This window comes from Calonectris borealis, chromosome 4 (assembly GCF_964195595.1).
Source record: "Calonectris borealis chromosome 4, bCalBor7.hap1.2, whole genome shotgun sequence".
Lineage (NCBI taxonomy): Eukaryota > Metazoa > Chordata > Aves > Procellariiformes > Procellariidae > Calonectris > Calonectris borealis.
This window is the reverse complement of record NC_134315.1, coordinates 44,918,571-45,042,076: the sequence shown is the minus strand read 5'-3', so window position 1 is coordinate 45,042,076 and position 123,506 is coordinate 44,918,571. Positions and strand designations below refer to the sequence as shown.

General features: G+C 39.3%; 1 protein-coding gene across 2 annotated transcripts; it reads left to right on the top strand.

Annotated features, from left to right (window-relative positions):
• The first annotated feature begins 3,257 nt into the window (after positions 1-3,257).
• CPE (carboxypeptidase E) lies at positions 3,258-63,533 on the top strand. Of its 2 annotated transcripts, none has more exons than XM_075149383.1 (9): positions 3,258-3,562; positions 43,485-43,681; positions 45,554-45,721; positions 46,665-46,782; positions 47,797-47,979; positions 54,581-54,720; positions 57,137-57,236; positions 59,602-59,720; positions 60,839-63,533. In XM_075149383.1, the coding sequence occupies exons 1-9, from the start codon at positions 3,280-3,282 to the stop codon at positions 60,935-60,937; spliced, it is 1,407 nt and encodes a 468-aa protein (XP_075005484.1). In that variant the 5' UTR covers positions 3,258-3,279; the 3' UTR covers positions 60,938-63,533. The 2 variants fall into 2 exon arrangements, with proteins under 2 accessions (XP_075005484.1, XP_075005485.1); XM_075149384.1 differs by lacking the exon at positions 3,258-3,562 and adding an exon at positions 8,143-8,586.
• The last annotated feature ends 59,973 nt before the right edge of the window (positions 63,534-123,506 follow it).

Below are 123,506 nucleotides of genomic sequence, written 5' to 3'. Positions count from 1 at the left end.
GCAGCATAGTCCAACCTCTCACTTCTTTCCAAATATAAACCAGAGAAGTTTACTGAGTATTTCCATGGTGTCATTATTAACAGTACTTTGTTATTAATAATGTAAATATCTGATCGCTATCATAGAAAGTTTTTGGGATTTCTGTTGTTCCTGATGTACTTCTATTATTCCTACTGGACATAGCTTTAGGGTTCTTATTTTGGGTTATAAAAAAAAGTAGTTGCCTCAGCCCGCTTGTCTTGCCACACAAATAAAAAAAAGTGCACAGTTACTCAAGTGTTGTAAGCAGAACTCTGTGAGTGTGAGGGTGGTGGGTGTTTGGTTTTTTTTTTTTTGGAAGATTTATTTAGATACTTGCTGGTGAATCATGATTTGCTGAAAAAGACAGATTCAGGCAAGTCAAAAGTATTTGAAAATTTGAATCGCATTCAGCAACTTGTTTTGGCCAAAAGAATGGAGTGATACGTAAATATATATGAATATTATATATATGTTTATGTATATATATATTTGTCTATAAATAAGTATTTTTGTAAATGTCGATGAAGTTTTCTTCACCATTACCAAATTATTTAGGCTGCGTCAATTAATGAAATATAATTTACTATTCGGTGTCATATACAGACATAAGAGAGAGGTAAACTAGATTTGAAATCTGCTGATCAAGACGTTTGCTAGACAGGGAGCACTTGAGCTCTACTCCCTGCTCTAATTAGTTTTACTAGCTTACAAGGCCATAACCAGGAGCCAGGTTATGCATATAGCCTGGGAATGCCCTTGGGGTTAGAGTATTCCTCTGAGACTAAGGCAAGTGCAAAACCGTTTTCCATATTACAAGGAAATTTGGCCTTTGCCTGTGATGATAGTCGTCATCTCTGAACTATGGAAAACAGGAGGAGGGGTTGGATAGAAAGCAAGTCATTGATTTATTCCACCCGCTCAGTTCTGCGAATGCTCCTAAACTCTCTGAGAATCTCATCATTGTCTCTTAATCCCTTATTAAAAAGAAATTAGTATGTGTGAACTCAAAATATTTGATAGTACATAAAATGCCTTGTTTTATACAAGATGTGTATGTGCATGTGTTTTTATAAGTACTCATTCTTTTGATTTTTTTGGGGGTGGGGAGTTAATAAGTATGGAAATTAATGTAAATCCATTCAGATCTAGTTGTGAGACTAATTTAGTGTAGCGGAATAATAATTCACTGCTTGAAGAGATGGAAAGAAATAGATGATTTCTAAGCCTACTTCTATCTTTTAGGGATGTTGTATTTTGGGCAAATAAATTTGAAGGGAAGCCAATGAGAGTTGCTACACTGCACAAAGGTTTTTTTGACTGATCAGAAAGTTGTCCCAGAAAATGATACTGTAAGTCTAAAATGAGAGCATCAGCGGATTTGTGTACTTTGTGTATAAGGTGCAAGGGAAAGTGATGAAGACAACAAGGAATATTTAGCTTGTGATGAATGTAGCCAACGAAACTGATAAAGTATGTGAATCTTTTGAATGCTAGGTCAGCTACCTTTATTTGCAGTTCATTTTGGAGCTCTGAGAGCGCATATTGCGCATAATTCTAAAGTGGTGTGAAGTCATAAACAAATTCATAATACAATTCATGCTGTTAGGGAGAAAAGAAGTCAGAGGGGTGGCACTTCTGTGATCCTAAATCTGAACAGTGGTCTTGGTAAGAGAAAACAACGTGTCAGGGAGTCTCTGTACATCCAAGTCTTCAAAATGCGTAGAGCAAGTTTGCGTTTGCATTGTCACAACTCCAAAGCTAATGTGACGTGCTGTGATAGGCGTCTCCCAAAGTTTTCTAGCAGTAAGAAAGAGAGTTGAAGGCTCCAAGAAGTGCTCTGAAGGTGCCTTTGCACATGGTTGCATTTGTGTAACCCTGGAATTAAACTGGGCGGAGAAGCTTCTGAACCCAGTTGGCTTTGAAAGGTGGTAAGGACTGGGTGAGCTGACCTTTGGTTCTTGCTACGGAGAAACACATCAAATAATCCAGGACTGACAGTCAGGACACTGAAAGGTAACAAGTATAGGTGAATATAGATAAATAGATATATAAGTATTTATATATAGTAGTTGCATTTTCATGTCTGAGTTTCAGATGCTGGATGAGTTTCCAAGCTGGTGTATCACCAAGTCTCAGTGAAGATGTTCTCCTAGAAGACATTATTTCCGTTATCTTCTTGGTCGGAACTAGACAACCCATAATTTAGGAAAATATCCATAGGATCACAAAGGATTGTTAACAAATCTTCCTAAAAGTTGATTCCATATAAATTGGTGATGGAAGGGGATGTTACACAGGTTCACCCTTTTAGATTAGAAGATCAGGGTAAAACATGTATTAACTATTGGGGACAAGATTCTGTTTGTAGAAGGATGAATTGGATGTGTAATTTTCAAACTTTTCAAAATTTTGAACCTCTCAAAATTTTCCAGTGAGGCTTTTTGTCCTTCAAAAATAATAAAAAAACCTGCTATGGAAGTTGCTCTTTAGCGTTTAGCCTTTTGCTTTTATCAGCTGTCCTTTACAGCCTGTTTCGACGCAGTCTAAACACCCATGCCTATAAAAACTGGTTGAAAAAACAGATGGCTTCAGAAGTCCTGTAGAATCTGCGGTCTAGAAGAGACTGTGATGTATTAATATATTGTGAATGGTTCCTCACAAGAGCATTCCCATTCAACATAATGGGATGTGCTCTCTAAGTAAGTATTCTCAGTAACAGAAAGGAAGTCTTGCTTTGTCCTTTGCTGTCTGTGATGCAGCAAAGCTACCTTACAGATGATGAGCAAGCTACCTTACAGATGGCTGTTCATCGTTTTCCCTGTGAGGCCAATCAAACACATTTGTGTTATTCTGCAGTAGTACTATCTGAATCTTTCACGGAGCACTCCGTCTGTTCCTGCAGGTTTTTGCCAGTGGGTTAACTCGGCGGGACTGCATGAATGCCGTGCAGAATAAAAGTATTTCACCAAATACAATAAAAAAGCAATGTAGAAATGGTGCCCCGGGATTCTTCCAGTGCTTTTCTCCATCGGGACATCGAGATCGGTTGATGAAAACGGCTTCACCGGCTTCCGCAGGGCCGCGCAGGCACCGCCGCTCTCCGCGGGGAGCTCTCGCTCCTCCCGCCGCCGCCCGCGGAGACGGGCGGAGCGGCCGCTCCCGCCCCCCCCCCTCCGCCCGCCCCCCGCTCCCTCCCCCGTCCCTCCCGCCGGGGCCGGCGGCAGCTGCGCGGCCGCAGGCGGCGGGCAGGCGGGCGGGATGGCGGTGCGGGCGCTGCTGGCGCTCTGCGGGGTGCTGGCTGCCTGCCGGGCGGCGGCGGCGGCGGAGCCGGGGGCGGGGGTCGCCAGCCGGCGGCGGCGGCTGAGCGCCGAGGAGGGCATCTCCTTCGAGTACCACCGCTACGCCGAGCTGCGGGAGGCGCTGGTGGCCGTGTGGCTGCAGTGCCCCGCCATCAGCAGGATCTACACGGTGGGGCGCAGCGCCGAGGGCCGAGAGCTCCTGGTCATCGAGGTCTCCGACCGCCCCGGCGAGCATGAGCCCGGTAAGCGGGGTGGGGGCGGCGGGCGGCCCCCGGTGGCGCCCGCGCCGGGGCGGGGCGGAGCGGGGCCGCTGCCGGGGCTGCTGCGCGGAGCCCGGGGTGCGGCGGCAGCGGGCAGACGCTGTCCCCAAAATACCGGCTGGAGTAGCGGCACCGGCTGCCGGCGGACGCCTGCTCTTCGCGCAGAGCGTCCGTGTGTCTCTGTCGTTGGATCTAGCGCCCCGTTAAAGAGAGAAACGCGCTAAAATCGCGATGAAGCGTCGGAACATGCAGCAGCGACAGGGAGTGAAGGTGCTCCCCTCTGCTCTGCAGGAGGCACCTGGCGCAGATGTGGGAAAGGAGAGGCGTTGGCCTCCCGGCCACGACCCAAACTCTCGGGGAAGGGGCATTAGGTATGACTGTGCCTGCCTGAGCTGTGTAACGCGGCCAGGCTGCCTGCGGAAACCGCGCTACCGCGTCACGCTGCAGGCGTTTTCACAGGCGTCTCGGGATATGTGGTTATGTGTACCTGGGGTCCCCTTTTTTATAAGGGGGGATGCGATTGACACTGCGCATTTGTTTTACACCTACAAGGGTGCATTTTTCATCGTTTCCGATTTCAGAATTGATAGTATCACTTATGTCTATATGTGAAAAGGCGTAATCTTGAAAGCTGCTCAGTACCTGAGGCCCAACCACAAGCCACCTGCAGTCGTGTCTTCACGTTTCCCTCGGTAGGTTACAGAACAGGCCTGGAAGTAGGTGATTTTTAGGTGGAGATGTGGATTCTGTGGGTCTCTGGGGATTTGGTTTATACAATTAGTGCTTAATGTTCTGCTTTATGACCTCAATATAACCTTGCTTTGCATCCTCAAGGGACTTACATTTTTACTGACTGCATTAGGGCTACTGATAAAACTTAGAGGTCATAGGATATTGGACGTCAGGAAGATAGAAGAGGAAGGCAGGGTAGTAAAGCCTTGTCTTGAAATGAAAAATGTAGGAATTGCAGTGAAATTAGAAAAATTTCTGTGTGGTATGTTGCCATTTGATATGAAGGGTGATCCTGAAGCTAAGAATGGCTATTGCCACTATGCAATTTGCACGCTAGAATGGTACGGTACGCAGTTATTGTTGTGACTTTGTGTTACTGTCTGGGGCCAGTCGCTACAGCACATTTATTTGGCGCTTCTGTCAAGCCAGCTGAAACAGGGACAAAAAGAGCACTCTGTGCAGTCCGAGGTGGGGCCGTGGCTCTTCTAGAGACACGTTGCTTCTCCTGTTGGTGTCAGTGATGTGAGAAAGGGTTTGTCACTGAGCCCAAGCAAAAGAGAATCGAACTTTATATCAATGAGCGATAACAAACCGCAAAAAAGAAAACTTCCTATGGATTGCATCCACATATAAGCTACAGTGAATGTCAAGCATTTCCTAGAACATGCTCAGTCCCTCACAAAGGGAGCCCTATAGACGAAAATGCCACATGTCCAAATCACATGTCAGGGAATGTGATGAGTCCTGGCAATCTTTAGTGGTGGATGCTGAAAACGCTGGGTTTTTTGCAGAGGATTAATCCTGGTTAACGAGAGCAAATCCATTGTTTGATTTAAATCCTCAGTTTCATTCTGCGAGCATTTCTCACAAAGTGGAGAGCTGCTGCAGCTTTCGCTGTCTGCAGTGGCACATGAGAGAAACTCAGGCTCTTTTTAGGAAGGGCAACGAGCCAGAGCCCATACCTATTTACGGTTGTGCTCCTTGAAATAATTGTAAAGGCACTGTTAACAGCCCTGCTTCTTTGTTACAGAGCCTAAGCACCTAAATATTATGCTAATGGTTGCATTAGAGGTGTTTTCTTCTTAATAATGTGCCCTTTCTTCTACTATGTAGTAAAAGGTAGCGCTGTTTATTTTTCTATGTGAGCTTTTTTAAGCTGTGCAGTAAAAGAAGTGGAGCCTTGTACCAGCCTTGGCAGGAAATAGGAGGCAGCTCTTACCTGAGGGGGGATCTCGCTCCCTTTGAGCATCCACGTTTGATTCCCCGCGCAGGAACAGGAATAAGGATATTTTGTGTGATTAAAGCTTGCAAGATCGGGACCTGATTTATCATCATCTAATGTTGAAAAATGATAGAGAGTTTCACAGACACACACATAGTTATTTTTTCTTTTTTCACAACGGGCTAAGAAATTGTTATTCCTCAACAAAACCTGTTCCTACAAGATATCCTGAGTGTCACAGGGTTTATTTTAAAATAGATATAAGTATAAACAAAATACATGCTATGGCTCATAGGTTTACATTCTGTAGAGAGCTTCATGCTTCTAGAAGCTGGGTGAGTATGCAGGGATGATACCTGAATTATCTAGTGAGCCGCTGTGAAAACAAATGAAAATGTTTCTGTTCACTTAGTGAGCAAGCTGATGACAAAATAAATCGGGAAAGCATCAGCAAAGCATCAATAACAACTCTTTGTACTGAGTAAAGAAGCTTTATACTGAGTAAATCAAATACTGCACATACATGCATACATTGCATAATCATGCATATTGCATGGCCACGCAGTATTGTGTGAATGCATTTGATTGCATGTAAGCATAAAAATCAACTTTGATTTATATCAGCTATTTTTGAAAATAAATTTGTAATATATGTGCAATATTTGAAAAAAATGCATGAGAGAAGTAGGAAAATTTTAGAAACGTGCTTTAGACTGCCAAAGCAACTGGAACAAATCCTTAGTGAACGAAGCAACTGGAACGAATCATTAAGGCCTCACTTTTGCTGGGGTAAATATACATTATGAGGATTTTTTTTTTTTTAAAGTCCTGATGCTGCATTGGAAACCAGAATGACTGTATATGAGCCAGTCTGGTTTCTTGCATGAGCATACAAAGTGTCTTGGCAAACTGTGGAAACCCAGATTAGTCACTGGGAAGATGAGCACGGCCTCCACTGAGCTCTTCCCAGAGCCCTGCTAAATGCCAGAAGCGTGAGACTGCCTCAAGTTTCTGATCCTACGTTAAATAACTCAGAGAATGCGCTGCCTTCTCTGCAAACTTGAACACCACGCTACCTGTGCTTCCCTTCTGGTTCGTGCCAGAGTTTGTTCTAATACTTTGCATTTTTTTTTTTTGTGGCAGCAGTTTCTGTAGGCTGGTACTGCACCCGTATGGGGGATTAGAGCCTGCAATCGCTGATGGAAAAGAAGCCCTTGAATGAGGAGAAGCAAAACCTGGAGCTGAAGATACTTGAACAAACAGGCTTATACAGAGGCAGCTGTTCCCTGCAGATAACCTTTGAATCGATGGGGACTAGACAGTTAAGGCAGAGGAAGGCTTGAATGAGACTACATCAGTGGTTAGTAGAAGGTGTTGTATGAACCGTGACTGGAAGCGATCAAAATGTTTTGGAGTAGCTTTGATTATGTGAGAAGATACAAATTTGTCTCTGTGCTTGCCAAAAATTGGCAAAATTGACAGAAGGTGGCAGACAGCGAGGTGAGAGAAAGCGAGGAGAAAGAGCTTGTGGGAAGTTGATGATGCACCAAGGAGAAACGGGACAGTTGACAGTAAAGCACAGATTATTTCTGGGACAAACTAAACAATATTTTGCCTTAATTCAGGTGCAGGAGAATACTGACTACTCCTGAGAGAGGAAATAGGCTCTTGCTTTGGGTATCTGATGTTCTGTTGAACAAACACCCAATGGATGCTGATCTCTTGAGGCTTTTTTTATTACCATAACTAAGCTCATTTGGGGCATAAGTTTGTATTCTTTAATAGCAATGAAATATATTTAGAATTGATTAATGCCAAAAGCAGTTCCTCCACCGTTAATGTTCAGCCACTCCTTTAGGCATGCTGCCACTTCTGGCTCATTTGCGCCATTGATTTCGGTGGTGCAAGACCAGTCTCCTCCATTACCACTTCACTTTGAATGTGAAAAAGAAACATTTTGACACTTTCAAGATTCCTAGGGTTTTTTTTTTCTTTACATGAAAAAATTGCAGATAAAAATTTCTCTCAACTCCTACTTTCTTTTTATAAATTACTAAGATTTTTATAGAGGTTATTTTTCAGCATTTAGTTTTGTGAAGAAATCCTCAAAGTAAGGCTTATTAATTAACTGTTATGTGTGTTACAGATACAGGCTCTGAAAATTACTTTGGCATCAAATGTAGGGGAGAGGGGATGGATGAAAATACAGATTTTGTTACAACAAAGTGATCTGCAAATTCGTGACATTTTCATCAAATTGTTCATGCTAGAGAAAAGGAAACAGAAATCCTGAAAATAACAGAATAATGGCATTTTGGAAACAAAATATTTCATGTTTTTTCAAAGCAGCATTTGATTTAGAAGTTTTCTTCAATGTTAATGATTTTATTGTTCATCCTTCTCCCCACAAGCATCTTTAAAAATACTTCAAATAGAAGGAAAAGGTTTATTTGTAGTTGAGCGAGACATCTGATTGTCTAGAAAATGACAGACTTTGGACTTTTCAGTTTCGAACAACAAGAGGACATTGTGAGCCGGCGAGGCCGGAGCACACCGCGCGTGAGGTGAGCAGCACAGTTGTGACCGGGAGCGTTCGCGGGAGCCCGCGGGTGCGACTTCAGGCGATGTTACGAGGTGCAGCTCAGCTACATTAATCCTTGGACCCGTGGCTTTATCAAAGACCCCGCTTGGCACGGTGAGGAAACTGGCTGGGTGGGTCAGTGCTGGCACTGAGCCTAAATAAGCTGCTTGACTTCCCAAATTGCAGCCCCTGTGCTGGCCCCCCCCAAAGTCACCCAATGTGAGGCTCGCAGCTTCTCACGCTCCAGCCCTGCAGCGCTGGAGCCGTTTCGTCCTGCAAAAACATAATTAGAGGGTGGCTAAAAGAGAAGTGAAAATCCCGCCTCTGCTGTATATTAATGAATGGGGAAGTCCAAGATCTGTCTGCTAACACAGAAACCGTACCTAGGGTTTTTTCTGTCGTCGAAGCGCTCCCTCGTTCAGCTGTGGCACCAGCCATCTGAGCTAATGCTTTCTGTGATAAGAAATTGTGGTAAGTAAAGCCGGCAAATTCACAGGGAAAAAAACCCGTTGCTCGTAATGTTTGTATTTCACTGTTGCACAAACCCCGTTTTTTAATATTTTTTAAATGATTGTAATTTAAATGACTCTGCAGCCATTCCAGAGAACCGCGAGCAAGTGCTGCTCTTTGAAAAAGAGAAGGAGCAGCAGCAAGAAGGAACAAACGTGTTGGAGGCTGCCGTGATTTCAGCCCAGCGTGGGCGGGAACCTGCCGCGCCGCCTGAGCGCGGCCGCCCGGGTAGGGGGAGACCCCTCGGTGTCACCTGTGGGCCCTACGGGCTGCCCCGCCGCAGTCGGGCGAGCGCAGGGTGTGGGCGGGCGGCCGGGCATTTCAGCAGTGGTGACGTTAGAAAGCACGCAGCTTGTCTCTTGGTTACGGTGATGTCATCAGATGCGGCCATTCTAATTTTATCACTTACAATTAGTTGCACTTGATTTTGTAAAGCTTCTTTTCCTTACGCTTGGAATTTGCAAGTAAAAATCTTGTGAGCTCTTTGATGGGCCCTACTAATACTTCCCAATTTTGCAGAGCATTAATACAAATTGTATACGGCAAGAGCTTGTAATTAAATCTCGATATTAGAGAGCAGAGCTAATTTTTGCATGCTCGAGGTTTAAGCAAATGCCAGTTTTTATCAATGGCCTCTTGTTTGGTACTCCCTTTCTGGAGGGAGGTGTTGAAGGATACGGGGCTGGTCGCTGGTGAACGCGGGTGCACTGAGTTCATATCCATCCAGCTGCACTGCGTAAAGGTGGGGGCTGTAAAGGGGTGGATATAAGCAAAACACTTTGTATCAGGAGAACAGGAGATGCTGTGCTGACCACGTTAAGCCATCACGCTTTTCTGTCAGCTGTGGTTCAGCTTCTCCCCTCCTCTCACGGCTTACGTTTGCAATCCTCCTGAAAGGCAGGTGTACCTTTGGGCACCAACGCGCACCCACAGCGCCAAACCGAGAGTGTGAGCGGGGCAGCTGCTGGTGTCTCTGCAGGGATGTATGAAACAAAACGCAGAATAAAACATGGTTGAACCTGTTATTCACATAGCCGCCTGCATTTGGTTTTTTCTTCCCTTTGCGCATCAGGGAACAGATTTTCCTTTCAGAGCTTGTGAGGATGTTCTGGCTTTCCCATCAAACACCGCCGGGGACACGCTACCGGCTCGCCTTCTGGGAGTGCCAATCTGGGGCTGGTTGTACCTCGCTCGTTCTGCAGAAGACTGAGAGACTGTAATTAACCTTCCAGCGAAATTCCTTATGGGCTGTAGTGCCACTTAGGGTAGTCCCCCTGGAGTCTCCCAGCCAGGGTTTGGCCGGGGGTGGTCCCTGGCAGCACAACTTTAATGCTGCCTGCGTTCAGAGTGGGATGTCCAGTGCCCTTTGCAGATTCTGTGGGTTGCAGAGGTCTCGGGAGGGCTGTAGGATTTGCCAGCAATAATATGGCTGGCTGTACGTGCTGAGCGAGTTTCTTAAAAGCACCTGTTTTCTCTTTAAGAGTCTTGAATAACTTTATATTTTTTTAGGATGGACTTGGTAACACTCAGTTTTTTGAAAATAGATTTTTCTTCTTTAATATTTTCTTTCTTAAATAAATAATTTTTCTGAGTTCATCCTACCTTCCTATCTCAGTTTTAATATTCAGCTAAAAATGTGCTCACAGAACTGGTGAAAGTCAAGGAGATGGAGGCACATTTATAGATCACATTTGCAGCTCGTTGTTAATGCCATTCACGTTCCCATTGAAGTCAATGGAAATTCACCGTAAGTGTGGTTAGGCAGCTGTGCTGGGCAGTCTCTGCAGTGTTTCCTAGAGATATAATACCCTTACTCCAAATTGCTTCACTGGCTGAGGTATTTAAAGACTTCCCTTTTTGTTAGATCATTTAAAAAAGGGTTAAGAGAGGCTGTGTGCTACCTGTGAAAACGCTATAGATCCCAGCTACTGCATCTCAGAAGTTTCTCTTTTATTTGCTGGAATAACACAAAGGGCGACCAAGCTGTGGTAAAAAAGGGCTGTAATCATTAAGAATAAACATGACTCTGTAGAAGGCAGTTGTTTTATTTTTCAGGCTTAAAATTAGTCTGAGTATGCAGAGCATTCAGAGTTTGTCGGTCTGACCCAGGCTGGTTTTGACAATCCCACTCCTTTGGAAAGAGTTGATTACTTTAATTTCTTTTAAAGAGAAGAGTTGTCATCGCCTCCCACGTCTGCAGAATGCCTTAACAGTTTCCAATGAAAACAGGAGGTGAGCCTGTTTTGTTGTTGGTTGGGATTAAAGGGATGTTTTATTATGGTGACATTAACGTGAACTCCAGAGAATTAATGAGAAATATATAAAGCACAGTCATTTCCTAAGATTTCGTGAGACGTTTTGTTAAAGGCAGTAAATTGTAATCATGTGATTTATCAAAAAATGACCTTCCTATTATATTAATTCTTAATTTACTTTATTCAGGAGAAACTGTTATTTTTCTATAATTGACTTATCAATATCTCAAGCCTTTAAATTACACAGAGGGTGAAAATTGCAAGACAGGTCTTTCTATTTCATAATAAACACATATTTTTGGTTGTAGCAATGGAGTTGCTACTAGGCTCAGCCAATAATTTAGTATTAAAACTAATTTAGAATTAATTCTGTGTTCATTCCACCTAATTTTTGTTTTCAAATGTGGTACATGATTTAGAAGCCTACATGCTATAATCTCTCTTTGCTGATTAGCAGGTAGACCTCTTGGCTGGGCTGCAGTGCCCTCTGAAAACATCTGTTTTCTCTACTGACTCTAAGAGGAGCCGACACTGGGCAGGCTTCTAACTTGGGAACATGTGCAAGAGCTTATGGTTAAGACCTGAATCCCAGCCTTCGTATGTCATCATCTAAAGTACCTTGTTGTGCTTTATATGCTTGCTTTGTGAAACATACTATTTATGAACCCCATCTGATCTTTTCTCAGCATATTAATTTATATCGTTAAGTCTTCATACCTATTTAATTCATTTTCCTCCTAAAAAAAAAAGTCCTATGTCACGTCTTTTTTTGGTCTACATTTTCTTTTTAAACAAAAGTCTCATGCATATATTGCCACAGACTCACGCTTATTTTTTTCCCATTGAGTTGGGAATTAAACTGGAAAGAAGGTTTGTAGCTGAATTCTCTTAAAATGTTGTGGAATCACGGAAGAGTGAAAACTGCAGTGTGTACTTTAAGGCTTCTGGGTCGGTTATTTAAAATAATGGGTAGAATCAGGAGCAGTGGAGTAAAGGATGTATACTTCACATACTTCATTTTGGAGTAAGTTGCAAATCAAAAGCCAGGGTTCAGTGAATTCAGTGGCATCAGAATGTTATGTTGGAAGCTTACGTTCTTGTATGCTGAGGCTAAATGAAGACACCAAGGGTCTTTGTAGTTAAAAGGTTGGGAAAAAAAAAATCCCTATCAGTAAAATAGTAGCAGGGTAGGGAGGTTTGATTTTCAGTGTGACATGAATCTGAGCTCTCCTGGCTGCCGAAGATCTGCACGTGTTAGCTCAGGTTTAAGGGTGAAAGCTGGTGCTGTATGGGGAGTGGGTTAGGAGCTCTGCAGAACAACAGTGCTGGAGAAAGCCGCTTGACTTGCTGGATTTGGGATTTTGGAATCGGAGTTCTGCCATATTATGAAGAAATGATGGTATGTACCGTGACATGATAGCTGTGGCCCTGAAGCTGTCACCTTGCTTACTCCTTTCAGGTGCACGGTAGGGGATGAGGACACTAGACTAAAAGTGCGGTCTTGGTCCATAGTGCCCTTCCCTTTGGAGTGGAGGTTTCTTGCAGTGTGGTAATTTTGTGCTAGCTGAATCAGCACCGGACACATCTTCCCATGACAGCAGCAGGTAACAGGGTGATTGTCAGAGGGGTTTGGTTCAATACGAAGGCAAACGTTAGAAACATGTCTGTGTAGCTACGATGGCCAGGTGAGAGAAAATCTCGAATCATAAACCCGTGGTTGGCAGTTCGAAGGCAGTAAACATTTGTTTTTAATTAATTCTTTTTCCGAAGTGAGACATTTATAACTGTATAAGCTAGTAGCTGCTTCCTGGTAGTTGTTCATACCGAATTATGAGCAAAACCTGACATCCTTGTTTACTCACAAATTAAGTCCCATGGAGCAAGCTGAGATAGTCATTCTTTCTGTGGAGCAGTTCATGACCATGGCGCGTCAGATGCCTGATTTAGAACCAAAGAAAGATGCTGCTCTGGCTGCAGAGCCTGCCTACAGCGAGAACAGCCATTGTATGCCATTTTGAATACTTAGGTGTGGATCTGCCTTAAAGCCAAGTGGAAAGAATTGTTTGATCAGGTGGGACATCCGACTGGCCAAGGTTTAATGAGCTGTTTTCTTGGCAAAGGCATCCTTGCTGGTATACCAATCTAATGATCCAGTAGATTTTTTTGGTATCGAGAAAGTGTGAGGTTTCTAGCTGCAAGACACGTCATTTGAATGTCCTTTTACTTTTGTGTCCCTTAAAGTAAAGGGAGCCCACGGTGTGATTGTCTTTCGGTTACACATTACTATCCTTCACTGTTATGAACGGTGTACTCCTTGCACGTTTATCATGCAAAATAAACCTTTTTTTCCTATGCTAGACTGAATGTTTTGTAGTCTTGGCTGGGTCTGCATTTTGGCTTATTGCACAAAAAGCACAGTTTTAGAACTACAAGCAAAATCGGGGTGAGTCTACACCCTAAATACACACTTTTTACACATGTAAAAGGTCGTTACTTCAAAGGGAACTTTATGGCTATGGTAAGCTGACTCTCCATGTGAGATTTTCAACTGATATAAACGAGACAGGGTTTAATTTCTCCTTCCGCCCAGCTGCTGAGCATCCACAGATCAAACTGAAGTCACCGGGAGCTGTACATCTGAATCTTTGTCATAAGCAGGAGGCTTATAAATCCTAATGCTCAACCCAACTTGCATGTGTGCCCTTAAAAAAGAGGGCTAAATGTGACTTCGGTTCTGTAATAGCCTGCAGTTAAGGAATGACTGATCAAAGTTTATGCCTTTCTGAATGAAATTTCTTCTTTCTTTTTGGTGACATCAGTATGTAGTGGGATGGAGAGAAGAAGAAATCTGTGGGGTTGGGAAGTCGGCTATCACGTGTCTAAACTTTAAACATTATAGTTGTAGGAAGTTGTTTCACAGAGAGGAAAAGTGGTTTTTTGATAAAGGATGACTGACTTCTTTCCTGGTTCTGCTGTGTATTTCTCGTCTTTTTGGATAAGAACATCCTCTCCCTGTGCCTCAGGTTCTCATCTATGTGCCTAGGTTCTCATCTTCCATGCTGCAGGTCAGCGTATGGCTATGCCATGTACCCAGTCTATTTATATACTTGATAGATGACATGTGGTTCAGCATTTGATCTACCTTTAAGATGCGGTTCCTACCTGCTTCCTGCCAGATTTTTCCTAGTAGCAAATAGCCCCAATATTTGTGCTGACTTAGCTATGCTAATGGGCATGGGTGAGGAGGAGTCAAGAGTTTCTCTCCCTGTTTACCTGCTGCAGATACACAATTTTTTTTTTTTTTTGTTTAAAAATCTGCCTTGATAGCAGAGGAGTATGAAGAAGGTTCCAATTCTCCCTTTTCTTCCAGTGCTGGTAGGCAGAGTCACAACAGAGATACCTCTATTTCCAGGTTTCAAGGTTTCCATGTGTTACAGTTAGGGGAACAAATCCATGGTGGAAATAAATAGTACAAATCTTCAGAGGAAACCTTACAGTACAAATCTTTAGTGGAAAAGTCTATAAATAAACAGAAACAGAGGAGCATCTGTTCCTTGATACTCCATGGAGCAGCTGATAAAAAGAAATTCTGTATTATAACGGTAGCCAGTACAAAGTGAAAAACTACCTGGCAGCGGAAGACCCCCTGAATCGAGAAGTTTAAGAGCCAACAAGCTCATCTGACTTGAAAATTGAAGAATTGTCTGAAATAGATGTTGCCATGGAGACAGAGAGGCTTAGCAGCCTGAGACTGATTTCATTGGTCTGCTGCTAGCACAAGTTGCTTGTTTGAGTAGCATTAATATGTTGTCTCATGCTGCTTTATATGCTGAGACCATCTGGCATTAGTGGTATTTAAAGGTGCAGTTCTGCTATGGGAAGAGTTGGCCAACATGGTTTGATTTATGCTTGTAAGGCGAGTTACGAGAGTTCAGAGGTCTTTGAAAAGCTGCCTCGTGCACTAAAAATATTCTGCAAAGTCACAGCCTGTACGGAGATGAAGTGGGGCTTTGGGAAGCGCCACGGGGAATTTCAGAAGTTTGTTTCATACTCAGTCAGCTCACATTTAAAGTATTCACTGCACAAACATGCACTTTTGCATGTTTCTTCAGGTGTGTATGTGGAGGCAGCCACGTTTCTCTTTTCAAAAATAAGCCTTTTCACTGTACACTGCGAAGCTGCTTGGGAGCGACAGCTCCACCACCTTCAACAAGCATGAGATCGTATTGCTGATTGCATTGCATATTAAGGAAAAGTATGTCATAGAGTTAAATGAACAAAATAGAGCCCCTCCAGGTTACTTCAGAGTCCATGCTTTCAAGAAGAAATATTTTCTTTTAGTTTGACTATATACCATTGAAAACATATTTTGTAGCAAAGTATTTGATAAGAAAGACAGTTTGTAGAGACTAAGATAAACCTTATCTTTGATCCATTTATAGCTGTGAGTCTTCATCTGCTTTTCTTAATACCACTCTGGAGTGGGAGTTGTCTTCCAAAGGAGCTTATATGATGGCCCTGACATTGCTCAGACACTTGTAAATTGTCACTCTTTTTTTCTTTGATAATTATTATCACGATACTTAATTCTCAAGAGTTTTTCTTGAACAGAGCTGGACGGTTAAAGGGTGACCAAATAATAGCCAGAAAATGTTCCTGTCTGAGCTTATGAGTTCAGCATAGAGGTCTGTCTGTGGCTGAGCGTCATAGGAAAAGTGGCTGGAGCGAAAACTAGCTGGAGGCTTTGTTCTCCTGGACAGACGTAAAACTATTTGAAGTTAAATCTTGATAATAAACACCGTAAAAGCGTAGGAATGGAAGCATTTTTACTTTCTCAAGTTACCGATGTTCTGAAGTTACTGGTGAAAAGCATTCATAATGGTGTTCTGCAGCTGTGTAAGACTTGTCCACAGATATTGACGTGATATTCATTGGATATTGGTGGTGTACTGTGTAGTACAGTAATAAAATGAAATGAGGACTTGGGATCTATTTCACAAATCTTTAGGTTTTAAGCTTTTATTCTGGAGCTCCAACTTTGATGCCAAAATAAATTCTTCACATAATTTCACTCCAAGTGCAAGACCCAAGAAATATATAGCTGTGGATGTTCTAGCTCCTTTAAATAGTTTTAGAATGATTATACTTGATGCTTAATGTTTTTACAGCTTAGTTCTGTTTTAACTCTGTCAGAATGAATATAGGGCACATGAAGAAAGCCAAGTAACTTATCTCCGCAGCCCACTCTCAAGCCCCAGTTCCTTGTTTGCAAATCAGTTCGCTCCCTGGGTTTTTCTTGAAGCCGGTCATCCAGTTCTCTCTGAGACAAAGCTTGAGTGCAGTTTTGGGGATCAATTCACTCCAAGACCCACCTCGCAGTGATACGGACAGGACTGCATGCTGCTGTTACCCCTGCGCAGTCTTCCAGCGTTACCTCGTCATGTCTCACAGCATCGCATACATCTGCCTACTCTGACAACACACCCAGGGTATGCCACACACTTTCACAGTGTTGTGCTATTAAAATCAGCCTGAGAGGCTGTGACACAGCCCTCACGTGATTGCAGGCACTTTGAACTAGATAAACCCACAAGTAGTTACTTCTTAAAGACACGTGGTGGGGCCCATCGTAGCCTTGTCCAACCGTGGGGATGATCAGAAGGGACTAGCCTGGAGGAGCGAGGGTGTAAGCCACCAATGCCACTTGGTGAGAAGTCTCCTGGGTGCCCGTAGCAATGTAGGCATAGCCATAATTATTGGTTTCCAGTTTTATAATCAGAAGTTATAGTTTCTTGAAAATTATTTATACTTAAACGCATAATTTCTGAAGCCGGCTATTTTGGCCAGATGCTACTTCATGCCTTGGCAGTATTTGGTTTGTTTCAGTTCTCCAGATACTGAAATTTGACATATCAATATTTATAGTCTGGGAATGAACTTTTTTTCCCCCTTCATTCCATTAATTTCCAAGGATGGAATGCCACTTCCATTCTTGCTGCATTTCCATAGCGCTTAAATGAGCCTACTGCAGCTGATTAAACTATTCACAGGTTATTTCACTGTCAGGAAGGATGATCGAATTGAGAAACAATACCAACTGGAATAGTGTTTGGGCTACTTAACGTTATACTGAGTTGCAAAGACTGATGACTTGGACTGTCTGAAATCGAAATAGTTGCAACTAGGCTTTCTTGTCTGGAGTGTCTAACACAATTCTTTAAATTTAATGTTAATGTGAAGTGGAATGAACGTAGATCAATTTATCATCTATTTTGTGATCTATTTTACTGGTAGCCCTGAAAACTAATGATATGGAAATGTGCATTTGAAATAACCAGCCATAAATGGCTAATGACAAATTCTTCTCTCCATACCATTACAGTAGATATGTAGATCCAATAGATCTATTTTAACAATACATTTTCTATATTCACTGGGTTACTTTAATTAATTTCATATTACGGGGGCAATTTCAGAAACCTGTTGTTAGAAACAGCTGACTCATCAGAAGGTGAAATGTCTCCGGTACAAAGAATCAATAAAAGGCTCCAGAAATGCTCTGCTTAAATGTAAACAGAGCTGCTTTAGATTTATGCTTCCTAAGCTTTGTCCCAGGTAAATTGCACCTTTGGATAGCATTCCAGTGCTGTTCCAGTAATCCCAGTGAAATCACTATATAAGGTCAGTCTGGAGGGCATAGGTATTACTCTAAGACGTGACAAAGATTTAGTGCCCGTCTGTACCTCTGACTTCCTCTGCAGCTTTGAGAAAGGTATTTGTTCTGCCTGTACCTCAGTTCACCTCTGGGACCCTGGAGCAATAGTGCTTGCACAGCTGGCAGGAATCTGGGAGGCAGAATCCTCTGATGTCTGTGTTGCCCAAATACCACAGAAATTGGAGATATTAGTGCAATCCAATCAATTTTTCATTTTCTGCTTCCTAGGAACTGAAAGGATTAGGATAATCTAAACCAAAAATATGAATTTGACATGGCCAGAGGAGGTGGAGACTCCTGTTGCAGGTCCTGCTTAAGGGTTCTTTAGTGTCCTCTTTAAAGACTGGTGGCATTGTCTTCTGCTCTTATTCATCTGCTCTGTAAGTACTGGCTAGAACAGAGCATGGTGTCTCTATAAGTTCCTTATTCACTTTGTAGCAATATTTCCTTTAAATTGCTTTAAATATATATCACAGATCTCATGTTTTTTTTCCAGGATAAAGTAGATTGGTGTGAGGCAGGACCTTGAGCATCATTCTACTAACCAGAGTTAGGAAGAGAGCTGTATTTTGCAAAGGGCAGGTAAGCATCCAGAGCTGAACAACTTACAATTTGCTTATTGCTGGTGCCTGTCATCTGGGAGCACTTCCCAGACTATTTCTATTAAAATTAATTGCATGGACATTGAGTTAGATAGACCTTACCCTATTGCTGGTATAAAAAATGTAGGTTGAAACCTTTATGAGCTCCCAGTTCTAATTTAAACTCATTGCATCCTGGAAAGCTGTGAACGGCATATATTTTTTTTGATACAGGGATTCATTTAAAACATTTTTCTCTTTCCTTTCTTCCTCCTCCTCTCTTTTCACTATCTTTTTTTTTTTTTCATCAGTTGTTTTTCTGTTTTTTTTGTCACTGCAGTTGTCTTTTAGAAGCAACCTCTCAAAATACAGCAAAGGTAAAACAGAGGAGAGGAAACAGAAGAGAGTAAAGAAAATGTGGTTTTGCTGGAGATTCTGTAGACTTTCAGTTTTCTCCAGCCTTAAGGCTGCATTATTACTGTATATCAAGATTATCTATCTAGAAGGAAGCTGTAGCTGTAATTTACAACAAGAACATGGCACATTAGTCAGCAGTCCGTTTTTAACATTGTGGTTTAGAGCAGAACTTGCCCTTTCTGTAGGAGGATCTCCAGCAGAATCTCAGGAAAATTGAAGCAGCTGTGGCTGTAAAAGGAAATGTACATTAAAAATGCCAGGGAGAAACCACAGGCAAGGATTCTCCTATGCCATTTATAGCTCTGTGATTAAGTGTCCCTTTCAAAGCTTTGAACAGAGATAGAAATCACGTTTACATTTAGATACATAAAAGGAATAGACAAATAATGACATCAGTGGTTCAGCTGATGGTGAGATGATTGCTGCAGTCTGGGGGATCTGTCATTGCAATTAGTGTCTGAATAGAAACCTCTGAGAATAAAAGCATGGGAGTACAAGAGACAGTAAGTGTACAGGGTCTTACCTAGCGTACAGGAGTGGAAGGAAGAAAATGAAATATTGTGATAATTTCACCACTAATATTTTTACAGAAGAATGGTGATTTGGTTATTGAGATTTTCATGAGCAGACTCAACAGGAGTGTGGATCAAACTCTTCCCTCCGATTGCTTTAGGTGAGGCATAGGTTGATTTCAATGCAGTCCTCTTCTGTTACTTTCCGTTTGGTTGCCCTTTGTTACTCTCTGTTGTTTAAAAAACTATTGAGATTAATGCAGCATAATTTCTCTTTGTGTTTACTTGGCAAATTGGGTAGCATATTTAATTTTTGAAACAGGTTGCCAGAAGTGCACTAAGTGCATTTCAAGAAATGTATGTCAAGAGTTATTTCTTCCAGCTTTCCCATTAACTGGTTTATAGTGATGAATGCAACTTCCAGTAAAACAGTCAAAATTAAATAGCATGAAAATCTATATGGGTTTCAGTTCTGCACACAGTGAAGTCCATTGAAGCCTTGCCAGTGACATAAAGAGATCCAGAGTTTAACGTATTGCCTACACTGTTAAGTACTATGGAAGCGAGACAAGAGGGTGGGCTATATGTGCCTTCATAAGCCATTATTAATAATATGAAATAACTTATAATAGGTTAAAATTGTACATAATTGCATGTGCATATTCATGCGTACATGTACGTTTTATATCAAAAATCTTCCAAAAGTCCTTGTAGAAAAGAAAAATTCAAATTTCTCAACCTTTGGCTGTGTAGAGCTATCTGTTTCTTGGGGGCTGTAGCAGAAGCTTATCAGTGTGGAAGTGAAGGCGCACCGGTCAGTGGGGTAATTGCTGAGCTGAACTTTAAAGCTCACTGAATACTCAAGAGGAGAAAGTAAATTTCAAGATTGAAAAATCTTATGCTAGTCCTTATCTTAGATAGGATTCCACATTAAAAACTAGATACTTGGTAAACTTTCCAGCCCTTCATATTCATGCTGCAATTACCTTTTCATAAAGCAATGACATTAAATGCAAAAAGAAGCATGGTAAATACTCCATTTTAACATTCTTAAAATAGCACTGATGGCATTCATTGGCCACAGCAGTGAAGTCTCATGGAGACTTCTGAAGTATTATAGAATCATTTAGTTTGGAAAAGACTCTTAACATCATCAAGTTCAACCGTAAACCTAGCACTGCCAAGTCCACCACTGAACCATGTCCCTAAGCGCCACATCTACACGTCTTTTAAATACCTCCAGGGATGGTGACTCAACCACTTCCCTGGGCAGCCTGTTCCAGTGCTTGACAACCCTTTTGGTGAAGAATTTTTTCCTAATACCCATTCTAAACCTCCCCTGGCACATCTGGAGGCTGTTTCCTCTCGTCTTATCTTTTCTTACTTGGGAAAAGAGACCAACACCCACCTCGCTACAACCTCCTTTCAGGTAGCTGTAGAGAGCAATCAGATCTCCCCTCAGCCTCCTTTTCTCCAGGCTAACCAACCCCAGTTCCCTCAGCTGCTCGTCATAGGACTTGTTCTCTAGACCCTTCACCAGCTTCGTTGCTCTTTGATGGGCAGGGCAGGCCAAGAAGGCAGCCAGTGGTTTTGAGACTTTGTTAATTCTTCTGTTTGATAAGCAAATGAATCCCAGATCATCTGAAGATAATATACGGATACAAATTAGCACACAATTATGCTTGATCTTGTGTTGTAAGTTGTTTTGTATCGTTAGCAGTGTGCAGAGTTTAATAACAGAGACATGAAGCCCATGCTCTTCCCTTGTTACTAGTCAGTGATATAGCTAATTTGTGACGTTCTGCCTTTCCTGATGTTATTAGCAAAGTTTTAGTGGTCTGCAGTGTGTGCAAAACTGATTTCTGATTGATTTTCTTTCCTGTTTCCTTGGCTATCCCTAGTAGCAATTATAATTTCAGACTATTTCAGAAAACAGTCTGTCTTCCTAAGCTCTAGGGGGAATAAATAAAAAAAAACCAAACACCAGAAACAAACAAGCAAGAAATCCTTTCCAAAGCTACTTTTTATTTTCAAAGCCTTACAAAACAAAAATATATTTTTTGGACTTTGAAATGTCAAAAATCACAAGTCTTGTCTCTTTTATTTGTATTCCCTGATTTCCTGGATCAGTCAAGACTCTGTGTTGGGAGTGGTCATAATTCTCCAGTGGCAAGGTTTCACCTTGAAGAAAGAGATTTTTTTTCTAATATAGTTTGGTTAAATAAGTTTTAATAAGAATGAATAATCATGTAAAATTACCCAACTACTAATCAGGGTTTTAAGCATGAAAGTATAGTTGAAATTCAAGTCTCAGTTTGCCATTCTTGGTACATCAAAATTTTCCACTTGTTTATTAAGTCTTTTTGCAGAAGATTTCCTGGCGTATGTTGACCCATCCTTCAAAACTTCAAGCATTATTATATGTTATAGAAAAAGATCTTTTGAACTTTGTGGCAACTCTATGAAAGTTACAGTGTGCTCAGGGGAGGTTTCTCAGGTCAGCCTTCTTGCTCGACTTGCAAGAGTGAGGCCAGTATCCGTAACACTGAGACACAGTGGTCCTGTCTCAGCAGAGGATCAAGGCAAACCACAATACCATTGGTAGGTGGCAGAATGAAAGATACCCCCAGAAAACAGAATTTCAAATGTTCACATTGGGCTCAAAAGCCTTTAAGATCTACTAAGCCTAAACTGTGTTCAAGTCAAGAGCTTGCTTTGTTTGCAATGCCGTAATTTCAAAGGGGAAAAACATAAATAACTTTAAAAAGGAAGTAGTCTTAGAGAATGGGAACAAAAATATCAAAGGGAACTTTCTAAAACTTTCTCATGTATTGAAGGGGTAAGAGCAGATAGGTTAAAGGCATATGGTGCATCTTGAATACTGTTTTATTTATTTCTCTACAAATAGAGAAAAGAAATAAAAGAATCTACCTAATGTTAAAGTCTGTGAAAGCTCTTTAGATAAAAAGAAACAAAATTCTCCCAAGAGTGTTAGTGTGTTGCTATGTGAACAATTATAATGCAGTAGCAGAAAATGTTTACTGAGTGCCCACTATTCTAGGCAGGATTTTCTGTAGGCTATATCAAAAGGGAAAGAAGTGTTTTGATGCCAGTTAAAAAGATCTGTCCGTGTTGTGAGATTTGTTCAGTCGTGTTTACTCTGAAGGGTTATGGCAAGCCTATTTACCAAGACTTGAACAGACTCTAAAACTGCTGAAGAGTTAAGAAGACATTCAAGGACAATTTCATTATTTTTAATTATTGATATATGGGTAATATATACGTGCAAAGGACAAATTTATTCAGAAAAGAGATGCACAGACCCATCCCTTCGTAGGGTGCCTACCAAGTAACTAAGAGTGCCGTTGTACCAGAAAGTGTACTTACACTTTGTTTAGTCAAGTGATTGAATCCAATGGTGTTGATGAAAATATGTTAGTAGAGGTTTTCCTCTATGTTAGAGGAAATAGAGCTTTTCCTGAGGGTGTGTCGTGGTTTAACCCCAGCCGGCCACTGAGCACCACACAGCTGCTCGCTCACCCCCCCCCCCCCACAATGGGATGGGGGAGAGAATCAGAAGGGTAAAAGTGAGAAAACTCGTGGGTTGAGATAAAGACAGTTTAATAGGGAAAGCAAAAGCCACGGGCGCAAGCAAAGCAAACCAAAGAATTCATTCACTACTTCCCATCGGCAGGCAGGTGTTCAGCCATCTCCAGGAAAGCAGGGCTCCATCACACGTAACGGTTACTTGGGAAGACAAATGCCATCACGCCGAACATCCCCCCCCTTCCTTCTTCTTCCCCCAGCTTTATATACTGAGCATGACGTCATATGGTATGGGATACCCCATTGGCCAGTTTGGGTCAGCTGTCCTGGCCATGCTCCCTCCCAGCTTCTTGTGCACCTGGCAGAGCATGGGAAGCTGAAAAGTCCTTGACGAGAGTAAACACTACTTAGCAACAACTAAAACATCGGTGTGTTATCAACATTCTTCTCATCCTAAATCCAAAACACAGCCCTATACCAACTACTAGGAAGAAAATTAACTCTATCCCAGCCGAAACCAGGACAGGGTGTTTTGAGCTGACTAGGATTTTTGGGTGCTTATTTGTATTGCTAGCCTGTGCTTGAACCTGCATCTCCATCATTGTCACCCACTTAGGTAGGTTAAACTTGTCCATGCTGCTGTCACACCTCCATTTACAAGATTTCCTCATGCAGTATGGGTGTTGAAACTGAAATCTGGAGAGAGGAACAGGATAAACAACCCCTTCATTAAGGCAGCATCACAGAATTTTTAACAAGGAGAGATACAACTTTATTATGTTTCCTAATAATCTGGAGGTTGGCACCCTCGGAAAGAGAGGATCTTTAACAACGTGAGGGATTCATTCCCAATGGGATTGGAGGTATTGTAACATACAGGTATTCTGTGCAAATAAATTTTCTTTGTTGAAACGTCTTGCTTTGTCAATGCTGATGGCATTACTGAAGTGCTGTTTTTAGACTTTCCTTGATATTTTTCTGTGAAATAATGTCCCTAGCTGATATCACAAAGATGATGTTGACTGTTCTCATTGTCTTGATGCTGCCACTATGTTATGAAACTTCTTAAATGGCATTTTTTTCACATTTCCCTAATAATTAAAATAAATATAATTTATTAAAGTAGTCAAATGGAATATAATTATACTTACTATGATTTAGTTCATGTTTTCTTTCTTCAGGAAAACTTTGGAAATTAGTATAAAACCTAACTATAATTTTAAAGGTTTTTCTCTGTTCCTTCCTTCTCTACATTGTTACTGTGTTGTTTTTTTGGTGTTGGTTTTTTTTTGTAATCAGAAGTCTGGAAGGAAATTCCTGACCTTTTGATTTTTCCCATGTAAGTGCTGAACTGCATTTGACATGTCAACTCATAATCTTGTCATAATGTCATAACTATGGTTTCAAACCTGTGTCTCTGTGGGATTTCCTCAGGAACCAGGAATCATAAGCCGTGTTTGTAGATACACTCTATGGTATTACATTTCACTGATAAATGGAATGCAAGCAATGAATTAAGAAGTGTTTTTAGTTAATTATTAAGCATTATCATTTTTAGAATGATCAGAAGAGAAAGAACTGGGCAAAACTCTTCATAATTCTAGTAAAAGTGAAATCACAGTATACATGATTTTTTTTATTAATTTGACTTTTGAGAGTGATCTGTAATTGAAACATAATTTTGGTCCATATTGTGGACTTTTCCATACTTTTTCCTTAATTCGAATTTATTCTACTTATAACAAAGATGGATGCATTGTTGCTGGGTAGTAAAGTCAACACAACAGTGGAAAAATGAGCTGGCTTTTGTACAATTATGCAAGAGTTTTTTCAGGGGTAAGAATACTGTGATGATGGATATAATGTAAAAATGTAAGAGAAGAAGGTTGAAAATGGTTCAGAAAGAGCAATGTGTAGCTTTAAAGCACTAAGCCTTAAGAGGTATCAGCTAGAATAATTTCACCTTTTGATACATAAAGTGAGACAATGCATGTCCCATCATTGTCCCAATGCATGCGATGTTCCATCAGTTCCTAGCGCTTGAAAAAAACCCCAACATTATGGTCCTCTGGGAGGCTAAGCACTAGTTATACTTTACCACTTGCCAAGACCATAAAGGGAATAAATGTAAGTAGTTTGGCAGTAACTTGGGAGACATATCTGCTGCTGTCTTGGGTGTCCAACAGGTCTCCAATGAATAGATGCTAATTACTGTGCCAAATGGAATATTTTTCAGGGTGAACGGATTGAAGCCAAAGGGTAGGGATTAGGATTAAGCAGTGGTGAGGTCACAAATGGAGACTACTTTTCAGTGTGGAATACCGAATCAGAGAGAAAGTAATGAACTGTGTAAACTTAGTAGTGAGGAGATGGTTTATGAGAAGAAGGTGAAAGCATGAAATAAGAAAATAGTCATGTAAAAAAAGATGGGAAAAACATTGAGTAATATTCAAGTTAGGAAATAAAATCACAAAAACAAGTATGAGCAAATTCCTGGAAGTGTTCCCTCCCCGTTCGTTCTTAAGCCGATGCCTGTCGGTCTTGTTAGGAATGTGGCATGATAAGCCAATGAAAACTTCCCCCCGCCTTTTTTTTTCCTTCTGATTACCAGCATAACAATTCTTGGCAGCTTTAGGTGACGTGAAAACAGCAGGATGCTCCGGGTGGTGTGATCTCGCAGGGTGAATGATGGTGGAAAGCTGGTGCCGTGGTCGCTAGGTTATGACGAGGTCATGGAAACATTAACTTTGTGGCCCGGTGCTGCCTGTCACCGAGCCTGAGCGCGGCACTCGGACTGGGCCGGCCAGTGTCCCACCCCCAGGAACGTGCCACGCTGAGGCACTGCCCGTCTGAGGGCCATGCCTCCAGGTTGCTCAGCACCTGGCACCTCTCTTTCTCTGTTTGAGTGCAGGCTGCTGCTGGGTTTGCACCTTCTGCCTGTTGTCCTCCCTCTTTTTGGGTCCCGTCCAGTGCAACTTCCCTCTTCCTCCCCCTTCAATTTCTTCAAAGTACTTCTTTGCCATTCTCAAAAATATCAGCTTGAATCATGGAATGGCCTTCCGGGTAAGTGACGGAATTCCCAAGTGCTGTTTTCCAGCCGCTGTGATGCTGTGAGACTACTCCCTTCGCTCACTTACAAGCCTTGCAGCGGAATTGCACTCACACCTTTCAGAGGCTGACATGGTATGTTATTTCTTATTTCATCTTATTGTCTGCCTGGGGTAGCTTATCCTGGTCTTGTATTCTTCTCTATAATTGTCTTTATTAATCGACCTCTTATGGCAGCTTAGCTTAACTCTCCCTGAAGTCCACAATAACTTCTGAAATATTTTGACTTGGTGGAAGAAGTCCAGTGTGATTATCTTCTGCGTTGTATTTTAACTTCAGGAAATCCTGGCCTCCCGTTCCCCAAACTGAAGGACATGTAAGTGCTACAGGAGCACGGCAGCATTTGTATTTCCACAGAGGAAAATATTAGCATATATTAAATGTTTTCTTTATTTTAAGAGTTTTTTTAAAAGTATGTTAGTTGCTTCTCCTCTAAATTAATAGTTTAAATATGCCTCTCTTTCTCCTCCATTTCTGACATTCAGTAAAAGGATAAGACATTAAAAACCCACAAGTGTTTCTGAAAGAAGATGAGTGCTTGGAAGTTCTTGGAAGAAACATACTTTGTCTTAATGCAACACCATATACATACGAAATGGTTGACGAAAATAATTATAATACCATAGCCTTAAAATTTTTAAAGGAGAAAAAGCATATTTTTCCATACCTGCTTCAAGCCTGTTATGATATGAAATGAAGTTTGTGTGTACTGCAATGTAAAGTAGGATTTATAGCACTGTGTAAATCTTGATAGGATGCTTTTGGCATGCTGAGCTGTCCCACACTTGCTTCATTGCTTTGTGGATAGTTTCTGCAATATACAGATCCAGTGGAGAGATTTGAGGGCAAATTAGGCATAGTACATTAAGCATGGAGATAACAAGTCATAGATTCTCTTCCATCTTTGCTTTTCTGGTAGATAACCATATATACTGTAGGCCATGTATGCATAAATTTTGTCTTCTGTCTGCTGTATGTCAGTGTTCATTACTCTAAAAAGTGAAGGTATAGTGCAATTCCTCTTGAAGGCAATTGAAGTGCACCATGTCATGGAGAGCAGAATAGATCCCAAATCCCATACCTAGCCTCCCCTGCATAGCAGGGGACAAAGTTGTCAGGATCCTTAAATGCCTGTTGCTAGCATGGCAGTGTAGCAACATGCATTGAATAGGCCCTTTTAAGAAGAAGTGGCGTTTAGCTTGATCTGCTACCAAGTATTCTGCTTCCAGAATAATTCTGTGAAATTACCTACATCAGGGTTTGTGTAACAAACAAACAAACAAACAACCCCCTCAAAAAAAAAAAGCATTAAGAATTTGTGCCAGCAAAGTGTGGCAGGTTCAATAACCAGTATCCCCAGGCACAGAAGATTGATGCCAAAGGAAAATCTAAATTTCCCACATTTGACAGAAGAATACATCTAACATAGAAAATGTGCTCTGAGGGGAATCTGTCTTGCATCTTCAGTGCTCTGAAATGTACAGTGTCGCTGAGGAGACACAGTTTTCAGAGTGAATTATTTATGGAAGACACATCTGTGTTACATGGCTCATTAGACCGGTAGTGTGCTGCTTCTGTGGTTTGCTGCCACCCAAACTCAACTGTGTCCATCATCTTTACGTCTGTTATTCTTTTATAACTGATAACTAGTTGCAGTCAGATCTCGGAGTAGTAGAGCAATCCCATACCACAAAACTGAAAGGGTAAAAACACCGAACTAAACCATAACAAGAAACCCGGCATGGCAAACTTCCGAAGAGCAAAAGCCACTTTCTATATGAAGTAATACAGCTAGCACCACATGTAATGAAGAAAACATTAAAAAATGGGAAATGTTACTTGCCCAGGTCTTATCCACATACTTCTTACATATGTGCTTATACGTTTGAAGTGTGGTGGTTTTGCACTTTCAAGCATCTGGCCCTTCCTTTTATTAAAAAGTGGGTACTGAAGTTAAAATCAATCAGTCACTATTGTGAACCAGTATTTCTGTGCAAGCTCTTCTCTAAACTTAGTTCAGGCCACTTTTCTGCTCACTGTCAGAAACAGGTTTAAGTGCAGTATTGAGCTGGAGTCTGATTACTTCTGGCAATGATCCTTCCTTAATTTGTAGGCAATTTGGTGCAGGATTTGAAGTCACCTGGTTTGACACTGTTTTGTCAAATCTCAGATGTGCTAAAACATTTCCATTTTCTGTAGAATGTTAATTTTTTTCATGAATTAATGTTTCCAGCCCTTCAAAAAGCCAGAACTGCTTTTTTTGCAGACTCGACCAGTAACCGTTACAGACTCTAATTTCCATATTAAGAAAGATGTGACTCTGAACTCTCCTAATAAATTTGAATATTGGCTTTTACTCTCTTACTGATGAATTTAACAGGCAGATTCGGTTTAAAAATAAAAGTGTTGTGGCATGGACCTTCTCCTTTGACAGGTGCTTGGATACTAGCTCTCCAGGATGCTTGCAATCTCTTCAGTTGTTCACTCGTAGGAAAAAGAGACCTCGTCTAGGATTTCCGCTGCGTAAGAGAGACGGACTTGAGGGAAAAGGCCTAAAAGCTCTGCGTGGGAAGAGGGGTTCAATCCGTATGAGCCACAGTGGGAGGCTGTGAACAGCAAGTCCACTTGTTTCTGCCGATGGTGCTGTGTTGTCAAGCTGCAGAATTTCACCTGTTTGTGATTGTCGCCTTTCTGAGACTCCCCTGGGGCATGACAGCTAATTCCGGCTGGCGGTAGCGTCCCCCCCGAGCGATGTCCCTCCGGGCGGCGAGGCCATTCCGGGCTCAAATGCCTCATCTGAAACCTTGGTTCGGATCTGGAGTTCAGCTGTGAAAGGCAGCGCAGACATCGCTTTCATGCTCTCCTGTCCCCCTTTTTCCCCAAGACGGGGTGCTTGTGTAGAACTGGAAGATGTTTCGCAGGTTATAAATTAAAGGAGAAGTGAAAGAAAATGGCGGTGAGAAACCTACATCAACTGACACAAGTATCAAGTAGCTCAGTGCAAGGAATTGTTGTGGTCAAAGTGATAATTAAGTTTCCTGGAAGGTTCATCAGACCAGGGAATAGTCCATGAAGGGCGTCAGGAGTTAGTTATTTAAAAATAAATGGACAAACCCTGAAGGATACTTTACAGCAAAATCTTCTGGCAGGAGGAGAATATACAGGAGGTGACATCTGTGGTAGCAAACAGCTTCCCCACCACAGTGTCAGAGGCATGATTTGATGCCCGTCTTCAGAGCTCTCCATAATACCCATGTAGACCTTGCCAGCTTCTCTGGCTTCTTCGCTTACCTGGTTAAAAAAAAAAAAGTTGCCTTTCATTCTTGTATGTTGAGATTTAGAATATTCATGGGATTTAAATGAAACTACACATAAAGGGCGTAACAAAAACACATTCTCTTCTCTAGTTTTGTCTAATTTGCCTGAAAAAATGTTATATCCACTAGGTGTGACGTTGCTTCTCACAAAGCTTGCGTTTTCCTTTGTAGGTGGATTTGTGGGGGTGTAATCACAATTCAGCAATCCTAAAATAAAGCCATAAGATAGCACATTTCCTTCCTTCCTTTAAATAGAAACATACAGCTATAAAGCCCAATGATAAGCAAATAGCAGCTGAACATCACATGTCGTCCTGCTTTCTCTCATGCGCATCGATGTGATACCAAAATGACATCTGTTAGGGTATTTCTGTAGTGAAAATCCATGAAGAAAGAGCTCTGCAGTATAGCTGCCCAGACTTCAAAAAATGTTATAATAACACCCTTAAATTTTTGTTTAGTGGAAACACATTAACAATATACTCAGGAAAAATCGTGGTGTAATGAGAAGTGAATTCTATGTATTTCTTCCTCTGCCAAAATTTACCTGCTGTTATACTAATTGTACAATGAACTGATTTTCATTTTGGACAGTCTTGCTTTCCTTATACAAAACTCTCTGTCTCTTCATTTCTTTCATTACATCGTAAAATGAACTGTTCATTAAGAAAAAATGTATTCATATTCAGTTGTCTGTTTGAGCTAAATGTTGCTTATTCTGCCTATTTTGGAGGTTTCTTTGAGTCCAAAGGATGGGTACTCGATTTTGTTGCTGTTGAGACATTAACTGCCAAAATATTAGTAAACATTAAAATATTGATTTGTACATCTGAGCCACTAATGATCATTTCTCTTGTCCACTGAGCAAATTTTCAAACGACCTTCCTTGTGCTTGCTCCTGTGGTTGCATCTGTGTAGCAAACAGCTTCCCCACCACAGTGTCAGAGGCCGTGATTTGATGCTCTTCAGATCTCTCCATAATACTCACTTTTGTCACAGCAGTTCCTAAAGGTAAGGGAGGAAAAGGGGTTAATGAGATCTATGGTAAGATCACCGCCTGCCCTGTGCTTGCCATATGCTTCTATTCTCTTTTCTTCTTTTGCTTAGGTAGCAAATGCTCTGAGAGCAGGTACGATCTTTCTTTGTTCAGTGGCAGCACGGTGGTGTCTGTCCTGTCATGGAGACCGTTAAGGATTCGTGATAATAGTATTAATACTTGTACAGAAAGTCTCGCACTGCTGGAGTGGCAGCTTTGAGTAACCCGTGGTTAAGATCCCTGTGTGGCTTTCTGCACTGCGACTGCCCCTTGTCATCATGCCTGCCTACATGTCGGAAAAGAGGGCTACTGTCTCCGACCGATGTTTTTTTTAAAAAAATGCCTGTTTGGTGATCAGTACAATAAACTGCATAGATTTTTTCATATTTGTGTACACCACTGAAGCCACTCACCGTTGTCAAGCGATCTAAAGTAGGCGTTTTTCTGGGAAGAAACTTCATGGTCAGGCTATTTTTGCCTGTTTGGAAAGAGCTGTAAACCAAAGTAGGAACTGCTCATAACAGGCGTGTATAATACATAGCTCGGAAAGCCTGATAAATTCTGTTTTCCTACATTACACAGTGTTATGTTTTAGCTTAGTAGTTTGTAAGTTATGCAGCCGTGACAGAAAAACCTCTTGATGGAAGTCTGGGAGCTGTTCCTCATCAGGAAACTCGTACGGTTCCTGAAATTATCTCTTGGGTTTTTGGGTTGTTTTTTTTCCTTCTTGCCATAAAAGCCTTAGGTTTGCCCTCGTATCCTGCTTCCTTTGACACGTTGAGTTGATTATTTGGATCTAATGGGGCCTTCTGAATAGCGTGAGATGTGATAACAGCATTGTTCCCCACGTGAAATATTTTATGAGCAAACCTCAATTTTGAGTTTGTCGCTTTCGTGGGTTACAGTCGTAGACTACCATGTCCAGTGGGGCAAATAAAGATTACCCTGAGAGCCTAGCACACATTTGTTCCCAGCATAGCCTTATTGCTAAGGGCTGCTTTGTTTCCCCTCTGTAAAAAAGTGTCATTCTCTAACACTGGAGAGTTTGAAATAGTTGTCTTAGCATAGCAATAGTGTAATATAAATGTAATTTTACTTTCTGTCTCCCTTTTTAAGCAAATAAGAGAAAGAAAGGCTTGATGTTGTACTAACCTCAGTGTGCTTTTCTACAGTTGATTACCAGACACGAGTCTGCAGAGTAGACAGTTAAGCATCAACACCCCACTACAACCATGTGCCTAGCAGTGATACTTTATATTCACCTTTTTTAGTAGCTTTTCAAATAGTGCCATGATTCTAAATTTCATATTGCTTACTGCAAGAAGGAGTTTTCAAGCTTTTATAAATCTCTTGGTTCATATCTAGTTTGAAGAGGCAGCCTCAGTGAAAACAAGCCTACTGGAGAATTTTAACATGAAAACTTAATTTGTTTTCTGGGTTACACAAGTGCAAAGAAAATGTTGTCTTAATAGGGCCTATATGTTTTTACCCCCAAATAATTTATAAATAGGTGAAAAGCTTTTGCTTAAAAAGAAAAAAAAAGTAGTTAAATGTGGAGAGAAACCAAATATGGAAAAATTGCATCCAGAAAGAAATTTTTCAGAAATAAAGACTTGATCCAGAATTTGCAGGAGTCAGTGAAAAATCTCTTCTCAATGTTGTTGCTTTTGCATGACACCGTAATGCCTTATTCCGGCAAACTCCTGAGCATGTGCTTAACTTTATGTTCCAGGCTAACCCCTCTGACGCTAATATGCTGAAGTTAAGCATATGTTTAATGTGCTTCACTGGTTCAAGTCCTAAATAAAGGGAAAAGATGATAAAACTGAGCTCTCAATGTAATTTCAAGGGTAGTTTTTGCTACTAGCGAAGTTATAAGGGAAAATGTCTGTCTTGTATGAATATAGAAGTCTTTATGGTTAGAAGATGAGCCATACCAGGTCAAATATCATTCAGATGTTTTTGGGAGAAAAGTGTTGTTCCTACCTGCTGGGTTGGTAGCACGTGTTGGTGAGTTTTATGCGCTGGCTGCTCTTTCCCAAATTTGTTGCCTTTCATCAAGTGCAGTCTTTAATGGGCAATGTGGTAATCTTCAGTCCCTTTGCCTTCCCATTTCCGTGTTCCTATAATCTGAACACAATTTTTTAGATTATTTTACATTTTGTAACTATTTATTTTTCTTTATGGCTTAGCAGACAGCTGGAAAAAATACACTGAAACATGCTTTTAGCAGTCATCACGCTGTGATCATAACAGTTAAACCCAGGATGAAGGAGAAAGTTAAGTAAAATACATATAAAAAAGAAGTAGAAAATATGGCAAAGACTGGCAAAAATATGGCAAATATAGCTAATACTTTATAGAACAATCCAGCTTTAAGTTTGTCTTTTAATGCAAAAATATAATCATTTGATAAAAAAGGCTTTTCCTTCACATTGTTTGATTAAATAAGAATAAACTACAGAATAATAAGGTGTAAGAGGGTTAATAAAGACAGGGAATACTGGGCCACTTCCTAAAGGGTTCAGTTTCTTTCTCCCTTGGAGTCATGTGGTTTTGATTTTGTTTGTGAACTGTGCCAAATCTGTCGTTTCATATGATTTTGAATATCTGCAAATCTAATTTCTTTAGTTAAAATCAGAAGCGTGCTTTAGATCTAAGAAGATGTTAGTGAACAGAAACATGAAAAATATTTTCATGACCTGGGGATGACCTCCTTGGTGCCTGAGTCTCTCAGTGAGGGACGTTCCTGCGTGTCTGTAAGATCTACATGCCCACGTACACACAATAGTAGAGAAGTGCTTGTGTACAGTCAGAAAAGCTTTTGCATCCACACTACCCAGTACTGTTCCCCTGTTTGTTGAATTACTGTCCTTGAATTAAGAGCTAGTCAAATGCATATCGGATCAGACACCACATCTTCTTCCTGTTTGACTGGAATCAGTATTTCCTAGACTTCTTTTTTCTCTTCTTTAGAGAATTTTTTCTTCTCAAAAAGCCCCAAACGCCTGAAACTTCAAAGTGAAAATACTGCTGTAGGCTTAGCAGGAGATGCCTTTTGGCTGTATTATGCTCTCCTCTGTGGACTGGCTAGTTAGCTACTTCATGGGATCTCTAGCCATGAAGAATGACAGTATGTATGAGAAAAGTAATTTCAACAATCTCAAAATACTTGTTAATAAATAAAGGTACAAAACGCATGAAACCAGCTTTTAGAAAAGTGCCAGACTATTATACCTCTTCATTATACTTTGCCAGCCTTCTACACCTGCATAAAATTGAAATAAAATGCAGTAAATCTGGAAGGTAGGGCATAGTTTTCCTCTCACTTTCACTGCTTTAATATTGGTCTGAATTACAGAAGTACGGCAAAATATTTCAGCTCCTAGTGTTTTATTACACTTACTAAAAAATATAAATGACTACACAGGAATCGTGGTGAATACATTCAGACTGATGGCAGATACCACTGATACCAGTAACAAAAGCCCTTTGGACTCTTATTAATGAAGGAATTTGCCCTTAGATAACACGTACATTTTCACTAACATGATGTTTCCTCCTGTATCGGCAGGAAAGAGCTTGTCTGATGTACTGCTAGCAACGTGAAAGAGAAAGAAAGTTTCAAGTGAGATGAAAGAGACCACAAAAGATGGATTTGCTGTAGCTTTTTGTGTTGATCGGAGGGAAAAATAATTAGGCAGCGCTAGGAAGAGCTACTCAGTTTCTGATCCTGCTGGTCATTGCACTTTAACGTGCTTGGCGTATTGGAGGTATAGTGGGTATTAATGTAGGAAATGGCTATTATTCGCCCTTTTGTGAGCAACATGCCTTCTTACTTTGAACTAACCTTTCTGCTTGCACTTAGAATAAACCCTAGGTAGCTTCATTTTATATCAAATTGCACAAAGCTCTATTGCCATACATAGAGCTCATTATAAAATATCTAGTTGCTCAGCTGCCAGTTCACTTCCTGCACTTACAGGTGCTGTTCGAGGCCAGGATTGTGGTTCTCTCTTGACTGTAGACCGTATGGACAACAGGTGCCCCTCTCTCCTTTCTCTTAATGGAGAACTGTCTTATTACTCTTTGGAGGGAAAACCCAGTGGAAGCTCTGAGGAAAGCTGAGAAAATACCAAGCTTTTATGTTTTGTTCCCTATATGAGGAAAAAATCTGTCTATTTTTAGGACGCTAGGATGTGTGTCCCTGAGCAGACCTAAAAGCCGTTACAGATTTTTTGTTAAGCATTTGTTTCTATCTTATGAAGGCTGTTCTGTGTCTCGCAGCTATACAGCTGTGCTGTGGCTTGCAGTGTTGGGGTCAGTCTCCATATGGGATTTTTTGTCTGGAGCTCCCTCATCTAAAGGCAGAACATCTCTGGAAAGCCTTCTGAATCCACTTCCATCTGCTGTTGAGACAAAGGATTTGTCTGGTTCAGTCATCTCCATCATTATTCTTGAGTCAACAAGCTGTTATATGATTCACTTTTTCCTCTTGCGCACCAAGCTTGATTTTATTAGCCTCTGCATCAGTTTAGCTTCCTCTCCTTATACTGTCTTACTAGGAATCATCACCTTTTTTCATTTTTTTACTATTTAAGATGATATGGGATGCATTTTCTAAGGGGTATCTATATTTCAAACATATGTGAGTATGAAGAGATAGACCCTCTCCAAGTATCCAGGTCTGCATTTCTACCTAAACTGGCTATAAATAAAATACTAAGGTACAGTAACAATTTTAAATAAAATTTTACATCCCATTGAAAAATTCTGAAGCCAGGTGTTGCACTGTTTGGAGATGTAGTGTTGGACTACCAATCTTGATCACTCCTTACCCACTTAACCTTTTTTTTTCTTCTGCGTCTTACTGACCTGATTTAACTGGTGCTATCTGAAGAACAAGTACAATCAAGATTTACTGCTGGCTGTCACATAGCATTCATACCTTAAATGCAGAAACTTGAGAGAGTATTAGCTGCTAAAATCAGGCTGGAGGTGAAGTGCAGCAAAAGAACGGATCTCAATAAGCCACTTTTTCATCAGGGTTTCACACAGTTTACCAGGTTTTTAAGCCTACAATGCAGCTGCAGTTTTTCTGGCAAAAAAAAACCCCTAACTTCTAAAATGACAGAATTCTGGTTTTTAAAATTATTTATACCAAAAGGGTGATGCTAAAATAGTATCAGGACTAAAAGAAGCTACCTGGGTATTTGTTGGTTTCTGAGGATATTGACATAAATTAGGTCATTTATGTTCTGACGTAAATGGTGTCCTCTGTTAGTCATCACAAGTCAATCTTTCGTGTTTTTTTTTCCACAAAGGAGCAAGGTAACAGCATAATTAGCTTTTGCAGTTTGCCTATGTCTTTCTTACTGTAATTTATTTTAAAACAGCACTTTATAACTTCCTGAAAACTCCATGGCCAATAGTCACAGAAGCTAAGATCAATAAATATTAGGCCTCATCTAAGCAAGGGAAGCTAAATAAATATGCCAGTGCAAAAGAAACTCTTATTCTGTAACATGCTGTCTACAGGAGGGACTTGTTACAGATGTACATTTATGGGGAGATTTTACCCCTCTCCATCTGTAGTGATGACCAATGCACTTCAGCATCATCTGTCTGAATCACAGATCGGCAGCCCACAGGTTTTTTCACACAGTGTCAGATTGTGACAAAACCGCAGTGGAATAAAATAATGTTCCAGTTACCAATAAAGAAGGAGTATCCACTAAGTGTAGCCTCAGTGGAGTAACAAGTGCCATTGCGATGCCTCAGAAAGGCTCCTGGAAATTAAGGGAGGAAGTCTGGGCGCTTACTACTAGTTATTCCTAGATCCTTAAGCACAGAAAGTATATTTCCCAAGGACCCAGAACGTTCTCGTGATGGGAATTGTAATCCTCCTCAGTCAGAAATAGCTCTCCTCTGTGGAGAGAAAATTCAAAGAGCTTTGCAGGTGAAGATGAACTCCGTGAGTGCGCTTCCCTTGCAGACGCTGGTGCCCAAGGTAGCACAGCCCTGAAAGCTGCCCTGGCTTGCTTTCCTCCGGAACCACAGCTTTGCAGCGAGTACCGGGGCATGAGGCTACAGAGGAGGAACCCTGCCCCGACTTTACGCCCTCAGCCCTCTTTAGATTTGCTTTCTGCTCTGGGCACTGCTGGGGAAATCACAGCGCCCATCATATCAGCCTGGAGATAGCCTCCGAGCGAGCTCAAGCCTGCGCTTCCGTGCTTTTGGCCACCCATTTGGCACAGGGAAGCCGCATGGCAATGCTAAATTGGGCCTGTATAACCTAGTGGAAAAAAATTATTTACACCTTTTTATTGACTTTTTGTTTATTTCTGGTAAAAAGGGAGAGCTACTTTTGTTTCTTCTTTTTTGTCCAGCATTTCTGGCTACCTCTTCGATTTCAAGAGTCTGGGATAGAGATATAAGTGGGTTATTTCTGACTTTTATTTCTTGTCTTCATGAAATGAGGATGAGGAAAAGCAGAGCCCAAATGTGTCTCCTGCTGGTAGGAGGCATTTGAACTAGTTTAGCTTTGAAATTTCCCATGTATTTGTTGCATGCAAAAGGAATGAGATAGATGAGCTCAGTCCTTTTGAAGTACTCTGATGGCTGGCAGGTACTTTTGCAGTTGAAGTGAAAAAGCCAATTCTAGAGTTTGCTGAAGAGAGAAAGCTTGTTAAGTGAACTTGATGAGGAACCATCATAAATACATGTCTAAATTATATATCAACTTCCTCTTCATCAGAAGGTCTCTTCTGATGATGGATTAAAAAAGTATTTTTGCTCTATGTGCCAACCATAACTGGAGGGATAGAGTGAGTGTCTTTGAAATGAAAATTCACTTGGTCTCACATAGTTATAAATGGAAAAGCCCCCCCTCTTACTGAGCACGGTGGAAGAGATGAATTGAACCAGTTGTATCCCACACCCAACATCGCAGTGGACATATAGAGAGCTACTTGTGTCATCTCTGTACGGCCAGTGTCCTTCACAAAGAATCCTAGTGTATGTTTTGGTCTGGGGTTTTCTTCGCAGTGAGAGCGAAAACTGGGAGGTCAAAAAAACATACATGTCTCATACTCTGCACAGACTGGTAAGGACAGTTCATTTCATGTTTGGTTTCTGAGGAATCTCATCTTCAGTGCTGAGCTAACGATACCTGCCGCTGTAATGCTGTAATGAATTCAGTTTTCCTAGAGCATGAAAAATGCAAGTGTAAAACCAATCTGGTTAATCCGGTTGTATACATAGATGGTTATTTGTTACTTCTAAAATTCTGATGAATTTTAAATCTGCTTGTGCACAGGGTTTTGTACGTATCACATTTCAGTGTTTCTTATTAAGTTAAGGGTTTTGATTAAATAAGTAAACTTGTTTTGCTTTACCAGTGATTTGTTACGATTTAAAGAATCATCATCAGTTCTATTAGATAGCACCATCAGTTCGTGCGCAGTAACACAAATCTAGTAGGCAAAAACTGTTCTACCCTTTGATAAAGCAGGGGTGCTTTACCCAAAATACCAAACTCGGTGCTACTCTGTGCAATGCTTCGGTGTAAGCACAGGGTGTTGTGGAAAGATCAGCATTGGGACGTGCCAGCAAAGAGCTGTAGGTGGGGACTGGCGGAGCCGAGCAGATGCTTTGCCCACTTCTCGTGGGAGGCTCTGCCAAGTCCTGTAGCTGCAGGGGTGAGAGTGGGCTGTTGGAAACCTGAAGAAAGCATCGAGTCACGCAGAACCTTTTTGGTGGAAATAACTGTCTTGAGCATGAGGTAATCCGTCTGGAGAATTTAATTTCCAGCGCAAAGACATATAAGATCCTATTTTGAAGCCCAACTGACAGACTTTATACTGAGTAGAATGGAGATCGCATCTTAATTTGTATGTGTCAAGGCCAGCAGAAACATAGCTGTTCCTTGTGAGCTTTCACTCCAGGTTTAATGTGTACAGACTTTGTTGTTAACTTTAATTTTAAGCAGTAGTGTTCAAATAATTATGAAAATTTCCAGAAAGAGCTTGAGACCACTCTTGAATCATAGCTGTTAAAAAACGCATGCATTTTTTTAAAGCAGGAGATTGCCAAAAGAGCCTAAATTTTCTTTTCTTCTTGTTTTCTTCTCAGGGTATTTTCTAGCAGTTAATGGCAAGAAAGTGAAAGACTGGATTTTTCAAAGGCCTTCAGTGTTGACCCATTTCTGCTTTCATGTAAGCCCCCTGTGAAACTTCCAGTAGTTTCTCTTTCAGCAAGGTTAGACCAACGCTACATCTTAGTAAACGTTGCCCTAAAGTTATATAAGGCCTATACAATGATTTAGAAACCCATACTGCATTGCAGTTCTGTCTTTCAATGCCGTTTTCTCACAAGTCGTGGAGATCAACATTTCTACTGAAATGCTGTTGAGGCAGGTTGCAGACATTTAGTTTACAGGTTGTTAGAAGTCTATATTTTCTAATTCTTTCCAATCTCACCTCCTCATTTATTTTCTTCTTTCCCTCTCTTACCTTTTTCATATTCAGAGGAGAAACCCATTTTATAATCCTTGGTTTTCCATGAAGTTCATCTCCAGAGCATTTCTTTCTCTTTGAACTACTAACAAAAATGTGGAGCATAAGAAAGTCTTCAATCACATTTAATGAATTAATTTCTTGCCAGCAGGGTTTCTGAGATTTTCCATGCCATTTATCTACAAGAAAAGTTTACTGGTTGCCATATTAAAAATGACAAGCAACTGTAAGTAATCAAAAACACTAAGTCTGTTATTCAGGAACGTTGCTGACTTTCTGGAAGAAATACAGGAAAGCAGAAGAAGGACTCTAGTTTTCAAGGGTATTTGAGGCTGATTTGCAAAACAGTTCATTAAGCACTTAAACTTTCCAGTAGTTAATTTTTTTTCTTCCATATGGCTTGAACTTCCATGAGTGAAATACTGTACATTTTAAGGTTAACTGCTTGACATTAGACCACGACTAGTGGCATGACATTACCTTGACTCATAGTATATATAATTAGTAGGTGCTAAACTTTTTGTCCCTACATTTTAGAAAATTACTGTCTTTACTGTAGAAATACAGTCTGACCTGAAAATGGCAGTGGTTAGTCATCTTTAATTGGACGACCTGTCTAATATTAATGATGTACATGCTGTTCCTAGGAAACTGCAGAAGACCTTAGCTGACAGTAACTGCAGAAGTGAATGGTGACATTTCACAATGTTTGCCAGGCACCAGAAAGGCACGACATTTTAAAATACTTTTTCCTCAATCGTATATCAGGTTGTAATGTACCACGCAGTCAATCTAAGAGGGATGTAAAAGCCTTCTAAAAGCCATAATGATGTGATGACTTAGGTTTCAACAGAGATACTGAGATATTTATAAACTTGATTGCTGCATTTCATTTCTGATTACTTGCTCCAAAAGATGTTAGTATCCACCCATTCATTCGTAATCACAAACTTCTATATCTGGACTGAAATTACATTTAAGCATTTATAAATGTCATGCTCACATTGTTACCTAAGACATACTTTTGCTATGGTGAATGAGAGATTATAGTTTGAAAAGATATTGTCAGAAAATGAATAAAATTAAATAAGAATTTTAAATATTCAAGCCATGGAAATAGTCCTTTGTGTTTGTCATATCTTGGACCATGGGAATCCATTAAAAAATTTTACTTTTTTGGAGGGTCAAATGAGAAAAAACAGTTATATTTCTTCATGCTTCTTCTCCCTTTAAGGTACCTCCAGTTCTCTGCAGTGGAACAGAAGCGTGTTTACTGATTTGGAGAAACTGTTTAAAAGTTCATCATCAAATTGAGATTTACAGTCTTTTCATAAAAAAAAAATATTCTGTGAGGCAATTACAGTTACAGAATCCTATGAAGAGTGATTAAGGTCTGCATTAAATGGCTCATGAAGGATTAATGGGAAGAGCAGCTCTTCCTCTAGCTAAGTAGCATGCTAGCAAGAGGTGACCAAAGGCTGTTTTCCCCATGGCGTGGGCTGTTTTCCGGAGAAGTCTGAAGCTTGTAGAGATGGTCTGGCAGGAGATAGTCAATGAATAGACCAAGGAACCCATAAAGTGAGGAGCGCTGGCTTAAGGACTGTACAGCTGGCATCCTCGGCGTTTGAGGTATCGGTGTTAGCCCATGGGGTGGAGGAGCAGGAGCTGGTTCCTTTGGGAGCCGCAGTGGGCCTGGGATGCTGGCAGCATCGCAGAGTCATCCACTAAAACTCGGGCAGCTGGGTGTGCTTAACTCAGCCGACAGAGCAATGGCCTCAGCTAGCAGTCTGCCCTCCAGCTTGGACTTCATTGTCCTAGAGAAAAAGGTGCTTAGGCAAGGATTTAAGTAAAAGTGACTCCAAAAAAAGGTTTCCAGAAGGTACACCCTGAGTTGCAGTTTTTACTCTAGCATGAAAGGCTGAAATGCAGATGCAAATTAAGGGCTTCATTAACTCCAAAGTCATATCAGCAGATAGTAGCCTGTAGAAGCTCTCTTGGCTTTTTGGGCACTGTGATGATAACTAATGACTTAAGCAACATTGTCCCTTTTTCCAGAATGGACTCCCCAACTTTGCCCATGATGGGCATGGACAATTAACGAGCAAACTGCTAATTCCCCTGCAGTCAGCTTGTAGCATTAATTTATTTCCGCTGAAATAAACAGTAAAAATTGCGTTTGTTTCCCTTGGATCAGCTGCAAAGTTTAGATATGAGAAGGACCCGTTTTTTCCATTGTTTTTTTAGATGTAAATTACACTGTTGAAATGATGAAGGGTAAAAATTGTTGGATACACTCTGAAATTCAGTATCTTCTGATACTGAGCGGAAACCCAGTATATCTTCGGTTGCTGTGCCCAGAGGTAAGAAAACGGGCAGCGCTGGGGAGCTGGCAGAGAACAGTTCCCACACGTGTGGACCGCACAGCCTTGATCTCTGGAGCCGGAGGATCGATAGGAGGTGGATTTCTTTGCTTCAAACAAGGGTGTAAGAAAATGGCCAGGGAGCTAAAATATGAACACAAAGTTTTGAAGCAGGGCTGTTATTCAGCTCTCTGTTACCTTTCCCCTTTCATTCTTTTGCATTTGCTTTTAGATCAGTTTTTTAACTCTTGGTTTGCTAGCAAAACTTGGAGATCTGCTGACACCTTGCTGCCAACGGGATTCTTTGAATACTGGTTTCACATTTTGTGTTACAAGTAATGTTATTTTTCTTTATTAGTCTAAAAATGGTCATTGTTCCCTTTCACTGAAAATCACTGTTTCTTGTATTGTGGTGCAGGGAAGTGCTGTTTTCCGGACCGATTCCTCCATGCCACAATGGCCGGTATATTTGACTGTCCCTTATTATTCTTCTTAAGGAAAATAGAGCTGATCTCTTCAATCACTTTTCACAGGAAAGACTTTCCATATTTCCAATGACTCTCTTTACGTCTTCCTGAAGTCCTTTCAGCTTTTAATGTGCATTTGAGATGGGTCATTACCACTGAAGATATGCTGTAGCTGAGGCTGTGCTTTTGGTTCACTGTAGACTCTGAGCCTGTTTTCACAAACCCTTCTAAACACCCTTAACGATTCTTTGGGGAGAATCTGTTTCTATTTCTTCATTTGAACCAGGCCTGTAAAATTCAAGTGGGAGAGAAAGGTAGGTGATTAATGCACAGGGCTGGGAATCAGGAGAAATGATTTCTCCTTCAGGCTTCCTTAGTGATGTCCTAGGGAAAACCACGAATGCAAAATGCAACCGTGTTCATATTTACCGCAGTAACAGATTTGCCTGTTAGCTTGTGAAGAACTTTTCCCATAAGTAACATGCCAATGTACATATGCATGAGTATTCTAATTGTGAGACTATGTGATGTGCAGTGCTGCGTATTTTATTGAATAGTATCCATCTGTTTTAATGGGATCGGGTTGATTGCATGGTCTTGATGATTAGACCTCTTGCATTCCCTGGTATTAACAAATAAGAAAAAACAGTAAATAGGAGCTCAATGCCAAAAAAAAGGAAATGGAGGATTTTAGTCACAGTAATGGCATTGTGTCTATCATCAGATAAAATCAAGCTATTTCACTGAAAGTAGAAAACTTTTTAATCTGACAAAAAATTTCAGGGACGAATCCATATGTGCAAAAACATCTTAGCTGGAAGGAAAGAAGTCACGGTATTAATAGCCCTCTGTCTGCTAGCGTCTTATCACTGGATTAAGGTTAACAAGCATAGAAGAGTCATAAGTAGATACGGCTCTGTGCTTGATTAGCAATTATTTAGGTCTTGTTTGTGTAACACTCTTCCTGGCTTGAATTTGCCCCTGTGATAGTGCTAAAGGCTATTGCAAAGTGTGTTCAAAGACTATTCAGAGCATATAATCAGCAGAATGTTTGATTAAAGCTGTTACAGCAGAAGAACCGCATTTAAAAAGGAAAAGGGTAAGAAAAAAGGGCTTCAACCCAGAAAACAGCACATTCTTCATTTTAGTTCCAGGACAATCCTTTTAATCTCATTCAGGTATTTACATTATACTAAAACCTCTCTGGAATTAGGGACCAAAATGTAGTCTTTTAAAAGGTAAATCCTTCAGAGGTCTATAAGACCTATCTCATGTGTTTTTCATGTCTAGGGTCATAAGAATGCGACTAATGAGCAATTGGGAATGTTGGACTGCTCATTTATATAATATATATAATATATATTGAATACATATTATACATTGAATATTATATATGAATATACAATATATATTAAATCAACATTAAATATATGCATAATACCGGACTGTTTATTGGAATGTTAGATGGAATGATTAATTTATGAGTTAGGTTATCGCACTTGCTTCATAAAGGCTGAGCTGACTATCCAAAGCAACTGCTGAATAAGATTTTTCAGATCACTAGGATCAACCGCTGTTGCTTTGGTAAAAGAACTGCAGTTTAATGCCTGTGCAGTGTGATAAGCTTAACCTAATCTTGAAGAGAACATTAAAGATAAGAAGCTCTGTTAGTGTCAGTTTATATATTTAAAAACTACCTAATCAAGACACCCTTTTGTAGTATTGACGCATCAATTGCATTAGATCTCAACAGTAGTAATGTTAATGGCCGTTCTTAGCATTTATTTTGGCATACTATGTTGTCCTCTGTCGTCTTTCTTTGCCTTCGGCAAACAGCTGAATATAAATTACTATTTGTTTAGCCAGAGTTTAGAAAAAAAACCTAAATCCACTTTTCTGAAGCAGGCTTGTAGCTTCCTGTGGCCAGTTGTAATAATAGTGATATCCACATCTCAGGTGTGCTGTGTGATCCAGTCTATGGGTGATTTTTATGTGTTGTTCTAAGACGTGTTCTTCCTTTTCCTTGCAGGAGAACCGGAATTTAAATATGTTGGGAATATGCATGGGAATGAAGCTGTTGGAAGGGAGTTGCTCATCTTCTTGGCTCAGTACTTGTGTAATGAATACCAGAAAGGAAATGAAACTATTATCAACTTGATCCATAGCACACGTATCCATATCATGCCATCTTTGAACCCGGATGGCTTTGAGAAGGCAGCATCCCAGGTTTGTAAGGCTACGTATATAAGAATAGTTAGCAATGCCTATATCAACTTTAGGTTCATAACGACGTTTGGACTAGCAGTTTTACAGATACATGAACTCTTGCTGGTGATTGTTGAATAGAACAGCATAACTGAAGTATTTCCTAATAGTACAGTAGGCTTGTTCTGTTTAACAAGGAGGATTTTATGCTTGGGTTTTCGGCAAATAGCCATCTCTCTTGTAAGTGAATTTACTGTATTTTAAAATATAATGATGTTTATGTTTCATGCATATTCTTTCATCTAAGTTCACTGACTGAACTGCTTCCTAAACAAGTCACTTCTAGTAATACATGATGTTTCAAAAGTGGTAGAAAAGGGAAAGTTGATATTTCCTTTAAGAATATTCTCATGTAAATGCACTTACATGAATAATTCACATTCATCAGAGCTTGATCCCAAAACAAGCAAACTTTGTGAGCCATCTTTTTAATATGAATAACTTTGGTCCTAAATTTCAGGCATGAGGTACTTTAATTAAACTATTAGTCAAGAAAATTTAGCATGTATTTTAGGATGACGACTCGGTCAAGAAACATGTAATGTATTTATGCATAATTAGCAAATAGGGGCCAAATAGGACCCTGTTATATACAGCTTCTGCTGTGTATTATGTTCTAAACAAAAATAAGAATTTTATTGTTTACAAGGTATATTTATTTTTTAAATTAATATGGAAATGTTGACTCTTTTTATGTGACTATTTATTTATGATTAAATAAGTCAAACCTTATTAAGATCTTAATCAAACTGATTCTCATGAAGTCTTTAAAAAAATGAAAAACCGCAGAACTCTCTTAGACCATATTCGGTCGTATGTCTCCCTCTCGTGGCAATGAAGCAGAAGCTGTCCTCAAATTGGTGCAGTATTTACTTGTTTGAAATCACTCTCTGTAGAGATTCTGCAATAATAGAATTTGAAACTTTTTCTCCTTAGTCAAAGTACACTTGCTTTTACAGGATTGCCTTACAAATTACATATGATTTATAATACAATTTGCTTTAGTGTCACTATTATTCTAATTTAGAAGTATCTTGATCTTGTACACAATGTGTGACAGTAGATGCAATATACCCCAAGATTAAAACCAGTAATCAAACTAAACCTACTTTACAGAGTACTGAAAGCTTAAAGAGACAAGCTAGGGAAAACTATATGCTCTGAAGGCATTTTGTTAATGCAACCCAAAAACTATTTTAGGGAATCCGCTTAAAGAAAAGATTTTTACAAAAATTCTCACTACATCTTTATTCAGTGTCACCATTGCAGTGAACGAAGCTGACAGACACCATAAAAATAAAAATCTTAGGTAAATAAAAGTTAAGGTCCTTCTTCACCTTGAAACTATTTAGAGGAACTTTGAAACAAGTGCAAACATTCCTTGTGGCTGGTTGATAAATCTGCAGCTGCTCTGAGGCTCACTAAAATGAGGTCTGTAATTCACGAGCATGGGCATGAGGCAATGGGGAAAAGCCAGGTCTCAGGGGAAGACTCAGCAGGCACTGGAAAATCTGATGTTGCTGGTAATTTTGCCCATTCTTAGTCCAGATCTGCCACTATGAGAATGATCCTGTCCTCCGAGACCGTCAGTGAAATAGAGGTTGCTTTTGTTCCCACAGAGCTCTAGGAAGAAACAGGGGTGACTCAGCTCCTGGTGCTTCAGAAGTTTTTACTCCCACATGATCCCTTCTTATTTTCGAGAACATGAGAAGTAAACCCATGGTTTAAATTTGCATGGGTTTTCTATGGGTAAATATACCCACAGAGAGCTTGATATGTAATCTCCTGAATCTACTCATCTCCCTTCTCTTTCTGTTCCCTTTCCTCATTCAGCCCGGTGAACTTAAAGACTGGTTTGTTGGTCGAAGTAATGCCCAAGGGATAGATCTAAACCGAAATTTCCCTGATCTTGATAGAATAGTCTATGTTAATGAGAAAGAAGGTGGTCCAAACAACCATCTGCTGAAAAACATGAAAAAAGCTGTGGACCAGAACCCTAAGGTAAGTAGGGGCCGAATATGGGGTCACTTACATGCCCATTTCTTCCCCTGTACTTAAGCAGACATGTAGCAGCCTCTAAGAGCTGTGCGTACGGTCTTTACGATTCACGTTCTTCTAAATTTTTTGTTCATTTTGTTAAATTTATTCATCTGATGCTTCTTGAAGTTTTTTTCAGAATGGCTTATTGTAGTAAACCCTTTGATCCATAGTGCTTAATCCTTAGACAATTCCTCACTCAAAGCATGTTTCATTTTTAAGGCCAGAGAATGTGAGCCTTCTCCCTTGATTTGAAGCTATTCTTGCAGATATTCTGCATTTTACCATGGCCAGAAATTCACTTGTATATTGTGCTTAATTATGTTGCTGGCTAGATAGCCATTCTCACATATAACACATGCATTTTTGATAAGCTTAAGCCTTAATATGCAGGTGTATATCTGGAGGGATTTTTATCTTCTTGTGTTTACCCCCAGAGGAGGTTTTAGAAAATATCCTATGTGACTGCAGTCCCATAGGATTGTGGCCTTAATAGCCATATTCTGTCTTCAAATTCAAATTATTAAATGAAGTAATTTTACTTTCCATGCAGAGAATAGACTGCATCCTACCAACATTTATTTTGAATTAGATTCCTTTCCTTGGTTTAAAATTTGGTAGGCTTTTTTTAGCTTAGTAATGGGAAGAAGTAAAAGATTGAGATTACTTTATTTGTGTCTTATTCTGAACTCATTTACACCAGTTTTAGACTTACATTAATCTACTCAATATAATTCTAAATCTGAGGTAAAGGATTCAGTTCTCTCTGAAGCCAAAATAAAATTGCTGTTCATTTAAATGTCTTACACAATATATGTGATAATAATTGAGCCCACTATATATAATTGAATAAGTTTCTATGTTGAATTATTAATTTGTAACTGCTGGTAATGCTATTTTGTTGTAGCTTGCGCCTGAAACGAAAGGTGTCATTCACTGGATTATGGATATTCCCTTTGTGCTCTCTGCCAATCTTCATGGAGGAGACCTCGTTGCAAACTATCCTTATGATGAGACTCGGAGTGGTATGTAATACAAGTTAACATGAAATAGGAGGAGATAGAAATTACATTCTATACTTATTTCACTGCTTCTTAAGGTCCACTTTGTAAACATCATGTCATTGCATTGTAATGACTTATTTTAGCATATTAATCACATGTTTAAAGCTAGTCACTGTATGACCATGTTTTCTAGTTTTGAAGATGATTGTTTGTTTCAGTAGAGTTACATCACAAAAATTACATAAAACCTGAGGGAATCATAGTCCCTCAGGTATTTTAAACAAGGCAGCTTAGCTCTTAAATTAGCTGGGGCTGTTTGTACCCTGGTAACTGAGTGAGAGAGATGTGTCTAGGCTGCCTGTATGATCTAAGGTTTCTCTACTCGCACCTTTAAAAAATGAATTTCTGAAAGTGGTAGTGTGCTAATAGAAACAACTATCATTGTTTCCACTTTCTCAGTATTGGTCCCATATAAAAAAGGATCCCATTGTGGCAGAGATGTTATCATTTAGCACACGGCAATATTAGTTTGTTTTTTCTGCTACTAGAGGATGTGCATGTGACTGAAATGGTCATGATATGATGGTATTGTTTGTGATTGTCTTCCTTCAATCTACTTTCTCACAGTTGAATTGCAAATCCTTTTAATATCAGACTGTAAAACTCTTTAGGAAGAGACCTTTGTCTATGTACTGTGTGTTCTTCTACGAAAATATCTAAAGCCTAGAATAGCTTAGATTTTGTGGTGCACTTTTAAATTAATATTTTCATAAATATTAAGACTGATATGAATAGTCACCTTAATAATGGGGCAACCTGGTACAGGCAATTGATGAAGTATTGGGGAAATGTTAATGTTATTAAGGTAATTAATTAGTTACTGTATTAGTTTGTGATGCTGTAGGACACTTACCCGTGTACAGAGAATTTCCAGGCACAGTCCTGCTGTGCAGTGCTGGTAGTCGAGGTTGTGAGTCCAGTCAGCATGACTGCCCTTTTAATAATCCTTGTTCCTGGACTTCTTTTTCTCCCTAGGCAGTGCTCATGAATACAGCTCCTGCCCTGATGATGCTATTTTTCAAAGCCTGGCTCGCAGTTATTCTTCTTTCAATCCCGCTATGTCTGATCCAAACAGACCACCGTGTCGTAAAAATGACGATGACAGCAGCTTTGTGGATGGAACAACTAACGGCGGTGCATGGTACAGCGTCCCAGGAGGTAAGCCCCACTGCGTGGGGGTTCGGTGTCACTTTTTTAAGCTTAGTTTTCACTGATTTAATTACAGACTGGAATACCACCAGGTTATCCACAACTGTTGGTGTTGTTAAGGCTAAATCAAAGGCTGATAGCTCACCACAGTACATCTATAAAATCCCATAAAGCTCATTGTGATGCCTGTTGGAATATTCCTCTTTAATTGCTTTTTCTACAGTGTTTCTTCAGTCAGGGTTCAGGTCATTGCAAATTTAATAGTTCTATGGTGGGTGAGTGATTGCTGTGCTATCATGAAAGCTTAAGGATTTGTGGTTTTTTTTTTTTTTTAAAAAGAGTAAAAAATCTCCTAACAAACGCTGATGAGAGAGAGCAGGCTACGGACTGTTCATTTTAACTTCAATAATGAAAGCATCCAACCTTGAAAGAAGTGGAGAGGCCTGATTTTGCAATGTTATTGACAATGGGAATTTGGCCTTTGATTTCAATGGGAACAAAATCCAGCTGTGAAGATACTTGCGTCTCCATACTTTGTGCCTTAATTAGTGCCTAATTCCTGCCCAGGTAATGTTCCCCCAGACTTTGGTAGAGCCTTCTGTGCGAAGAGGAACAGCTAATTTTCCAGGAGAAGTCTAGAAGAGTAGCCTGAAATAATGAAACGCGTCATTCCTTTTTACTAAGAGCTTTGATATGTCGTTTTCTTTGTAAACTGAGGCAAAAAGGTGTTGGGATATCTAAATCTTTGAGTCTTCTGTGTCTGCTAAACTTGGACTAAACTTCGGAGTGAAACTGAGCTGGGGATTTCTGAGCTAGAAACTCAGCTTGGAGTGATTTGCATTGGAGTGATTTGCCTGTGCATTGGCTTTGTTGATTTGTACCAGATAACTTTGAACACACATACCAGTTTTATTGTTTGCTTTCCTCTTAATATTCAATTACAGTCTCTGAATGAATTTTAAATTTTTTACCTGGAATGAGTAGGAATCTCTCAAAGCATTAGACAGCATAGATGGTAGCCTAACTCTGCTCCTGTTGCAGAAAAGAGTGTACTAGAAGAGGAGAATAATTAAGCTCATGTGAAGAAATTAGAAACAGAACAACGACTGGTAGCGCTCACACAGCCAGCGTTCACCTGCTTGTTCTTAGAGCTGTTATCCCCACTCTTCACAGGGGCAGCGTGTTTCCTCTGCTGTGGTACCACAGGGACTGGGTGTAAGGTAAAATGGTGACATTTCTGAATACGGCTGAAAAGCAAAAATTTCCCTTTGTGTGAAGCTTTCCACAGACTATAAACTGGAACCATTAAAACAGCCTTGACAAAACAGAGTTTGCATAATTTGGAAAAAAACTGAATATAAACAAAATATTGAGAGGTTTAATAGTTAAATTTTGTTTCAACTCAGTCCAAAATTATCTTAATGAAATATTAAGTATTAACTATAAAAACGTGGGCATATTTAACTTCAGAATTTTTTTTCCTTAGGAAAATGCTATAAAAAAACAGTCTTTCCATTGTTTTGATGAAATGCTTTGATTCTGACTAAACTGCATATGCCAAAAGCACATTTTTCCATTGGAAAAACTTGTTGGAAAGTTTGAATTATTTCCTCCTTTTGGATCTTATTTTAAGTTAGACTGCAAATTCCCCAAGTGAGCCCTTTCTTTTTCTCATGTATTTGTACAGAAGTTAGTAGACAGGAATCCTGGTTCTAGCCAGAATCTATGATCCTAATATGGTGCAGCTAATAAAAAATAGAGAGATGACAATATACTTTGGACCATACAGCATGAATCTGTTTTTTTTTTTCCAAGTGTAGAAATCAGCTGGCAAGCTGTGACTTTTGAATGAAACCTCCATGGTAGTGTTTGCCACAGGCTGACTTAAAAACACAAAAATAATTCAGAGAAAACAGTTCTGTTGTTTCCATGTCTAGTGCTAAGGAAAATAACTAAACATTGCTTGGTTCAAGTGAAAATTTACTTGGAAGCTTTAGTCTGAAAAGCTCTGTCTGGAAACTGAAGTGTGGCATGTAAGTTATATCTGTTGTACCAGTGACCTTTTGCTATCCCTGTGGTAACGCACTCCAAGTTAGCAGTGATATAAGCTATTGAAAAGCCATTTGTATTGCTTTAGGAAAAGTATTTCATTGTATATCCTTACCAGAGTTCAGAATTTGCCAAGAGAAACTTTCTGAAGACCTTGTTTGCAGGGCACCTGCTCCGGTTCGGAGCTAAGGTGGTGCTTCTCTGCCTTTGCACCTTTGGGTTGCTGTGGGCTGTTCTGGGTCCTGTGAGGGGGACGTGGGAGTAGCTCAGTGTCCTATGGGCATCTATAGGTTATGCTCGCATCTCTGTGTGATCTTCCTGGGTTGAACGGAGGCAAAATAAAAGAGGACTTGCCACAAGTTTGTAGAGAAAAGAGAACTGGAGCAATGTGACTGGAAATAGAGATAGAAAATAGGTGAGAGTAGGTACTGGAGCTGTGTTTGGTGTAGAAAGGAGTGCATGGCTTTAGCAGCGAAGTGGTGAGGGAAGGAAAAAGGAGGGAGTGGAGGACAGCTGAGCGAAGTGAGAGAGGCTGCCTTGGACAGTACCTCATCAGACCAAGAGCCCGGACCTAGGAAGGGCTGATTTTTCTCTCTAATAAATTACTAAAGTTGCTGTTGCCCTATGGAGCTTATTATGGTGCCCCCAGTTGAGCTGCATCAATTTCTTTGCCCATATCATTCGCCCACAGGAACTTCTGCTTTCTGGAAAAGACAGCACTACCTGGTGGGCCAGCAGCAATCTTCATTGGTTCCTCAGTATTATCCAGGGATAATATACCGGTGGCTCTCTCATATGAGTATGGGTTGCTTTTGCATACGTTTTTCTGAATACCTGGGTTCTCTCAGTAGGAAGGCTGAACATCTGGTGGCAGAAAAGTCTGGTAGCAGCCCTTGTCTCAAACTGGAAGTAAGGATGAACCCTCCATTGCATTCATGTTCTGTCCTTCCCTCTTGTCAAACCTCAGGATTTCCTCATCAACCCCAGGCAAGGTGGCAATTCTCCACTCAGGTTTTGGGGTGGAGAGAGCAGATGATGTACAGGAATATTTGACACTTGCTTCTGTCTCTTAATACACTTTGCTCTGAGGTTTTTCTCACCGTTACCTACTTAGTAGTTACTCTCTTCTGTGGAGCAGGGGCACAGAGAAAATAGCTCCCCCAACAGCATCTTTGCTAAATCTGAGACCATGATGCCTGTTACACTTGCTTTGTATTAGTTGTCTTCTGTAATTAGTTGATCCTTGTAGGTTTTTCAGAGAGCAATAAGCAAAGGCAAAAGAGGTCATTCTTCTGTGTTCAGGAAAGGCCCTTTTAGTCACCAGACCCCGGGAAAAAACAAGCCTGTATGTAACATACATGCAATTTTTAACACTGGTCTTCTCCCTATCAGTATGTAATTAATGATTTCACTTATGCACAAGAAAGCCAAATTAAATTTGCACAAACATTTAGCATTTCCTTACCTGTTGAGTGCATAACTTTTCAACATGGATAATGTTTTTTTAACGTATCTTTTGTGTGGAGTATCTATTTGGAAATATAAATGAAAAGAGCAGATAGCAATGAATTACTAGCTAGCTACATCCCTGTTCTGCTTGTTCTGCCATTACACAGGGTCACCTGAGACTAATCAGATTTGTGTCATTACAAAAATAGCATTTCAAAGCAGCTTACATTGTTGTACTATTAGGCTATTGTTTAAGTGTCTTTTTATTTTCAGACACTCTCAAATCACTCTTGGCACGCAATTAATTTGTTCCTAACTTGAATTGCCTTTCATGTTACTAGTTTCGGAAGCAATGTTAGGTAAATTTTTTTAGGATTTTATATGACACGTGGAGGAGGCACATGTTCTCCCTATTATGCACAAGGCTCAAGTTCATCCTGTCCTGCTAAAAGTCACTGTCTTTTTATGTGTAGAAGCTGAACTAGCTTGGTGCTGTAGCTTGTAATTCAAAGTCTAAGTCATTCTGATGCCGGGGCACACCCTGCACTCCACTTTCTTTGTGAAGGTTGGAGTTCCTTTTTGTAAAAGCTGAGGAAATTAATTTTGTTCCATAATCTAGGCTTATTTGTGTGAGTACTAACATAGAGACGCTGCAGTCCTTCAGGACAGTAGAGCAGTGCAAGAGGAGTGTTTGTGTTGCTCAGTTTCAAAGAAAAGTCCTGCTCATGGTCAGAGCGAAGGGCATGAATCTCAGCTATATCTGAGGTCTGCTAAGCCTTTCTGATCTGCAGAGAGTGGTCCCTGTTAAAGTATAGGAAAGTTAGTTTTGTGCTATCCTGTGTTAAAACGAGAGGCTTTGGGAGTGTGGTGGTGTGCATGCGGGCGATGTATGCCATGTGCATAACAAGAAGGAATAGGGCAGTTAGAGAGCTTCACCAGTGGCAGCAAAGTTGCCGCAATGTTGAATAAATCTTTTGAAATGTATTGATTTCTTGGATATTGCACCTAATCACCATATTGAGCAGGCAGGTAAAGAGTGCAAATTGTATGTAGCCAGCCTGATGCTCTCCAGGTTACAGATGTAGTAGGCCACAGTTTAGATCCAGGCTATCTTCGCCCCATTCTGTGTCACAGAGATTCAGATCATCACCTGCAGCTCAGTAGCGTAAGCTGAATTTTTTCAGGAGCAACACATATGAACTGCGGCCCAGGCCAGGAGCTGGGAAACAAACTATAGGATGTGGACATTGTGCACAAAACTGGAAAATATATTGCTTCTTTATTCTGTCCTTGAGAAACTAGGGCATCCCTGAGTATCACCTTGCTTTGGGAGGTGGGGAGGAGGGAGAAACTTCCAGAGAATTGGAGCAGTAATGGTCAAGAGTTGTAGGCACCACAGTAAAATTACATCATGCCCTTCGGCTCCCAGTTCTCATCTTCATGAATTCCTTCTTTCTTGGAGAAGAAAGGCAAAAATCAAGAAAAACAACATTATCTAGTGTCTGGAATAGATGCCTGGCAGTCAGCACTGCTGTCAGGGTTTTACTCATGACTCTGCTGTCTCTCGCTGTGTACTGCTGAATGGTCCACCTTGCATTCTGCCAGGTGGGACGTCAGAGCCGTCCCTCCCAGGAGCACCTTTGCCTTCGGTGTCCTCATTTTTCAGCCATCTAAAAAAGGCTTAGAAGTAAAAATTTTCTTTAGGAATCTGAAAAGTCCCTGTTCCCATCAGTAGTTAGGAGTCTCGTTGCCTGGTTGGCAGAAAATAGATTCACCCTAATGTGTTGGCAGAATCCCGCCTGACTCAATCTGTTCGCTGCCCTCGGTGTTCTCTTGGATATGACATCAGCTCTCTGGACGTTTCTGGATCGGTGCACAACACCGGTGCTTCGGTAAAGAGGTTCATGAGGTCTCATATGTGGCTTGCATGGGGGAGCATAGGGCTGAATGAATTAGCTGTGTTTGAAGCACTTTTAAATCCCTCAGTGACCTCCATGGGGATGCTCAAAATGCTTGGTGGCCTTTTTCTTTTCAATCCTCCGTTTGAGAATCCACTGACTCTGCTAGCTAGACAGACTGGGAAGGCAAGCGCTAATTCTACATCAGCTTCTGCAAAGAATATATTTATAACCCTCCTGGGGACAGCCACAGTCCCTCCCCAGCTGGCTGATCCCCTTACAAAACTGGAAACCACTTTGGTTATCGGCTCACTGATTTGAGAAAATAGCCAATATTTCCATGTTGTAAGAGGAGGGGCTCAGAAGTATGAAAGACTACATCTTTCCCATCAAATTTTTATTCCTGATGATGATGCTACTGTATATATTTTTAAATTTCTATGATTAAAGTTGCATTAATAATGATGTTTCTCTTACTGTATTAATTATTGATTTTGCAGAGGTATTAAGTGGGTGGGAAATACCCCTATCCATGGAAAAATTTCTGTGTAAAGGAAGTTTATAGGAAGTTCGCTTTTGTGGGGTTTTTTGGTGGAAAATCATAAATATTTGGAATCTATGCCGAGAAGCTTGACAAAGAACATTCCTTAGCAAACAGATGCTTTTCTTGTAAAAAGTTACTAAGTTGAAACCCTATATTTTCAGAAAAAAAAACCCACATTTTTGACCAGTCTTTATAAACCTCTTTTTCAAGGGCACTTTGTCATGTTTCATTTGCTTTATAATTAATTGTCATTCTTCTTGGTTTACAAAGTGATCACCTTTTACTTTCATCTGGAAATATTTTAGCCATAATTGGAAATAATTTTCTGCTCCTGAAGAGAAAAGATAGTAATTTATATGTCAGCTATCCAAAAACGTGTCAGGTAGGAGTATACAGGCCAGGTGCAATGTCAGGTAGAAGTATACAGGCCAGGTGTTAAGTCTTTTCTAAACTTTCCTTGGGAAGAAAATGTTTTTGGGAATTAATTGTCTTGTTGGTTTCTCTGATTTAATGCTTCTGATTTCAGAACTAAGCTGATTAAATAGAACTGCACCAGCTGTATTTACAGCTATTCTTTTCTTAACAGCCCCAGCATCTCACATGCCCCCCTTTACTCTGTTTACTTCAGAACAATGCAAAATGCATCACTAACTCTTTTCTGGCATTGCAGGAATGCAGGATTTCAATTACCTCAGCAGCAACTGCTTTGAAATCACAGTGGAGCTTAGCTGTGAAAAATTCCCACCTGAAGAAACTCTGAAGGGCTACTGGGAGGACAACAAGAACTCCCTTATCAATTACATCGAGCAGGTAACAAAAAAGAGGATGGCAAACTCTAGTTATTGTACCTAAAACTTCTAAACTTTGTGCTGTGTGAACATCTAATTCGAAATTTCATATTAATCCAATCGGTGCTCCATAATTCTTGTATGTCTCTCAGGTGGTAAATCCTGTGTGATTTTTCTAAATATGTGGAAGAAGAGGGGAAAAAGAAAGATGATGTTAGAGTATGGAATTAATCTCACCTTACCTAAGCTGTTTCAGACATTTAATTTAAATGATTTGTGTTGGTTTCCTCAACGGAAAGTGATACACAGCACCAGAGTGTATAATTCGTTCCCCCAGCACTGATGCGTGTACTAAGAGAGGTGGATTGCCCTCTGCAGATAGCACAGTGTGCCTACGGACAGGGTGAATCACTCTGGACGTACAGGGAGCCTGGACGGCTGGATTAGACTGGAACCGCCTGGCAGTTCAGCGCAGCGTCGAGGGACATCGCTAATCCTGGTTTTGTAGATACTCCGCTGCTCTCTGATTGCAAGAGCTGCTGATACTAAATGTAGAGCTGTCAATGTGATGATTCCATTAAAAATTATACAAAATCTGGTTAGAAGTGCAAAGCGTAGTCATGGGTTTAGATAATCTTGTGCTAATGGGTTGTTAGAAGTTAAGACTCCTGAAATAGATCTGTATATGTGTGTGTTTGGGGTTTTTGTTGTTGTTGTTGTCATTGTCGTCGTGGGTTGTTGTGGGTTTTTTTAATCATCTCGTACCAATGTAACAGGCTGCACTGAAATGATGGTTCCAAGCAGCGTGGGAGTTTCGACTTTCTCAAACCTGGATATTGTAGTTAAAGATCACAAATTTATCTGATATCATTAACAGCTGCACACCTGGGATTGCAAAATCAGAAACATACTTTGTTAGCAGTGCTGGCCAAGTAATACATTCATTTCTTTAAGAATTTATTCATGGAGAAATGCTTTAGTTAGCCAGAAATCTGAAATACTCGAATATTTGAAATGTTTGTTACACAGTTCTGTTAGTAAGTTGTATGTGGGCTGAGGAAAAAGCTCTATCTGCACTGCAGGTTTTTACCTGTTCATGATGGGATCCATCTCAAATTGTTCGGCTCCTTTGCACATGGGTTAATTTTCTCTGACTCATGGAAAACCATAGGTGTCACTGCATTTTCAAATTACTAATGTGTAAGAGATTATTTTGCCAACTTCCTCTGCTCCTGTGGAGCTGCTGGCTTTATGCTTGAAGTTCAGATGGTTTATCTGGCATTGGTTTTTATCCTCTTACAGGATAAGAGGTCCAGCTCTGTGCTCCAGCTCCCCCGTGATTGCTGAGGACAGTGCAAATATGTACTTTCTGCCTTTCTAAGCCGATCTGTGTCAGGCTTCTCCCACAGTGTAAATTAGAGGAATCTGATGAACTAAATTATAGCAGCTGAATACGCCATATAGGTTCATAAAGGGGAACATCAAAATCTCAAAATAAGATTTGTGATCCACAAGTCTTTTCAAATATCACAGAATCAGGGAGAAGCCTGAACTCCACAGTATTCCCCACTTAATTTCCAGGCTCCCAGTGAGATGCCTCTCTGCACAGGTTCAAAACATCCCGTTCTCCCCAGCGCTGAGAGCTCCCTGTCTCAGGCTGTGAAAAGGTAGCTGATCCTCAGTCTCCTGCCTCTGAGGAGCTCGGTCTGCTTTCAGACCGTGCTTAAGAAATACCAGCAGGACTGGTCTCTCCACACACTGCAGTCACATCAGTGCTTTAATTTCATATATGCTGGGAACAGACAGATTAGGTAGTGCTGGTGCTGTTGCCTAAGAGGCAAGAAAGAACTAGGACATGACCCACCATCACCTTTCTCTTGCAGGCCGTGTTGTGACTCTATGTGGTCCCGGCTCAAAGACCTGGATGTTTGGGTGCCCAGTAGAGAGCTTGAGCATCTCACACAGGGATTGCGCATCAAAGTCCAAGTGCCCGCATTTAACCTTGTTAATGTTCCACTTTTAAGCAGTTATGTCCATTACTAGCCCTAATTTCTTACAGTTGATGAAACTTCAAAAAAAAGTAGTTGTTTTTTTTAGGCTGTCTTTCAAAGCTTTTCAGCACATTCATTAATCCCCAGTGACAAAGACTTTCAAGCCAGTGTTCACATATATTATGATTTGCTGCGTATTTCTGAGAAATGCTTGCATTGCACAGAGAAATTGGTATAGCTACCAGCTGAATTATTTTTCCTCTTCACTGTTTGTTCCATTATGATGTTTAGTAATTATCCTTGATAGTTGTCGGCATGTAGACCGTGGGATCCATAACATGTATCATTAGATATATCAATAGGTATTTCACTCATGAAAATGCTATCTTTTCTTAAGATTCTTCCAGTGATTCCCCAAGTGTTGCTGACTTTATTTATTTATTTTAGATTCATCGAGGAGTGAAGGGGTTTGTTAAAGATCTTCAGGGCAATCCAATAGCAAATGCTACAATTTCTGTGGAGGGGATAAGCCATGACATTACATCAGGTGAGTGTTGTACCTCAGGAAGACAAGAAGTGCTGGACTATACTGCTACTCCCTCTGCTTGGCAGCCTGGAGCCATTTCAGATCTTATGAGCTGAAGCTTTAAGGGAGTGAAATTTTGAAGCCAGGAGGACATGCTGTTCCTCAAGAAGCTTGTTGCCTGCAGGATTTCATGAATCTTTCTCTTGTGTTTTGCTCTCAGAGTAGCTGGAGGCTGGTTGTTGGGACTTCATGGGTCTCTGGCATGAATTGGTTCTGGCAGCTCTTGGTTATTTCGTGCTTAGTTTGTCTTCTGATTTGTGGTGCCAGTAGTGTTTCATAACGCTGCCAGGATTTAAAGGCCTGTCGGCAGTGGCGTTTTGAGTTTGAAGGCTAAATTGTAGTCCAAAACCGTTATATGACTTACGATGCAGTCGTACCTTTTGGTATGTAAATTCTTGACACTTCCAGTTAACTTCCTCCTGCAAAGATAAATTTTCTCTGCTGTTTACAATTATGTGACTTTTTTTTAGAAGGACGGTTCTAGAAGAGGAAAGTGTCATGTTGGTGTTTATAGAAAATTGTGCGTCACCTCTTCAGTGGTGGTGTGCTTTATTCTAGGAATGAATTCAAAGGTAACTCGCACAGTGCCAACTTGCAGTCTTGCCTGTAGACCTATGCTTTCTTATTCTGAATGGCAATTTTTTTGCTTGTACAAGATACTAATTAGAAAAACAATAATAAAATGCCAATGCTTTCTGTATGAGCTAACATTATGGTAATTTTCTCAAGGATATGTCTCGCTATACTGTTACAGAGATGCAGAATACTATGAAACAGGACTGGTAGACCCTTCAGTTGGCCTCTATTTGTGTTTGTTCTCACATCACTTGCAAAGAGAGCAGCATTTCTGCCAAGCAGGAGAACAGTCTATGATAACATTAGCCACCTTCTTTTCTGTATATAAGAAGGCAAAATGTATAGAAGCTGGAGATAAATTTTCAGGAGAAATAAAAAGGGAATAAGCTGTGCAAAGAGATATTTTGAGGTATGAGAGTGATGCATGTGATACTACAGCTCATGCTTCTACGATCCAAAAAAGCATCTAATCATGAATCCTTTCACATCATTGTGCGTGTATAAGGCTGGAAGTCATGTATTGTCAAAACAGTGAGGAAAACAAGTACTTGAATTTTAGCACATTCAAAAAGGATAAATATTCTTTGACTTTTTTTTCCCTGTTCCTTTGTTCGTCAGTTAAAATTCAGCTTTGTTCCAGTGCCAGGAATTAGAATAGATCATTATCGTAGCTCTGCGGCAGTAATTTTTTTCCTTTCTGTTTTATGAAGAGAAAAGTCTGGAAACAACTGGACTGACTACTGACATTTTTTGACCATGCAAATTGCAAACATTTAAGTAATATTTCCCTCTGTGCGCTGTGTAGCCGCAGATGTACTGAAAAAGCATTCAAGGAACAGTAAGAACATGGCCAAGTATTTTAAATGGCACTGCTAACTGACCTTTAGAATAGCCTTGCAATGTCTTCTGAAATTCTGCGTGGAGATAGAGAAATTCAGAGTATTAGCCTGTGACAAATTAGATGATTGCCCGCTTCTGGTGCAGGGAGGATCTGATTCTTTGTGAAAATGGGAGAGGGTCATTTCTAGAGAAGGGGATGATGCGTTTTTATTCTGAAGAATAAAAGAATAGACTGAAAAAGATGGTCTGCCGTAACACTCAGTGCAGTAGGAGCCTTTCTTTGACCTGAGTGGCTCAAACTTTCATTTCTTTGTTTAGCTAAACGGAAGAAAAAAGCCCTAGACATTGCCTGGATACTGAAGCATGTAGATAATGATGCTTTAGGGGTGATAAACGTGGAATGTTCCAGGAAATGATCATGCTTTCGCAGCATGATAAATTGAGAAAGGTGGTCCTATTTATTTACATTTGACGAGAATAAAATGTATTTAAATTTGGATTTTCAGAATACTGAGGGGCATTAAAAATCCACATTGCATTGCAAACTGAAACTCAGACACTTAACAGGAGCTGCGCATTGGCCAGGGGGTGCTTCTAAAGTAGAATAATGTCCCAGGCTGTCCTTTCCTTCAGTGTGCTGGAGAGCCCTCAGCCTCCGCAAGAGGCAAGACCTTTCATGGAGGCTACAGCACAACTTCAGAGTTTAAATCTGTGTTTTGGTTATCTGAAAAGAAGAAAACCTGTAATGATATATTTATACAGCCCTTACAGAAGAATGCTTTCAGGCAGACAAATGGAAAGGGCTGACAGGAATACAAAAGATGCTAACAAGATATACAGTCCATTCTCCTTAGCTGCATAATTCGTTTTATACATATTTATTTGGATTTTATTTTCTTCTTCTCTACAGCCAAGGATGGTGATTACTGGAGATTGCTTGTGCCTGGAAATTACAAACTTACAGCCTCAGCACCAGGCTATCTAGCAATAACTAAAAAAGTGGCTGTGCCCTTTAGCCCTGCAGTTGTGGTAAGTGCTCACGTTATGTTGGTTCATCATCTATTATATGTATATAAAAAAGTATCTTTCTTTTTTTTCCTTCATGGTATACATGTAGGTGATTTTTCATAATATTTCAGAATATGTTAATTTAGAAGACAGACTGGAAATCTAATCTTCTAGTACTTGCTGCACAAGCATCTGAGAGTTATCTCATTGTAAACTCATTTAATCTCCTGTTGGTCTTATTTAAAAAGAAAAGACACAGCAAGAGGTAATATTGAGATACTTATAGTTTTTTATTGGTTGATGTGTGAATAGCCAATCAGATAGAAGATTACAGAATATCTTTAAATAGCACGACATAAAAAGTAAGAGACGTTGAGGTTTTCATTGAGATTTGATATTTTTAATCTAAATTGTCAAGTGACAACCTGCATAGGTTAAAACCAGTGTTCAGCTCGGTGCGGAAAGATAGTGATAGAGCTCTGCTTTGTGTAGATACCCAACATGTATAGTGAATAAGACCTACGCTGCATCTAAGAGTTCAGGAGCATTTTTAATTCATCCTCTGTACAGGTGTGGATTCCACTCTTAAAAATTAAAATAAATGCTTATTTCTCTAGTGTGTATAATATGCTAGGACATGCAACACTAGCACATGATATCTACACTAATGAGCCATGTGTCCAAAAAGCTCCCTGAATCTTCTTGATGGCATAAAATTGAATACTTTTGATATGCTGGGGGTCTGCATTGCTAGGTGTTAGACAGCAATCCCCTCGTGATACTTTTTATTATATGCTAGAAGATTTATGTGGCTGGCTATTATTCAATTTTAATTTCATTGGCTCATATTTTGTGAAGTGTTTAGACAAGTCAAAGACTGGACAGATGTCTGGTTTCTTTTGGAAATTTTTCTCACCTATGTGCATTTTTTAGAGAAGTTTATTGTACTTATGTGCTAGTATTGCACATATTTACATCAGCCCTGAGAGACTTTGAAATAACCTGGCCTAAAATGGAAGGTACCTCCCTAAGCCCCATGTCTGTGTTAAACAACTTCTTTCAATAAATGACTCTTAAAAGCCTACACTTATCTCTCTCTGCAAATCTTACTGATGTTTTTGATTGTTTCTCTTACTCAGGTTGATTTTGAACTGGAGTCATTGTCTGAAAGAAAAGAAGAGGAGAAAGAAGAATTGATGGAATGGTGGAAGATGATGTCAGAAACACTAAATTTTTAAATGAAGATTTTTGCTTTACAGCTTTTAATCTATTATATGTTGATTTAGTATAATGTACTGTGGAAAGTCCCTATATTCTAGATTTTGTGCACTTCACAATAATTAACTTTGAATTTTTCAGTCATCTTTTGATTAATATGATTATAAATAACTGCTAGCCTCTTAGCTAGATAAATAAGTTATTAATTTTCTTTCACATTGTTATAGAAAATTTACTCTTATATACAAATCAGAAAAAAATGAGTGAATGTCTCTGCAGCCTATATGGAAGTACAATCTGTTGTGTATTATATGCAAGTTCAGAATATGTAGGTTAACTCTTGATTTTAAAAAAGAAATATGCTGTAGTCAATTCCCAATACTGCCAGAAATATTTGACAGTGCATAGTAATAGACAGTGCTCTTTACTGAGTTCTATAATGGATTGAAAAGATTTATAATAACAGTGTGTGGTGTAATAATGTTTTACAAGGATTAAAATTCAGTATAACATTTTGTATGTCTCTGGTGTTGGGGCTATTTAAATATGTAAGAAACAAAAGCTGACTTCATTTTAGTAAGCAGAAGGAATCTGCGTAAGCTCTTTTATTAAAGATGGCATGGAATGAATTCAGGAAATAGCAGAACTTTATTCCTTAAACTGTTAATGATATTTCAAGATCAGGTTTTAATTATTTCTCATTACTTATTAACCAAATTAAAAATTGTGAATGGGTGAAGAAGAAGAGCTTGTGCATCTTGTTAATATGCTGCTTGTGTTTGTTTTACAGCAAGAAAAAACCAATCATTTCAGGTGATGTCTGTTTAGTTAGATAACTACCTTTTCAACAATCTTTACATGTCTCAGTGGTGTCTAGATAATCAGCCAAAAGTTCATGTGTTCACTGAAAGCTACCAAAACATTACAGTTTAGACAATGACCTGGAAGTCTACATGAGGACATGCATTTAGCCTCCCAAGCCAAGAATGGTTTTGTTTCCAACTTTGTTTCTTCTGCTGGTTGGTCTTACCTAAAGCTAGAAGCAAGACAGACAAGTGAAAATTTTTTCAGTGTGGTGAAATTTTCCCAAAATACTTGGAAGATGATACAAAAAGCAACTTTGATTTAAAAAGATCCTTCTTCCTCCCATTTTTTTTTAGTATACTTGAATTAACTTGCTTTAGTATTTTGTCTAAGATGAGTGAAATTTGCGGAATCAGATAATACATATGAACCATAGTGGGTGCAAGTTTGGTACAATTCTTCTGAAACCACTGCTGGTGTGCTGCTTGATAGCAGCTAAGCATCTCATCTGTTTGAAAGCTTACACATTATTGCTGGTCTATTTTAATTCAAGATCAGATGTTTGATATAGATTTCCTTCCTCTGTTTCTTTAGTATCACTGTCTGTGTTTTGATTAGCGTATTATTTTAGTTGATGCTGTAGGAGTTCAGTACCATTCCAAACCAACCAACAATGCACTATCATGCTCCCCCCGTAAGTGAAAAATCACATGTTCAGGAGTAGGATCCAAATTTACCTCCTTTGGGTATTTAAAAATCTACTGAAAATACTGTTTTTTGAGAATTTGAAATTCTTTAATAAAAATAGCACTTGATCATTTAAAGTAACAGGCTTAAGGTTTGACACACATTGATAAATCGAACAGCAAAAAAAAGCCATGAACTTTCTCTGAAGAAGAATTTGCTATGTAAACTGTAGCTCATTTGGGTAGTAGATATTTAATTCCAAACTTCAGGGGAACTTCACTTGCTGTAAGTCATTAAGCAGTGATGAACTTCAAATCTCCATTGCAATGAGGAACCCCTGTGGCAAATGAAGAATCGTATCTGACCATGTCTTGATAACAACTTGTGGCTAGCTCTGCACAAGAGCATGCGTAAAGGATGCCCAGTTACACCAACTTGAGTGTTTATGACAATTTGAAAGGCTAAGACATGTAGCACAAAGCACTGTGTCTGGAAGTAACAATACTGGTTTTGACTGGACCAGGTAAAATCGAAGCAAACAGTATAAAAATGAATTAAAACAAGAGACTGCTGACAAGTGGGCAAATGGCTACAGGAGTGTTTCTGAGCTGTAAACTAATGTAGTAAGGCAAGTTATATTTGTACAGAACACCCTGCTCTGCCCCTTCCAAACCTCACAATTTCGATCCAAACAATATTACTACATGGTGCGATGCCTGTCATGCATCTGGTCTTCCTGTGTGGTGGATTGTGTGGCATAGTTAGTGCAGACATTACATCAAAGTGATCTCATAACAGATTTCTAATCCTTACTTGTATTACGTGCGTGACATCCTCTGGTCTACTGTTTCATGCATTTGCGATTAAATGTAGTGTCCCTTAAATGATCTCTTTGTTTTGCTCTAGATAACTGCTTGCTATTACTATGCTGAGAACAGGTTAAAGTGATTAAATGCTACAACACGAACCACTGCCACTGTTCTTGCTGTAAGTAAACATCCTTAAGAACAGCATAGCCAGGACTCTCAATAAATTAATTCATTATGTAGCTTTCCTAGCTGAACCGAGCTGTGTTGTGGGACTGTGTATGTTTAAATGGAAGATTAAAGTGTTGTGTGATGCTGAGCTTTTGGTTAAAAAGGCACATGCTGTACTATAGTACAATAAATCTACAGGTTTATTTAAAATGTAAAATGTGTGAGTAATTTACAGGTTCAAAACGTGACCTCTTTGGCTGTGCATGTCTGCAAAGTATGCCGTAAACATCCTCAGTGAGGTGCATGTGCCAATTAATTTGCTGTTTGAACAGAGAAACGAGACTGGGATTAGTGCCGGCATCCCATTGAGAGCCATCCATAGCCTCTTAACTTCGTGCCAGAACATCCTCCTTTTGGAGTTTACATCTTCCCGAGCGCTTTTCCCATTCAGGTTTTCAAGTAAAGTCATGGATAAGAATGAGATGCTCTTCATCTATGCACGGTTGCTGGGGTCAGGGCATACACTTTTGCGTGTCTCTCCCTTCCACAGTATTTACAAATCTATTCTTTTTCCATATCAATCCTTAGGATTAGAAAGCACAGTGTGCAGTGTGCTTGCAAACCTGTGGTACTACGCATTCCTTATAACTACAGTGGTCAGGATTATAATAACAAAGTCAAATAAAATCGCTGTGTCGGAATTATGTTTCCCTTTTTCGTAGGTTGTGGTGTTCACGTCGATATATGTGAATTCACATATAGTCCTGGCTACTCCTGAGCTGATAATAACCTACATTAAAGTGTAAATTAAAACTGAGGTGGTATGTAAGAAAGAATTGCTACCAAGTTTCTTCCTCTGAGGTTTTTTAACAGATCTAACAGGTATGTTAGGAACACTTAATAACTAGCCCATGAAAGGAGGAGGATTCAGAGAAGGATGACAGGTAGGTTTAGAGGAGCTGGATTTAAAGTCAAAAGGCGCAGCTCCCATGAGCCCGATTCTCTCCCACGTCTGAGCTTAGGTTGACTCAGGCCTGCGGAGGCTGTAGAATAGCAGCAGTTTAATGACCGCCTCTCTGGGCTAGAGCAGCCGCCTGGAGCTCCTCGGTAAACCTGCTCCGCCGGAGCAGTGCCTTGCAGTTAGCCCTGGAAAGGCAGGACCCAGAAACATCACTGCAGCGCTTGCTTTCTGCCTTCCTGAACCTTGCAAAGAGCTGATTCTGATCGTCTCCTTGCAGGTATTTTATTCCCCCTGTACGTTTCTGTTTATGTAGAGCTACATCTGTTGTGGATAATTTACTGCTTATTAATTTGACTCATAAGTTCGGGCATTGACACAGCCTCTGTGTATTTCTGACTTCTATAATTAAACCCAGAAAACAAAAACACTCGGGAGGTTTTCTGAAAGTCATGGCATAAAAACACCCAGTGGGTTTGTTTGTCTCTCCATGACCCTGCGAGGGTTTTGAATGAGCTTGCGTCAAGTTTCTGTTTTCAAAGCCTGCTTTAGGGGGAGAAGAAAATGACAACTGAGAAGTTGATGTAATCCTGTGCCTCCAGGGACCAAGGCTTCAAGCAGTATAGCAAGTATTCGAATAGGCAGTATAAAAATGAGATATTTAGAAACAACTGCTGTTTACTTTTACTAACTGTGATAATGGGAGTATATTAATTGAGTTAAATGGCCTTGCAGTGCTGATCTTTCTTCAGCACTCCTTATTTTGCCTCTCCGTGCCCCAGGCATTATATTTCAGCAATGACTTAAACACAGCCGTGATTAGGCACCATTTATCACAGTGCTAGATTTTCCCTGAATCAATGGTTAATACTTCATGTTATTTTATCTTTGTCCTACTTTCATATTCAGTTAAGCCACCGCAGATTTTTGTAATCAGGCGTCCCTCTGTGGATAGTGGAAATTGTCAAAGAGAGAAGCCGAAGAGTTTGGCTCCTGCATTGGGAATGTAGAGGGAATTTGACATCTGGGAATGCACTGGAAGCAGTTTAGTATTGTGAAATAAGTAGATTTTGTAGACCTTTTTGCTAATCGTTCTTTAGTAAAGGGCTGAAGAGGATTATGTGCCTATGGGATTTTAGGAGTGCAGTATGTCCATGCCTTTAGACTTTAGGTAAAGCTACTCTGGAAAGATTCCCATTAGTTCCACTGAGGTTTTTATCAGACCCTCCAGCCTGGAATCTGAGTAGTCAGGACTATCTGGTGCCAAGGCTGCTCATTTTGCATTAGCAGTAATTGTTCTTCATCTTTTCCAGGAGAAAGATGCAAAATAATAAACAGGAAATGAAGTCCACTTTCACAAAGTGCAGAATTTGTCGTGGAACTTGGACCCTTGGAAGAGTCATTGCAAGACTAAAGTAGAAATAATGGAGATTAGCTGGACCAATGGCAACCTGCAGCTCACTAAATCTCTGAACCGCTGCTCAGTGGAAGATAGGAGGGTAAATCAGGGTGACATTTTTGTTACATTCAACCCGCTGAGGATGTGGTCAGGACCATAATTTAGAGACAAAATACAGAGCTAGATGAACTTCTCACCTGACTGCAGCAGGGCAGCAACAGAGAGGTTCACAATGTTGCAACACCATCCAGTAATGTGAGATTCCAGTTCATGGGCTCGCAGGAGCACCTGTACTGCGGTCCGCCGTGGTGCATGTGCCGGTGTCCAGAACCAACATCCCTCCTCCACATTCCAGCACCTCTCGCACAAAAGGTAAATTAAACACATTTCAGAAACTATGGACGAGATTCAAGAGAGGATTTGGCTGCCAAGAGCAGCACAAAATTGCAGTCTGACTTCCCTCCCTTCAGCTCACTAAATATCCGCTCATGTGGCTTTCCTTGGCTGCTTCCAGTTCTCTCTCTGGGTGTGACAAAAACTAGCCCAGCCTGAGCAGCTCAAGGATGACTTGTGCCAGGACCCATCAGGAGTGGATTACAGGGCTTTCTTGTGTCTAAAGATCCGAAGTCTGCACTTGCACTGCGAGGCAGGTCCCTGGCGTGGCCTGGCATCCTGAATGTTCAGGTCTCCAGAATGGGGACCCCCACCAGTAGCTTGCTTTTGGCCTGCATGCTTAGGTTTCTTCCAATGGAGGTAGAAGACAGCTGTTACACCTCCCTGGTGGTAGAGGAGGAAGGATCTGGCCTATGCCTCTGACTCCACGTCAGAGCGTGGCAGGCATATATTAAGACTTGGAGGCTGGGAAGTCCTCCTGGATCCCATAGGTTAGACATGGTCTGAGACATGGTTTCTGAGACATGGTCTTAGAAACTCAGTCTGAAAAGGACTAGCCTAATACCATCGTCTTTCCCCTTCAGATTCAGGTAATTTATTGGAAGGTTTATCATGATGGTGATATTTATCCCTGTATATGCGTATATCAGCATATCTGCTTTGTGTTTCCTATGGGGGCTGGAATGCTTTTTAGTTTAAAGAAGTTTTGGATAAAATACAGAAGCAGCTTTGGGAGTGGGAGCACACAGAAACACGACTAACTGGCTTGTGCCGCACAGCATTTATTATTACTGTGTGGCAAACGAGGGGCATTCGCTCCAGTCCCAGTGTTACTAGGTTTTAACAGATGTAATAAAAACTGTTGGGAGGCAGTTCTTGCAGATGTTTAGTGTATAAAAACTTAGGGCCCAGAAAGATCTTACTGCAAAGAAAAGACTTAGATGCTGCAAAGTTTATCTTTTGGATTCACTGTGTGCATACACACATAAATGTGTGTGGGAGCGAAGGAGCAGGGCAAGAACGTACATCGCCTTCTCCAGGCTATTTTAGGCACTTAATTGCTCAGAAATCCTTGAAGGCACCTGTTCTGTTTGCCATAAAGGGAACACAGACTCCTGGTTTTATGAATCACGTCTGAATTAGACGCCTATGTTAGACAAGTGAATCCCAGGCAGAGCCTTGTGTTACGGAGCGAGGTGCCCCCGGGGCCAAGCAGGTGCCCCTCAGCGGGGAGGGCCAGGCAGCCACCTTACCGGAGAGGCCGGGGAAGCCTGGGGTCCAGTTACTGCTTGCAGGAATATTTTAAAATACGTAACATACAGCTCTAATGTAACTGGTAACTATATCAAAACGACAATGGTGGCTGCTGGCTGGCCGTGCAGGCTGCCCTGCATCATGTCTGGTGCTCCAGATGCCCTTCATGCACCGTGCTGAAGCCGGTAGACCTGAATCTTCTACTGCAGTTTGACCTAAAAATCCTATTTCTTAGCTGTTTTAGTAGGGCTTTTGCAAAAGAAGGGAATGCTTTCTTGTGCCTTCTTCAGGAAACTGAAAGACTAAATGAAAAGAAACGGATTCTGAACTTTGTTATACCAGGACATGATACATGCCCTTCCAAATAAATACGGATTCTGTCTTCAGCTCTCAATTTCCACATACGTCTGACCGGTCTCAACATCAGATGCCTGTTAACGTATGTGGTAATATGCAAAATGTTAAACATCTGCAAAATCTTCTGATCATTTTTGTAATGTCTGAAAAGTTAGACATAGCTTGCAGGGGATTTCCACTGAAAAGAAACAAAATTTGGAGGACGTTCTAAGTTAAGTCATTCAGTATTTGTTTGCCAATGCACTGGATGGTATTAAAAGATGCCAAGATAAATACAAATTAACATGAAAAATATTCAGTACTGTTAGTTGTGGGTTTACATAAGTTGCTGGCACATTATGCTAAGAATTCTCAGATAAATAGTTGCCAGGAAAACAAAGCCCAAATGAAAAAAATAATAATTACATATAATACATTTGAACAAGTGTCACAGAAGAATGAAATTTTTACCCAGTGGAATTTTGATTCAACAAAACAATTAAACATGGAGATGTGTTCACAGCCTGTTTCAAAATTAATTGATCTCAAAAACCTCATTTTAAATTTGAGAAAATTGAAGCCAAGATAGAAACAGAAAACACTATGAATTCCAAAATAAAAATACAATAAATACAAATTTAAAAGATTGTAAAAAGTTTGCAGTGAATATTTGTGTACCAAAACAATTCACCTATGATAAAACTTTCTGCATGCCATAGGTGCCTTTGAAAACTGTGGGTTGAAAAATAATTTTTAAAAAAGTGTTATTGAAAGGTAAACAGTAAAATTTTGAAAAACCTGCTATTCTGCTTCCACTTGAATCCTTCATTTGTAAAAATGTCAATTCAGATTTTTGATATTTTATGGTATAATGCTTATACTTAAAAGCATTTTTACTAGTTTCATAGTTTTTTATTAATGTAGCCACATAATTGAACCCACAGGCTAGCAAAGAAAGACTGAACAAGATCAAATAGTTGGCAGCTGAAACGAGGCAAATTCAGAAGCAGAACTAATGTTCAGTGTTTTCTTAGTGAAGCTAATTCACCTGTGCAATAGTTCATGTAGCTGTACAGTAGATTTTTCATCACATGAACTTTTTTAAATAAGACTGTTGTCCTTTTGAAAGACTGTTTAAATGCTGTTTGTGTTCCTTGGCTGAATCAATCCTTTATTCTTCATGGGTACGCCCTTTCAGTTGATTGTCCCATCTGGTTTAATTGTTTCCTGAGGCTTTAGAGAATCACACATCCCTTTGAGCTTCTGCTTCATCAATCTAAGAGCATTTTTGGATGCATTAATTACAGGATTCTGAGAATTCAGGCTTGGATTCCGTGGGCAGTATCTGTATGCCATTAAAAATATCTGGGTATTGATTTTCCATGTTTGCTTCTGGGTTGGTTCCCTTACTATCTGTGCTCTGAACGAAGCCAAGTGATTCTGAACTGAATTTTCAAATATAACAGAACCTGCTGAAATGTTGTAGGAATGTGTTTGATTTTAAGATCAATCAAAATGCTTAAAAGGGCTTTCCCTCCTCCTTCAGTCTTACATGTTTCTCAATTTTCTTGGAATTACACTATTCCTAGAATTTACTAATTAAAGACTGGCATGGGGAGGGATGGGATGTCAAAGCCATAAATTCCCCCCCCCTTTTCAGCAGTTTGTAATTGTTCTTTCTCCACAACCTCCTTTTTTCATCCCAACGTCCCCGAGATCCATGTTAAAATCCTGATACGGTCTGCTTCCCTTTACTCTGAGTTCCTCATACCATTAAGTCACTTCTATTGGAGCAAACTACTCCATGACAGCTTCCACTTTCTTTTAGACAAATGGATACTTTCGGTGAATATTGTGCAAACCATAACAAAGCACTCACAAAAGGGAAACAAAGATTCTGAATGTTTTATTTATATACATATACATACATGCATATATAGATATATACATCTATATATATCTCTATATACATATATGTCTATATACATTTATACATATTTAAATATACACCTGAAATTCTTCCCTGAATTTCAATGCTTCACTTGAGGTGTTTTCTTCACCTAGTCTTTCATAAACCAGCAACAATAGGGGTTATCTCAGACCTCTGTATTTGTTGGGCAACAATAAATTAACAGCCTTTTCTCTCACAAACTAGTGGGGGGCGCAAGGCCCAGCACTTTTCTTAGCGTGTTACAGTCAGCTGTAGGTGACAGACTTCAGGACTGTCTCGTGATTTTATTCATATTCTATTTCTCATTTTGCCTTGCAAGGCAGATTTTTCCTCCAAGAGAGGATGGCCCATGAAGCTGCTTTGTTTGACCTACCCTAATCCCTACCACATCAATTTCAATGCTTGAAAACCTTGTTCATCCAAATAGTTTGAGCTGCTGCTTTATTGTTTGATAGTCTTGGATTAGGACCTGGATAGTCTTAATCTTAGAATCAAAACCATGGTTAGTAATGAGAGGAAATATCAGGATAAGCTTCATTAACTGTAGGGAAGCAGCTAAGAGCACAAACATCCAGGAGCACACCCAGTGAAACTCTTTCTTGACTACAGCCGAAGCTGAGAACTTGAAAGCTGCATGTTTATGGGGACGCTGAATGTACAATGAAGGAAAACAGCAAAGTCGCAGTACACTTTTAATTTTAAACCAGTTCTTCTCCAGGGCATCACACAATTGTACTATGGATTTTCATACCTGAGTAGATTATTGGGGGGGAGGAAGGGAAGCTTAAAAAGGGGATCCTGTTTGATTTACTCTTCTTCTCTACGCTTCCCTGTCATCAGCTAAATAACTAATATTCCTTAGCAATAATTCCTCTAATGTCAGAGTCACAATTACCATTACTGAGATTCTGTCAATCTCAGCATATCTCTTCATTTGATGTTTCCCAGATATTTCTTCTAGATATGATGCTGGTAATCTTGAAACTTGATTATGCCTTGAAACTTTAGGGTGCTGAGGTTAGGCTGGAGGTCCACAGCGGCGGTCGCTGGCACTGCTAGGGAAGCTAGCGGAGGCGTACCAATAGGTACCAGCTGTGAATCCGTGCTGTGCGCAGCTGGAATATTTTGAGGCAATAGCTCACATTCATTTTGCTTATACCAACAATGTCTTTTCTACCTCTTTGTAATGTATATGCCCACAATGATTTGTTGGTTACAGAGAGGGGACATGAAGAGACATGACGGGAACTAGCTGTGTGGAGATGCCAGGCCTTTCCCGTACAAGCTTGCAACTCTCACCTGTGTTGTAAATTCAAGGAATGTGTCTCAATTATTTCCCACTTGCAGAATCAGAATAAGATATAAACAGAGAGGACTCAGCCATGACCTTGTAGAGTAAAATTTGTAGTTTTCTTTAGCTATTCAAATACTTTCACCTAGGGAATGGGAAAAGAACAAAACAGCAATCTGGAACAAAAAATGACAGAAAAGCTACAATATGGTTAGTTATCTGAGGAATCAATGAATACTTAAATATAAACTCTGTTCTTTTTTTTTGTATGTCTGGAATGCACTCAGAAGCCTAAAATGGGGAAAAAAATTTCCCATGTCATACTTTTCCAGAGAATGTTTTCCCTTTAGAAAATTGCAGATCAAAATAACCAAAAGATAAAAATCAAGTTGTGCAAACACTTCCTGTTACAGCTTTTTTTTTTCCCAAAGTCTTTAATATTTGGAAAACTTGCTTTGAAAAGCTAAAAAAAAAAGCTACAAAAAACTTGGATTCTAAGTATGTGGCAAATTTGAGCATAAAATTAAGAACTATGTAAATGTCCTAAATACCCCTTAATTATTACTTGATGACCAAAACTTAAAACAGGATCTGGACATCTATGCTACCTATTACTGCCAAGACTACATTATTATGTTTCCACCTTGAAATGCTGTGAAGTGGGAAATGCGCTCTGACTCAAGCCACTTCTGCTGCTGGGTAGCATCCTCTGTTAGAGAGATGGGACAACAAATTTTGGCTGCTGAGGTGACCATCCTCTGTACCACCCCTTAATCCAACACCTTTTGTGAGTCAGCAAATCCAGGTATTTAGGTACCTGTTTGTCCCTTATCCTTGGTGTCCCTAGAGAGGAGGAGAGACTTCAAGTAAAGATGTGCTGAACTGACTCTCCACCTCCCGTTGTGTTTAAAAAGGGATAACAGCCACAGCCTGTTTTCCACTCTATATTTAAAACCATTGACTTCAGTGGAATTACTCTGGATTACAAATGCCATCCTTGGGAGTAGAAAATGACCTTGTGTCCCTTTTCTTTCCACCACAAAGATCCTCTTTCCCAGCTTTCACATGTTGAGCAAGGGCAGTTTGGCACGTGCTACTACTGCGCATTTCCCTCCCAATTACCTGTTTCTTCTCCTGTGTGCATTTTTGGCATAACGTCTCATGTTCTGAAACCTCACATACCTGAAATATTTGGAAGCACGGAGTTCTGGACACATCTGGTTACTAGATTTGAGATGGCTGCCGCTTTTGTGAATAAAAACCTCACACTGCCATAGGAAATTCCACTAAGATTTTCCCCTCTATATTATAATTTTGCCTCTAATATTTCACTGCTTCCTTTATTAACGAAGTAACCATACAAAACACTGCAGATGCTTAAATGGAAGATGCCATTTTTTAGGACAAGAATGTAAAATCCTCCTCTTCCAGGTGAGGACATACATCCCTCATAGCTAAATTCAGTGGTAACTTTTGCCATCCACCGTGGTGAATGCTCAGTAACAGGCTATGGCCTTTGGGAAACAGTTCTGAAGCTGAACAGCTAGAAACCATGTTTTTCCGTATACGTTTTCTGTGAAAAATTGTGTGTAACCATATGATCAGCAAACATTTTCTTGTGAAGTTGTACCCTGAACAGCTTGAGAAACCTCTTGTTTGACATCAGCTGGCTACTGATGCTTGACATCAAACTGGCACACAGAAGTGCTCTTGGTACAAGCTTCATCTTCTGCTCTAGTTTAGGAGTTAGTAGGACAGTGTCTTCAGAAGTTTCTTGACTCTCCTCTACTTCTTTAGAATAACATCTTTCCCATGCTAGTAGAGTTCAAATGAAAGGCTGGCTGCTAACTTAAATGCTGAATAGCCTTGCTAGAGCTATTGAGGCTCATTATTAATGGGATGCTGTTGAAATCTCTGTTATTAGGCATCTAACCAGAGGAGTGCTTTCTCCTCTGAATTTTAATGTAAACATCTTGCTATTTCCACTTTGGATTAAAAAAACCCCAACCCATTCACAATCATTAAAAAAGGATCCAGTTATATATAATTTCTGTTTGGAACAGTTTTTTCTTTAGTTAACAAAAATTCATTTTTCTTTTAGAAAAATAAGGCAGACACTACCACTTGTTATAGAAAGAATTCTATTTCTTTTTGTATCTTGCTCTCTGAAGAAAACATCCATTTATTCTATTAACTAACCATATAGTAAGCTGGTGATCAGATAATCATTTGTAAGTGCTTTTATTTTAGTAAATGGGGAAAGTACCAAGCTCTAGCTACAGCAATGGCAGCTTTTTCTGACTACGTGCCAAAAGGCCACAGATACACCTGAACTAACTTAGATGATGCTGTGTCTGCCTATGAAAAGTTGTGAATTTAAGGCTGGAAGAAGTTTAAGAATAGTGATAGAATGAGAGAAACAGTCCACAGGAGGGCATGGAAAAGGTGTACTAAAATCTCTCCCTAGTTCTGTATCTGTAGATTATTACATTAAAGACTTAAGTACTTGCTTCACTTTTGTACTTGAGTTGCTGTCCTATTAAAGGGGATAGGAGTATTTACATGATTGGTGGTAGGTACAGGTATCAGTATCTTGCTGAATTAGTGTTCAACCTATTTAGAAAAAAAGGAATTATAATCACGCTGGAACTCTATTTACACTTGCTACCTTTTCTCTTGGCATAACGCCCAACAGCTGCACTAACGAGAGAAGTTATCAGCCCTAATTGTCCTTCACCTCCCTCCCTGCTGGAAGGGACTGGCCTCTCTGATCTGCTGACAGAGCCAGTGTAGTGTTTCATTTAAAATGACATTGGTTAGCTTAAACATTTGGTTTTTGCTAACTTGGCTCTTTTAGACTGAAATGAATTAGGGCGCTAGCTAGCCTCCCCTCCTAGCTCAGCTGTTTATGGGCTGCATGCATGTTTGCATCCTGAAGTACAGTGTAAGTAATATATGTGGGTCAGTAACAAACTAAGACTGAATTTGATAAAGGATGTATTTTGGGTATTAATTGTAGTAACAACAAGTACAAGTGTGTAATGTAGTGGCTAAACAAAAGGCTACAGGCTATTAAATACATTTATTGTTGCTACACCCTATGCAATATATCATATGATAAGACCAGTAAAGCAAGCGAATGTGTTAACAAGGAGAACCAGTAATTCAAGCCCCAACAGCTAGCAGAAAGAAGGTAAAATCTGCTGGTTATGCATGACATCAAGGCCTTGATGTCTTGTTAAAATTGGGAGGCACTGAAAAGAACAGCTGTAGCCAGTTCTTATGAAACATCTTATTTGTAACTGGGGTTGGGATTAAAGGAGCTTCTTCAGTTCCATAACTGGGAAGCCTGATTCTGAAAGCAGAGGTATGGTTTTGAGATACCACTTCCCTTTCTGACCGTAGTAAGGGTTCTTTCCTGTTCTCTCTTTCCAGTGGAGAGCCTGTTTCTCTCTCAGGTGAACTGGCAGACGGGGTGAGTGTGAATCCATTTTTTTCTTTTTCATTCAGCATTCGCTGCAGCACCCCAGAGCCCGAGGGCAGACCAGGCAGGAAGGTGGGGGTGCTCAGTGCCAGACTGGCCTCCTCAGGAACCTGGTGGCCAGGGGCTCTTGAACGCAGTGCTGGTGCATTTAGTTGTTTCTTTGTAGCCTTGACTATGTCATAAGTTAACCTTTGCATTCTGGATCTAGGCCTGTTTGTGTTTTGAAAGAACTCTTCCAAAAAAGATAAATCTTACCATAAAGATTGGAGAAACATGTGCTTCAGTGGTCGTGGTTTAAAAGCCCAAATTCTTAAACTGGAGTGAGGCCTGTGTATTCAAAAGCATGGTGGGGCATTGCTCGGTACTTGGTGTTGCAAGACTCCAAAATGGCCAAGCTCCACACTTACTAGGGCCCAAACATCATCTGTTGTTAACTTGGGTGTGACGTGCCTCTAGCAGTGTTCACAGCTAGCGGATGCCGGCACTCTTACCAAGTAATGCAGGGAAGGGTAGTACTCAAGGATGGGATACGTAACTGCTAACAGTCTGCACAGGGTGGTGTGCTGGTAGGAAACCACAGTTCCTCCTGGAGCAGGATTGGGAGACTCCCTGGGGCCGCGGCTCAGGGCTTGGGGAGCATGGTGGGAACACCCTGTGGCTCCCGCATGGAGCAATCCGTCTTTTGCCACTACAACATGGACTGTGCCTCCTTGCCATCCAGGGACTCGTTGGTGCAGCTTAGCTGCCATCCTTTTCTTGATAACAGTTTAATTAGTTACAGAAAGGGGGATAAGAAGGGTTGGGATCGTTCCTCTCTCCTCAGCCCAGCGTCACTCCAGGGCGGGGTGGTTGTGTTGCTGTCAGGGGTGAGGGCTCGCGTCCCCTCCAGGGGAGGACCATTGAATCCCAAGCACCCTTTGCTGCATGAAAGCAGTTGAAATTCCTAAAACTTGTGGTGGATGAACCCACTAAATACGACAGAATGGGATTCAGTAGAGCGGCTGCTTCTAGAGTAGTGCTTTCTTTACGGTGCTGAATTTCTTTGCAACACGAGTCATACATTTCTTGAGGTTGAGTAGCCTGGACGAAATCTGTCTTTCTGCAAGATAAAAAGCATTGAGGAAAGCCAGCTGGGAGAAAATTCAGCTGCTATATACGATGTAATTCTGTTTCCTGGGGTTTACAATATATACTGCATACACTAGATGGCAATGTAATACCTGCATAGAGAGGTTACCACTGAATACAACAAAAAGTGCTTTGAGGTAGGTACTACAAGCTCTTTCAAAGTAATAGCTTTACCTTAACTGTTTTACTCTTATTGTAAGCAAATATTCTATCACAAGGGAAAAACACAGGGCCAGTTAGGTCAGTAGAGGTCCACTGAGTTTGATTCTTGCTTGTTCCAGTTCTTTAATAATTTTCAGAACTGTGTATATATTTATCACACAGCTTAATAATTATTTCATAAGGTAAACTCTGTTAGTATGTGGTTTAATGTCCTTCATTAGGTTTTGTATCTCCTATCCCTGTTTGACACTAGCTCAAATAGCTTTGAAACATCCTTCCCGTATATTCCCTTTAGAATACTTTAGACATTGCAGATGTTCCCTTTTCATTTCCTCTTTTTCCGATGAGCAAAAGGCTGTGTAATAGCTCAGTAATGTTTCTGGGATACAAGGAAGCTCTGTTGCATGATATTCCAGGTCCACCTTTTTCTCAGGCTTTGCTGTGGTTTTCTGGATTTAGCCCAGGCATAGATAAGCCTGTGATAATATTTGATTCAACATACACTGTACTGTACTTTACTTATTTGTATATTTAGGTGATTGCCTCATTCAAATATGTCCAGTACAAAGAGGTTTAATACATCTGAACATTCAGTAAGGTTGTGTAATATACTGAGAAACTTTTCCTCTACTGTTTTTTTAATTATTATTATTATTATTATTATGTTTCATGTACTATTTAAATAAAATTTAAGGGAGATCTGCTGTCCTGAGCTCGTAGCAGAAGTTCTGATTAATTCTTTTGTAGTGCTGCTGTCATCAAGAATCACACAGGGAAATCGCTGTGTTGCAGCTTTCGAATTACAAGCCAAAAAGTTAATATTGCAATTATACCATGTTGAACTTTTAATCTAAGTTTTGATTGAATTCATACCCTTTGCAGCTTTCTTTATTGTGTAATCAGAATGAAGTGCTCCTTAGTTAGTGAAATTCTGGTTTTTGTTTTTAGTTGATGAGGGATTAGTGGGACACTCCAGATGGTGTTCTTCAGTATTTCTGGTGTCTAGGTATGAAGAGCTGCGTAACCCAAGGCAACAACCAATAATCCCATATGTCCCTCAAGAATCCACCCTGTCAAATATCTTTTTACATCCCATATAGCTGTTCAACTTTGTTTCTCAGGTCTTTCTATCTCCCAGTTAATTCTTCTAGGATTTCCCCCACTAGAGCAGCCTCTCTCTCTCTCTCTCTCTCTCTCTGTCTCTCTGTTTATTATTTCCGTCCTGTCCACCCATCTGCTTTTTTTAGCTACCTTTTCCTTCCTCCCGCCTTGCTCCTGTATAGAACATACTCCCAGGGATCAGGAACATATACATTGGCTTGCAGGGAATTAACAGAAGTATTTAGATTTGTTTTCTCCTGTGAGGACTTGGTTTGGTATTTCTATTTCTTTATACCCATGCTTTGACCCTGTCATAAGATCAATTAATTATTTGTTTTCTCAACAGAGTATCTGAATATAAGCATACACGTTAAAACTATAGGAATGCTTAACACTGCATTTCAAGGACTAATTACTGTCATGTATTTATCCTGACTCTACCTCTTCCTTCTTGTCTTCTAATGTGATGAAAGCTCTTGCTCTATGCTTCCTTCCTTAGCCTCTCTTCTAGCAAGGACCTGCTCTTGCAGTTGAGGTCCGCAGTGGAGCTATCGTTGAGTGCAGCCATCTATTACAAACCAGCATGTGTTTGCCTTGTGCTGCAGTGTTGCTAGCCTCAGGGTTTTCTTTTAAAGTGAAACAGAAAGCAAAAGTGAAAACTGAATAAGTCATTAATTTATGGAAAATGCATTCCCTAACTGGGTAGTATGGCCTTAGATAAAAGTCAGTTGAAAATTCTCCATGAAATCCTTTTGGTGCTTTTGATTGCTGAAGGGGTCACAGGATAAATTCCTTCATTCCTAATGCCACACATACCATAGGGCATCTTGCATTTGAGACATTTCATTATGTGATATTGTCAGCAAGTTAAAAATACGTATTTTTAAAGTCTATTAAATATATATTAAAAAGATCTGTATTTTAACCACAGCTGGGTAGAAAATGTATTTTAACATCTGTTGTTTGATTTAACACTTTGACACAAAGATGTTTGTCCTTTTGGTTTCTGAGTGAGAGATTTCTTTGAGGTATAAAGTTAGCAGCCTTGGGTAAAAGGTTTCTTCACACCTCTGTATAGAGCAAAAGATTAATATATTAAAGAGATTAATTTTACGCAATTAACTTTTTTTTGCAAGTGAGGAGCGATCTTCACTTGAGTGTAGAAAAGGAAGGCAACCTCTGCAGACCTATTGTGTCACTCTATGATTTTGAGGCTATAGTTTTATGTGATCAGAATATTATATATCAGACAATTTCCATTTATAAGGTACTGCTTTATAAGGTACTGCACAGTTCCAGGTGTTGGAAAAAAGCAGGAGCCATTCCATATGTTATTTTATTTTAACATGTAAAGAATGTATATTAGGTAAAGAGTGAAAGGTCAGTGTAATTGGTTTAGCTTCAAGACATAAGTCTTCCATATAAGTAATTTTCACAGTTCTTACTAGCAAATTCTGCAGAGTGGCTTTCTCAAGCAAGAGGAGAATAAAAAACTAAAATTTGCTTCACTGGTAAACTGATTTGATTCCAGAATGACTGATTTATTGAGATAAAAAATGAAAATTTGCGCATGTCCCTCTTTGATCACAAATTCCGCAACAGAAATCAAAGTTAAGAAGCATCTAATAAGTCATGGATGACTGAAATGCTAAAATAACTGTTTTGCAGTGGAGTGTCAGCTCAGTCTCTGTGCCAGTTACGGAATCTCAGCCCATTACTGCTTTGCAATTTCCAGCTGAAATTTTGTTTTCATTTTGTTGCTATTTACAGTTCGTTATGTGATACATAACAAACCTGATGTGAATTTTCTCTTTCCTTGCGTTGTTGCAAGTTAGACATACAGATTGTGGTGATGATCGCAGTAGCGAGTATTTGTTTTCTGTTTAGGTTGGATTTACACTGGCCCATCAAGCCTTTGGGTTGGTTGGTGATGTAGTTCCCTTCCTTTAAGCTCAAAGCCTTGCCCATAAAGATTCTTCTTTAATTATGGGATTCTATTTCCAAAAAGGAAACCAGTTGTACAAGTAATTCCCACTGCAAATCTTTTGCATCTGGCTAGTTACAATGTTCAGAGTGGATGGCTTTGCTATCTGACTTCCTGTTTTCCAGGGTAAAATGGATTAACCATGGAGTTAAAAGCAAATCTTGACAAATTTAGCAAGAAATGCCCATAGTGCTTATGATGATCTGCAAAGGTCTTAAGTTTAGGAGACACGGCAGCTGACTTAAATTCCCAGAGAGAAAAGAGACAGGGCTACTACCTCAAAAACAAGACAAATCCAAAAAATCTAAGTAGTAATGATTTTTGCCTCCACATTTCCAGTAATTTGACCTGCATGTTTCAGAGAAAATCCTGCAACCCTTTGTTGAGCAATTGTTTCTTCAAGCATTTGCGTTTGCCTTGACGTCTCAGCTTACTCAGGGAGCCCGCCTTGTGAATGAGCTCATTAAGAGCTATGCTGTCTGGACGTCAGACTGCCCTTAAATGTGCCCGAGGATACTATGTGGGCAGTGAAGTAGTATGGGGTTTTTTGAAACTTTTTTCCAAAATGATTTTTAAAAAAAACTTGCTGAGCTGACGGTACTGGTTATGTTCTCAAAGTGAATCAGGCATTCAGGTTTATCTTAAAAATCTCACTGAGAATCTTTAATCTTCATGCCCTGGAGAGGAGTGGGAAAAACCAGAACAAAACAAAAAAACCCAAACCAGCACCACCCCCAAAACCTACAAAGAAAACAAATATGTCTCTTTTTCTTCAGTATATGAATATGTGGCTCTCTTTCTTCAGTATAAAGTTTCTTTAATATTTTGGTATATTTAATACACTGATTCTTTTTTCAAAATAAAGTTATTAAAAAATGCATCATGGCTATGTTGTATGCTGAATTCCTTCTCCTTCCCCCTAAGCAAAGATTGTATTTATGCTGCATATAAAGCTAACATGGCCTTTTTAACATGGCCTTTTTCTGAAGAGGCACAGTCAGCATGCTTGTTAATTCTTTCAGTGGAAGGAAATTAAAATGCAAAGATAAAGGATTAGAGATGGTAAACATAAACAATAAAATACTAAATGTTGATAAAATTGTGATGTAGTATGTACGAATTAGGTAAAAAGAGCATTTTTTTTTTCTTTCTTTTTTTCTCTCTCCTCTCTAAGAAGCCACATTTTGTGACTGCTGGTAGCTGAAACATCTTTAGGATTATGAAAAGTTTTAGAACCAGAGGAGATCATTTGACAATTTGAGTATTTGCAAAGCTCCAGCTAATTGAACTGTCCTCCTTTCTATCTGGTGGAGGAAGAGCGAGGAGTACTTCAAATATATTTCTCGTTGCATTTCAGCACTCTCTTTTGGCATCTTCTACGGATTCATTGCAATAATTGGATGAGAAAGAAGCAGTTGCTGTAGCAGCCGACTACTGTTGAGGAATGAAACAAACATTTGGGGAAGATGAAATAATGGAGGGCACCTGGGAAGAGAGCTCAGATTTAGGAAGAAGTTTCTGGTGGGCAGTAAGGCAGTGATATTGCAGACTCAAGGAGAAACAGAGAAGAAAATATGGGGTTAAGTTGGCAATGGAGTATTGATGGGGGTAGAATAAAGGTCAGGAGAAATTTGGGAAGGGAATATTGGAGGTAGTGGGTTTGGGGGTGGAGGAGGCAGTAGCTGAGGAGAACAAATGGAGAATGAGCAGCTTTTCAAGGCAGAGGGAGAATTTGGAAACTTAAACCAACAACAAACCCAAGATTAGTGGCAGGCACTGTAAGCACAGTAATGATAAGATCGTGAGGGGAGACAGGCAGCATCCTGTGCTCATTCCATAGGCTGAGCTCTTCTGGCAAAATTGCCACGGTGATTTGTGAAACAAGGCATGGTACAGCATTGAAGGTTTGGGGATGGGGAGGTGTCAGCTCATGTCGCCCTGACGCCCCGAAAGTGCAGTCACAATTTTAGCTAATAACTCTTCCTGTGAAAGACAAGACCGTGAGCAGCAGACAAGCGCAGGGGGAAGCCAGGGTGGCAAAGCCCTCAGGTAGCAGCATGCAGAGCTGCCTAACTCAAGCAGACACGTCTTCAGAGAGGTCTTGTTTGCACTTCACCTGGTTTCTGGTGCTGCTGGAGGCTGTATCCTGCTGAACTTGAATGGTGTAAGGCAGAAAGAAGTGGAAAATCTCCAATCCAGAGTGCTGAGAGAGCATTTACGGGAAGTGGTTAATGGCAGCACAAAGTCTGGTGATTAAAAATCTTGCTGCAGCCTCATGTCTTTGATCTTACTCTGGCGCTTGTCCCATTGATCATTCCAATTTATTGCCCTATCTATGCACATTTGCGCTTTGTGGAGCTATTTACACAATCCATCCTCATTAGATTATCAGGTGATTTACTCCCTGTCTACACAAAACCAATCCACAATGGATGATTCCATTGATGTGCAAGCGGGTTTTGTACAGTTCAGTTGATGCTGAAGTAAATTCCACTGCCATAAACTCGCAGGTTTATAGTATGTGTGTGTGCGTGAATGTGGATTAAGGGGTTGGCAGAACATCAATTACACTGATGTTGATCACTGTACAGAACAAACCCTCAAAACAGAAAGAAACTTAGATGAGAAATATTTCAAGAAGTACTATTTTACAGCATGGTGACACAGAATAAAACTTACCCTGAAGCAGCTCTTTCTCTCCATGGTTTAATAACATCTAAAACTGAATCTTGCAATCAATTGTTAAAAAAAAAAAAAAAGGCAAGAAAGTTAACATTTGGAGTACTGGCTTCTTTTTTTTCCAACTTATAAATGGGGGGGGGGGAAATCCCTAAAAATATAATCTTTAACTATAAAGGATTTATTTGCATAAAATATTGCAGTAAAAACATGTTTCCCAATCTCTGTGCCTGTAAAATAACTTGACTACTTCCCAACATACTTTTAAATTTCCCAAGAGCTTAAACCACTATTTAATTTTAAGCATATTGATTACTGAAAAGAATCGGGTGCCTAACAGAGGGCTGAAAAGAAGAATTGCTAATAGAAGTAAAGATAAGGAAATAAAACCAGCATAGAATAACACATGTAGCCACATCAGGGCATCTGCAGTGAATGCTGCCCCGATCTGGACGATGGGGAAGGAATAGCAGCTCTGGAAGCCAGGGAATGGTAATGGGGGTTGCTGTGAAAGTGCTAGTATCCCTTTTGTGTCTCCGGTCTGCTTGTACGGCTCAGGAGAAAACTCTCTTTTCTGCATTTGAGGGTGGTGCTTCAGTACTTTGCCCTTACATCTACCTGGTGGAAATTCAGGTTTTCTGTTTGCATGGGTGTTGCTGTTTAAACTCTTAGCTCTGGTTCAAGTGCTTCAGAACTACTTTGCGTCTCTTAGTCTTGAGTCTGATCTTCAGAAGAAGAAACAATAATGATAATATGTCATTTGTAAGCTGATTAAAAATGAAGTATGATAGCGTGGAGGCAATAAGACTGTAGTGCGATTTCTTTGACGCATCAGTTGAGGTTACTTTACCAGAGACCCCAGCAACCTGGTGCTGATGTTGGATTGGATTAAGCGGCTTGATTTTGTATTTGGGAATTAGCGACAGAGATAAAAATCAGCTCCAGTGGTACTATTATGAAATATTTGATGTCATTTGATGTCTCTTAGGCAGCACCCTAACTTCTTATAAAAGCAGTGAGTGAGCAATGAACATTTAGCAGTTGTACTCTGAACCGTGTGTGTTTAGCTAGATTTTGAATGGACATACAGTATTTTGCTATTTACTTAGTACTATAGCTGCTCAGGCTTTATTTTTCTCAAGAAAAATGTGGGAGGGGAAAAAAATTACATCTTATAAACTACCGGGAGTAGAAGCCCAGGTTTCACAGAACAGTCTCCAGTAGGGGAAGATAAATTTTCTGATAATGGCAGTATACTTTGTTTCTATAGACAGCAAATTCAAAGAACACTTTAGAGCAAATATCGAGCCATACAATATGTCTCTTAGGATAGACATTAATTTGAATCCTGAATGATGTATCACTCTAATAAAGTCAAAGTCAGAAGGAGCTGAATAAAGGATGTCCTTCACCTGCTGCTTGGCCTGTCACGCATTTTGGAGATGAAGTAGTGGATTACATTCACACAACTAATGAAAGGTCTTAACAAATGAGAGGATATGCTAAAGAGACAGAGCAGTAGGTCTTGCTTCAATAAGGAACCAACTGTTCCCAAAGTGCTTTTTTTTTTCCCTTCCCCCCCGTGATTAATCCGTATTTGAGACTGTTGACCCGAGTGATCGTTCCCAAATGATCGTCTTTGCTTTCGCTCTGCTTAGTCACTATTAATCTAAAGCTGAAGCTCTATGCTTTCCTAAGATAGTTTCACTTGTTCTGCTTGTCTCAATAGGTGTTTTTAGAAGACATGTCTTTAATTAAACTTGGGAGGACTTAAACGAAAAATCCCAGGGAGGGTTTTAGCACAAGGAATGAAGAACTGCTAAAGTTTAAATATTGAAACATTTTGGCAGAAATAATAAAGTACATTCATTACATTTGCTAGGAAGAAGGAAGCTGGAATTCAACAAACTGAACAATGGCAAAGATTTAACACTTGGGTATAAGAACAGTTCAGAAATAAATGTATAGGGTGGTGATTTTCCAAGTGGGACTGGAAGTAAGATTAAAATCAGATCAAGATGCATGAAAAGATGTTGCATACCATTTTGGACTCGTGTTCTGTGATGCACTGACATTATTTTGGCAGTATGAAAAGTAGCACTTTTATAAGTGCGTTCACACTCTCCTACTAATTCCAGCCATAGAGTTACGACAACGTAACTGGTGAAGAGAGATGAATATGATGGATTGGATAGAGTGCATGGATTAATAGGTGTCATAGCAGAGAAAACATGTGCAACGAAGAGAAATGGGGCATGGGAGGAGAAGGAAAACAGGTGTTGTGGCTTACTGGAAGGTTTATGGAATTTGGCACAGAGCATGAGACCATGAAGCTGATGGCAAAGCTCCCATTAACTTTAATCATGCAGAATCCAGACATTTCCCAGGGTATCCAGAAGAAAGTAAGAAAGATTGCAGGGGAGCAAAATAATCATGAAAAGATGGGAACTTGGAGAACAGCAACACAAAAAACCCAAGCTTGTCAGGAGCCAGCCAACAGAATATGGTGATTTATTAATAATAATCTTATTCTATCTTATTGACCAGGTGAATACAACTTCAAACAAAAGCAGAACTCGTTTAAAGAATTCCTGTTCTGTCATCTGCATCTATCTAAATAAATGTCCAAATGTCAACTCCTGTGAATTAGTATGGCTCAGAGCAATATGTCTATTATTTGTTGGTTGACTGTGATGATCCAGAAGGACTCTGTATTATTTTGTGTAGATGCTTCTGGCAATGAGGAACATGAGACAGTAGTCACTCATTCTTCCTTAAGGAAGAATAGCTTGTCAGGCAGACATACACTCTTAATTTTGTATGATCAGCCTGTTTGTGCGTCCTTAAATTTGGTCAATTCTCTTCCCTATCTAAAGGGTCTTTTAAAGGTGACGGAAGGACATCTGGACAGGACTGGTGGGGTTCACTGCAAGACATCTGTTTTGAATACTATCACTTCAGTTTAAGACCCGCAGCCTGGTGGCTTTGAACAGGCTGAGAGAACTGTGTTTTCAGCAGGGTCTTAAACTGTTGGTTTTACCATGTATTGGTGAATGTGCCTTCCAGGATACTTGTAGCCTCTGAGCCGTGTCTGAGAGTACTTGAAAGTTATAGACTGTAAATAATCTATATGCGTTATGCAGCAGTGAGGAAATCTCGAAAACAGATTAAAAAGAAACCAACCTGATATGTACTTAAACTATCACTGTATTGTTTTCACTAGAAAAATCTGAATCACAGAAAAAGGTGGAAATAAAAAAATATTCTGATTAAGGGGTTATGAAACAAGATGCTTGATGGTATCTTCCGAGCTGGGACTGCTTAAAGGAAGGCTTTACGAATAGTGGAGGAAGTGGTATTGTCATTACTGTTATTATGTGGTATAGCCACAGTCAATGGTATATATCCTTTTCTTTATTAGATTGCATGATTCTGGAAGTAGTGATCTATGATCAGAAGAAGTCTTGGGTTAGTTTACTTCTAGAATTCCGTTGTCCATAGTCACAGCACTATGAACCGTTAATAATTATTTTTGAGAGGTACTTGGGAATAGGAAACAAGAATTTTTTACTGGCTGGATTTTCAATTGAAAAGCAGCACTAGCTTTTGAATAGTATAAGATTATTTACTGTTAACTACAATTTAATTCTTAGCTATCTTAGAACTTGCAGTGTTGTATAATGGCTTCAGCCAGCTTGAGGAGCAAGGACACAGCACAATTAACCAGAGCAAAAATGCACGTATTTTGCATTAATATGTGCTCAGGATCAATGATTATATACATTTGTCTAATTATCATAATGTCAATACAGTTATTTCTCCCCACCTGAAAAACTGGTACTTTTTGGCTGAGGTATTACTCAAAAATCAAAGTGCCCAGTCATTGTCATTTTTACAATGTATTAATTGCTTATACTTCTGTCTTGTTCTGTGTCTGGCTTTTACGTGCCCATCCACATATATTCTTTATTTTGTGAAAATATTAGATATAGATTTTAAAGGCTGTTTTCTTAGAGGGACATCACAGTATTTATGTAACCTACGAGCAATAAAAAGCAAAGGACAAAGGCAGTGCACACATCAGCTGGAACATGGAGCTTGCTGAAGCTGCATTTGCTAAGGAGATGAAGAGCCCTGGGGCAGGAGGATCTGCTGGTAGCCAAGCACAGCACTGAGTTTGTGAGAAAGTGAGCACCAGACCAGAGTCATGTCTTACAGGACAAAACTGTTAACCCAGACAATTATTTTTACACTAAGAAAAAACCTTATTTGGTGTTTACTTACTCTGTTCCTTCCTCAGAATTTTTCTCTGTTTACAACTAAACATGAACTACCTAGGTCCATAATTTAGATAGATCGATACATCCATATTTAAATCGCATTAAATGTTACTTTTCTGTCTGTTACACTTGTTAAGCACTTGACCTCTTTAATGCTGACAGAAACTTCAGCTAGCTGAGTGCATGCCAGTACTGACAAGACACTGATTATGACTTTTGCTGGGATTTGAATGAGTCCTAAATCACAGATCTAAAGGCACGTACGTATTGTCAACACCTGGGATTGTGTGTTTGGATGTTTAATTACAATGCCGACTGTCCCCAGCATATTCTGTGGTTTAGCACTGGAAAGCTCAGCATGATGAATAAGACAATTGCAAAATTCTGCAATCAAATATGGATTATAGGTTTAATTCCATGTTTCATTATGACTGTCTTCAATTTAATTCTGTGAGGCTGTAGAATTTACCTTGTAAAAGTTTCTGTGATGAAATATCAATAATCTGCAGCACCCAGAATAGGTATTTGAATACAGGCTTTAATTTAGTGATAGGAGGAGAAGTTTTTTGATTGTAGTAGAGCAGTGAGTTTCCCGTGATTTTGAGTGACACTTTATATAGAGTATTTCATACCTTTCTGAATAACTTCTTGACAAAACTGACAAGAAGCCTACAGAAAGTTTGTCTCATTTGAAACTTTTAAAATGTCTCTGGGATATAGATGTCTACATGTATGGAACCAAAGTAGTTTCCTCTCTCTCTGTAGTAAATAAAAAGGTTAAACACTGGCATGTCACTCATTTACAAATGACTCTGTTAAGGTGCTTCTGACATACTGTGTATAAATAACTTGGGACTATGTACTATCTTCCCTCCTTTAGGCACACATCTGAAAATGTGCTGATGGCAGGTGTAACAGACCGCTACTTAGAAAGTGCTGCTCAAACGCTTTGGGTTGTCTCTGCTTCTCCATTTCAAAGTAAATGCACTGTTTCTCCTCTGCCTGCCTCAGACTTTATTTCGCTGATCATAGTTGAAAAACAGAGTCCAATAACCTAAAATGACATTAAAAGGCAATACCTGTTGCTCTGAAGTGGCAGTAATTGTACCTTGTATTCAAGATTTATGGCAGGGCAAACTTGCTTATCAACTTTGATTTCAGGGGACCATTTAAATCTTTAGTACGAATGTCTGTAATCCAGAAACATTTTTGTTTTATATTACCTGCAATGCCTCGTGCCAGCTGAGCAATTCCACCCTGCTGTGAGGATAAACATGTTACATCTGCATTCAGTGCAGTATTTAAAGATATCACAGATAGTTTTGTATGGAAAGAACAGTGCTCATATAGAAATGTTAAAAATGAGTCCCTGTGTGTTGTTATTATGCTCATCTCTGAGCTGTTTTTTTTCTGCTGTCCAATTCATCTACTAGCAAATAATAGGTTTACAAAGATGCCTCTTGTTAGAATTATGATTCCTAAAGTCTCCAGGTTAGATTTGTGAGCCCTTATGCTGGGAGAAGCCAGCATTGCTGAAAATACCAGCTTCGAGGGAGTGAAATACACAAGTCACACAAAAGCAGAAGGGAGGAAATGCTATTATTCTAATCTCAGTATTAAGTAGATAAAGAACGAATCCACCAAAACTGAATGACTTGCCCCAATGTGCAATTTTTTTTTGTAGTAAAGCCAATGAGATGATTTTGATTTCCCTAGTGCTTAAGCCCATCCTTCCTTCACAATATCCTTTATTTTAAAACAATCCCTAAATCCTGTTCATATCAAGTCAGAGCAAAAGAAATATTTGCATCCTGACACAGTCATACTATTAATTTGGAAAGAATGCTCAAAGCGTCTACAGTATAAATCCAGCAGCACCAAATAATTTATTGATGTGTTCCTTGTCACCAGGGTCTTTTGATACAGATTTTTAAGGGTTTTTTTTCCGTTCTTCTTTTAACTACATGTAGAATGATATCTATATGTTAAAATGTTCAATCTGCTTGCTCATTATTGGCAAGAGAAACAAATTTTGAACCTTCTTCTGGCACATCTCCATCCCTAAATCTGCTGCACATAGCTGTTCTAACATTTCCTTTTTTCTCTGGAGTAGGCACAATCACTCTTTGTCCTCTACAGAGCAGATCAGCGCACAGGGAAATCTCATCTCAGCCCTAGCACAACTTGACTCCCGTGGTGTTGCAGTTCTGAATTCTGGCCATCTGTGTCTTACTGCTTCAGCAAGTTTCCTCTTAGTATTGTCATTAAGCATTTTCTGCACGCAGCCTTTGCACTTGGAAATGAGCAATGTTGTGTTAATCTAATTCTAGTGCATCAGCTAGACTGTGTAAATTTGTAGGGACACATTATTTGGACCAGAATACATATTCCCTTTCCATTAAATACATATTTTCCCCCTTGCCACTACTCTTCCAATTACTTTGTATTCAGATAGTCCTATTGCAGACTACTAGTTACTTTACTCAGAAAAGAAGCCCTGGCTTCCTCATGAATATAGTGCCTCTTTATTATTGAAAATTATTCATCAGACCCTTTCCATTATAAGACACAATACAAAGATATTTATGCAAGAGAAAGGGGTCACAAAGCAGTTTAATTTTTGGTGTTCTTCAGCTTGGATCCCTGTCACCTGCTGGGTATTATATACATAATGTCCAGTAGTGTAAGAAGATAAATGTGCTTTTGAAGGAGGTAAGCAAGCTTCTTTTACAGTGACTTTTCTATTGCCATTCTGCAAAGGTGTGTCATTTGTCTCATTAGAGATCTTTTAAAAAAAAAAAAAACACACAAAAACAACCCACACAAAACAAAATAAAACCCAATAACACATTTTCTATTAAAAAATGAAAAACAAGAATTCTTCTTTGTAATTAATAGTGAAGTAAAACCCAGATGTCTCAGTTAGTGATGGGATACCTATTTCATTAGCTATTCTTTACAGCAGACAGCAGATGGTTCCTGCCACAAAACACTAAACATCTAAATACATGATGAAAAATGAGCAGATACGGCAGTCAGGAAATGCAAACTCTACACAAGAGGCACTGAGGGCATGACCTAGGTGGCTTGTATGCCTTGGTTACCCCTTCAGCTGTAGTAAAAGTGGGGAAAGATGGAAGTGGGCAGTTCAGTAAAGCAAATTGACAGCTTCTGTATAGACCAGAGGGCTTTCAGGCACAGGCCTTCTACATTTCCAGTGCTACAAGGTCCTGGAAATTGCTGCAAGTGCAAATACTTCCTGCTTCTGGAAAGGTGGTGGTCTGTATTCTCTATATTATCCAACGTGTTTCCCTCTGTTTATTGAATTTGAGTTCAACAGAGGGGCCTTAACTATTCAGAACCACAAACCGATCTCTTTTTGAGCTTGTGAAGCCTGGTCCAAGGAAAGACACGCTAGTGAATGTGTTTATGCATTTCTTTTCTCTTAGCTCTGGAGCACACTTTATTTTGGAAAATGAGTGTTTTGCAGAAGGAGCGTGAGGGGGTCCACTGCAGACTCTAACTGCTGTAAGGACAGTTGGTGTCATCTTAGTGACGATGAACACAGTTGTTGTCATACAGTCCTGCTGTCACATGGGTCTTCCCAGCAGCTAGCTGGGCTGGCAGCTGTAGTTTTATATCTTTTCATCAATAGTACAGATCCAGAAGCCTATTTTGTGGTTACTTAAAAAACAAGTCTTGTTCAGTGTGTTGCCTTTGCTTGTCTTACTGACAGTTTTCCACTGCTCAGTTGCATGGTTAGGTTGGTAGGATGCACACTTTTTAGTGATTTCTGGACATGAGTCAATTCAAGTTAAATATTCAATGGGGTTTTCAACTGAATATGATATATAGATGCTGCTTATTTTATGTTATTCATACTTGATAGTGACAGAGACCTCTGTGGAAGGAAGTAAGCAATTTTTAGCCTTATTTAATAGTTGTCTCATGTCTCTACATCATGTAATAGGCTACACAACCCTACTGAGCCGAAATAACTTGCTTAACAAAAATAAAGGGAAAGAAATCACATCACGAGAAGGCAGTTCATAATAAGCTACATGAGATTTCCATGAAAGTGATTTAACCTGATATAGACTGTCCCTATTTAAGAAAAAAATCTCAGATGAATTCCACCTGATCCCACTAAGTGTTGGATGAGGGCATTCGTGGACGATTCCCAAAACTTGTTTAGAAAGTCACAACTTGAGTATTCCGTGAATCTCCCAGAATAGGAATTGAATCTCATTCTTTTTGATTATATTTCATGTCATATGAATTTCTGTATTTTTTTTCCTTGGAGGATGAATGTAAGTGTCAGAAGAACTGAATTGGACATGATGGGTGCTCCACAGCAGCTGAAAGTCCTTGGGTGAAGGACTCCAACTGCTGGCTTGTGCTGTGGTCTGGCACCTGTGAGCCAAGTGTGGTGAGAGCCTTGGATAATGAGAGAGGTTGATGAATGTTTGATCTTTCTCAGTGATCATTTGAGAAAGACTTCCCCTCTCCCCCCCCCAACAGCACAACAATTCTGAAAGTATAAAAATACATTTTAAATGTTCAGCTCAGGTTGTCAGGTTTATTATTCTTTTAGGTTATTGCAGATGGTAAATTCTTTTTAATCTTTCTCTTAATGTTCTGTACATTTGTTTAGAAATTCCTTAACTTTAGGAACATCTGCATTTTGTTTTCCCCAGTATTATTAAAGTTGTGTCACATGCATCATATTCGCTTTCAGAATATCATTATGTGCAGCAGTGCCACCAGATTAAAGAGATGATTATGATTATGAACAACCCATACATTTACTTCTCAGTTTTATGCTGGTCTGTAAACTGGCTGAGTGCATCTGATTTGCAGCATGGCTTTTTTCTGCAATATGCAGATGATTAAGACCTATAATTAACTAATGATCTATACAGCGATTCGACAAATTCTTTTGCTCTGATTGCCTACTCCCCACAGGATCCTTTCCGTAGCTTCACAGAAATTTCCACTCCTGGCTCCTCCAAACCTCAGCTATGAAACATCTTTTAATTTACAAAGGAACTTAACATTCCTCTTCATAGTGGCGGAGGTGGCCAGGCAAACCTCACAGCTTAGCATGGAGCATGAGGGGAAATAAAAAACCTAACAGTCGCTAGGTAAAAGCAGAGCTTTTTACAGCTGTCCTTTAACTGCAGCCAGCAGCGGTGTCAGCCAGCCCTCCTCCGCAAAGGGTACAGCTATAAACACCCCTTCCAAGGGCAGAGCGACCTGGCATTTCTGAAGTAACTGTAAGTGTAACATCTCCTTTAAGTGACAACCTGAAACAATAATAGCGTTTAGGGAAACAATGGCCCGTTAAGAGCAAGTGATGCTGGAACATGGGAGCGTTGGCCGTCCTTGACTTTCTGACAGCCCGGGAGCTGGTGAGGAAGCGCAGATGGAGCCAGTCTGCACAGGCCTCTTCACACTCTCTTTTTTTTTTTTTTCCAAACAGCAGGAAAATATTGAACAGTGCCAAAGTCCAAATGAGTCACTTCGCGTACAATAGGAAAAATCATAGAGTACTGAAGACCACCTTAGATGTGAGTTCAAAAGAAAAATGTGTATACACATCTTGCATGTATCGCTGATGTTCTTCCTTTAAATCCCCTCTATGAATTTTCCAGGAAAACATGTGACAAACAACAAAGAGAAAGTTCTCTGATTTATACTGTATTCTAGAATGGTAGAAGAAAATGTTGGAAAATAATCAGGGCGATGTTTAAAAAAAATGGGGGCACATCTCAGAAAAGTTGATTTAGAGCCCAATCAATCTCCTCTTTAAATCAGTGGTTAAACTCCAAGTGCTGTCAGAGGGAGGATTCAGCATGGAGAAAACAGACTGTGAACATATTTTTTAGCTTAGGTTTCTTTCCCCCCCTTTTAAATGACTGAAAATGTAAAGCACATTTAATGCAATTGGTTCTCACAGGTAATATGGAAAGCATGCAATGGCGTTGCAACTAAATATTTCTGCTTTGACAATACCAGAGGCTATAATAACCCCAAAAAGAAAAGTATAATTACTATGAAGGATGGCTTTCAGCCACTAGAAGTAAACAAGAAAGCTCATATCCTCAATTAGAGGAAAGGTTTGGAAGAAAAAGTGGCTATGGCAGAACAGTATGAAAGACAAGTAAGAAAACTTTAACTGAAATTAAAGCCAAAGACCATCTGCAAGAATGGCAAACAGAGACCTGAAGATCAGATTTCTTAGGGCCAATGAAACCTTTGACATCAAAGGAGATGTGCTGATTGATTTCAGTGGTTTTGATTTAGGGCTTTTAATTGGATTGAAATTATTATGCCAGAACATATATAGCAGCAAAGGTCTAAAACTAGATTTTTTGCAAGCTGGTGGCCTGGTATGTATGAGGAAGTCATGGTGGAATCAACAAATCAGGAGATGGTTGTATTTATTTTGCATGTTGAATCATATTTTATGTTTTGGTCTCCAGACTGTTTTGTTACATCTTCGTACTCTCGCAGCATTGACTGAAAAAATATTCATGGTTCCTAACAGTTGGGCAAAAATTGAATTCCATCTGTTTCTTCCATAATAAGTAACTGCAATGAAGGTCTTAACAGAGAACTCCTCCTTGCTAAACACCACATCAATGCTATTTGTGGTTTTATGTCTGAAACTCTTGCTTAACGTATTTGTGCAAAGAAAAACTGCTTTCCTATGCAGAAGTCCATATGATCAGACAGCAGTGCCAGCTGATCATCCAATCTGGTAAAAAACCCACAGCCACTTCTGATGTGTAACAACTCATGGATTTTTGACTGGTACCTCAAGATAATTTTAGTAGCATAAGAGTTTTCTATGGAAAATTGAATGGATGAGAATTCCACGTCTCTCTAACAAGCACTTGAATTGTGACAAATTCATCCAGAAATATGTATGGGTTTACTAAAATGTTTCTCATTCTTTCATAAATTAGACTCTTTAAGGTTTTTCTATCCAACTTTTTTCTTATTTTGTTTTAAATTGTGCTTACTGCTGATCTGAAAGCCAAGTAAAAATTAATGTTTTCTGCAAGGACCTAAGTGTTAGCATTTGGATGTTGAAACCCATCTGTCATTAGAAACTCAATCTAGTAAAATAGTCAGTTCTATTATTTGGACAGGATATAGATAGAAGGTAATACAGAAAATAAACCTGGAGAAAATATAGTCATAAGCAATGAAAACCCGCAGATCTAGTGACCCTTGGGGCCAGGGAGGGAGTAGATCTGGGGAGTTTCAGAGCAAAGACAAAGGAAATTGGTAGTGAATATTACATTAAAATAGTTTTGTATGTCTGATATAACTGAGGAGAATGTGAGCCGAATCTTAAATGTTATTGCATTTCAGCCGCCCCACCTCAGCTTACTCTTATGTTATGAAGCTTACTCCCTAAGTTATGAAGAAATTAGCACAAATTCACTGATGGTTTGTTCTGAGTGATATTAGAAATGGATAAACAGCCCATAGGTATCTGAAAGTAAGCATTGGCAGCCCCTGTTGACATAGAACCCAGCAGTGCAGTTCTTATATCCCAGTCATTCCCTAATCATTGCCAGAGATACATCGCTATCTCCAGAGCAAATGTTAACTCTGCTGCTAGATGAGATGTTTGTCATTACAATAGATAAAACAGACTTTTGAGCTGAATATAGTTGTTCCTGACTGAAGGAACTAAAAGGTGGAGCCCAAGAGCTCTGCAATATGCTGCTTTATTCTTTTCCTGAGAGAATAATGGATTGGAAACTATCACGTATTAATCGTTTTTATTATATTTCCTTTCTGTGTCCCTCTTATAGGTCCTTTCTGTCTACTTTATGACTTCACATACAATTATAATCTAAAGGTGCAGGTCACCATGTTCAAAATGTTACACCCGTTTCTGGCAACATCCTCATAAATAGCCTGGAGCATATGCTTCCTGTATCGTCCCCCTCTCTTAGGGAGAAAGGCTGTTATTGCTGATAACAAATCAGCTCCTCTGTGATTCATGGGAATAAAGAACCAATACAATCTTAAATGTTTCTGTCTCACCCACAGTCTTACCACTTGATGCTGTGTCCTTACTCAGGACTTCCTAGAATGGTGTGGTCATCACCTCCTGATGCTCTTTGGCACAGTGAAGTCTACAATGCCCTTGGGTAAAATGACTTTACTTTTTGGAACAGAATTTTATTTCCTATGTCAGTAGTTTTCACTGATTCCATGGAAACTACTTTCAGGACTATTTTCTACTTGAATTTATGGGCGATTTGCCTTTCAGCACTGGAATTATTTTTCCAATCAAATGTTGTTTCTCTGTGAGTGTATATTTTAAAAAAAAATCTTTTAACAAACTAACTCCTAATCGTCAGAGAGGTGATAAAAAATAGGCCATTTTCAAAAGCTAGCTCCTCTGCCACAGCCTGCTCCTCAGATAAAGTGCTCTGGAGATCAAAAATAGTGAAGGAAAATGCTGTATTTAAATCATTTGAAGCTCATGGAACATGAAGGGCTCATCGGCTGAGACAGTAAATGTTTCTTCAGAGAGATTTCATCTGTGTCAGTTTTGCACAGTGTGTTTTGTGGATCCTTCACAGCAGGAACTGGGTATTAAAATGAAGATTTCTTTTAATTTTCAGCAGAATCTCACAGATTCAGGGGAACCCTTTAAAGCTGTCTTTCTTACAACTATAACTTAATGATGCAAAGCAAATCACATTTTAGCCTAAAGCATATTGCAGGTCTGTTTTTTTACCTAGAAAACAGTATTGTTTAAACCTCCAGTCCCCAACCCCAGCAACAACAACAACAACAACAACAAAAAAACCCCAAAAACCAACAAACAAAAACCAAACCCAACCAACTGTGAGTCTGGTCTTGAAAAGATACAAAAGAAAAAAAAAAAAAACAAAACTAACAAAAGTAGCATCAGAAAATTATTTTAATACTGTACTTGGAAACATCCTATGAGCTCCTTCCCCTTTAGATTCAACCTAAATATCCAATTTGAGAACCTACACTATCATTAATTGCTGCTTTCAAATAGAACTGGTATAATACCCTTGCATTTCTTAATCCATTTAACCAAAGGATCAGACTTACCTCTGAAATAAATCCAAGGATCATTTCATAGCATGTTACCACAATGGTTTCCATTTACAAGTCAATAAATATATATACACACACTGTATTTTAATGCAAAGCAGGCTGAGAAACATAACTTCAGTGAAAAGGCAGTGTTTGAGAGGTCTGTGACTAGCTGCGCTGGAATTGCTTATAGTCCACATAATCCCTGTGTTTTGGTAGCTGATTTGTCCGGCTTCGTCTCCCATTCTCACAAGCATATCTGTGTAGTTGCCTGCCTACAATGGATTTGTTAACACACATATTGCAAAGTCCAACTGAAACTGTGGAATCTGAAGTTATGTATCTTCTTACGAAAGATCAGGCTTTTACACCAAAAATTTTGGGTCATCCGTAAATACGTTGTAGTTATGAAAATATCAGTACCTGAGAGGCAAGGTTGCTACTCTTTGCTTCAGATTTTTCTTTCCATATCATCTGGACTTGATTCTATTTGAAAATGTCAATGGAATGAAAAAAAAACCAACAACCAAAACAACCCAGGAACCCTAACAGTGAAGACAAGCACGTTATTAATAATTACAGATTTTTTACTTTTCTGCAGCTAGAAATGTTTGTCCATACGGAATGAAAACTGGCAAATATAAGCCCCATTTAGATTAAATTTATCAGATTCTCAATGTTTTAGTGTTTAATTAAAAGACCCCACCGTGCCCAATGGCACAATAAATTTAGCACATCTAGGAATGACTTTCTGAGCAGGATATACTAACGTCAGGGTTATTTTCTACCTTTCTCTGATAGTGATCCTACTTGCTGCATTATTTTTAGAAAGTTGTCTGTGGATAAAAAAGTCAGTAAGGATGACCTTTGAAGAAGCCAAGATGATACTTTTCCCCTCGCACAACAGACTCTGCCTCCCCGCCTCAATCCCACCTCAAAGCAGACACTCCTGCTCCTTGATATTAAAGGGTGCTACTTCACAAATAGAAGTCACAACCTGACTTGATACTGTCATTTTCAGGTAGGTATTATAGGAAACATCACACATTTTCACGTGTAGTATATTTTTCTGGTGTCTGCTTTGTCCCACAGATTTTTGCTTCTTTTCTGACAAGAAAGCTGATTTCCACACACCGGTGCCTCTGGGGCAGGGAATAATAAAGCCTGGAATCCCCTTCCTCCACTCAATTTAAAAGTAAACTTTAAAAAACCCAAAGCAACCAGCAGGCTTTCTGCAATGCATTAGTGAGTCGATTTATTTATTTATTTATTAGTGTCCATTTAAATATCCTCTCTCCTTATTTCCAGTGGGAGGGGTTTGAAGCCTCACCTCAGTAGTCATTGAGGTATCCATTGGAGCAACGCAACCTTTTTCTTCCCACTGTACAGAGAGGAAGAAGAGGAGTCTAGATGTCTGGTTGTCGAGGTGGGTTCCTAGTTCCCCAGGCTCTCAGATCTGCAGGGTGAAGTGGGCAGGGGGCGTTGGCAAAACTTAAAGATATGCTGTAAGTCAGCGCTGCAGCTTCACAGTAGCTTAGGAGAATGGCTAGGAGGATTACTTGGCAATTACCATTCAGTCTGATCCTGGAAGGATCTAATTGTGAAAGTTTGTCCAAGCTTTCTACAAGATGCCTGAGCATTCAGCACCTCCAAAGTGTTAGGGCCAGAAATGGGAAGAAAAGGGAAATGATTGCTCATGATGACTGCTAAATCTCTGTATTTGTACAAATCTGGCACTTTATAAATAGTATGCTATGTCCTCATAATAGTTTAATAAATCATAAACATTCATTACAATGTTTTCTGATCTAAATGTGATGATTAGTTGGTTTTTTTTTCTTTAAAATGGGACAGACATTCATTTGTTAAAACCTTGATGGAAGTAGAGAACTATTTCCCCGCTTATCTCCCCTGGGAAATTGGCCCATCAATTTTTAGCTCCTATAAAAGGGGATAGAAGACAGTTCCCAAGGACTAGACTTGGAAAGCAGATTGTGGAGGTCCGTCTCATCCTACTTAATGCAGTTCAGATGTAGGAGGCTCCACCTACTCTAAAAGATGGTTAGCTTCTAGTGATTTTCCACAACTAGCATAATTAGATCATTCTTAATGCTCTACAATGTCTGTCTGCAGTGAAATAGTTCTGGTGAAGGAACTGACACAGGTTGTATATCACAACATATGTGTGCAAGAGAAATTGGTTTCTATCTTCCTATCTTGACCTCCCTCCTCCAGAATTAAATTTTCAAACACACCCAAGTTTACACTGATCCTTAAAAGACAAGCAATTATGTTTAAAGGAACACAAAAAAGTTGTCCTATTTTCATCCAAGTCTTTGACACAGACTGTGGGGGTAATAAGTTTTGAGGAACTGTAGTGTGAGTAATTCCAGTAAGAAGATTTGTAATCACAGACTGTGTATCCTGTTAGTTAGTTTAGAGTACAGGAACAAAGTTTCATCAAAAGTTTGTAGCAGCTAAATGATTTGTCTCCCTTAGGCACCCAACTGAATGCTTAAGAGAATCTGAAATTGGAGAATTAAAGTAGAAAGTGCATCTGGCAGCCCTCAAGCATTTGTTTGCCTCAGTATGCTTACCGCACAAAGTCACCACAGTCTTTATTACCTTAAATTGATTGTGAAATGTTGCCATTGTAGAGTTTTGAGATTTCTTACAATGTTTCCAATATGCTAGTAAAGGATCTTTCACATGATTTTAAGGTGATTTGATCTCCATCTCAATTGGAGCTAATGATGTTCTATATGATCCTTTTTGTTGGGATCAAAAACATCCTTTCAAAGTGATCTTCTGGTGATTCTCTCCTTCCACTGCATTTTGGTTTGTATTCAGGAGCACATGAGTTAGACTGCATTGCTCATCCGGTGTAAGCATCCCAAAACCCATATAGCACCAATGACAGGTCCTCTGTACTACTTGCCAATGTGTAGATATCCTGTATGTACACTGAATCATGAATTCACATAACTAAGCACGTACCCTGGAGCAGTTTTCTATTCTTCGTGATTACTTGGGGTTTAGTCTGGCAGGCGGGTGCACATCTAATTCACTTAAAGCATCTTCCCTTTTGCAAGCATGGAAGGATGAGATGTCAAACTTTGAGCAAGCCGGTGCTGTGCAGCACACAGCGTGCTCTTCCCAAACCGCGCTGGTGCTCTGTGTTCAATGGCATGGCAACTGCTGCTATGGAAACTGCTTCCATGATGACCAGTGTCATAATTCCCCTATTTTATCAGCAAGCTATCGCACTTTCAGAATACCAGATCATACGTTTGCCCTAATGAGTAGGAAGATGCGAGAAAGTTGGTAATTCAACTTCTGTTAGTAAATGTGACTGATTCTTTTTCAGAGTGTACGTTAAAATAATTTCACTGTTCTTTCTTAGCTTATCTCCATTACTTTCAGTTTTGCAAGTAGTTTCCCAAGTATTGAGTATGTTAACATCCACCTGAAAAGTTTCTGGCGATAGCCCTGAAGATTTTTTCTCACTGCTTGAGTCCTCAGTATTGAATCTGAACAGTGAACCTGGTACAGATGGAAAATAGAGAAGGGGAAATGTGAATATGTAAGAACCTGGAAAATGAGCATTGCTACAGTCCTCTGCACAATACCAAATGGAGAGGCTTGGCAGTAATTAGCGACCATCCCATCTCATGGAACTGGGCTGAGAGTGTCCTTTTAATTTTTCCCTCCTCTGTGATACTCCTATTCATATCACTCTGAGGTATCTTGGGGAAAACATTGTGTAATTCAGGAGCAGAACAACTGACTAAGCAACCAGTCCCTTCACTGGCTTGCTGTGTGACCTTGTATTGTTTCACCTCTGTGTGATATTATTCTTCCCTCTCTAAATTTTGTTTAAAAATAAATTTTTCATAAAGGATTTCTGAAGTGTAATTAACATTTGCAAAGGATTTCATTTCACACAAAAAAGCAATGTAACAGCATCATAACATGACACTTATTACTTGGCTTTATGCATTTATTATTTGTTTGCAAATAGCATTTTGGCTCAAGTAAAAGGAGTGCTGGATGCAAAAATTCAGTGTCAGCAACTTCATATCCTCCCTATTGCCTTATTTACTTCTTTCTTGAATAATCTCACTTGTGTTCTTAATTTTACTGGGTGCTTGCTGATCAGCTTTCTCATCATAGCAGATAAATTGTGCTCTGCAGACAATACTTTCACATTCATTGATGGCAAGGATGAAACCATGTTGTTTTATCAGATTGGCAAATGTGATCTAGGAAAACTTCAGTTTATCTTCGTAATCTCTATCTTCCAATTATTGTCTTCTTTTCCCTTAACTGATCTTTTAAAGAGCTGCCTTTCCACATGCTTTGGATTCTGTCTTTTCTTGTTTATTTATCAGAATAAGTAAAATTAACTATTCTAAAAAGAATCTGGTGTAAGACTCTGCTCTGCTTGGTGCTGCTCTATCAGGGAGTGAGGATGGTACAGTGCCACCCTCAGAGAGGGTGCTGTATCCCATCGTCTCTGGAGTACAGAGACACTCTGCAAGTCACTGGATGATCTTCAAAATACCAACAACAATGTCATTAAAGATCTGCCAAGTACGATGATTGGGGACTGTACAAAACACTATTTCAGGACTACTGGAAATTTCCATGAAACACAGGGAGATGTGAAAAAAAAAAAACTGAAAAACATTGCAGGTTGTAAGCTAAATGTTTTAGTAATGATTTGTGGATGTATAGGGATCACAGAAATTTGAGGGGAAGCTTTCCACAGAAAGAGTACAAGAGGGTGCTGCAACATTTGATGTCTGGAATATATAAAAGCGTCAGGGTTTTCTATGCATAATTATTTATACACGCATATGTCAACTTCCTATTGCATATCATGGGTTATGTGTAAATTGGACAGCCTCCTTCATTCCAGATAGGAATTCCCTATATTTTAAATATGGCTGCAGCAAAGAAAAAATTAAGAACAAACATGGGGCTTGGTTCTCCAGTAGAAAAAGGCTTTGTAAGCCAATAGTAGTCATTTGCTTAATGAGAAACTAAGCAGAATATTTCTGCCAGCTCTGCTGGTGTAAGGGATTTAGAAGCAGTGTGTGGCCAAGGAACATAAGGAAGAGTGACCTTGGTATCCTTAAATCCGTTTCTTTCTTTTTCTTCTCTGTTTTGGTGAAGCTGTGCTAATTTGGGGAATTTGTCTAATTGTGATCCAGATGAGAAATAATATACTAGCTGAAGCTGCAAAACAAAAATTAAGTACTTTTGAAGCTGTTCAAATTTTTTTAAATACAGTTTTGAACATTCTTCTTAGTAGCTTTACCCTAAAGAATAAATCTTGAATATGGTTACATTTTAAAAGCCACTTTAAATCCAAATTTGATAATACTTTGTTTGTTCTACTTACTCTTATCTGCCTTTGTTTTTCTTCTTTCTTTTTTTTTTTCTTTTTTGTTATGCTGATGGTTTTTTCTGCTGTAAAAATGTTACTGAGGCTATTGGTGTTGTCTGTTGCCTAAGTGGCTTTTAATAGAATTTACTACTTGGTCATGCCTACTATTTTTTTTTTGATTCTTTTTCCTGTCAGTTTTAGCTCTTTTTTCCCTTCTATTCTTCTTTTTCTTCTCCTATCTTACATGTTTATCACTCTTTTCCAAGACTCATTTTTTCCCCTCTTACCTGGGAACTCCTAAAACAAAACTATTATTGTTTTACCTTTTAACCTCTATTTTAAAATAATTTATTAATGTTATGTGTAGCTATGTAGAATATATAGAATTACGCCCATATATCTAATTCTGACTTAAGTGAAAAATTAAATAATTTCTTTTTTGACATGATCTAACAGGATCAAGCAGACAGTTTGTTAGTACTTACAGTTTGCCTAGCAGAAAAAATGAACAGATTTTTTTGACATCAGGGACATTGGATATTACTCCAGAAGGGCACAAAATGATGAAGTCAATGTCTATCTTTAAAGGGACTGAAAAGGAATTATTATCGATGAGTCAGCTTTGCTTTAATGCTTGGAAAAATACTGGAACTAAAAATCAAGCCAAGTATTTGTAAGTACTTTAAAAAAGGAGAGTAACAAAAGAAGATAAGTTTTAGTCAACACAGGCCTGTCAAAAATATATTAAAACTATTTAATTTCCACCCAGCATCAGCTAATACCCCTTGTCAGTAGAGAAAAGGTATTAAATATCAAACTGGGACGTGCTGTTGACTCTCTTGAGGCCACGCAGAGGGATCTTGACAGATTGGAGCACTGGGCTATGATCAATGGGATGAAATTTAACAAGTCGAAATGCCGGATTTTGCACCTAGGACAGAGTAACACTGGGCACAAGTATAAGTGGGGAGAGGGGTGGCTGGAGAGCAGCCCTGCAGAAAGGGATCTGGGGGGTGCTGGTTGACAGCAGGCTCAATCCGAGTCAGCAGCATCCCCGGGCAGCCAAGAGGGCAAACCGCATCCTGGGGAGCACCAAACTCGGCGTAACCAGCCGGTCCAGAGAGGTGATTATCCCCTGAATTCAGCCTTGGTGCGGCCTCACCTCGAGTGCTGTGCGCGGTTCTGGGCCCCACCATTTAAGAAGGATGTGAAGGTCCTTGAATGTGTCCAGAGGAGGACAACAGAGCTGGTGAAAGGGCCAGAAGGAATGTCCTATGAGGAGCGGCTGAGGACTTTGGGCTTGTCTAGTTTGGAGAAAAGGAGGCTGAGGGGGGACCTCATTGCTGTCTACAGCTTCCTGAGGAGGGGAATTGGAGAGAGAGGTGCCGGTCTCTTCTCCCTGGTATCCAGTGATAGGACGCGTGGGAATGGTTCAAAGCTGCACCAGGGGAGGTTTAGACTGGACATTAGGAAGCATTTCTTTACCAAGAGGGTGGCCAAACACTGGAAGAGGCTTCCTAGAGAGGTGGTCCATGCCCCAAGCCTGTCAGTGTTTAAGAGGCATTTGGACAATGCCCTTAACAACATGCTTTAGCTTTTGGTCAGCCCTGAAGCGGTCAGGCAGTTGGACTAGATGATCGTTGTAGGTCCCTTCCAACTGAAATGGTCTATTCTATTCTATTCTATTCTAAATATTGATACATCAGTAGAGCCATGGATATTTTCATAAGCAAAGGAAATACAGTCTAGACGTAAGATGAATCATCAGAAGATGAATTCAGACTCAAAGACTATACTCAGCAATTTTCTGCAGTCCACTGTCAACTTTTTTAATTAGCTAGCTGGATAGTAGCTTAGAGAGTGTTCTTATTATCTTTGTAGATGGCATCCTCCTGGGAGAGTCAGCAAGCGCTTTCAAGCAGGGGTTGGACTTTGAGATAAGCATTAGCGTTGAGAGCATCGTGGTATTGTGTCTCTCGCCCAGGGCACAGGACAGGACCACCGCCTTTTGCAAGAGTTCAGTTTGGCTGATACTGATCACAAATGAGCCTGGTTTACAGCTAATGTCATACTAAAATCTATCCGTGGGGAGTGCTGTAGGTGTGACAGGGTGTGCAATAGCTCCTGCTCAGAGATGCGAGAGTCTTGGAGCTGGTTTGTGGTGTCAGCCTTGGGGCACAACTTTTTCTGGAAAGATGGGCTCTTGGAGACGGTCATTGGGAGAGCAGCCAAAATGATCAGAACCTATGAAACTGGGAAAGGACTGGGCTGATTAAACCTTTGTTGAATCTAGAGGAGACAAGAAGGAAGAACGTTAAGTCTTCAAATACGTAAAATGTTTCTCCTAAAGCTGTCTGCTGTGGATAAAGCAAGAGGCAATAAATTAACCGCAGCATGAAAGGCTTCTGTTAGATTTTAGCAAAATGTGACGGTTAATCATAAGGTTAAATGAGTATTGGGATAGATTCTTGCAAAAGGGTTTCATTACTAAGGGCTTTAACAGTGAAGTTAGAGAAATATCTGTCAGGAATAGCTGACATGCAGTTTGATCCTGCTTGGTGGAGGTAGAGAGCTTAGTGAACAACCTTTTTATTTCCCTTCCAGCTTTATGTTTTAAGATTTTATGATCAGAAGAAAAGATTCCAGAGCAAAAAGATAGCTTTATGTTTCAGTCCTGCTGCTCACTGAGATTTTGGACATGGAGAGAGTTCTGAAGAGCTGAAAATCACATTTTGAAAACAGGCACATGTGAAGTTTCTTTGACAAGATACAAGAAAATTTAAAGATGGGCCCATGCAACCTTTAGAAGACCTCTATCTCCTTTTCTGTAATATGCTAGCAATTAGGGTGACTCTTCCTCTCCGTAATGCCACAATGTCATTTGATTTATGGACTGGCTGATGTTTTTCTCTTTCAAAGATTTTTTTTTCCCCCTTCATCTATAAAAATGGCTCTCTTGGAGGCTTTTGATTAACATGGAACAAAGAAACATTATTTCACTGGTGAGAATATTTTTGTGGTACTAGAAATATTCTCAAGGGTGTGAACTTTATGGGGAGTGTTTAGCAGCACAGATTCCACCTATTTTCCCACATTCACTTTGTAATTTGAAGTCTGACTTTAAAATTCAAACATTACCACTCAAAATTTTCCCTAGTAAAACCCTATTAAAACCATATTTCTGAAAAAAAATTACAGTATGACCAAAACAGTTGGAATGTTCTCACTAAGGCGTATCTGCAATACTTGATAGCTATTGGCATTTTAGATTTATGAAGGGCCAGCTGTGAGACTTTCACAAAACAGAACTTTTGATTTATTTATTATTAATAATAAGCAGAAGCATGCATTGGAAAACAAATTGCACAACATGATAAGCTAATGAAATGAGTATTTCTACTCCAGTAAATTCCTTCTGCCAAACATGTGATTGTGCATTTGCACAATGACTTCATTTGCTCATATGTGGTCAGAAAAATGCCCCCCCCAGTACAAAATTATTTCTTGCTTTGATTTTTTTTTTAAGTTTATGAGATGAATAAACATGATGAAACTGCCTTTAAGCATATACCAGGAATTAGTTTTGTTGGTTGCTAGTAATCCGCTGTCAGAAAGCCATCAACTCATCCATGTGATCTTTAACTTTGAAAAAGACATTATTTTCTTTTTTCAGATATGGGTAGCTAATTATTGTTCAATCGTTTACAGAACTACTGGGAAAACTACTGAAATTCATTCAGTTGTTCAAGACAGTTTGCCAGCTCATGCACAGATTTTGACATCCATCCAGTTTCACACTCATAGGGAGTTTCCTTTCTGTTTCTCACTGGTATTTAGTTCTACCAAATACCTACGTGACTCCTCATTGGGATTTATCTAAAAATTTAGCAATACAATATTCATAAATCATTGTTTCACTTATTTTTTTAATGCATCTTTGGTTAGGATGAAAAGTTGGGGCATTTTATGACATACTTGTAATAGCCTATGTCTGTACATGGGAATACATTATTATTGGCAGTGTGATGAAGCAAATAGTTTATTAAATATATGTAAGTCCACTTGCTTTAGGGAAGAACCATTTAGAAGACCAAAGTACTCACAGGTTTCTGGTTTTTGCAGTGCCACTGGCTGATGTTGACATAGTTTCTATAAAGAGATTTATCTAAGTGTTCGTTTTTATTGAGGGAGAAGATATATCTGATCCAGTGCAATTCTATCAAAGTACCAGGGGCCCAAATCACGCATTATTTAATGTATAAAATGGATTCCATTGATTGACTGTAGGTTAAATTCTGAGGCAATATACAAAAAAATCCTCAGCATGTTTACATACTATAAGTTATATGAATAATAGAACTGGATTATATTTTCAAAATACCTTGTTTATTAGAGCATGCTGTTTAAGATTGTGATACCAAAATATAATACTATTGATGCATATTTTATCACATGGATCTGAACCATCAGTAAGATTGTAAATGTAGTAATTAATAAAAATTGCTCTGGATTTGTAGTGGGATTTAAAACAGTACTATTTTCTGCAGCAACTTTATCCCAAAGAATAGTCCTTCTGTTTCCTTATCACTGGTGCCCAATGGCATGCTCTCTCATTCTTTTGTTATGCTTCTGGTCTAAATTTAAATTAAAAGTAGGAACCATGGTGAAATTGTTTACATCAATAACACAGCTCCCTTTAATGTCAATAAATCCATACTCCATTATCCTTATATTTATGTTTCAGGTCCCATGTGCACGTATGACATTGTATAGGTAGTAATCTCACATAGGTCTGTGCTTGTAACTATGGAAATGTGAGGTTACAGTATAAAATAGGTGCTTAACAAATACCTGTTTGAAAAAAGTAAATTAGAACTATAGTCCTACAGGATCATCTTTTCAAAACTGGCAATCTAATTTGGCTTTCTACGTTTGAACCTGCAACATCAGTAAAAGAGTGAATAAGTGCTCATTCTGAGTCTTGTCCAGAACCATTTCAGTGAATGAGATGAACCTGTTGAGGTCAGTGGGCTTTGGCTCACACCTTCTCTCATGCCTATAGGGGTTGAGACATGTAAAATAGATGAATATGTAGGTTTAATGGGCAATCAGGTAAGAAAAATTTTACCCTGCATCGTTATTACCCAGCTATGACTTTCTCACTCATGCAGTCTTTAAGTCTCTAAAACCGTCATCGAAGTGGCGAGTGTTGAGTGCTGAGTGTTCCAGCAGAATGCTTAAATCAGGTGACCTGAACAGTATTGTCTGACAGTTTTGAAGCCCATCTAACAATATATGTATGAATTTATTTATTGATTTGCATGGCAGCAGTCAAGGCTGTTTACCTGTAAAATGGACAGAAAAGTTACATTTGACTTAAAAAAGAAAGCTGACTCTTCAAAAAAACAGATAAAGAAGTAAATTCAACTCTATCGGATATATTTAGTAAGCACTCCTGAAAGTTAAATAAACAGAGCAATCATAAGCATCTAGTTTTGACTAGTTTTCAAAATCTGATATCCCTGATGTTTGGGAAAAATGTACCAGGAATATTTTTGTGAAATTCATGTTCCTATTTTAGGCTTAATTTTTAACGTGTCTCTTGCATGCTAGGTCCTTAATGTAAAGTGCTGAGCATGCTGTCTTTCATCTACGAAAACTCCAAACTTCTTGCTTAACTTTAAAGATGAACAAACCAAGATGTCATTTATGATAAGGCTGAGAATTTCCTCACAGCTCATTTGTCTGCCAATAAGAAAATTTTATCTTCCTAATACGGGCCAGATTCTGTACTAGTGATCAAATAAAAGCATGTGATGACACTGATGTCACTTCTCAAAGATAAAATTGTGATAGAACTACTAGTGAATATTTATTATAATCGTTTGTCTTTCCTGACAGGGTATCAATAGTCATAGAATCATAGAATAGAATCATAGAATCATTAAGGTTGGAAAAGATGTCTAAGATCATTGAGTCCAACCATCAACCCAACACACCATGCCCACTAAACCATGTCCCTAAGCGCCTCATCTATGCGTCTTTTAAATACTTCCAGGGATGGTGACTCCACCACTTCCCTGGGCAGCCTGTTCCAAGGCCTGACCACTCTTTCAGGAAATAAATTTCTCCTAATGTCCAATCTAAACCTCCCTTGGTGCAACTCGAGACTTTTTCCTCTCGTCCCATCTTTTGTTACTTGGCAGAAGAGACCAACACCCACCTCGCTACAACCTCCTTTCAGGTAGTTGTAGAGCGCGATAAGGTCTCCCCTCAGCCTCCTCTTCTCCAGTTCCCTCAGCCGCTCCTCATAAGACTTGTGCTCCAGGCCTTTCACCAGCTTCGTTGCCCTTCTCTGGACATGCTCCAGCACCTCCATGTCCTTCTTGTAGTGAGGGGCCCAAAACTGAACACAGGATTCGAGGTGCGGCCTCACCAGTGCCGAGTACAGGGGCACGATCACCTCCCTGCTCCTGCTGGCCACACTATTTCTGATACAGGCCAGGATGCCGTTGGCCTTCTTGGCCACCTGGGCACACTGCATCCCACTCCCTGTGAAATGCACTTGTTTTTATAAGCAAATTCTTTCTTGGAGCCCTCCAGTGATTCCATTCAGATCCAGATTTTCCTTCCTATTTACCTCTAAATTTTCAGTGGAAAGTTTTGATATACCTCCTATTAAATTACAAACAGCCTCCCCTTCCTTGGGATATAAAAGTCATGTCTGCAGTCCAGTCTTCATCCTATGTATTTGACTAGCTTACAGACGACTCCATGACTAGAAGGAAGGCCTCGTCTTCCTGTCAGTGGGTGAGTGTATCCTCTCTTTCAAGCGATAACTGATGTGAGAGGCTTTGGTTGGTTACCCGAACCATTCAGACAGGGCTTTCACTTTGCTGTCATCTCAGTTATGGTTACGGCTGTTTGAGTGGATGTGTTATAAAATAGCTCCACAAAATAATTCAGGTTAAGAGTAAACTCCTCCAGGTATTATTATTCAACAGTATAATTTCTTTATAAAGTGTACATGTTTCAGTGCCAAGGGTCTCCATCCTCTGAGACTTGTAATTGGTCACCTATAGACCGTCAAAAATACTTCATATCTACATCTAGATGAGATTAACATGTGTCCCACAACAGGCTGTTGACTGAGCCTAGACATATTAGTAATTAAACACTTCAGGATGATAATGTGTATGAGGCAACCACAGCCCAAATCTATATTGGAGAAAGCCTTCAAGAATATTCTTTGCAAGTAAATTGTAACACTGATTACCTCTGTGATGTAAACCTAAGACCTCTAAATGTACAAGAGACCACATATCAAAGAAATATGAATATAATATAAATGATATTAGGTTCTCATTCATTTGGGTGCTTTTTTTTTTTTTTTGAGCATCAATGGACTTTTCATCCAGGTATATAAATAATATAAAGAATGAAATCAAAATGCTGATAAGAAATCCCAGATCAAATTGCTTTCAGAGCCTGGATAAGTTTTCTGTGTTGGTTTTTTTTTTTTTGGTACACCCACATATCTAATTCTCTCCAGCTTCCAAATCTTGTACAGTCTCAGAATAACATCAAATCAATACACATCCAATACTCTTGCTTTTGCCTCAACAGAAAAGAGCTAATGGTGCTGACAGTTTCTGAAAAGCTTTCCAGTTGGCCCAATATGGAATAAATTATCCTGAAAAAGAAGTAGAACTCTTTTCCAGCTATGCTATTATTGTAGTACATTCCATCAGCAATACCTTTAAGTGTTTAATAATACATTACAGCACAGAGAAAAGGCTAATGGAAGAATCCACCTTTATTACAGAAAAACTGGTGCATGCTTTGTGTCCTCTGCTTTTTCTAAGAAAAGTACTCCTCAAAGCAAGAACTGTGATTTTTATATTGTAGCTTCAAGTATTGATTCTTTAAGAAGTAAACACATTTAATGTAAAATGCCTGTGTAATTTACTTAGGAAGTAGTTTAGGAAGAAAAAGGAGTGTAGCATTATGTTGTGTTTTCTAAACATAGGTGCTAACTATGACTTTATTTCAAGAGGGTTCTTAAGCATGTGTCTCACTTTAGTTCTGTAAATCTATTGATGCTATTATGACTTCTTATGTATTAGAATAACACACACGTGTACTAAGGGATGTGCTCTTGCCACAGAGGGAGAAAGGATTTAATCCTGTGTCTCTCATTTCTTTCTCCCCTTCTCTCCTGTCTTTTCTTTGCAAATGTCCTTGCCTTTATATCCTCCTCCTCACAGATTTGACTTCCTCTTCTGCCCTTCCGGTACTTATCTATCCACCTATTTCTCCAGAGGGGTCATCACACACATTTTGTTGATTAGAAGTATTAGATGCAATACTACTTAGGCAATATCTGTTACCTCATCACTATCCCCAGCCCTCACTGTGTTGCTACCTCTTCAGCAGTGCCAACATAATTGTTTGTAGAGTTGTGCAGTGAAACACCTCAGGATGAAAAAACATAAGCAGGATTTAATAGGCATTATTTAATAAATTCTGTTTTCAGGTTACTCATCTGGTTCTGCAGTCCCAGACCTGGCTCATTGGCACAAGTGAGTTGCAGTTAACCACTGTACAGCAGTGGAAATAAATGGGCAGTCATGGAAAGGGCTGGGTCTGTCATGGGGTAGTGCTTAAGATGGTATTTCTGACAGCGCTTCATACCTCAGAATAAGGCCCGAGGGCGACAGTGCTCTAAGGTCTACCAGAAATGAAGGCAGCCTGATTTCCAGATGAGAAGTTGAGAAGTCTGTGGGGTAACTGTAGCTGTTGTAGTTGAGGACAGCCTGACCTCTCCCATTTAGGAGGAAACTATCTTTACAGCAGTCAAAAATCAAGAGGTTGTGTCTATTGATGATTTTAAAAAATGATTAAATTCATAAGACTGCAGGCTATAAACAATTGGAATTTGCTTGTTTATAACATCTTTAAACTTTTGCCTATAAAAAGTTGAGATACATGCTGTACTTACAAAACACTTTTTGAGATCCCAGGTGAAGTCAAGCCTTGATATTGTGATGCCAAGCTACAAAATTGCATTGAAAAGTCTGGGGGGCTGGCAGAGAAACTTAGATCACATATGAGAGTGACACTATCATCCTATTCCCAGAATGAATGTTTCCCCCAAACTCAGCATCCTGAAGTTAGAAAATAGCTGAAAAACAACAGTATTGATAAGTGATTTTGTGTATGTAAATCTTTAAACATGCAGGGTTTTTTCCCACTCTTTTTGTATTTTTCTGATTGTATAGTGAGTCCATCTGAATGTGCATAATGGTATTCACCTGCAGCTTTTGCTAATAATACTACCTGCACTGGAGGATGATGGAAATTCATTAAGTCTAACTTTTCAGAACTTCTTTCAGAGTGACACTCACCAGACAGTTATATAAAAAATATAAAAATGGATTGTTCCTTGTTAAGAATCAGAAACTTTTCCCACCAAAATGTATGGTAATTTTTTAATAGGGCTAAGTTTTATTATTTGTATGTTATCAACAAAAGGATTATTTTCAAATTTTTATTTAGTTTGCATGTTATGAACGGAAAACATAAACAGTCACAGGATCAAGTATTTATTCTGGCTAATTTTCAGCTAACATCATTCCATATGTTTTTTTAAATAAGAAAAAGATTTTTGTAGATGTTCTGTTTTGTGTTTTTAAATGCTCTTGGCAGGAAGGATAGGCATAGAAAAGACATTCTACATGAAGTTCTTTGCTCTCAGATTTTACCATTTGTTCTTAAGAGCTAGGTATACAGATTGGGAGAGCAAAAGAATAGCAGGAAATAAAAAAAAAACCCAACCAACAAAAATCCCCTAACAAGATTGATTGTGGGGGTTGTAAATCAGATGATTGACTACCATAAGCAAAGAACTGTTATTCTTTATCAATTAGTGGGTGGCAAATGCTTCATTTCCACTTATCTAGCCTTGCTTTTGGTTTGCAACCAGACCCTGGCTACGTTTTACAAGATTAGAATTCACCTGGGTAATTACACCCTATTAGCAAGGTTAAAAGGACAATGAGAAAGTGATGGAGTGGGAGAAATAAAAAGCATTGGTGGTGTTTTAGTACCAAGAACGGATGTGAAAGTGCATGAACTTCTTTACAGTGAAATTGGGATATAGCCAGGGAGAAGAAGACAAGAAGACATTATTCCTTCCCTTTTCCCTTGTCAGGGATGAATATCCCTCTTTTTTTTTTTTTTTTTTTAAAGTAAAAGAAGTCTGAACCGTAATGGCAAATTCATCCACTCCAACTTGTGGGCATGTTATTGATGGCTGTGATATAACATGTTTCCTGATGTCATGGTGGTAATGTTCTCCACCAATTCCTGGATTTATTGCCACACTAAACAAGTTTCTCATATGCTTATCATAAAAGAAGCCCCATCAGATTGTCCAGCTGTAGCAAATCCCAGATGCATTTGTCTTCATTTTAGGAAATTCTGGTTTGTTGCACAAACCTCCACAGAAATGCTAGATACCTTATATCAGCTGATTTTATTTCAAAGTTATTATCCTATATAATATTATATACTAGTATACATCATCCTCCTACATTGCAAGTAACTGGAACACCTAAGACCTCAGACCAAGAGAAAGTTTAATAACTTTCCTAATGTCAAAAACTTGAAAACTTGACTGTGGTATTTTGGGAAAAGGAACTCTCTACAGTCTTGAGAGGTTTTGGTTGATTTGGCACATATCTAGCTAAAAAAAAAAGCCCTTCTTACCTGTGAAACCCAATTCTGGCAGTAATACTGAATGAGGAACGAATGACTGGGCTGGCTGATATTAAGGGTAGAAAAAGAAGAGAGACATAGAAAATGTAGAGGTATTTTTCTACAATTCCCATTGCTATGGTTATGTGTTATTATCACATAAATAGAATCAACATATTGGTCTAGAGCTCTGGTTCTGTGTCTGTGTTGCAGTTGGAGTTTATTGTTTGTAGAGCAGCGACCTTATAACTGCGAACACAGAGCACATTTCCCAAGGTGCCCGGTCCTCTTCACATGCAGAAAGGATGGCTCATCTAATGAGCAAGCTGTAATTATCCAAGTGTTAGGGGCAGAAGATTGCTAGTTGAGATGCACAGAGGTCCAAAGAACAGAAGATTCTAACTCTGTAATGAATCAAGTTTAAAATTATCATATTTGAGATTTTCAAGTTTTGTCCAGTCTTTGGATTTATGAAGAATTCTGTTTCTACCAAGTGTGTCTGTATACTTTCTCCTGAAGAACATAAATTTACTTCAGCAAGCTAGCTGCTTCTCAATAGCAAAATATATCATATTTCCCACAGCACTTCTCATTCCTTCCATTTTTTTAAAGTTTCCAGAGCTTAGCATCTTATTATAGATGATAAAACTAAGGACACAAAATATTTACATAGTGTTGCTTTTTACTTATCCATTCTGCAGTTTCCATAGTTCAAGATAATTCCATTTGTTCTTCCTGATGGCAAGTGCATTCGTTTATTATTTACTTGGGTTGGTAATTTCTAGCAAGGATGCATGAAAACGAAAGGATGGACATCTGAGGGAAGACCAGGTATACCTACTTGACTATCAGCCTGTAAATGACTAAAGGTGTGTATAATTTGTTGAAATACTTGAGAAAATTTCTGCTCAACCTTTTTTCTTATTATTTTGTTAAAAAAAAAAAAGAAACTACTTTTGACTAGCAACCAAAAAACTGGCAATGAATGAAAAGTAAGGAAAAGGAAAGGAAATATAACTGGAGAGCTGGAAGAGAAGAGCTGGAAAAGCTGGAACAGAAGCAGTCTCTGAATATTCTTACTCATGTGAAATTCTCTCAGTTTCAGCTTTCCACCCCGGTACTTTGTAGGACTGTGGTCATATTGTGTTTGCTAAGATATATGCTTGCCATTTTCCCTTCTTTTCTTCTGCTTAACCGTTGATAGGAAGTACAACCCATCTCCTCTGTACTTGGTACTAAAGTGAAGTTGCAGATCTAGCTGATAGTTTATTGTTTAGCTTGGTGTTGATGGCTGCCTTCCATTTTGCCCAAGGGGAGTTCTCACTGTTTTGATAAATTTTAGTTGTTGCCAATGGATCCTTTCCTTCCCTTTCTTCAGCACTGCAATCCAGCTGTCTACTAAGTACAGGGAAAATAGCTGACTGCCCAACGTTAAAGCAAGAAGGACATTTTGCTCTTGCAGAATAACTTTGCCTGAAGAAAAGGACTTATCCAAAATACTCTTTTTAAAAGATCTTTTCATCCCACTTGTCATTCATGCGTCTACTGGTGGTAGTTATGTTGTTAGTGTATACCTCTAAATCCAAGGCAACCATGACAGCAGGGGTTTTTTTAAAGCAAATTAACTGTAGAGGAAGCTCAATTTTTTTCACATTGCTTTAAGGCATGTGCTTGCCTTTAACAGTAGCTATTAGATATTGTTTTGTTTCAGGAGAGAAGGTTTTCGTTTAAGATGGGTACAATCAAGTCTCTTCTCCCCCATAACAAACTGTGTGTCATCTTATGAAGAAAGACAAATCTGAGATTAATGCTTTTGAAATAAATCTGAAGTTTGATTCTTATCAACTAGTCTGTACTCAACTTGATATCGACATCAGAGGTCAGACTTTGGTGAACCACAATTTCAGTTTAAGCACTGAATAGCAACACTATTAGTTACAGAACTCTAATTCAGACTGCAGTACCTCAAGATATGACAGCATATGTATGTTTTGAGTTGTAAGAAAGTCTGTAAAAATAATTATTTACACAGGACAGAAAATTAAAGGGTCATCAAATACTTGCTCGATATTATTTCAGCTGGTGAATTTCTGGATGCTAAGCACTTGCTAAAGGTTTTAATGTATTGTTAGTCTTGAAGAGTTTTGTCAAGAAAGTGGTAAGTAGCCTTTAACTGTCAGAGCAATCAAGAGTCAAAGGAAAGATACCAGTTGACTCCTCATAGAGCTGCAAAGAAGAGTGGCCTCTCTTTGTGCCATAGTTCAAACTATACCTTGCTGCTGGTCAGCTTAATGTAAGTTTGATCTTCATTGATCTGTAGTCAGAACTTTCTGCTGAAGATGAAGAGAGCCAAGAAAGGTTAACTTTCTAACATTGTCATAAAGTTTTCCTGCATCAAACCTATGGAAGCAAGTTGCTTTAAAATTGTTTGTTCCTTGAACAACCTTGCTATGAGTTCTTTGGTCTAAGATCTTAAAACATCTGCCAGAGCCTAACCACAAAAGTTCACAATCCCATATGACATTTTTCCATTCTCTTAATAAAAGTACTAAAATGAAAAAATATTTTTGCTTAACTCTACTACTGTCACAGAAAGCAGGTGAAAAGTTAATGCAAAAAGGGAAAAGCAAAAATGTATAGTTAAACAAGGTATTAATATGGAAACAAGGCCAGAGTAATACTGATTTCTTGCAGTGAACGAATAAACCTTTTCCTGCTCTCCCAGTGGCTTTGCATGAGGTTGATTTAAAGATTAGCATCCACATCAAATTGAAATTCAACCCTAAACTTATGCTTGAGCCGATGCCTGTGGTATTTGCTTGCTAGCGCTACACCTGAATTCAATCCCAAGTGACATATTAGATGTAAAGGCACTCCTGCAAATATAGTCTTTGGAAGATAATTCACAAATTTAGAAAGTAAATCACAATGGCAGGCCAGTATCATTTTCTGCGTGGTTGTATCCTTCTCAGAATACACCTTGCTAAAGTTGAAGGATGACAAAGATGATGATGGAAGGCTGGCTGTTACCTTTACACATAACTACTTCTACAGATTGAATTCTTTTGAAGTCTTTTAAGACTTTAAATTCTTGCCAGAAGGTAAAACACTAACCTATGTATTTCACACATAATTGAATTTAAGCATAGTTTTAAATCAAAGCCAATTGTTCAAAAATCTCTAAACAATGTTCTGTGAGTAGTGATTGTTTGTCACAAACAAGCTTTCTGCCAGTAAAGTATTCTTTTTTCTCACGCTCTTGATATTATTTGGGACTCTCTGCATGGGGGATATATTTCCCTAAATCTCAGTTCAATTTCCATTAAGAATTAAAGAATTATTAAGTGTCTTTTTCCTCCAGTTTCAGTGAACAATGGGCTAAGCACTGAAATTGTTGCTCTTGCATTGACACCGTTGGATCATACTCAGGTGTCATTCTTATTCTGAGTTAGTAAATCCAAAAAGTCTAACACTGTACAACTCTTACAATTAAAAAGGGGTTCCTTTTGTATCTCATCATCATATTGCTTGGCTGAGTTTTTAAAAAAATAAGCCAAATTTAGCCAGAGAAGATTAAAGACTAAACTCTTATGCCGGAAGAGCTGTATGCGAGCCTTTGCAGTAGGATGCTCCACTTTGCCCCATAGCTATCTGTCTCCACTTAAATTACCTGCTACCAAATACATGCAGTTCTCATTTGTTGCCGAGAAAATGTGAATAAATCTTAGGCATTGCTTTATTTCCATCACTTGCTTGAGGCTCAGCAAGCATGTCACATTGCCATGTGCCACTTTTCCTGACCTTGTATGCTAGAGAACTTTGAACATCTCAATATTTAAGCATGAATGATACACAGTAAGAACAAGTTGGTGAATCAAGAATCAAACACTTCTGAAAATAAAACTGTTGAGGACAGTGAATCATCTTCATTTAGAAGCATCAGTATTGATTTTCTGTAAACCAGCTGTTGCCAGTTCTACATGATCAAAGGTTTCTGAGCAGTGAGCATTTTAATGGGGTTAAGCATATAGCAGAATGACTAGATATGCTGTATTTTAGAAATGCAATTTTTAAAATGTGATAATGACTCCTTTCATGACGGAGGCATAAGATACTAGTGAGCCTGGCTGCCGGTGGTGAATTGTGACCCAGGTACGGATCTGGCCTGAGGTGTGCCTAACTAGCTTAAAACTTGAATTACAGTTTAAGAATTTAAAAGCTTAGTAGATGACTTCTGTCTCCTAGAGAAATAATAAGAAAGCCTTCAGCATTTTAAATGCGGAATCGATCACCAAGGACAAAATCTACACCGTAAAGCTGCTATTTGCTACCTTTAACAAAGAAGAACTCTTTCCTCAAATGGATACTGATGCCCAATGACCACTCTCTGGGTTAGTAAAGCCAGAGTTTTGCCAGCTCTCCACCTCCGTGTTGGTATTGAATAAGATGTAATAGCTAGAAGCAGAAAGAAAGTCTCATTCAGTGATAAAGGTCTTGGACTCAGTTTATCCACCCAATTTTTCTGAGTTCAGCACAAGTTCCCCTCAGTTGCACCATGCTGGCCTAGCCGGTCCTTCAGTGTGGTGGGATGGGCTTTTCCCTTGCCCTTTTCCCAAAGCATGGTTGTGCTGCTGTCAGGCTCTACTTGCTCGCATACCTCCTGCTCCTGTCTCTCACCTCACTCACCAGAGCTGACTTTGTGTGGAACCGTCATGGCCACCCCTGCACTCGTGGGATGGACATGTCAGAGGTGGCAAAGTGCTAAGGTACTCCAAGCAGCAAACCTCAAAAGGAAAAGCTTCATCGAAAGAATAAGTTAAGGTGATTATAGTTTTAGCTAATTCTCCCTGCAGCCTTCTTAAAAATTTAAGTGCTTAGTATGAAATAATGTTGCTATTATACATATCTTCCTCTAAACAGGATTAATTATTGATGGGAAGTGTAAATTGTTTTTACATTAAAGTCTTAACGCTAGTAACAATAAACATATTAGTTGGATGTAATTACAGAATTTCACTGCAGAAACAGCAAGTACATTTGTACGTTCAAGAAACGTTTGCTTCTTTGTGCATTGAATGCAAGTTTATATACAGCAAAATGTTACTCTAAGCCAGTGTGATTTGTTCTTCCAATTAAATTTAGTATCTTAGTAGAAAATACCACTTTTGGAACCTTTTTATACCTTTATATTTTCATATGAATTTAAAAATAGTTCCTTAAGGAACAAAATAATTTTAAAAAGAACCAGTTACTTAATGATGCTTTCTGCATTTCTTACCTTTATTCAGTACAGTACAATAAAAGGGTTTAGGAAGTTTCTTCCTTGTTTTTATGTCCTAGAGACTGTATAAAAAGCAGAACAATTGAACACATTGCTACTTAGATTTTAGTAAATTAACTAATTTTTACTTGAAAAAATTACATTTAGACTTGATCATATATCATACTTTACCTAAAATACATAGCATTATTTTTACTTAGTCATGTAAAGAGATCTAGTATTTTTCAAAGGTGTCTGTATTGACAAAATCAGCAATTTTATATTAAGACGGTTCACAGAAAGCCGAAGCCATAAATGCTAAGTGAGCTCACGCTTCTGCTTCAAATACCTTTTCACAAAGCTTTTCATGGTGTTCATGCAGCTTTACTCTGGACCTTAAAACTGCTGCTCATGCCTTAGTTTTATTTAGCCTCTTGAAAAAAGGTGGGGGGAGAAAGATCAGACTTTTCCTGCTGAGTGTCTAGGCTTGACTCGTCTATTTTCATCTTGCTACCTTTCGTAGAGCTGGCAGAAAGAATCCAAGCTGGTGAGGGAAAAGAGGTTTTGATATTTCCGGGTAACATCTCCAGTGTTGTCCATGTTGTTCTTTCATCCAAGGCACTTTTATTTCCAAAATGAATAACTGTCACAATAAATAATCTTCACGAGTTTCAGAGAGCATTATTTGTGCTGTTAAATCTCCTCAATGACCTTGATTCAAGTATCAAAAACTTTTCACGGAGGTGGGAAAGCCTTTTCATTCCCAAACCAGGGAAACAATTTTGGTGGTATAGCAATAGAGCCAGCTTTGCTTACAGAAAGGAATGCAGTTCTCCAGTCGCTATGATGGAAAAAAATTACGAGTCATTTCTGCTGTCGTTCCTGTGGCTGTGGTTTCTTTTTCATGGTTCTGTTTCAATCTCTGTGACCTTGCAGCTGCTGCAGCCATGTTGCTTGGTCTCAGAAATTAGGCTTTAACATTTTTTTCCTTTGTGCTGTGAAGACCGTGACCCATTGACTTCTTATGATTTTTTAAAAGCTTTCCCTAGAATTTAATCCAGTTGTTCACATCTGGAAAGTAGAAACAGAACTGTCTGAATATTTTTTTTTGCAGTGGGAGGAATGAGGAGGGGAGAAGAGGTAAAGAAAAAGATCAAGATTTGGATTTTAGTTACTTCTACTTCTTGCTGAACTAGTATTAGTGGTTTGTAGAAATTTAACTGACACAGAAAGAGAGGCCCAGTTTTATTTTTCAGGCAATCAAAGTCTAACCCTGGCAAAATAGTTTTAAGATCATTTTACCTGCTCAGATATGTAAGCGCCAATGCAGAAAACAGAAGAAAAGGTAGCAGAAGATTCAGGGGCCAGACAGACCCTTTGTGAGCAATCAGTCCCGTTGGCCCCCCATGCACCCCAGACCCCAGGGCTGCACAGCAGTGTCCCTCGGTGGAGAGCATCCCTCTCCGTGATAGAGGTGTCACAGCCTTTCCGAGCCACCTCTCTGCCAGGCTCGTTGCCATTTCCTGGGGGGCCAAGGTCATAGTCACGGCAGTTTATCTGATGGGGCTCAGTGCCGTACTTTATCTCTCCCATCAGTGTCCCTCGGTAGTGAAGTGCAGCTGATGAAGCAGGAGGCGGTGCTCCGGTATCAGTAGCTGCTATCTAATCCAGGAGGCAAGCTGCATTTCAACCAAAAAATACAAAAGGAAAGTTGACACCCAAGTATCATACTGAAGCAGAGTGAAATTCAATGAAGATGAAAGATAGATACCCTTTAATAAATAAATCTTGAGGTTTCTTAAGTGATTGAAATAACTTTACTGTACAAAAGTCTCCATAGCAAGACACAATTATATGGCTGTCAGCTAAAAAGAAAATACCCCCACATTAAAATATGCCTTCATCCAGATGAAATACAACTTTTTGAGGTTACTAGGGGTTTCTGCTAAAATAAAATTACTCTGTCAAAAATGGAGCAAACATCTCCTTAGAAACCTTTGTTGGTGGGAATAGGCTTTACAGGAGCTTTGGCCCTCAGTGGCTGCACTCCAGCTAGTTAGCTCCTTCCAGCTTACTCAGAATGGGTCCAGACAGGTAGCAGAAAAAAAGCTTTGGGGTTTGCGTGGGGTTTTTTTTTTGGGGGGGTAGGGGGCGAAGGGGATTTTGTTGTTTGTTTTTTTAAATGATTTTTTTTGGTATTACTTGAAATAATTCGTTCATTTAGCACTGACTTTTCCAAATCCTTCCCCCAGCTCCACACACTTACCCCTGTTTCTGGGGGGAGGGGGAGAAATTAGCTGCAGTGGGAGCCAATGAGCTGGACAGCAAGGCCACATATTTTACAATCTAGGTGTTTTCATTGTGCTAATTTGAATGTAAGACTTGTAATTTCATTGCTGATTGTATTGTATTGTAATTGCTGATTGTCAGTGTGTTAACAGTACAGGACACCACCACATACTTCTCTAAGTATTACAAAAAGCAGAAACAAGACAGAGAGAAATGATTTACAAACTAGAAATCTCATGTGCTTGATGTTTATTGGTGTTATCTCCAAGCTGACGCAAACTATAAATCTACAATGTTGATGAAAGTTTATTCATCATTGTGCAGTCAGTGAAATTAATAATGTTCTGGGCAGTAGTTTTCTTCCGAAGCAGTAAGAAAATTAGATGCTTTTACTGGCAAACAACCTGGAGCACTAGGGAGTTATACAATGAGACTAGGAAACTTAACAATTTGTTAGTAGTATAGAAGTAGCAGAGCTAATCTGGGAAAATGCAAGTCAACAAAAATATTTCTAGTGAAAGAAAAATTTATGACACAACATAGAGCTTAACATCCATATAAGACCTGAACTTTGAGCTGTGGTAAGAAAAGACAGGATTTATTTGTCTGTGACAATGAGGTGATATTCATTCCTGTATAATTATCTACATTTGGTTCTGAACACCAGAAAAGCAGAAGAACGCTGAAGAAAGACCTTAAGAAGTAAAGGGAATGGTCAAACACAAGGGTATTTGTAGATATGGCTAGGTGGCAGAGAAGGAAAGTAAAATGGGTACTGCTACATGAAGAATGACACAGCAGAAGAGATAATATTCTAACCCATAATATTCTATTCTATAGTATTCTATTATTATAGAACTTTTCATCATCAAGTTCATCATGAGTTTTCATCATCATCCTAATCCTCTGAAAATGAGTGAGTTGTGATACTTCGTAGCAATAATAAAGTGGCATAACTTAAAGCAGTGAAAATAAACTGAAGGGGAAAATGTAATATTTTCAAAGGTTATAGTAAATGAATAAATGAAACAATTGCAAGCATCTTTGGAACTACTGTATGTGCATTTACTAAACTGATCTGTTATACTTCACATATTTTGATAATTTATTCATTGTCATCATTTCACAAGTCAATCTTCTCCACTTTACATTTTTGTGGTAAGGTTGCTCAACATGTTATATAGACTTAATAGTCTGTATAACAAGGTCTGACCTTAAAATCTTCTACCCATTTTACGTTGTAGGTATACTAAAAGGAGGCGTTATGAAATATAATATTTAGAAGTTGTCAGGTGTGTCATAATGGCTGTTTCTAACCCTTTCTATGAAACTAGTTCTACATGTATTTCATTAATTCCTAATATTTTATTGTCTGATTCTTTCCAAGACTTCTCTCATATTCATTCATTCATTATGAAGATAAGAAAATTTATGGGTAACTTGGATTTATTCTTATGAAAAAAAATATGTACTATATAGAAACCATTTCACAGGGCCAGACACCTTGATCATATGCTGATTGTGCCTGAGCTATAAATAAGGAATTATGCGGGTTCACTGTTTATTCCAGAACAATAAATATGAGATCCAAACCTTATTAGTATAAAGGATGAATAGAAACAACTTTAGAAAGAAGGAGTTAAAGTAGATGGAAGGAAATTAAAAGCCAAAGATATTGATTTTTTTTATATTAATATATTTTTGTTCTCTTGATGGTGAAAAACTGTCACTAAATTTTATATCAAGCAGTGTGTTCTACATGTTAACGTTGTTAGACATTAATATTCAATCTGTTTGGACAAGAAAAGCTTAGAAGTGATATTTCTACCTTGGCTTTTCAAAATCATATACGGTTTTTGTTGATTTTTTTTCTGGCAATGTTCACTTTTTCCAGTAAGTTGGACATCAAAAGTACAGTAGCTGCATAAACATGAGAAATATAAAGACAATATTTGATTATACTTTTAAATGTAACAATAAAAAGTGGGTTACAGGATATGTTTGAATATATCTTAGTGGGTATTACTGGGAGTATGGATTAATTCGGGGGCACAAAATTTCTCAAGTGTACCATCTGTTATTTTTAGATTGTACCTTTACTAATGAGAAATTTGCTGAGTAAAGATTTTGAACAAGCCTATATAGCACAGTCAAATGGGACGCCAGTTCATTTACCAGTGGTATAAATAGCAATTTTGTTTTTTTGGGGTTGGTTTTGCTTTTTTTTCCCACTGACTGGATCAGCTCTTGTTTGAAGTAAGCACAGTAACTCTATAAAAATACATGTGTTGTCAGAGATGTCTCTGAAAGATCAGAAGATCTTCCTATTCAGATAGGAATAAATTTCTAACATTAAAGATAGAAATATTTCTTTTAAAGCCAAGGTTGGGAATAGGCATTGTGTCCTTAGCGGTCTGAATACTTTAAACTTTGAAAGAAATTAAAAACATTATCAGAATTTGAAGTTTTGGCTTATCACTACTTCTTCATAACCGCAAATTCAGATTTAGTAAAATCATTGTGCTTAATAATAGCATGGAAAATTTGTCACTTCTGAGACAGTAGGATAGGAGAGAGCTGTGCTGCTGGTTGCAAAAGCTGTGCATTTGCTTTGTATATGTTTGGAACACAAGCAACAAAACATTAGCATTGTGCCTGTGATGTGATAAGAATAATAAGCAATTCTCCTTCTTTCAGGTAGTTCTAGGTTATTACTGCCTACCAAATAGAAAAGGTCATTGTGATTTCATTGGTATGGAGCCAGTCAGTGAAATTCAGTTGTTTGGGAAAGAATTTTGCTCTGCATTTGGTTTTGCTCAAAAATAATTGGGAACTGCCAATTCTAAAGGGAAAGGGCCTGTGTTCTTTTATCCAGGATTCTCTATAATTTTATAGTAGTTAAGGAGTAAGTTAATGAGTGTTTTATGCAATCCACAGATGTGAAGTTAAAAATGAAACTTTAATCTAAAGTCTATAAAAGCAAACACACACTGGAGTTTCAGTCCTTCAGATGAAAACTGTTATCACTGAAATGAACAAAACTGAAATTATTGTTGCTAGCATTATGACAGCTTTTTGCCCTTTGCAGCCTTTATAAAATATGTACAATAAGGCAAACACTTGTACATTTTTTGTATCAAACTCTAACAACACTTTAAAACATATGCATGGCTCACATGGACCTTTTCCCCTCACACATGTATTATAATCATTACTTAGATGAACAAACTCAGATATAGAGAGATGGTTTGAGAATAGTGGTGGAAGTGGTCAGAAAGACAGGGTTTTGAACTGTCAGTGGCACTTGTGTCTTTCTGTCACTTTACAAGGAAGATGGATTTTGATTTCGCAGATTTTCATGCAGAAGGGTTGGGGACAATGTTCTACTTAATACTGAAGAAGACTGCATTGTTAACCCAAGCAAGTAAACCCAATGTGTCACAGCCCTTCCAGAATGATCCGACTTGTTTAAAAATCAGAAGAGATTTGCTATAGAAATATTACAGTCTCTTTATTGTCTCCTGTTTTGAGTTAGGTTTCATGGCTTCTAGATTTTTCCCTTTAACTATGAGGTCTAGGATTGGTGAGGGTTGGGGATGTGGTTATTTTTGCTTTGTTTTGTTTTAAATAAAATCTCAGATTCTGCCATGATTACGCACTTCCTGTCTCTTTGCAAAATGCTAACCACTATTGTGACATGACAACTCTGGCAGAAGGAGGAAACCCTCTGCTGTGAGGACCCTGCAGCCAGAGGAGGTGCTGAGCACTACCTCGAGCTCTTCTCTGGCTGGGAATGAAAGTGCTCCTCCAGCACAGAAACAGGGGGAGTTTTCCTACTAATAAACGGAAGGAGTCACAGGAAACAAAACGACGTCTGAATCTTTTGGGTAGCACTGTTGCACACACAACAGTTGACAGGCCTCCAAAAAGTGAAGCAAATGTTTCAGAAGTCCCACTGTGCATGCTATCTGCTCCTGTATGGATGGAACATGGATTAACTGAAGTGAGCTCTTCCAGTTTACGATTCTCTTATAACTAGATAAATAACAATAATAAAATCAAAAGCAGTGCTGCCCTGGGGACAGTAAGTCTCTCAAGATTACTAGTTTGTATTTTTACTGCGTCAGCAAGGATGTAGGTTTGTAAATATCCCAGACTACCCAAAAGGGCAATAAGTTATTCATCTTTTGTTGTTTTCTTACGTAATATACTTCCTTATTTTCAGTAGAGAAGGAAATATAATGCTGAGAACCAGTGCTAGAAGTTGCCTACTCAGAGTCTTTCTCATAAATATGAGTGAGTCAGAAGTTGCCAATTTGTTCAGGAAAAGCTATGTAACACCACCACACAGAGATGAAAGAAATGTATTTTCTTAAGGACGCCTTGTACTACCAGAGTTTTAAAGGCTGATTAATTATAAAGGTCAGAAGTTAATGTTTGTTTTCAGGATAAAAACTCTGCTTTGGGAAAAACTTGAGTCATTTACTGTAGGCAGTGAAGGCTTGGATTACATTAATTTATAGTTTGTATTCTGCCATACATTGTTGTGAAAAATGCCTCCGAAGTGCTATTATATTGAAATGATAGTGTCATAGGAAAGCGTGTGTAATGAAGTCTGTGCTAAAGGATGTAGGTATCATTCTGGACTCATTACAGTCAAAAGAGTTTTACTGTTGACCTCAGTGAAGTTACGATTTCCACCCCACCCTATCTCTAATCGACAGCTGCCAGTCTTAAACTGACAAATCGAGATGGGGTTTCCAGTAAAATCTTTCTCAATTTCTAGCTAAATTCCTTCTTTATATGTCCTTTTTCTACCATCGTGTTAGTTGTAGTATCCAGGAAGCTTTTCAGCTGACCGGCTACTGAAACGCTTATTTCGTGCCCACAGGACTCCTTGGGCTCAGTTTAGTTGCCTAA

Bases quoted from the DNA above. Each gene is read 5' to 3' on its own strand.
- CPE (XM_075149383.1), top strand. From the start codon at position 3,280: ATGGCGGTGCGGGCGCTGCTGGCGCTCTGCGGGGTGCTGGCTGCCTGC. The intron at 45,722-46,664 runs GTAAGTAGGGGC...ATTTTGTTGTAG, and splicing joins CTGTGGACCAGAACCCTAAG to CTTGCGCCTGAAACGAAAGG. The intron at 46,783-47,796 runs GTATGTAATACA...TTTTCTCCCTAG, and splicing joins TTATGATGAGACTCGGAGTG to GCAGTGCTCATGAATACAGC.